The sequence below is a fragment of the Phyllobates terribilis genome, unplaced genomic scaffold (assembly GCF_046119375.1).
Source record: "Phyllobates terribilis strain yellow unplaced genomic scaffold, ASM4611937v1 Scaffold_489__1_contigs__length_1346288, whole genome shotgun sequence".
NCBI lineage: Eukaryota > Metazoa > Chordata > Amphibia > Anura > Dendrobatidae > Phyllobates > Phyllobates terribilis.
In genome coordinates this window covers 1,083,605-1,227,783 of record NW_027363249.1, presented here as the reverse complement: position 1 = coordinate 1,227,783, position 144,179 = coordinate 1,083,605, and the positions used below count along the sequence as shown (strand labels likewise).

General features: G+C 44.7%; 4 protein-coding genes across 4 annotated transcripts; 2 read left to right on the top strand and 2 right to left on the bottom strand.

The window, feature by feature from the left end:
• Window positions 1-7,122: 7,122 nt before the first annotated feature.
• LOC141230064 (oocyte zinc finger protein XlCOF29-like) lies at window positions 7,123-8,024 on the top strand. The gene is made up of 3 exons (XM_073667552.1): window positions 7,123-7,549; window positions 7,679-7,858; window positions 7,995-8,024. The coding sequence occupies exons 1-3, from the start codon at window positions 7,316-7,318 to the stop codon at window positions 8,022-8,024; spliced, it is 444 nt and encodes a 147-aa protein (XP_073523653.1). The 5' UTR covers window positions 7,123-7,315.
• On the top strand, window positions 7,947-15,538 carry LOC141230047 (uncharacterized). The gene is made up of 4 exons (XM_073667536.1): window positions 7,947-8,064; window positions 8,148-8,245; window positions 8,443-8,533; window positions 12,815-15,538. Exons 1-4 carry the CDS (start codon window positions 8,031-8,033, stop codon window positions 13,837-13,839), a joined length of 1,248 nt encoding a protein of 415 aa, XP_073523637.1. The 5' UTR covers window positions 7,947-8,030; the 3' UTR covers window positions 13,840-15,538.
• Window positions 15,539-50,490: 34,952 nt separating this feature from the next.
• On the bottom strand, window positions 50,491-138,515 carry LOC141230048 (uncharacterized). Its single transcript, XM_073667537.1, has 9 exons — window positions 138,457-138,515; window positions 111,161-111,310; window positions 110,852-111,031; window positions 110,654-110,777; window positions 110,473-110,570; window positions 110,184-110,274; window positions 102,035-103,419; window positions 71,073-71,078; window positions 50,491-52,827 (listed from the first exon to the last, which is right to left on the bottom strand). Exons 2-9 carry the CDS (start codon window positions 111,236-111,238, stop codon window positions 52,090-52,092), a joined length of 2,700 nt encoding a protein of 899 aa, XP_073523638.1. The 5' UTR covers window positions 111,239-111,310; window positions 138,457-138,515; the 3' UTR covers window positions 50,491-52,089.
• LOC141230057 (uncharacterized) lies at window positions 53,109-65,895 on the bottom strand. Its single transcript, XM_073667547.1, has 8 exons — window positions 65,839-65,895; window positions 58,246-58,385; window positions 58,012-58,116; window positions 57,805-57,928; window positions 57,624-57,721; window positions 57,357-57,447; window positions 56,380-56,413; window positions 53,109-53,199 (listed from the first exon to the last, which is right to left on the bottom strand). The coding sequence occupies exons 2-8, from the start codon at window positions 58,321-58,323 to the stop codon at window positions 53,109-53,111; spliced, it is 621 nt and encodes a 206-aa protein (XP_073523648.1). The 5' UTR covers window positions 58,324-58,385; window positions 65,839-65,895.
• Window positions 138,516-144,179: the final 5,664 nt, after the last annotated feature.

Below are 144,179 nucleotides of genomic sequence, written 5' to 3'. Positions count from 1 at the left end.
GAAGATGAGCACCACACCTGAGGCCCCAGGACCTACTGCAGCCATTCTTTTTGTGGGTGGGGCGGTTGGCAGGGCCCGGGAAAACTTACAACCTGTTACTGTGGACAACACCGTTACTGTTGACCTTAAAAACACTGGCGCAGAATGTACCATCATCCACCCTTAGTTCGTGTTACCAGAGGAACTCATTGCTGGGAAGACCCTGACTGTCACCGGGTTTGGGGGTGTTTGCCGATAGCCCGAGTTTTTCTGGACTTGGGTGCGGGGAGGGGGTTAAGGGAAGTGGGGGTGTTGGAGATTCTCCCGACTAATGTGCTATTGGGAACTGATCTGGGACGGTTGATTGCCCGATACATCCCTGACCACCCTCCCAGATCTGATATGTCATGTAATGCCACTGTCAATAATGTCAATTGACGGTAATGACAATAATGTCAATTTCATGCATAATAAAAATGTATGTTGTGTTAATGGGAATTCAGCCACCTCACCCTGCTTGGTGATGCTGCTGAGGATCCCCTAAAGCGAGCCAGCATAAGTGCTATGGGCAAGGGGAGCAGGCACGGACACACCAGAAAGCAGGTTGTCCCGTGCGGGTGACCAGTGTCCCTCCAGATAGTGACATGGTCAATGGTAGCTGTCCCATGACTAGCACAGCTCCCGAGGTGATGAGCAGGGATGGGGAGAAACATGAGGATCATAGGGAAAGTGGTTCCGTGCCGGTGACCAGTGTCACGATGGACTGTGACATGGCCGGTCGTAGCTGCCCCTAGTGAGCATGGCTCCCAAGGTAAAAATGATGGCAGGAAGGGTAGGCCCCACAACTGGGCAAGGTAAAAGAAAGGTGTGTCCCCCTGTCTGTCAGGAGTATGGGAGGAAGGTACCCATAGCCTGTTAGAGGTGTGGGGAAAATGTACCCCAAACCGGTCAGGGTGATCGGAAAGCTGGATCTCCATTCGGTCAGAGTGGAGGGCAAGTTGGGTCAACGGCATTTGGGCAGTATACGCCTTGGTTGGGACACCCCATTAGCGAGACGCATGTACAGTATACATTGAGATCAAACCGGAGACATCTCCTTTTGTATCATTGAGATGGTTAAACCCAATGTGAGAGGAGGTGATCACAATAGATGTACCCTCAAAAAAGAAAGTCAGTGGATTTCCAAACTGGATTCACTGGCCCCTAAGGGACACAATGAGCAAATTTCCTATGCCTATTTTGAGTGAATACAGCCCCATTCTGGATTACATTTTTGGATTGTATACTCTACCCATTGCTACTCAGTGCCCTGTGAATGAGGTTCACATATTGTTGTACTTCATCGAGATATCTGAGCTTCTATATCAGAATTATTTCTTATCAATTATTCCACTTATACTATTTTGTAATTAACAAGTGTGGTGATTCTTGTGTATCTCTAATTGTGCAATAGAGGTCAAATTTGACCATTTAGGAATATACTGTGGGCCATCATCCCATATCTTATGAAGTGATAAAGTATATCTACATGCTTATTGCATGATGGGATGCACCATACTTGTTTTTAGTCTCCCATGACGCTGATCTCAGAGACAGAAAAATCCTATGTTGGTGGAATGCAATCCAAAACCATTATGCGCTCCGGCGTGGAACTCATGCTTCCGGACATGCGCATTCGCAGATAGGAGACCGTGATGCACTCCGGCATGGAACGCACATGTCCGGGCACGTTTGAGCTTTCTGCCCGCCCGTTGTTTTATGCTGAATTGTGGGGAATACTTGAGAATTTATTTTTGTTCCATCTGTCTTTAGTTGATCCCACTGATGCATCAGATAAGTCCTCAGAGAATTTTAATTAGAGGAACCCATGGACACATTAGGATTTGTGAAGCTGACCTCCGCTCTTCTCTATTTCCTTTGAATTTATTGTGTGACCTGTATTTCAGAACAGTAGCTCTTGGTTTGTTTCATTTCCATGTGTAAATTGAATTTGACTCGTAGTCTTTGATATTTCTTTCAAACTTAGTTTTTTCGATGTCTGAGATCCACCCTCCAGACTTTGTAAATTCTTTTACATATTTTGTTTGAGTTTTGTATCCAAAAAGGCTTCTACACTGGGCGGAAAACTTTCACCGAGTTTTTTTAAGAAACAAATACCAAACGCAATGTGACTTGGTTATCCTTGGTTAGGGTGTTTTTTTAATTTAGATTGTGAGCCCCAATGAGGACAGCGATGATAATGTATGTAAAGCGCTGCGGAAAATGTTGGCACTATATAAAAATAAAGAATATATCTATAATATAATCGTACAAGCGTCCCTCTGTCTGAATCCTCTATAGACTGCGCAAGCGCGACACGCCTGCACAGTCTGGCTCCAGACAGAAGAACGCATGGAGCCATTACAGGTAAGAGGAGTGTGTAGGCACTGAACGCATACCGCAATCTCCGGCGTCATACTTGCATACTTACCTGACCGGGAGGAGCGTTGCCACAGCGCCTCTCTTCTCACCGGAGACCGGGGCAGGAGTGAAGGCGTCGGAATCGGCACATGTGCATAGCGCTATCAGGTGCCATTTTACTGAAGACACATTCGCAGTGTGTCTTCAGCAAAATGGCCCCGGACAGCGCGGTATGGGCACGTTTTTTACTCCGGCGCCACACTCCTCACCCGGCCTCCGGCAGAACAGAGCACCACAGCTCTGGAGCATAGGGAAGAAAGGTGAGTTTGTGTTTTTTTTTTTTTTGTATGTGTGCAGCGTGAAAGGGATGAGGGAGCCACACATACCAGGATTGGGGGGTGAGGAGGCCACGCATACCAGGATTGGGGGGGCGAGGGGGCCACGCATACCAGGATTGGGGGGTGAGGAGGCCACGCATACCAGGATTGGGGGGTGAGGGGGCCACGCATACCAGGATTGGCGGGTGAGGGGGCCACGCATACCAGGTTTGGGAGGTGAGGGGGCCACGCATACCAGGTTTGGGAGGTGAGGGGACCACGCATACCAGGATTGGGAGGTGAGGGGACCACGCATACCAGGATTGGGAGGTGAGGGGACCACGCATACCAGGATTGGGAGGTGAGGGGACCACGCATACCAGGATTGGAAGGTGAGGGGACCACGCATACCAGGATTGGGGATGAGGGGTGCCATGCATACCAGGATTGGGGATGAGGGGTGCCATGCATACCAGGATTGGGGATGAGGGGTGCCATGCATACCAGGATTGGGGATGAGGGGTGCCATGCATACCAGGATGAGGGATGGGGTGCCATGCATACCAGGTTTGGGGATGAGGAAGCCATGCATACCAGGATGAGAGATTGGGTGCCATACATACCAGGATTGGGATGAGGGGTGCCATGTATACCAGATTTGGAATGAGGGGTGCTATGCATACCAGGATTGGGATGAGGGGTGCCATGCATACCAGGATTGGGGGTGAGGGGGTGCCATGCATACCAGGATTGGGGGTGAGGGGTGCCATGTATACCCGGATTGGGAGTGAGGGGTGCCATGCATAGCCAGATTGGAGGTGAGGGGTGCCATGCACCAGGATTGGGGGTGAGGAGTCCCATGCATACCCGGATTGGGAGTGAGGGGTGCCATGCATAGCCAGATTGGGGGTGAGGGGTGCCATGCACCAGGATTGGGGGTGAGGGGTGCCATGCACCAGGATTGGGGGTGAGGGGTGCCATGCATACCAGGATAGGGATGAGGGTAGCACAAATACCAGGATGGGGGCAGCAGAAATACCAGGATGGGGGGCAGCACCATACCAGCATGGGAGACCATATACCAATAAAAATGCTCGCCACCCAGGCATAGAACGGGCTCAATGGCTAGTGTATATATATATATATATAAATGTGGACATACACCCTGTAAAGCATGCGACTATGTTAATAAAACCGACACATTTGAAGAAAACCTAACGGGACAGCAATTTGCAATACACAATTTCATCAATTGTGACACTATAGGGGTCATCTGTTTAATAGAGTGTATAGAGAGTTATCCGCAATATGTGGGATGGACGTCAGATCTGCTATAAACATGTATTAGAAGACATTTATCTGACGCAATCAATCCCACAGCATTAAACCTGTCTGTGGTTTCGAGATGCTTTTCACAAAAACATAAAGGGGATATCAGATCCTTCAGATATTAGGAATAGAAAAGTCTTATAAACCATTAAGAGGTGGAGATATGAAAAGAAAAATCTTAAATAGAAAGTCATATTGGATATTTAGATTACACACTAGAGCCCCACAGGGAATGAACATCAGACAGGATTAATATTACAGTGCAATTAATTGTATTTGTTTTTGATTTCCAGTTATTTTATTGAATGTCTCATGCATGAGTTGTATTTGTGTATTCTCTTTTACTTCCATACAATACAGGGTTAAATTGTCTGAGAAGAGCTCAGTAATCAATGGACACTCAGGAAAGGGAAGGATATAAAAGTATCACAGAGACTCGCATGTTGTAAATCAGGAATAAGCATTGGTTTGGTCGGCACTTGGTGGTATGCCATCACAACAGTTTTTATGAATTCACAATAAATGTGAGGTTTTAACAATATAGACAATGCTGGAGAATCCATCTCTCCTCATTTCTCTACTTGAACCTTGAATTGTCCCTGACCAGGGCGGCTCCATGCGGTGATCTTCAGACAAGGTGCATTGAATAAACAGTGAGCTGACCTCCCTCTCCATTTTCCCTATAGTGATGAATATTTATTTTTGCTAAAACTGTGATATTTTCACTTTAAAACTTTTTAAACCTTTTTTTTATAAACGTTTTTAAACAACTCTCCTTAGTGCGATCATACAACACAGAAGCCTCTGATCGCTCCGGTGATGCACTGTACTACTGTAGTGCGGTGTATTATCACTGCCTGTGCAATAGTGACGTCCCCATACACATGAGATAAGTGTTGGCTGATCGGTCATTTGGCAGACGGCTATCTCTCCAGACACCTCCATACACACAAATATTCCAGCTTTCCTGTGGTCTGTATGAGAGAGTCACCTCCAGACTCCTCTAGTGGAGGATTATCTACAGGAAGAACAAACGGATTAGCCTCTGAAATTCAGGATCATAGATCCTTCTCTGCCCTGACATCATCTGTCGGAAGGCCCCCAAATACATTATATAGTTGACCAAACCCCTCGAAATCAGTGCTATCATGCAGCTTTAGTCTAATGTGTCTGGGGGCATTAAAAGGTAATTTATTGAATGCTGCCTTTGGCCCGTCCTAATAGACTTTCGTACATTGCAGGACCAGACACCATTATTAGACATTAGTATTGTAGGAACTAGGCAGCCCCATCCTATTGAGCACTTGGGGGAGGAGGGGCAATCAGTCGAACTCTGTTAAACCTTCTTAGATGCCATGTTTGCTTTTTGCAGGAGCAAGTGGTTAAACTGCCAGGGATTTTATTGCAGCTGCAATTGTGCCAGCCTTGCAGTGTACATTTATGTTCTGGTGCCCAAAAGAATTTGTATGAGAACAAAAACGAATGTTTAAAAGTGGCAATGTGTCTTCTGCTTTTTGCATGTTTTTTTTTTTTACAAGCATTGTTGGTGGCAATTTTCTTTTGAAACATTTTAATATCTGGTTTTTTTCTGGGTTTTTTCTTGTAATATAGGAAAGCCTAAGGCCAGAAGTAAACCCCATAATACACTGCACATGTAGACTTTAGTATCAAATCATTTCTGTCCGCGGTGTTTGTGCAAGCAAAACAGCTTTTTTAAAAGCCTCAAACTTCTGTGTGTGAATCAGACATGAGATCTGACTTGCTAAAAGATTACAGTCTGGGGAAGACAGGAAACATTCATATAGACGGCCGGTGGAGATGTAGTCAGTGACGGACTCTGGCCAAATATGGTTTTAGAGCCGTAGTAGAAGATGTTGCCTCATCATGAAGTAGTTGTTTCTCATGTCACTTGTAATGAATATCTCCTGCACTATTGCGAATGCCAATTCCAGTGTCGGAAAATGAGACGAGAATTAGCTTTATGGAAGGTGAGTGTCAGGAACTCACAAAGAGACGACACCGGGAAGATCACACAATCTCTCACCATTGCCGTCACTCTGTCGGGATATGTGTATACGCCCCCGTACGGTCACTGTCAGCTTCACCATAACCCAATTATTATTATTCGCTGCCACCACCGTCCAGATTTGAAATATAATACAGGCCTGGTTTGACACCTGCGTTCTGGTAGCGTTTATGGCTTCGGGGGAGGGAACGATTACAGAGCAAGAGAAACAGGACTATTACATTTTATATTTAATCCAAAATGAAGGCAGTGTTATGAAAAATATACTAGGATTTTACAAAGGGGACAATACAGTACAGAATATACAGGTACACAATATAAACAGGATTAAAGAAGACTTGCTTAATAAACATATCGCAGAGACAATTCCGTTTAGCCGGAGGGGGGCGCCCCACTTATTGATTTGACTGTTATCGAACAAGATCTGTTTATTATCGTCTCCATACCCCCCTGGCAATGAATACTCATCCATCCTCCGTGGATTATTTTATGCTTAAGGGGAGACATGCCCACACAGCTTCTAGGATGACATTACGTGGGCTGGTCTCCAGCCTCCATATTTTTATTAGGATATCTGGCTTTTGCGATAACTTATTGTTGGTTGATCGCAGAAGCCCGGAAGTAATACCATTTTTTCAGTTATGAATTTACCTTCCTTTAGAGACCACATATGACATAGTTGCAGTCTGTTATTTTGTTACTTTTGCACCCCGGAGTGGCTCACAACTACGAAAAAATAAGCATATTGTTCCTTGGCTGACCTTGCCACTAAAAATATGGGTCCCATTATTAGCGGAGTTATGGAACTTCCAATATTTCTTATTTCGTATCAGCTCCGGACATCCTGGAGTTTGTGTTAAACCCCTTTGAAGCCTAAATGAGTTTTCCTTCAATCTCTGCCCCTGCTGGAAGGTGTCAATCTATCCCAGGTCTGTGCTAAGAGGAGATGCATTTGTATGTTAAGTGGGTCAGTAGCACCTTTTGTGCTTCATTTGTCTACAAGTGACTTCTGCTGTGTGTGTGTTAAATTGCATGGAAACAGTTGGTCCAAATGGTGGATAAGGGAGGGGTGAGAGGGAAGAGGGGTTTGGGAGAAATTGTTAATATTTTCTCAATATTTCCCTGACAGTGAGTCTATGAGAAACGTATTCAGCTGCAGACTCCGAGGAAGAAATTGCTTGTTATCTGTGGCCTAAAATATATAGGTTTTATTAGTAGATGTAAAGACAAAAACTAAACACTGTAAAATAATAAATCTCCTCATATGTTTCCCCTTATTATCTCCAGTAATTGTATTATTACACAGGATTTTTATAATGTTACATCGGCTCATCTTCTTCTCATTCAGCTCTCTACAATATTGGATCCTCGCAGTGAAGATCTTCTATATAAGAGAATTTTCCTGATTTACCCATCAAAGATAGTTATGGACAGAGACAAGATGGCTGAGAGGTTATTACACCTCACCCTAGAGATCCTCTTCCGGCTTACTGGAGAGGTGAGAGATTCTGATGACGTCACATTACATCATTCTTATCTATGGGAATAACAGATGGACAGAACTGGAGAGGTGAGGACTCTGGAAATGTCTGGAGTGAGATTTATTAATGTGTCTCTCCATAACCAGGATTACCGAGTAGTGAAGAAGACCTCTAGTGAGCGCTGTCAGGTCCATGTGTCTGAGGGATGGGGAAGAACCCTGAGCCCAATCACAGGGCCTCCACCTCATCCCCTGATACACGAGAACATCAATGACCAGAAGATCCTAGCACTCGCCTACAAGATGATTGAGCTGCTGACTGGAGAGGTGACACTGCTGGGAATGCTGGGACTTTATACAGTAATGCTATGAAGGGATCGAGGGATGACTGTATCATTGTATGTGTCAGGTTCTTATAAGGTGTCAGGATGTCACTGTCTATTTCTCCATGGAAGAGTGGGAGTATTTAGAAGGACACAAAGGTCTGTACTAGGATGTCATGATGGAGGTTCCCCAGCCCCTCACATCTCCAGGTAATAGACAGGACTAAATACACACGGCCTATAATTATCTGTATGTAAAGAATGAATTCAGTCCCTGTATGTGTTTCCTCCAGATCTATCCAGTAAGAGGACAACACCAGAGAGATGTCCCCGTCGTCTTCTTCTACAGGACTGTAAACAAGAAGACCCCAATGTTCCTCAGGATCATCAGGTAGATGGAGAGAAGGTGTCATGAGATCTCCCCTATGATGTGTAGACGGCTGTGAAGGTCTTGTATTCAGCCTTGTTTTATCCACCAGTATTATATGTTTTATACTTGTGTAATGAGAACGGTGGAGATGGCAGGATTAGAGCTGATCATAGATGGGACTTCTCATCTGTTTGTGACTTTTACAATATTTGTTTCAGGGTGAAGATCTGACCCATATTAATACTACAGAGACATATGTGAGGGGTGATGAGCGGTGTAAAGAGGAGATTCCTACATATGACTACCCAGGTGAGTAGTGACCACTAAATGCAGAGAAGTCACAGATTCTTCTCAGTCACCGGCTGTGGCTGCTTTATCAGTGGTATAGTCCGGCCGTATCACAATCGTGTGATCACCATTTTGCCGCTGGAGCATAACATTCTCCTCCATCCGAAAATGTTCAATTTACTTTGGGAAATTGTGAAAGCCCTTTTCTATAGAATTTACAACCTGGAGGATCCACCTACCCCCTGGGATTAGTAGACGCTGACCGTTACCTGCTCAGATCTGTAAACTACAAAGCCAAATGACAGCGTACGCAGAATGTGCTGACAAGTGAGAAAATCACTTGAATAAAAATACTATGATGGGCCTGTAAGAGAAAGCGGAGGGTAATGATGCTGTTGGCTTCCTAGAACCCTGATATCTTATTGGATGAATCTACCTTCTCTCCCTTCTGTGCTGCTGAATGTGCTCATATGGTCCCTACAAGACCAGGTCCAGTCTTTCTGGCCAAACTTCACTTTTATGATCGACAACATTAAATGTGCAGTGAGGGCCAAGTGTGAATTTCTGTACAATAACAACAGAGTTTCCTTTTATACTTTTCAATTTCTTTTCAAACCAACTAACTTCAAACAGGATTGTGATAAACTATACAGAAAACATTACACCTGTGCCATGATATATCTCTAAGCTGTGCGTGGCTGATGGCTGTAATATACATTTATTCACGCCTGCAGGAGGTGTGTTGGCATGGCTCCAGCCCTGGTTTAGATTGCCAAGAGCCACCGAGCCCCATACTCTAATTACCCCAGAGAGGTTTCACCACTAGTTACTCATTACTTACTGATGGAGACTGTTGAGTTTGATAATTTCAGTAGGTGTGTTATTGTCTATAGTCACAGTTTTTGACTTCAGTAATCCTCTGATTTAACCCCTTCCCGCAGCCAGTTTTGTGTTCTTATCAGGCCCCATTTTTTAAATCTGACGTGTGTCACTTTTTGTGGTGATAACTTTGGAATTCTTCACAAAGGATAATAGGAAACAAATGGACCTTACAAATTATTTTCCAACTTCTCTTGAATCTGACAATCCCCTATATACAGTTGTACACTATTATCTGGGCACATGGCAGGTTAAGAAGGGAAGGAGCGCCATTTAGCTATTAGGAATGCAGATTTTGCTGGAATAGTGTGCAGATACAATGTATTGGGGACACTGGTCATGGTTACCTGGAAGATCAAAAAATGGCCACCACGAATAGGCTTGGCACTATCTACCCCATTTACAGATTTCACAAATTACTTTGCTCATCACCGTTTAACCCACTGTTTCCCAAACCCCATCCTCACGGCCCCCCACAGGTCATGTTTTCAGGATCTCCTTAGTATTACACAGGTGATTGAAGTATCATCAAGGCATCAGGAATTCTCTCACCTGTGCAATACCAAGGAGATCCTGAAAACATGACCTGTGGGGGGACGTGAGGATGGGGTTTGGGAAACACTGGTTTAACCCCTCTACATGGATCTGGACTTACACAGAGACCCCTAGGCTTGGGCCATGGTATTATCTGCTGTTCTGTGGAGTGAGATGGGAAGAAGAATAGTCAGGTAGCCGGGTCAGAACCAAGAGGATAGAGAAAATACAAAATCAGAAGACACGAGTAGTCCGTAAACGGGCCGAGGTCAAAACAGAAACAAATACACAAGCCGGGAGCTGAGTACAGAGGACTGAACCAGAGGAGAACAAGGCTGTATCTGGCAGCTTCCGGCAATATGCTTCCAGCTTTAGTAGGGTGCGGTGCTCTCCAATTAGCTGAAATAGGGAGCAAATTACTCCAGCTGGACAGCACACACACCCATACTGCCAGACTGGATGGTACTATTGGTCCCAGCAAACCCTAATCTTAGTGGCTGCGCAGAGCCTGTGTCTCGCAGAGCTTCTGGTTCTGACGTCTCCTCCATCACCAGTGCCGCCTTCAGCATGAATAAGGCTGCGCCTGGTGACAAAAGCAGACGTCACACAAGTCGAAGCAGGAGGAGAAGTAGACGTCCCAGACGAGATGGGAAACGCCTTTTGCAGAAGCCCTAATATCACAAAATGTCAGAAAACCAGAGCAGTAGAAATCCCAATAAAGTGACTCCATTTTGGAAATTATAACCCTCAGTGAAATAATCTATAGGAGTAGTGACTATTTTGACTCCACAGGCACTTTCCAGAAATTAGCACGCTGTGGATGTTGGAGAGTGAAAATTGCAAATATACCATTTTATTACCCAACACATTGTGCCCAGATTGTGCTCCAGGAGACACACACCGTAAATTAAGTGGGTTCTTCTCATTATAGTAATGCCAAATACATGGAGGCTAAATGTGGTTTGGGCACACTGCAAGGCTCAGAACGAGGGGGCGATCTGACTTTGGGAGAGCGGATATTGCTGGATTGGTTTATGGAAGCCATGTTGCTTTTCAAGAGCCTTTGAGCCACTAATAATGTGGAAACCTCTGGTTTTCCATTAACAGATGATGGACCTGAGTGGGGACTTGTTTTTTGTGAGATGAGTAGAAGTTTTTATTGGTATTATTTTCCCCTACATAATATTGTTTGGTGGCTTTTTATTCCATATTTGGGAGGCAGAATGAACAAACAGTTGAACACTATGCTTTATTGGTTCATCCTATGAGGTTTTCTATTAGACTGTGAACTGTCATTGTCCTGGTGAATAATTCAATTTTTTTTTATATAACTTGCTGTAACATACCTGGCGGCGTCCTTGCATGGTGGTCCATCTCCCACTGTGCAAGAGGGCGCACTTGATCTCCTGTCCTGAATGTCTCTCTGGCTTCCCTCCATGCTGTCTGTTTGTGTCTGTTTCTGCTGCTTAAGGGCGGCGCCCGATCACTTCCTGCCTTTTGTACCTGCTGTGGGTCACACCCCTTGTGCGTCCTCAGCCTATTGCTGTCTGTCACTTGGTATATAGCTCAGCAGCTCCCTTCTATCCCTGCCTGAGCATAGTGTTTCCTTCAGTGTGTGCTTGCACTCTGAAGGTGCCAGGTCCCGTTCTTTGTTTCCTTGTCTGCCTTTCCTGGAGGCTGTATTTCCAGGCCTGTCTGAACTGAGTCCTGTATGTCTTCTGCTTTGCGGTATCAGCTCCCGTGTCTGAACTGAGTCCTGTATGTCTCCTGCTTTGCGGTATCAGCTCCCGTGTCTGAACTGAGTCCTGTATGTCTCCTGCTTTTCGGTATTAGTTCCCGTGTCTGAACTTAGTCCTTTCTGTGTTCTCTTGTCTGTCCTGTCTGAACACGCTCCTAGCCTGTTCCTCCTGCCTTCTAGGGGCCGATTACCTAGACCCGTTCCTGTATCTTGTCTGACCTGTCTGAACACGCTCCTAGCCTGTTCCTCTCGCCTTCTAGTGGCCGATTTCCTTGACCCGCTCCTGCGTCTGGTCTGTCCTGTCTGAACACGCTCCTTGCCTGTTCGTTCCGCCTCTCTGGGAGCCGTATTCCCAGACCCGCTCCTGTATCCCTCTGCAGTGTCGGTCTCCTCCGTACACTCAGTTCCAGTCTGAACTCTCTCCTGTCCTTTACCTGTTTTGCCTCTATGTCCGTTCCCTTCCTTTTTCTGCAGAGTCTGAACTCGTACCTAACTCCTGCTTGTTGTCTCTGCAAGTACTGTGTGAGTATCTGGCTCTGTCTTTCCCTTCCTGTCTGTTCCGTGTGAACAGAGCCCTGTCCTCCCTGCTCAGCCTTGTCTGCACTCTAGCTGTGCTTGCCTGTAACCCTCTGCCTGTATTGTTCCTGATTCCCGGTGTGTACTGGGTCCTATCCCGTCTGTGTTCCTACCTGCTAGTGCCTCCCTGTCTGCACTCTAGCTGTGCTTGCCTTTACCCCCCTGCCTGCATACCCGCCTGCCTGCATACCAGTCGTGTCTGCCTATACCCTCCAGTCTGTGTGCCAGCCTACCAGCCTGTTCCTGTATTCCCCTGTGTGGGTCAACAGCCGTGTCCGGGGTCTGACCTGGAGTAGCACCTGGTCCCTCTGCTCGGTTCCTCCTTGGTGCACTGGCGTCGTATGCCGTCGTGCGACCCTGGTCGGATCGGGTGAATACCTAGTCACGCCCCTCCAGGCATTCACTCTACGGCACGGTCCAGTGGAATCACTACCAATCACACGCACACGCCGCTAAGCCCGGGCGTGTGCATAACACTTGCCTTTTTTACAGACAGTATAGTATAAGTACAAATGTTAAAAAATATAAAATTCAAGGATTTTTTCTTAAAAAATAATTGTTTTTCTTCTTGGCAGATGACTGTACCAGGAGATCAGAGGAACAGCTGACATCTTCAATTTTTAAATCAGATAATTTTGAGATCTCACAGGATACAATTGAAGTGAATGCAATTACTGCAGATATACCATCATCCCTTCACAGCAAAGATATGTCATCTGATCCTATGAAACAGATCCTGTCTTCTGATTCATTACCGACTGCTAAAGAAAATCATAGTCACAAAATAAGCATTAAAAAACGAACTGCTTCTAAAGCAAAGAAGCCATTTTCACGTTCAGAATATACAAATAGTTTTCCCCGCAAAAAGTCTTTTCTTAAACATCAAAAAATTCACACAGCAGAGACTAGATTTTCTTGTTCCAAGTGTGGGAGATGTTTTAATCAGAAATCAGATCTTGTTAGGCACCAGAGAATTCACACAGGGGAGAAGCCTTTTTCATGTTCAGAATGTGGAAAATGTTTTAACCAGAAACCAGATTTTGTTAAGCACCAGAGAACCCACACAGGGGAGAAGCCTTTTTCATGTTCAGTTTGTGGGAAATGTTTTGTACAGCAATCACAACTTAATACACATCAGAGAACCCACACAGGGGAGAAGCCATTTTCATGTTCAGATTGTGGGAAATGTTTTGTTCAGAAATCACAACTTAATATACATCAGAGAACTCACACAGGGGAGAAGCCATTTTCCTGTTCAGAATGTAGGAAATCTTTTACAAAGAAATCAGCTCTTATCGCACATCAGAGAACTCACACAGGCGAGAAGCCTTTTTCATGTTCAGAATGTGGGAAATGTTTTACAGAGAAATCAACTCTTATCGCACATCAGAGAACTCACACAGGAGAGAAGCCTTTTTCATGTTCAGAATGTGGGAAATGTTTTACAGTGAAATCAACTCTTATCAAACATCAGAGAACTCACACAGGGGAGAAGCCTTTTTCATGTTCAAAATGTGGGAAATGTTTTAACCAGAAAGCGTATCTTGATAGCCACCGGAGAACCCACATAGGGGAGAGTGCCACAACTACACCCAACTAGTCTCTTTACCGACTTAAAAAGGCACTAGCTGTACAACTAAAAATGCCACCACGGACCTAACTCCCTAATAGGCCGTTGAGTTTCTCGTACCTCCTGAGGAACCAGAGGGGAGGCCGCAACACACTGTCAACCAGGGGAAAGGAAAGTATGAAGTAAAATATGAAAACTCTGAATGAGAAACAAAAACACATTCATATAGGGCAAAGAAGGCAAGCTAAGGAGAACCAAAAATAAAAGGAACGAGTATAATCTCCCAGAAACCTAACATTGTTAGAATGAAAAGGTACTGGGAAGGAAAGCAAACTGACCGGGAGGATAGTTTCACCTTTGTGGTGAAACTTACAGCATTCATCCTCACCAACTGTAACTGTAAAACCCGTCCATTTATAATGACCACGGATAAGATAAAGATTCCCAACTCACATCAGGACCACAAGATCCCAGGTACTTTCAGCTGCATCACAACTAATGTAGTGTACTTCATTATATGTACCAAATGTCCAACTGGGGTTGGTATGTAGGGGAGACAAGGCAAAAACTTAGAACACTGATGAATTCTCATCGCCACACAATAAAAGAAAAAAGAATAGACCTACTTGTGGCCTAACATTCATGGACATGAAATTACTTGTATTAAAAGGTAACTTCAAATCTCAGAGAGACAAAGTTATGACAACCTTTGACACACTCAGAGCAGGAATGAATGTGTCTCATGGATTTATGTCTTTACATCAACTAAGGAATGTGCTCCTCAGACCGTTTGAGGGCATCACAATCATGGGCCAGACCTCAATCACAGGACAATAAAACTTTCATACTCCTGATCTTTGAACTTTTCCAATATTTACGGCCACAACTGCTTCTCCCTCTCCCATACTGATAGTTCTGCTTCATGTCACTTGTCTTATCTATTGCATTATTCCTGTGCCCTCTTGTGTATAAATATGTGACTCTTCAGATTTTGTGTTATACTATGCCTGATTAACCGACTTGAGTAGTCTCGAAAGCTTCAAATTTATTACCTTTTAATGGCTAACTGAAGATGGTATCAACCACTGATGACTCTCAAATTGTAATATTTTTCTCCAAACAGCAATTTTAAGATCTCTGCACAGGTGTTCAATGGGATTTAGATCCTGGCTCATTGAGGGTCAGAACTCTCCAGCGCTTTGTTTCCATCCATTTCTGGGTGCTTCTTGAAGTATGTTTGGGGTCATTGTCATGCTGGAAGACTGATGACCTAGGACGCAAACCCAGCTTTCTGACACTAGGCACTACATTGTGACCTCAAATCCTTTGCTAATCTTCAGATTTCATGATGCCCTGCACACAGTCAAGGCACCTATTGCCAGAGGCCGCAAACCAATCCCAAAACATCTTTGAACCTCCACCATATTTGACTATATAGGTTGTAAATGTATTATGTTGCGCACCATGGACAAAAGAACATCTGGATCTCTGAAGATGGACCTTGAAATTGTTGATGTTTTTCAACAATTTTGGTTCTTAATTCCTCAGACAGTTCTCTTCTTTTTCTGTTTTCTCCATGCTTAGTGTGGCGCACATATGCACACAATGCAAAGATTGAATCAACTTCTCCCTTTTTTATCTGGTTTTAGGTGTCATCTTCATATTGCCCATACCTCTTACTTGCCACAGTTGCATTTGAAGAAGCTTCACATGCTTGAAACTAAGTTGTTTACCCACAAGTTTGGCAATGAACCAACAATTGTGTCCAGCCTATTTTATGTGGTTTTGTGTGAAATTATGTTCAAGTTGCCTTTTTCTCTGTTTTCTTGTGTTGTTCCAATACACACAAAGGAAATAAACAAGTATAACAAAATGTGTAATTCCAATAATTTTCTGGGAGAATTACTTCATTTCTGGGACAATTTCAAGGGAGCCAACACTTTTGACCATGACTTGTTTTTGTTGCCTTTTTAATTTGTTGCAGCATATCATCCTCTATGTGTTCAGCTGTATTAGGGGGCTTGTGGCAAACTCCAATTAGCAGCTTTCCATTATTGCCATTTCCATGCACATTTACCCAGATTGACTCTCTACATCAGGGATATAAAACTCAAAACACGCAGAGGGCCAAAATGAAAAATGTAGACAAAGTCGTCGGACCACCAGTTTACAGTATAATGGGCCCTACATAGTCCTCCATACAGTATAATGGGCCCCACATAGTCCTCCATACAGTATAATAGGCCCCACATAGCTTTCCATACAGTATAAAGGGGCCCCACATAGCTTTCCATACAGTTTAATGGGCCCCACAAAGTCCTCCATGCAGAATAATTGCCCCACATAGGTGTGGTAGTTCTGGTGCCGCGGCTTTTCCCTCTGCTTTCGTTGGTAAAACACGCGGTGGATGCTGGGCTGTGACATGCGGTGAAATCCCGTCCACAGCCCATCAATCAAGGGGCAGTGTGTCACTTGCTCACGCCCGACTGCAGCCGGAACTTGACGTGACATCAGCGGATGTCGGAGCCGGCTGCAGCCAGGGTCACGTGATGCCTGGTGATAGCGCCGCCCACAGGCAATAAAGAACAAGCAATTTATTTACAAAAAGACTTGTTGCCACTATATAAATCCATAGTGGCAATGTTAACAGTAATGGACAACCTTTAATTAATAGGGAACAAAATCTCTCCTCCTCTGGCATGGAGGACTGTAATCTTGAAATATTCCCAAACACCGGATGAAAACTACCGCAGCTAAAAAAAAAGGCAAAGTCCCGATAGATAGCCTTAGAGGAATGTTTATTTAGAGCACACTCGGTAAGGGGCAGAAACTCCACCCGGTCTTCCTGATTGGAGGAGACAAAACGTCCCTAATACTGCTCTATTTCCTGGTTCATTCTTTCCGTTTGACCATTAGACTCGGCATGATAGATTGAGAGAAAAGACAATGGATAGGGAAGGTGGAGGCTTACCATGTTGAGAGAAGGAATGACTTCAGCTGGAGAAATCCTGTGGGCTCCGCACCCATCGGTGATCACAGACCATGAATGGAGAAAAAAAAAGTAAAAATGGCACATCCAACCAGGACACATAAAAGGGAAAAAATTTTATTTGAAGAAAAAAGTTAAATCATGGAAATAAATTCAGAAACCTCAGGAAATCCTGATGCGTTTCAGGTGCAGAACGCACCCTTAGTCATAGGATGTCAGAGGTAACACATAAATGCTGCTATATATCTTAAGGAACAATGTCCATTGACTGGATAATGAATTAATTAACCAATACTGAGGTATCAGGTGTTCGCATACACATAATGTGAGTACATGGTGTTATAAGCTGACATGAATGACATAGATATATTAAATAAAAACAAAAAGACTGCCGCAGGGAAACACAGCACCATCTAACACCAGCCCAAAAACCACACAACTGGATACCAAAGAAAAGCAAACACCCTGCCACACTCAACAATGGACTAAAGAAACCAGCGATCTTGGGAAAGAAAAAGGGCAGATTGTATTAACATCAGAAGTATGGATCCTAGCTGACTAACTCACAACTACGAAGAGAAGCAGTGCGGCTCAAAGAGGCACATACCACCACACACGAAACCACCGATATCCCGCCGGAGACACCACGGACCAACACGTTCCAGCAATCCCGGAAAGCCGTCTACAACTACGAGCACAGCAGACACGGCCAACACTGCAACACCAGTGCCAAACGCCATGTTACACGCAAAGAATGAACTAGAAGAACCAGCAATCTTAGAAGAAAACACTGCATTGTATCGACATCAGCGGTATAGATCAGGGTAACTAACTGGAAGCCAACGAGGAATAAAGTGCGGTTTATAGGGGCACATGATGCTACATCCACATACACCGACTCTGCTAAGGAAACACTAAATGACAACATGTCCCAGAAAAACGTCCACCAATGCGGACACGGCGAGCATGGCCAGCGATGCAACTCATACCACAACGTCACCACAAGTAAGTAAAATGATTATAGCAATCTATACCGGCGGCCTGGATGAACAGATCTGCTGGCACCATACTGGAACCTCTGAGGAACAACTGGTCCCAGGAGTCCTGACTGACGAACCATTGCTACCAATGCAGCAGACATGGCTGACAATGCACCTGAATGCTGCAACCTGGCCGCGGGTGAGTGGAATGAATGCGAACAATTGTAAAACAGCAAAAGCCAATGATCCAATGGACCGGCCGTCTACACTACTGCGATAGACACTGATGGAAATATATACAAAGTCCATAAGGGAGTTTTATCATCTCTTACTAAACGCATTGCCAGATAATTATTAGGAGAAAATACAAGTGTGAATGGTGAATCAGATATTGATTCACAGGAAGCAGATACATCATTTACAAAAGAAAACTGAACGTGTGCACAGGGTGCGACTGGGGAATACATATAGTGAATCACAACTGATCATTAGACATTATATAGATTAAATGTCCACATTCCTGGATAAGGAAACACATTATTTTGATGTAAAATTGAAATTAAATATACATCGCCAAACTGAAAAACAAGGAAAATGTTCATAGATGAAAACAAATCATTTTTGAAGTTCATACCATGGTGGTACTTTGTGTTTAAAGTCAAGATCCAATACGCTTCCCTCAGGGCCGGCTGCTTTAACCAAATTGACCTTTCTGAGTCCGAAAAATGATAAACACGAGGAGTCACCTTTATGTATTATGGTAAAATGTTTGGCCGCACCAGAATACCCCGAGTTGTTGTTGGTGATCTTGTTGATGTGTTCAGCGATCCTCTTCTTCAGTTCACGTGTGGTATAGCCAATATACTGAAGCTGACGGCTACAGCAGAATATACCGTATACCATAGGTAAAACCCATAGATAATAAAGTAGCCAAGAGAGCATGGATCTTACCCCGAGGGTGCTCACGTCCAAGGAAGAGGAGACACGGAGGGGGCAAACAACCACCAATGGCTAGAGGAAGGGGGAAAAACTCAATCGTTCATTTAGGCCTGCTGGTGACATAGTTCCCAGTCTATAGATCCAGAGGCATTCTAATTTGACCAATGCCTTCTTTACATCACCACCTCTTAGGCCCAAATGGACCTGATCAATGCCGCAGATCTGCAGACTCTTAGGGTCGCAATGATGATATTGCTTAAAATGTCTTGGCTGGGTCCGAAGTGATGATACATCCTCCACCTCCCCAGCCCCCAAAATATCCAAAACGTGCTCCCTCACGCGTCTCCTCAATTCCCTAGACGTGAGCCCCACGTAGATGAGCCCACATCCACAGGTGGCATGATCAATGACGCCCACGCTGCTACAAGAGATATATTGCCTGATGTCAAAAACTCTCGTGCCATCTACATTAGAAAATGTTTTAGTCCTAACCATGTTTCTGCAGGAGAGGCGAGAGCCACAGGGATAGCAGCCCCATTTAGGGTTGCCAACTTTGAAAGGCAGGACACTCTGGCGTACATAGTGACTATGCACCAGAGTATCCCTGAGACTCCTGCCCCTCCTTGCTGTCATAAGAGGACGATCCGGCAAAAACTCCCGGAGACTTGGGTCAGTTTTTAGGATCCGCCAGTGTCTATTAATGATGTCCCCGATGGCGTGCCACTGATTATTAAATGTGGATATGAACCTCACCACGGGTTGGCCGGTGGACCCCGCAAGGCGGCTTAGGTGCAAGCAGCTCTTGTCTGGAGGCTCTGTATCCACACACATCCCACCACGCCCCCTGAGGAAGTACGGAAACACGTATTGGGGCCTCCCCTGACACTGCTGATTATCTGTTTACTTTCACTAAGTATGTCTTACTTAACCCTTTCCATGTGATGCTTGTACTTTTTATGTGTTGCTGAAAAAACTTCTGATGGTTGTTTATACTGTGACTTGTTACAGGTCACTTGATCTATGTCATTATAACGTTTTCTATAACTTTTTCTGCACACATTGTCTGTGACTAATGGATTGTATGGGTTGGACTATGTGACCTATTATAGGTCCAATGTGAATTGGATACCAGCTGTGTCTCTATCTACCCCCTGCTGCCTCACATGCCCATGTTATGTCCTTTCACACATGTTATTTATACCTATGTGCTATCTTTTTTAAAAAAAATATATAAATAAAGCATTGATCTTTTTTAGTCTAACATATGGTGTTTTGATTATGTTACTTTGGGGTTTTGAAAATACCTATGGTCTCTCTGGTTCATATAATGTTTAGTGGTATGCCCCTTATTACATTCAAAGTCCTATTGGTCATTGTTATTTTGTTGTATTATGCTGGGAGTTATAGTTCACCCTACATTTATTTCATGTGATTTCCCTGAGGAGAACTATAACTCCCAGCATGTCCTGCAGCTTCTATGGCATGCTAGGAGTTATAGTTCATCACAGTGGTAGTGTTTTGCTGTATGTGCTTTAATGCTTGCCTCACTGTTTCTTGTTTGGAGGGAGCGGGGTCGCACTGCAGGGAGAGGATAATCAGGGATCAACGACGCTGTTATGAATTCACTATGGCAGTGTTAGACAGAAGTTAGTGGGCGGGCCCGGGACAGATCACATGCTGCAGTGACGATACAAAAGAGGCAGGGTCGAGACAACACATAACAGCACAGCATGCAGTCCCCCCGGCCCTGCCTCTTTTGTATCGTCACTGCAGCATGTGATCTGGCCCGGGACCGCCCACTGTCTCCTGTGTAACGCAGCGTAAGTGCATTAATGGCGGCGCCACTGATTTTGTGGTGTGTGATACCTCTCCCTGCCCTGCCACTCGCTACCTGCAGTACGACCACACTCAATCACCACTGCTGCTGCCTCCGCCCCACACCACCACAGTAAGCACCATAATATCTATAATTTGACTAGATTCGGACCATAAGACGCAACCCCTTTTCCCCAAAAAATTTTGGGGGGAAAAAGTGCGTCTTACGGTCCGAAAAATACGGTAACTCCCTAATAGGCCATTGAGGAGTTTCTCGTACCTTCGGAGGAACCAGAGGGGAGGTTGCAACACACTGTCAACCAGGGGAAAGGAAAGTATGAAGTAAAATATGAAAACCCTGAATGAGAAACAAAAACACATTCATATAGGGCAATGTAGGCAAGCTAAGGAGAAGCAAAAATAAAAGGAACAAGTATAATCTCCCAGAAACCTAACATTGTTAGAATGAAAAGGTACTGGGAGGGAAAGCAAACTGACCGGGAGGATAGTTTCGCCTTTGTGGTTAAACTTATAAAATTCATCCTCACCAACTGTAAATGTAAACCTGTCCATTTATAATGACCACGGGCAAGATAAAGATTCCCAACTCACATCAGAATTACAAGATCCCAGGTACTTTCAGCTGCATCACATCTAATGTAGTGTACTTAATTATATGTAGCAAATGTCCAACTGGGGGTCTGTATGTAGGGGAGACAAGGCAAAAACTTAGAACAAGGATGATTTCTCATCGCCACACAATAAAAGAATCGATCTACTTGTGGCCAAACATTCACGGACATGAAATTACTTGTATTAAAAGGTAACTTCAAATCTCAGAGAGACAAAGTTATGACAACCTTTGACACACTCAGAGCAGGAATGAATGTGTCTCATGGATTTATGTCTTTACATCAACTAAGGAATGTGCTCCTCAGACCATTTGAGGGCATCACAATCATGGACCAGACCTCAATCACAGGACAATAAAACTTTCATACTCCTGATCTTTGAACTTTTCCAATATTTACGGCCACAACTGCTTCTCCCTCTCCCATACTGATAGTTCTGCTTCATGTCACTTGTCTTATCTATTGCATTATTCCTGTGCCCTCTTGTGTATAAATATGTGACTCTTCAGATTTTGTGTTATACTATGCCTGATGAACCAACTTGAGTAGTCTCGAAAGCTTCAAATTTATTACCTTTTAATGGCTAACTGAAGATGGTATCAACCACTGATGACTCTCAAATTGTAATATTTTTCTCCAAACAGCAATTTTAAGATCTCTCCACAGGTGTTCAATGGGATTTAGATCCTGGCTCATTGAGGGTCAGAACTCTCCAGCACTTTGTTTCCATCCATTTCTGGGTGCTTCTTGAAGTATGTTTGGGGTCATTGTCATGCTGTAAGACTGATGACCTAGCACACAAACACTGCTTTCTGACACTAGGCAGTACATTGTGACCCAAAATCCTTTGCTAATCTTCAGATTTCATGATGCGCTGCACATAGTCAAGGCACCTAGTGCCAGAGGCAGCAAACCAATTCTAAAACATCTTTGAACCTCCACCATATTTGACTGTATAGGTTGTAAATGTATTAATTATGTTGCGCACCATGGACAAAGGAACATCTGGATCTCTGAAGATGGACCTTGAAATTGTTGATATTTTTCAACAATTTTGGTTCTTAACTCCTCAGACAGTTCTCTTCTTTTTCTGTTTTCTCCATGCTTAGTGTGGCGCACATATGCACACAATGCAAAGATTGAAGCAACTTCTCCCTTTTTTATCTGGTTTTAGGTGTCATCTTCATATTGCCCACACCTGTTACTTGGCACAATTGCATTTGAAGAAGCTTCACATGCTTGAAACTAAGTTATTTACCCACAAGTTTGGCAAGGTGCCAACAATTGTGTCCGGCCTATTTTATGTGGTTTTGTGTGAAATTATGTTCAATTTGCCTTTTTTCTCTATTTTATTGTGTTGTTCCAATACATATAAAGGAAATAAACGTGTATAACAAAATGTGTAATTGCAATAATTTTCTGGGAGAATTACTTCATTTCTGGAACAATTTCAAGGGAGCCAACACTTTTGACCATGACTTGTTTTTGTTGCCTTTTTAATTTGTTGCAGCATATCATCCTCTACGTGTTCAGCTATATTAGGAGGCTTGTGGCAAACTCCAATTAGCAGCTTTCCATTATTGCCATTTCCATGCACATTTACTCAGACTGACCCTCTACATCAGGGATATAAAACTCAAAACATGCAGAGGGCCAAAATGAAAAACGTGGACAAAGTCGTCGGACAACCAGTTTACAGGATAATGGGCCCAACATAGTCCTCCATACAGTATGATGGGCCCCACTTAGCTTTCCATACAGTATAATAGGCCCCACATAGCTTTCCATACAGTATAATGGGCCCCACAAAGTCCTCCATGCAGAATAATTGCCCCACATAGGTGTGGTGGTTCTGGGGTCGCGGGTTTTCCCTCTCTGCTTTCGTTGGTAAAGCACGCAGTGGATGCTGGGCTGTGACATGCGGTGAAATCCCATCCACAGCCCATCAATCAAGGGGGAGCGCGTCACTTGCTCACGCCCGACTGCAGCAGGAACTTGACGTGGCATCAGCGGATGTCGGAGACGGCTGCAGCCGGGGTCACGTGATGCCTGGTGATAGCGCCGCCCACAGGCAATAAAGAACAAGCAATTTATTTACAAAAAGACTTGTTGCCACTATATAAATCCATAGTGGCAATGTTAACAGTAATGGACAACCTTTAATTAATAGGGAACAAAATCTCTCCTCCTCTGGCATGGAGGACTGTAATCTTGAAAAATTCCCAAACACTGGATGAAAACTACCGCAGCTAAAAAAAAAGGCAAAGTCCCGATAAACTTAGAGGAATGTTTATTTAGAGCACACTCGGTTAGAGGCAGAAATTCCACCCGGTCTTCCTGATTAGAGGAGACAAAACATCCCTAATACTGCTCTATTTCCTGGTTCATTCTTTCCGTTTGACCATTAGACTCGGCATGATAGACTGAGAGAAAAGACAATGGATAGGGAAGGAGGGGAGGTGGAGGCTTACCATGTTGAGAGAAGGAATGACTTCAGCTGGAGAAATCCTGTGGGCGCTGCACCCATCGGTGATTACAGACCATGAATGGAGAAAAAAAAAGTAAGGCTGCGTTCACACATTGCGTATTTTTGCGCGCGCTTTTTGAAAATACGCAATGTGCCTTGTGTCTGCCAGCAAAGTGAATGGGAAATTCACTTTGCCGTTCAGACACTGTGTAATTTTACGCAGCGGGAAAGCGCAGCTGCGTAAAGAATTGGCATGTCAATTCTTTACGCAGGGCAGCCCGCGCTTTCTCACTATTGTGCCCATTATAAGCGATGGAATTACGCAGCGGTATTCACACACTGCGTAATTCCATCGCTTTTTTATGGAGGCGCAGGTGGATACTCACCTATCCAATGTCAGGGGAGAGGCGTCCGCTCCGGTCCTCTACAATCCCGCGCTTCCAGCATCTACCGGTGAGCCGATCAGCTGTTAGCTAACTGACTTGTAACCGGCTTCCGGTCAGCTGATTACAAGCCGGTCACGTGACAGTCAGCTGATCGCTTCACGGCAGATGCTGCAAGCGCGGGACGGAGCAGACGCGTCTCTCATCCATCGGGTAGGTGAGTATCCATAGTCTGTACATACACTGCTAGGGACACACACACACACACACACGACACATAGACACACACAGTACACACAGACAGTACACATGTCACCCTTCATTTCACACTGCGTTTTTTGCTGCACTTTTTTACGCAGTGTGTGAATGGAGATGCTTTTTTTACCTGCGTAAAAAAACGCAGGTAAAAAAAGCAGGAAAATACACAGTGTAAAAAAACGCAGGGAAATACGCAATGTGTGAACGCAGCCTAAAAATGGCACATCCAACCAGGACACATAAAAGGGAAAACATTTTATTTGAAGAAAAAAGTTAAATCATGGAAATAAATTCAGAAACCTCAGGAAATCCTGATGCGTTTCAGGTGCTGAACGCACCCTTAGTCATAGGATGTCAGAGGTAACAAATAAATGCTGCTATATATCTTAAAGAACAATGTCCATTGACTGGATGATGAATTAATTAACCAATACTGAGGCATCAGGTGTTTGTATACACATAAACTGAGTACATGGCGTTATAAGCTGACATGAATGACAGATATATTAAATAAAAACAAAAAGACTACCGCAGGGAAACACAGCACCATCTAACACCAGCCCAAAAACCACACAACTGGATACCAAAGAAAAGCAAACACCCTGCCACACTCAAAAATGGACTAAAGAAACCAGCGATCTTGGGAAAGAAAAAGGGCAGATTGTATTAACACCAGAAGTATGGATCCTAGCTGACTAACTCACAACTACCAAGAGAAGCCGTGCGGCTCAAAGAGGCACATAGCACCACACACAAAACCACCAATATCCCGCCGAAGACACCAAGGACCAACATGTCCCAGCAATCCCGGAAAGCCGTCTACAAATACAAATACATCAGACACGGCCAACACTGCAACACAAGTGCCAAACGCCATGTTACACTCAAAGAATGAACTAGAAGAACCAGCAATGTTAGAAGAAAACACTGCATTGTATTGACATCAGCGGTATAGATCAGGGTAACTAACTCCAAGCCAACGAGGAATAAAGTGCGGTTTATAGGGGCACATGATATTACATCCAAATACACCGACTCTGCGATGGAAGCACTAAAGGACAACATGTCCCAGCAGTCCCAGAAAAACGTCCACCGATGCAGACACGGCGAGCATGGCCAGCGATGCAACTCAAATGCCACAACGTCGCCACATGTGAGTGAAATGATTATAGCAATCTATACCGGTGGCCTGGATGAACGGATCTGCCGGCACCATACTGGAACCTCTGAGGAACAACTGGTCCCAGGAGTCCTGACTGACGAACAATTGCTACCAATGCAGCAGACATGGCTGACAATGTAACTGAATGCTGCAACTTGGTCGCGGGTGAGTGGAATGAATGTGAAACATTGTAAAACAACAAAAGCCAACGATCCAATGGACCGGCCGTCTACACTACTGCGATAGACACAGATGGAAATATATACAAAGTCCATAAGGGAGTTTTATCGTCTCTTACTAAACGCATTGCCAGATAATTATTAGGAGAAAATACAAGTGTGAATGGTGAATCAGATAGTGATTCACAGGAAGCAGATACATCATTTACAAAAGAAAACTGAATGTGTGCACAGGGTGCGACTGTGAGATACATATAGTGAATCACAACTGATCATTAGACATTATATAGATTAAATGTCCACATTCCTCAATAAGGAAACACAGTATTTTGATGTAAAATTGAAATTAAATATACATCGCCAAGCCGAAAAACAAGGAAAATGTTCATAGATAAAAAACAAATCATTTTTGAAGTTCACGCCATGGTGGTACATTGTGTTTAAAGTCAGGATCCAATACGCCTCCCTCAGGGCCGGCTGCTTTTTCCAGCTGCCACCACAGGCTGCAAAATTGACCTTTTCGAGTCTGAAAAATGATGAACACGAGGAGTCCCCTTTATGTATTATGGTAAAATGTTTGGCCGTACCAGAATACCCCGAGTTGTTGGTGATATTGTTGATGTGTTCGGCGATCCTCTTCTTCAGTTTGCGTGTGGTATAGCCAATATACTGAAGCTGACGCTACAGCAGAATATACCGTATACCATGTGGCTGGACTCACAATTTATAAAGGATTTGATTGGATAGGATAAATGAGATGAAGTGCGCATAGAGGGGAATTCCTGTTCTCTATTGTCAGTAAAGCCACATACGCTGCATCTATTTAATGCACAACCGGAAGCCGAGAGCCATGTAGAAGGTGTTCTGGTATTACGCAGCATACTGGGGGACAACATATTCCCAAGGGTTCTTCCTCTCTTAGCAACTACCTGACACCCCCCTTCCAAAATAGTTCAGGGACATTTGTCCTGGTTAATAACCTGCAAGTATTTCAGAATAATATTCTTTATAGTGTTAAACTGTCTACTGTACGGAGTGGAAAATACAACATTCTGAGGAGAGGACTGTTTCAAATTATTATTGGTGCCATACAATAAATCCCTGCGTGGAGTGTTCCTCACCTGTATGACGGATGTTAGATTTATGATCGCCTCTATCTAATAACCTGTCAGTTATGATTTTTCCTTCACTGGTAAAAGTGTCATCATTGGAGCAGATTCTCCTGGCCCTGATATATTCTCCTCTGGGGATTGCATTGGTCGTGTGCCTGAGTTGAGAACTGGATGCCAACAGAATGGTGTTACCGGCAGTGTCTTTATGGTGTAAAGAAGTATCAACCCTACCGGTGACTGTGTTACCATGCAATTCAATATCCAAAAACGAGACATGGATGGACAGCTGGCTAGAAGGAAAACGGATGTTACAATTGTTTGAATTGATGTAAGAAACAAACTCAGAATATGTGAATGTGTCTCCCTACCAGACAAGGAGTACATCATCCACATATCTGGAAAACCAAACCAAATGAGTAGAGAATGTATTATTAATAGAAAAAAATTTTTAATTTCTTCCCACCAGGCCATAAAAAGTATTGCTAAAGATGGGGAGAACTTGAGACCCATCGGTGCCCCCAATGTCTGTAAATAAAATTTAGTACCAAACATGAAAAAATTATGTTTTAACAGATAATCCAATGATAATAAAATAAAATGTTTGAGGGCTGGAGAATACGCACTATACTTCTCCAAATGGTATGCAATAGCCATCATAGCTGTATTGTGAGGTATGGATGAGTATCAGTTGACCATATCACATGTAGCAAAAGAATAGTTAGGATGGCATTTGAAATGATCGAAAACCTTAAGGATAGTAGAAGTGTCCTTCAAAAAAACTGGAGATCTAATGAGTAGTTGGAGATGACCATCCACCCACTCACTAAGGTTCTCGTTCAGGGATCCAATACCAGAAATTATTGGTCTGAGCGGAGGGAGGAAAACCCCTTTGTAAGCCTTAGGGAGCCCGTGGAAAATAGGAATAATGGGGTATTCAGGAATCAACCATTTTCGTAATTTAGGGTTTAAAATACCAAGTCTGCTATATCCAGACTGTCAGGAAATATTAAAAATCTCTCAAATCTCTCCCTCCAAAGTCTTCAGCCGTCCCCCCTCCCCTATCCTATTTGGAGTAACAGGAGCTAGCAATCTAAAAAGCTGCTTCTATGCAAAATAGTAGTGTACAAAAGAAGTGACAAACTTAATTATCCAGGCTAATTACCATACGAAATGGAGCTCCTGGTAAAGGAGACATGTGTGACAAATAGACACTTTTGAACATATGGGCCAGAGACTGAATGAGTTGTGCACTTGATCAGAAATAACAAGTATGACACCTGAAAGAGATAGTAAACATCTTGTTAAGGCTTCAAAGGGAATCTATCACACTCCTTACAATAGCCGAAACAGTCCCAGCTGCACATGAGTTCGATCTCCAGACTCTGAGGCACCAAAATGAAATATGGAATAGCGTCATTTCTATATTTCCGATTGTGATAAGACATATATTTTTAGTGGCGGGGCTAAATAAGGAAGAGTATGCATATTTTTCTGTATCTGTGAGCCCTGCCGGTGAGCTGTAATGCAACAATGCAGAGATAACCAACAGCATCATGTTTGATCTCTAAGGAAAGGTAAAATCGCAAAAAAAATATGGCATCATTTGCTAACTTCTGCAATCATCGAGCGAGGAGATATCACAGAAATTAGAGATTTAACAAAACCATGAAGGGTGGCGACCAGGTCATCACAGGGGAGTGTGTGGGCAGGGCCCACTTTAGCATAAAAGATCAAGCCGAATATTGATCTGGGAGATACAAATTTTCATGTAAGCAGGGGTCACGTTCACTGAAACGGCCAAATCAATCGAAGTGCTCTCCTTCGGCTAAACTGAATCGTCTCTGTGATTGGTATAGTAAGTTCTTCTATTAATCCCTTTTATTTTGTGTAACTGTATATGCTGTATGGTTTTGTCCCTCTTTGTAAAATCTTTTATAGATTTTTTTCATAAACATTGCTTCCCTTTGGATTAAAGGGGTTGTCCACTACTTTCACATTGATGCCCTATCCTTAGAATAGGGCATCAATGTATGATAAGCCGGGGTCCCGCGCTCGGCACCCCCGCCAATTTGCTGTGGGCGGCGGCGGCCGACGGCAGGAAGTGCTTACCTGCGGTGCTTGACCGTCAAGGTGTAGTGGCCGGCACTTGTTACTGCACATCCGCCTCCTATTCAATTCAATGGGAGGCGGATGTGCAGTACCCTGCGGCGGGCACTACAGATGGACGGCCAAGCACCACAGGCAAGCACTTCTGGCCGACCGATAACAGCTGATCGGTGGAGGTGCGGGACCCCGGCCGATCCTACATTGATGCCCTATCCTATAGATAGGGCATCAATGCGAAAGTAGTGGACAACTTCTTTAAATATAAAATTGAATAGGAAGTAGATGAGAAAAACTCCAGCACCTTCTCCGTATCCATCACAAGAAATGTAAAGTTAAAACGTCCATTTTATTAGTTCCATTAAAAAAGTGCCATATGTAAGGCAGACCTTACGCGTTTCGAACCAAACAGGGGTTCTTAATCATAGGATACATTGCTATGGTTAAAAGACATATATATATGTTACTGTAAAAGTCAGAAGGCCGGTAAAACCTAGGATTTACCGGTCAATCTGGACATTTACCGAGGCCGTCGGTAAAAGCTCAAAATGAAAAGTAAAATTGGACTTTTACCGGTGAAGTCTTGGTAAATCTTAACATTTCTCAACAGCGTTGGTAAATGTCAGATGTATTACATATAAACAAACGATTTTGGACTTTTACCTGGGCGAATTGGTAAATCTTTACATTTACCAGCATGTGTTGGTAAAAGTAACTACCAGCATGTGTTGGTACAAGTAACTTTGAGTCACAGAATTCTGACTCTTACCAGCAGATGATGGTGGTAAAAGTTAACTAAACGCAATTTCCGACTCTGATGAAGGCCTTAATCGTTAGAAATATTTTTATTCTTCAAAATGCAAATGAACAAATACAAATAGGAAAATGCAAATAGAAAACATTTATGTGGGAAAATACTTCTCAAAAATGACAAATTACCGCAAATACAAGAATAACGCAACTTCAAAACTATGTAATTCTGAATTCAAATAGGAAACATTTATGAAGGAAAATACTTCTCAAAAATGACAAATTACCGCCTGTGTTTCAAGTCCTTCTCTTGCAGCTTTTCGAACTCTTCTGACCGCACCAATTCTTCTATTGATTATATGCGAAATCAAAACGTCAGGTTGCTGATCATCATGAAGTTCTCCATCTTTCTCAGAAGGCTTTGACTCGGCACTTTTTTCTTTTAGGTCTTCATTATTCTTGGGAGGCAAAATTGGTGGAGTTTCATATGCTGTTAAGGTGTGCGGACAGTTGGATAAGTCCAAAGCTTCTCCTTCCGTTGTGAACAGCTGATGACAGTTGGATTCATCCGAAGCGTCTGCTCTTGTCGGTGCTGACGTGTGATGAAAGTTAGATTCATCTGACCCTTCGGCTTCTGTTGGTGATGTCGGATCACTAGGTTCCTCTTGCAAACCAACAAACATTTTTTCAAGATCTTCTTCTGAAGAGAGATTTCTGATCCCATCACTAGGAATTTTGGAGGTAGCTAGACCCATCTGCATTGGTACTCCGAACATAGCTTCATAGGGCGAGCATTTTATTCCCTCATGGTATGCTCTATTTTTCATTGCTTGTACAAAGCGAAGGCCCTCAGACCACTTGGGTGTCATATTTGTTTCCATCCACCTTGACAACATGTTTTCAATGTCTTGATTTGCTCTTTCCACGGAGCCTTGGGACTGGCTGTGTCTTGGTTTACCATGCACTATTTTCATATCAGGCCACATCGCGCACAAACTGTTTATGACCTTGTTACGAAATTCCCTCCCATTATCAGAATGCAGAATACACGGGGCACCAAAAGTGGAAAAAATGTCAAGGAGGTGGTACGCAACCTCTTCTGCTCTTTTAGTGCATAAAGCACGTAGAAGAACAAATTTAGTGACGTGGTCTTGATAGACGAATATGAACTTGAAATCATTATCACAATTGGATTGCATGTCAATGAGATCGACTTGAGCACGAGAATTCATTTCACTGTGTAGGATGGGTTTCACAACAAGGCCTTTTTTGGTAATCTTCTGTTTTTTTCTGGCATGGCTGGCAGAGTCACAGATAAATAACTATTGACTCCGTTGTGACATTTTTGAACTTACGGTTCACCTCCTTTAGGATCCTGGTCCGCCCTCTGTGGCCGGTACTGATGTGCGCATTATGAATGACACTAAAGAGTTCTGCACACCGAACGTAATGCAACACGTTGTCTTTTTCACACGAGATTGGTGCAATTAACTTTTCATCACTTCCGACGGTCATGATGTCGTACCTCTTCAAACGCCTGTAGTGAATACTCTGTTTAGGTACCGCCACCTTAGCCTCCTTCACTTCTTTCAATATATTCTCGTATTTATCGTCCGTGAGATAAAAATTATTTATCTCGCTTTTTCTCCACCACTTCATTCAAGAGCTCCGAAAAACGATCTTTCATTTCCTCACTCATGATCTGACAATCAGCTAGTGCCTGTGCAGCTTTGACAGGCAGTCGGCTATGCAGCTCTGAGCAGTATGTGCAACTTGCAAAACACTCAGGCAGTCGTCCAGCATGAGGACAAAAACAGGAAGTACGCCCATTTACCCACACTGCTTGGCAAGAATCCCATGTTCTTTTGTAATAGGGTTACTCAGCATTGTGTGAAAGACTGTACAACAGCACCATCTACTGGTCTAACACTGCCATTGATGAGTTAGTGATTTTCTCCAGGCAGTGATTGGGCAGCAATCTAAGAAGAGAACCCCAGGAAACTAGGACTTGAGGCAGGAGCAATTTTAGGGAGAGTGAGAGGACTGGTGCTGTGCTGACTAGACTGAGCCCAGACAGGGCTGTTGCGCTGTTTCCTTCCAGCCTTTTCTCGGAATGCGATGTCTTCCGATTCCCCTGATCAGAGACTACGGTGCTCGGGTGGAACAGACCGTTCATGGCACCCAGCAGCTCCGGCTCAGAGCTTATCTGCATATCTTCTGGTTCTACCACATTGGCGCAGCAACGGTAAATCGTGTGAGCGGTGTTAGCGTCCACCTTGCAAGGGGCCCTTGGAAAGACTTTGGACTCTGCGCTCTACAGGAAGCTAAGTACAGGACAATTTATATACTACTACACCGGCAGCGTGTGTACTTCTTGTAACTTTTTGTGTGAGGGTGCTGCGGAACACTGATACCCTAAGATTCATAGGACGTTCTCTTTTGCATATTTTAGTGTGGGGTTAGTGGTTGTATGTTAGCGGGAAGTGGGCACTTTTTGTATGATCGGAACAATAATCATAGGATAGTCAGGATTGACATCTGTATATATAGAACATTACATACGTTAAGGATAGTCAGGATTGACATCTGTATATATAGAACGTACATACGTTACAGGGTAGCAGATAGCTTACAGGGTATCAGATTTTGTTCATTGTTATTGCCATATTTTCCCCATTTACTCTTATTACATTTATAAAAACTTTGAACACTGTGTCCTCCATTTCCTCGCCGTATCTGCCTAATCAGACACTTTTCCCACTGTGTCCTCCATTTCCTTGCCGTATCTGCCTAATCAGACACCTTTCCCGCGGTGGCTTACACTTTTTATTACACCCTTCTCAGCTACATTTACCAAGAAGCCGTGGTAAATGTGCACATTTACCAACTGCGCTTACACCCTTCTCAGCTACATTTACCAAGAAGCCGTGGTAAATGTGCACATTTTCCAACTGCGCTTGGTTAAAGTCAGATGTTCCATCTTCACACCTGATATTTCTGACTTTTACCACGCTCGACGGTGAATGTTAACATTTACCAAGACTTCACAGGTAAAAGTCAAATTTTACTTTTCATTTTGAGCTTTTACCGACGGCCTCGGTAAATGTCCAGATTGACCGGTAAATCCTAGGTTTTACCGGCCTTCTGACTTTTACAGTAACATATATATATGGACTGAAAACAAAAGAGAAAATAGGGTGGAGACAACAAAGAACAGGAAGTTCATTAGTGAGTGAAAAACCTCCTGAGGATAATTGCTCAGTAATATGCATAAATTAAACTTATGTGCATGGTATTCTAGCAAATTAAGTACACCATTAGAAAAAAATATCAAAAAATGTACATTAGATCATTGCGAAAATTGAGACCATTGGGAATGCGAGAGTTAAGTTTAAGAATCCATGAGGCTTCTCTAGCTAAGAGCAGCTTGTCTCTATCTCCTCCACCTATTTGTCTTTGCACCTTGTCTATACCAATAACCTTAAGTGTGGAAAGATCACCACAGTGAAAATCAGCAAAATGATTTGTTTTTCATCTACTAATATTTCCTCGTTTTTCGGCTTGGCGATGTATATTTAATTTCAATTTTACATCAAAACAATGTGTTTCCTTATTCAGGAATGTGGACATACAATTTACATAATGTTTAATGATCAGTTGTGATTCACTATATGTATTCCCCAGTAGCACCCTGTGCACACGTTCAGTTTTCTTTTGTAAATGATGTATCTGCTTCCTGTGAATCACTATCTGATTCACCATTCACACTTGTTTTTTCTCCTAATAATTATCTGGCAATGCGTTTAGTAAGAGATGATAAAACTCCTTTATGAAAGCTTTATATATTTCTATCTGTGATCTTTGCAATTGTATATATTTCCATCTGTGTCTGTCGCAGTAGTGTAGACGGCCGGTCCATTCGATCGTTGGCTTTTGTTTTACAATAATTCCCATTCATTCCACTCACCTGTCATGTCTGCTGCATTGGTAGCAATGGTTCCTCAGCCAGGACTCCTGGGACCAGTTGTTCCACAGCAGTTCCAGTATGGTGCCGGCAGATCCGTTCATCCAGGCCGCCCGTATAGTTTGCTTTTCAGACAGATATAATCATTTTACTTACTTTTGGTGACGTTGTGATACTTGAGTTACATTGCTGGCCATGTTTTCCGTGTCCTCATTGGTGGACGTTTTTTGGGACTGCTGGGACATGTTGTCCTTTAGCAGAGTCGGTGTATTTACAGCTGACATCAGAAGTTTACATACATTATATAAAAAGACATGTTTTTCTCAATATCTGACATGAAATCAGAATAAACCTTTCCCGTTTTAGGTCAATTAGGATTATCATAATTACTAGTGTTGAGCAAGCACTAAAATGCTCGGGCCGAGCTCGCCGTGATACTCGGGTGCTCGACCCGAGCAACGAGCCCAATGTTAGTCTATGGGAGACTCGAGCAATTTTGCTGAAAAGACAAGGGAACAGCATGGGGAAGACCCCTGGAAGCATCTCTGACTCCCAGGTCACTGTCTAAAAGTGTGCCCATCAGAAGTGATCCTTGCCGCATCAGAAGATGCAGACTTGCAACTATCCCCATGCAAGTTCTAGTCCCAGTGCAGTGTTCAATTGTACCTCCCCCATTCCTTGCAATACAAGCTCAAGTATGCAGCCTGCCACCCACCCACCCCCAGGCTGCAATACCATACTGCTTGCTTGCTTGAACTTGAAATTGGGCCTTTTAGGCATGTGGCGGCGGAATCTGGCCACCACGTCATGGCTGTGTTGGCGGCCTGGAATCCATACTCAGTCCCCAGCCGCCCAGCGGCCGGGTGTCCATACTCTGTCCCCAGCTGCCCCGCGGCCGGGTGTCCACACACAGTCCCCAGCCACCTGGGGGCAGCCGGGTGTCCATAAACGGTCCCCAGCCGCCCCTATTTCTCCTTGGAACATCCCCCCACACACTTTTCTTAGCCCGGCCTGCTTTAGGCAGCATTGGACGAGCCCACCAGAGAACCAGACTCCTCCGGTGGGCCCTGACTTCTCCATCGGTGGAGTTGAGAGTGCCAAGGTGAGGAGCATGATGATGATGACAGAAGTTAGCATCTGCTATGTTTTCTTTTAATGCAAGTCTAATTGTGCAGCCTGCCACCCACCCACCCCCAGACTGCAATTCCATACTGCTAGCTTGCACTTGAAATGGGGCCTTTTAGTTTGGAGGAGGCCGAAGCTGGCCACTACCTCATGGCTGCTTCGGCAGCGAGGTATCCATACTCAGTCCCCAGCCGCCCATATTTGTCCTGGTGTGCCTTATACATAAGATTAAGCGCGTATACCAAAACATTACCTGTGCCCTCCCCAGTGCATTTAGTGGGAAGGAGAGCCTATTCCGCTGTAGTGTGTGCATGCCAAACCCCTGTTCATGGTACATGCGAAGATGCCTCCCACCTTGCACCTGTCGTTGCAGACTTGCAACTATCCCCATTCAAGTCCTTGTTCCAGGGCAGTGTTCAATTGTACCTCTTCCATTCCTTACAATGCAAGCGCAAGTATGCAGCCTGCCACCCACCCACCCTCAGGCTGCAATACCATACTGCTTGCTTGCTTGCACTTTAAATTGGGCCTTTTAGGCATGTGGAGGCGGAATCTGGCCACCACGCCATGGCTGTGTCGGCGGCCTGGTATCCATACTCAGTCCCCAGCCGCCTGGTGTCCCCGCTTGCTCCCCAGCCACCAGGGGGTGGCCGGGTGTCCATACTCGGTCCCCAGCCACCCCTATTTGTCCCGGTAACCTTTCCCACACTTTTCTTAGCCTGGCCTGCTTTAGGGCAGCATTGGCCGAGCCCACCGGACTATCAGACTCCTCCGGTGGACCCTGGCTTCTCCATCAGGGGAGTTGAGAGTGCCAAGGTGAGGAGCATGATGAGGATGATAGAAGTTAGCATCTGCTTTGTTTTGTTGTAATGCAAGCGCATGTATGTAGTAGCGGCTAGGCCTGAGGTGGTCAGCGTTTTGGCGCATATCCTACCTCCTCCGAGGATTGCTGGATGTTTTCCTGCTACTATCCAAGTTCTATGACTCCCGTTAAAACAAAGCTTCAGGTGATAAATGATGGATGAGGTAGTGGCAAAGGAGAAAGAGCAGGAGGAACAGGGACCATTCACATCAATATCAGACCAGTCAACCAGATATGTCTTGTAGGATATGTTTCTGTAACAAAAGGAGCGGTTCGGCTACACAGTTATAGGGCATACAGTGAGTGCAATGCCTACCAAAAATTTTGAGCCACTCCAATGCCCCTTGGAAATGACATGGAGGTCAGAGGGCGTTAACTAAACCTTTTTTTCCATTTATAGCAACTGGGTCTCCCGTGCACTGTTGGCCTAAGCAGTGAATGGAAGGCTTTCCAAAAATTATGAGGAACTGCAATGCCCCTTACAAGAGCCATGTGTGGCACCCCAGGGGTCTAGTCACCACAGTAATAGAGATATTACGTCGGAGAGCAAGTGGGAGGTTTCCTGGTCAGGATCCCTTAAACATGCAACATCCTCCTGCTCCAGTCCTGGGAGGGGAGAATTCCGCCCTTATAAACTGGATCTGGGGCGGGGTTGAGTGAGTCAGAGAACAGTCAGAGTGAGAGCAAGGGAAAGTAACAGCAAGGAGCTCTGTAGGAGCTAGGACCTAAAGACCAGGGGCTGGAAGCTGAGCAGAGCTCGCCCTGACAGAAGACAATAGGAACCAGACACAGGAGTCCGAAGCTGTGAGGACTTATATATCCAGCAGCAGAAACCAGCCGACAGGGGATTTCAGGTCCTCTGGCCATAGAAGCCCGGAGGCTCAGGCACAAGCAAGGGACCAGCACCGCCGTCGTGGAGCGGAGGCTAACAGAAGGCCCCAAGTCACCAGCCATACGGGTGAGCACTACACGGTACACTCAGGGACGTGGGCTACTTCTACCCGCTTACAGCAAGGTAGCCAGGAAGAGTGCAGACAGACGGGGAGGCCTACAACTCCACCTGGCCAGGGGAACTCCTGCTTGCTCACAGACTGACCAGGCCTCTTATGCTAGCCAGTACTCCCGGGAGGGTCTACCTTATAATCATCAGTAAAGACCCTGAACTGCACTGCAAAGACTCTGAGTCGTTCCTGCTGTGCTCGTGCACCATCACCCCCATCATCCACACTCAGTTATCCCATTCTATGCTGCGCACACAACACCAGCCTCAGCGGTGGTACTCCCTGACCGCAATCCATGGGTGGCGCAGTCGGACAATTAACCTCAAAACCTAAGAAAGACTGCCACTGGTTTGACCAGCCTGAGCCACAGGACCGGGTCACTGCCATGGAGACTACAGACCCCAGAGACCCGGCACCGGGTATCCCACACACGTGTACACACGGCCCAGGGGGAGCGTCACATGCAGTACAGCATATTACAAACATAAGTCCCATTATTGGGGAGTGGGTCTCCCATAGTATTTGCTTATGCCTTGCAAGCAAAAGCTGCCAAAAATTAGGAAGGAGCAACTTGCAATGCCCCTTAAAAGAGCCATGCAGTACAGCATATTACAAACATAAGTCCCATTATTGGGGAGTGGGTGTCCCATAGTATTTGCTTATGCTTTCCCAGCAAAAGCTGCCAAAAATTAGGATGGAGCAACTTGCAATGCCCCTTCCAAGAGCCATGCAGTACAGCATATTACAAACATAAGTCCCATTATTGGGGAGTGGGTGTCCCATAGTATTTGCTTATGCCTTGCAAGCAAAAGCTGCCAAAAATTAGGACGAAGCAACTTGCAATGCCCCTTACAAGAGCCATGCAGTACAGCATATTACAAACATAAGTCCCATTATTGGGGAGTGGGTGTCCCATAGTATTTGCTTATGCCTTGCAAGCAAAAGCTGCCAAAAATTAGGACGGAGCAACTTGCAATGCCCCTTACAAGAGCCATGCAGTACAGCATATTACAAACATAAGTCCCATTATTGGGGAGTGGGTGTCCCATGGTATTTGCTTATGCTTTCCAAGCAAAAGCTGCCAAAAATTAGGACGGAGCAACTTGCAATGCCCCTTACAAGAGCCATGCAGTACAGCATATTACAAACATAAGTCCCATTATTGAGGAGTGGGTGTCCCATAGTATTTGCTTATGCTTTCCCAGCAAAAGCTGCCAAAAATTAGGACGGAGCAACTTGCAATGCCCCTTACAAGAGCCATGCAGTACAGCATATTACAAACATAAGTCACATTATTGGGGAGTGGGTGTCCCATGGTATTTGCTTATGCTTTCCAAGCAAAAGCTGCCAAAAATTAGAACGGAGCAACTTGCAATGCCCCTTACAAGAGCCATGCAGTACAGCATATTACAAACATAAGTCCCATTATTGGGGAGTGGGTGTCCCATAGTATTTGCTTATGCTTTCCCAGCAAAAGCTGCCAAAAATTAGGACGGAGCAACTTGCAATGCCCCTTACAAAAGCCATGCAGTACAGCATATTACAAACATAAGTCCCATTATTGGGGAGTGGGTGTCCCATGGTATTTGCTTATGCTTTCCAAGCAAAAGCTGCCAAAAATTAGGACGGAGCAACTTGCAATGCCCCTTACAAGAGCCATGCAGTACAGCATATTACAAACATAAATCCCATTATTGGGGAGTGGGTGTCCCATAGTATTTGCTTATGCTTTCCCAGCAAAAGCTGCCAAAAATTAGGACGGAGCAACTTGCAATGCCCCTTACAAGAGCCATGCAGTACAGCATATTACAAACATAAGTCCCATTATTGGGGAGTGGGTGTCCCATAGTATTTGCTTATGCCTTGCAAGCAAAAGCTGCCAAAAATAAGGACGGAGGAACTTGCAATGCTGGCACCCTGGTGGTATAGTGGTGGCGGAGGCTGAGGATAAGGAGAAGAAGATAAAACAGCCGAAACGAGGAAGCATATACCCATGTGTGGGTGTGAAGCGGTGCATGTGAATACACCTCCCGAAATAACACAGTGGATTTGACTTTATGTTACTCTGCTGTCATTTGGTGGTGATGAGAAGTCTGGCCCAATCCAGCCCTTGTTCATTTTGATAAGGGTCAGCTTGTCAGCATTGTCAGTTGACAGGCGAGTGCGCTTATCAGTTATAATTCCCCCAGCGGCACTAAAAACACGCTCAGATAACACGCTAGCGGCAGGGCAGGCCAGGACCTCCAAGGCGTACAGAGCGAGTTCATTCCAAGTGTCCAGCTTGGATACCCAATAATTAAAAGGCACAGAGGAATCACGGAGGACTCTGGTACGATCGGCAAGGTACTCCCTCACCATCTTTTGAAACTTTCCACTCCTTGTGAGAGTACCCGCGCCTCAGGGCCTGTAAGCTGGGCGGGTGTCAGAAAACTGTCCCAGAACGTTGACAGTGTTCCCCTGCCTCTGCTGGATTGGAGTTGCATCTCTCTCGCCTGTACGCCTTGGTTGGACAACGAACTGTGACCTCTGCCGCTAGCGTGTTCAGATGGGAATTTTTTTAAGAGTTCTGCAGCAAGGGCCTTCTGGTACTGCCCCATTTTTGTAGACCTCTCCACCTCAGGAATAAGAGAGTGAAAGTTCTCCTTGTAGCGGGGGTCTACAAGTGTCACCAACCAGTAATTACTGTCACCCAACATTTTGACAATGCGAGGGTCACGGTTAAGGCAGCGTAACATAAAGTCAGCCATGCGTGCCAGACTGGTAACGGGCAAGATTTCCGTGTCCTCACCAAGATGACGACTGACCATGCTCTCCTCCTCCTCTTCCTCCTCCCCCCTGTCCTCAGGCCACCGACGCTGAACCGACGGTATGACACTTGTACAGGTACTACCGTCTACAACGCATGATAGCAGCTCCTGTTCTTCCTCCTCCTCCTCCTCTTCCTCATTGTCCCCCAATGCACGTTGGGATGAGATGAGGCTGGGCTGTGTGTAATCACCCGCTATGGCTTCTTGATCCATCTCATCATACTCTGGCTGCAATGCCTCCTCTTTAATTCTCTGCAGAGAGCGTTGCAAAAGACAGACAAGTGGGATGCTGACACTAATGATGGCGTCATCGCCACTCACCATCTTGGTGGCCTCCTCAAAGTTTGTCATGATGGTACATATGTCAGACATCCAGGTCCACTCCTGAGGTCTTATGTGTGGAGTCTGACCTGAATATCGACGGCCTTGTTGCAGCTGGTACTCCACAACTGCTCTCTTCTGCTCACAAATCCTTTGCAACATGTGGAGGGTAGAGTTCCAACGTGTGGGGACATCACACACCAGTCGGTGTACCGGAAGCTGCAAACGCTGCTGTAACACAGCAAGGGCGGCGGAAGCTGTAGCCGACTTGTGAAAATGAGCTGACAGGTGGCGTACTTTCACGAGCAGATCTGGCAACTCGGGGTACGATTTAAGAAACCGCTGAACCACGAGGTTAAGCACATGAGCCAGGCATGGTACGTGTGTGATCTCACCTCGCCTCAGAGCCGCCACCAGGTTACGGCCATTGTCACACACGACCATGCCGGGATGTAGGTTCAGCGGTCTCAGCCACAGATCTGCCTGCTCTTTCACAGCTGTCCAAAACTCACAAGCAGTGTGAGGTTTATCACCTAAGCTTATGAGTTTCAGCACAGCCTGTTGCCGCTTGGCGGAGGCAGTACTGCAATGCTTCCAGCTTGTAACTGATGTGGTGATATCTGAGATGGAGGCTGAACATGAGGAGGAGGAGGAGGATGTGCAGGAGCTGTACACTGTGGGGGCAACTCTGACTGACATAGGGCCCGCAATCCTCGGTGTGGGGAGGATGTGTTCCGTCCCAAGGTCCGACTGGGTCCCGGCTTCCACTATGTTTACCCAGTGTGCCGTCAGAGAGATGTACCGTCCCTGGCCACAAGCACTTGTCCACGTGTCCGTTGTCAGGTGGACTCTCCCAGTAACTGCGTTGTTGAGGGCATGGCAGATGCTTTGGGACACGTGCTTGTGTAGTGCGGGGATGGCACACCGGGCAAAATAGTGTCGGCTGGGGACCGAGTACCGAGGGACGGCCACCGCCATAAGATTGCGGAAGGATTCCGTCTCCACCAGCCTAAAAGGCAGCATTTCCAATGCAAGCAGTCATGAAATGTGCGAATTTAGGACTGTGGCCTGTGGGGCGTTAGCTGCGAATTTCTGCTTTCGTTCAAAGGTCTGGGATATGGACAATTGAACGCTGCGGTGGGACGTGGACGTTGATGCTGTTTCTTGAGAAACTGCCATAACAAGTGAAGACTGAGAGGAGGGGGCATCTTTACATGCAGTATGGACAGGGGATTGCCTTGCACACACAACAGGGGGTTCTATTGCACGCACAACAGTGGAAGAAGCAGTGGTGACACCCGCTGACACTGGTCGTGGACCCTGGGTTTTGCCCCACAAAGTCGGGTGCTTTGCTGCCATGTGCCTGATCATGCTGGTGGTGGTCAGGCTGGTAGTTTTGTCACCCCTGCTGATGCTGCCATTGCAGGTGGAACATATGGCCTTTTTGGGGTTATCAGCAGAGTCTTTAAAAAAATTCCAGACTCTGGAAGACCTACCGCTTGTACTGGCAACGTCCCTCGTGTTGGTGTTACGGGGAACGGTTGCCTGCCTTCTGTCTGCGGCCACCACACTGCTTCTTCCTGCCTGTTGGGGTACTCTGCCTCCCTCCCCCTGTGTGCTGCTGGCCTCACTCTGCATGTTCTCCTTCCACGTTGGGTCAGTTACTAGATCATCCACCACCTCCTCCTCTTCCACTTGCGCACCACGATCCTCCTCCTCACTTCCTGGCAATTGTGTCTCGTCATCGTCCACCTCTTGTGACAGATTGCCAACGTCGACTTCCTGTGGCCGTGGCTGTTCAAATATTTGGGCATCGCAACATGGGATCTCCTCTTCCACCACTTCAAGCGTATCAGGCGAGGGGCCCAAATATGGAAATGGACCAGTGAACAGCTCTTCAGAGTGTCCAAGTGTGGGATCACTTGCTGTCTGACGACACTCGGCATGGTGGAAGGAAGGAGCATCAGGGTGAGGAGGAGTATGCGGTCGAGACTCACGGCTACTAAGAGTTGACCGTGTGGAAGACAGACCGGAGGTGGTGGTGCCCAGGTAACTGGAAGTATTATCTGCTATCCAATTAATAACCTGTTCACACTGATCAGTTCTCAATACTGGTGTTGTTCTGTGCTTCCCTAGTAATTCGGTCAAGAAGTGGGAGCGAGAAGATGTGGCTGTTGGTTGTGGCACATTTTCACCTTGGCCACGGCCCCGTCCTCTGCACGAACCATCACCAGAACGTCCACTTCCACGTCCCTTGCCACGCGCCTTGCCCATTGTAAATGAAGTAAAATAGCTTACACTTGCACTATCAATGGAAAAAGGGTAATAAAGAGTAGATTAGAACCGTGGAAGAGGAAAACCACAGTTATTGTTTACTGGGGTATACCACACTTTTTTAAATAGAGATATTTGCGGCTGAACAGTGAGCGACACACTCAAACTGCTTTTTTTTTTTAGATACCAAAGGCCCAAAACTGGATAGTACAGCGATTTGACCCGTGGAACTGCGAAACCACACTGGGATGTCGGGCCTACACAAGACTATTTTCAACAGATATATTTTTGTGTCACAACAGTCAGGAGACACTACTGTTTTTCTTTACGGAAAAAACTACCAAAAGCTGAATAATAGAGATTTTTTACCGTGGGATGGCAAAACCACAGTTATTGTTTACTGGGGTATACCACACTTTTTTAAATAGAGATATTTGCGGCTGAACAGTGAGCGACACACTCAAACTGCTTTTGTTTTAGATACCAAAGGCCCAAAACTGGATAGTACAGCGATTTGACCCGTGGAACTGCGAAACCACACTGGGATGTCGGGCCTACACAAGACTATTTTGAACAGATATATTTTTGTGTCACAACAGTCAGGAGACACTACTGTTTTTCTTTACGGAAAAAACTACCAAAAGCTGAATAATAGAGATTTTTTACCGTGGGATGGCAAAACCACAGTTATTGTTTACTGGGGTATACCACACTTTTTTAAATAGAGATATTTGCGGCTGAACAGTGAGCGACACACTCAAACTGTTTTTTTTTAGATACAAATGGCCCAAAATGGATAATACAGAGGTTTGAACCGTGGAAGTGCAAAACAACACTTCTGTTTCTCTAGCCTACACCAGACTATTTTCAACAGTTATATTTGTGTCTGAAAAATCAGAGACACGCTTTTTTTTGGGGGGGGGACACACCAAAAGGTTAATAAGACGGGTATTTGTACAGTGTGAAGGAGGAAAAAAAAGGAGGATTTAGATGAAAAAAAAAGGATTTTTCCTGGCCCCCGACACCTGGTGCTAAGTCCAGCAATTTCAGCAACAGGAGCACACAGGACTGTAATGCAGCGTTTGCTGGTATAACCACTGTGTCTCCTATACAGCCTGCCTGCCTGATATCTGGGATGGATATTAGTCCTGAAAAGGACTGTTTGTTTGTTCTGCCAGCCTTTACAGACCCTACACTAACTATTTTGCAGTTTATATCCCTCCCTAAATCAGCAGCGCTGTCCCTGCACTGTCTAATGTGTCCAAGATGGCGGCGCCCCGTTTTAAATACTCGAGGTGACGCTGTGCGGCCAGCCAATCACTGTAATGCCCACAACCAACATGGCTGCAGCATTACAGTGACTGGCTGGCAATCCCTGCATGTTCATTGGCTCTGTAAAGAGCGCCAAACATGCAGGGCGGAGACCCGAGCTCCCGCCCGAGTAACCCGGAAATGCTCGGTGCTCGCCGAACATCCCGAGTAGCGTGATGCTCGGGCGAGTACCGAGCAGTGTCGAGCATGTTCGCTCAACACTAATAATTACCATAGTTTTTAATATTTGCCAAATGCCAGAATAATGAGAGCGAAAGAATGTTTTAAGGCATTTTTATTACTTACTGCAAAGTCAAAAGTTTACATACACTAAGATTACTATGCCTTTAAACAATTCTGGACTGCCTATATGATGATGTCATGTGTTTAGAAGCTTCTGAGACACACCTGTGGATGTATTTTATTGCACATCTGAAACACACTGCTTCTTTGTACAGCATCATGAGAAAGTCTAAAGAAATCAGCCAAGATATCAGAAAGAGAATTGTGGACTTGCACAAGTCTGGCTCATCCTTGGGTACAATTTCAAGATACCTGAAGGTGCCTCGTTCATCTGTACAAATAATTATACACAAGTACAAACAAGATGGGAATGTCCTGCCATCATACCACTCAGGAAGGAGACGGGTTCTGTGTCCCAGAGATGAACGTGCTTTGGTCCGACATGTGCATATCAACCCAAGAACAAAAGCAAAAGACCTTGTGAAGATGATGGCAGAAGCTGGTAAGATTGTGTCAATTATCACTGTGAAATGAGTACTATATCAACATGAGCTGAAAGGCCACTCTGCCAGGAAGAAGCCATTACTCCAAAAGAAACATAAAAAAGCCAGTTTACTGTTTGCAAATGCACACAGGAACAAAGACCTTAATTTTTGGAGACGTTCTGTGGTCTGATGAAACTAAAATTAAACTTTTTGGGCATAATGACTATTGTTACGTTGGGAGGAAAAAGGGAGAAGCTTGGAAGCCTAAGAACTAGTGTTGAGCGAGTATGTTCTGTCCGAGTATGCTCGGGCCGAGCTCCGAGTATTTATAGCTGCTCGGTGATATGGTTGAATCGCTCCCGTGTGCATGATTTGCAACTGTTTGACAGTTTTATTACATGTGAGGAATGTGTAAGAAATAGACATTCCTCACATGTAATAAAACTGTCAAACAGTTGCAAATCATGCACACGGGAGCGATTAAACCATATCACCGAGCAGCTATAAATACTCGGAGCTCGGCCCGAGCATACTCGGCGAAAGGGTTAATAGAACATACTCGCTCAACACTACTAAGAACACCATCCCAACTGTGAAACATAGGGGCGGCAGCATCATGTTGTGGGGTTGTTTTGCTGCAGGGGGGACTGGTGCACTTCACAAAATAGATGGCTTCATTAGCAAACAAGATTATGTGGCAATACTGAAGCAACATCTCAAGACATCAGCCAAGAAGTTAAAGCTTGGGTGGAAATGGGTCTTCCAAAAGGACAATGACCCGAAGCATACTGCCAAAATGGTAACAAAGTGGCTTAAGGATAACAAGTCAATGTTTTGGAGTGGCCATCACAAAGCCCTGATCTCAATCCTATTGAAAATTTATGGGCAATGCTGAAAAGGCAGGTGCGAGCAAGGCGACCTACAAACCTGGATCAGTTACATCAGTTTTGTCAGCAGGAATGGGCCCAAATTCCGACCAGCTATTGTGAGAATCTTGTGGAAGGATGTACCAAATGTTTGACCCAAGTCATTCAGTTTAAGGGCAGTGGTACCAAATACTAATGAAATGTATGTAAACTTTTGACTTTGCAGTAAGTAATAAAAATGCCTTAAAACATTATCTCATTATTCTGGCATTTGGCAAATATAAAAAATGATGGTAATTCTAATGTACCTAAAACGGGAAAGTTTTATTTTGATTTCATGTCAGATATTGAGAAAAACATGCAGATGTGTCTTTTTATATATAGTGTATGTAAACTTCTGGTTTCAACTGTATGTATTGTATCATCTGCCCCCAAAAATCTGCACTTTATTCCTCGTTGGTTTTGAGTTAGTTACTCAAATCTATACCCCTGATGTCAATACAATGCAGTTTTTTATTCTAAGGCCCCGGTCCCACTATCAGTATTCGGTCAGTATTTTTTTCTCAGGAATGGGGGATAAATGCAGAATTGGTGACTTGTTTCCATTATACCTTTTCTCTGATTGTTCCTCACCTGGTTTTGGCTCCAACTCCTGAGAAAAAATACTGACCGAATACTGATAGTTGGGCCGTGGCCTAAGATCGCTAGTGTTTCTAGTTAGGTAAGGATGAGGTTGCTTTATTATTTAACTTTCATTGCAGGGGACATTGGCTTCAGCTGGAATGGGCGTTATGGTAAGTAGGGTTTAATTTAGAACAATAAAAGGTCTCTGTGTTTATTTCAAATAAAATATTTTATTCATGGTGTTGTTGTAGTTATTTCACATTTCACTTTCACTATGGTGTTAGTAATGGGGGCGTCTTATAGACGCCTCTCCATTACTAACCTGGGCTTGTTGTCAGCTGGCCTTATAAGCTGACATCAACCCCAACCCTATAACCCCACTGCCACCGCTACAGGGCAGTGGGCAGAGCGGAGGCTAAGTGCCAGAATTGGTGCATCCTATGGATGCGCCACTTCTGGGGCGGCTGATTGCTGCTGTTTCTAGCCTCGGAGGGGGCCATTATTTATGGCCCCTTTCTAGGCTATTAATATCAGTCCCCAACTGTCTGTATAGCCTTTGCTAGCTGTTAAAATAGGGGACCCCAAGTCATTTTTTGGGGGTCCCCCATTTTAATAGCCTGTAAAGGCTAAGTATTCAGCTGGGGGGCTGATATTAGTAGCCTGGGAAGCTCTGTGGGTATTACCCCCTTCCCAGGCTTCAAAAATCTGCCCCAGCCGTCTGCTTAACCTCTGCTAGACAATAAAATTACGGGGGACCCCACACCAAATTTTTTAAATAAATCCTTTAATTTAACAATAAATGACAAGTACAGTAACCAGCACTGTCATTGTACTAATTATATACATGACTGACACCTTTCTATCTATTCTATGTGTATAGCTATTCTTTCTATTTTCATATTGTCGGGTACCGATGTATTGTAACTGTATGCGGCTGATGAATTGCCGGCTTTTAAAGAGACGGGGGCGTGAAAATCGGACGGCACTCGCATGGTCCGAGTGATGTGCGATTTTTTTCACACACCCATTGACTTGCATTGGCTAGTCTCGCCGCCCGAGATACGTGGCAAATCGCAGCATGCTGTGAATTTTTTCTCAGCCTGATTTCAGCTGAGAAAAAAAAAATCGCAGATGAGATGTCACTCATTCATTAACATTGGTCCGAGTGCAATTTGATTTTTCATTGCTCTTTCCCAACCAAAGCAGAGAGGGAAAGCGCGCGGTGGATGCTGGGCTGTGATGTGCGATGCAACCCCAACCACAGCCCATCAATCAAGGGGGAGTGCGTCACGTGCTCACGCCCGACTGCAGCCGGAACTTGACGTGACATCAGCAGATGTCGGAGTCGGCTGCAGCCGGGGTCACGTGATGCCTGGTGAGAGGCCAGCAATAACGCCGCTCACAGGCAATAAAGAACAAGCAAGGCATTTACAAAAAGACTTGTTGGCACAATTTAATTCCATGGGGACTGTAATATCCCAGGCAGCATGCTGGCATGGCTTACCATCTTCCACCATGCAAGACCGCCAACTTACCTATCAGTCCAGGCTGCACACTTTGCTTCAGTACTTGCTGTGTGCATGTCTCTTTTCTAATTGCTTAGGGAGGCGGCGCCGTTACTGCCTGATTCTTAAAGTTACAGTGTGCGCACTCCTAATGCGTCCCCAGCCTATTGCTGTGAGTCACTGGATACTTAAACCCCCTCCACCCAGTAGGAGGTGCCTGAGCAACACTTTCTTTCAGTGTGTTCTGTGCAACGGAGTTGCCAAGTCTTGTCCTGTATCTTGTCTGTTTCCGCCACCCTGGGGGCTGAGTTCCCAGGCTCGTTCCTGTATCTTGTTCCAGGTTCAGTTCATGTATGAACTGTGTCCTAGCCCATTATCTGTTTGTCTCTATGTCCGTACCTGCCCTTTTCCTGCAGTGTCTGAACCTGCACCTAACTCCAACTCATGGTCTCTGTACTTCTGTTTGTGAGTTTTGTGTCCACTCGCTACTTCATTGTAAGTACCTTAGGTGTATCTGGTTCTGTTTGTCCCATCTCCCTGCCTCCGTCTCTACCTCCTGTGTTCTAACTATCTTCCTGTGTTTCCCAGTCTGTTGCATGTGAACAGAGCCCTATCCTGTCTGCCTGCACCCTCTGCCATGCGGTTTCGCTCTGCTCTGCGTCTTGTCCACCGCACCTGCTGTTTTGCTCTGCTTGTCCACTGCACCTGCGGTTTTGCTCTGCTCTGCTTGTCCACCGCACCTGCGATTTCACTCTGCTCCACTTGTCCACCGCACCTGCGGTTCTGCTCCGCTTGTCCACCACACCTGCGGCTCTGTTCCTGTATCCCAGTCTGTACTGGTCCCTATCCAGCCTGCGTTCCTACCTGCCAGTACCCGCCTGTCTGCATACCAGCCATGCCTGCCAGTACCCGCCAGTCTGCATACCAGCCGCGCCTGCCAGTACCCGCCTGTCTGCATACCAGCCGCGCCTGCCAGTACCCGCCTGTCTGCATACCAGCTGTGCCTGCCAGTACCCGCCTGTCTGCATACCAGCTGTGCCTGCCCGTTTCTGCATTCCCCGGTGTGGGTCAACAGCTGTGTCCGGGGTGTGACCTGGAGTAGCACCTGGGCCACCTCCCACGTCCCTCCTCAGACCACAGAGTCGATTAAGCCGCAGTGTGTTCGTGGTCGGATATGGCGAGGCCCCTAGTCACGCCCCTCCAGGCACTCCTCGGTTCATGGCCCAGTGGGACCACTAACCACCCTCACACCAGTCAGTCCGGGCGTGAGCATAACAGGGCCATTGTTAATAGTAGTGGACAACCTCTTTAAGGTCTGGAAGGATGTCGATAGGTATCTTTTGGCAGATAGTGACTGGACCAAAAGAGTTGCTAACCGCAGACGTAGGAAGAAGGCTCCTGTCTTTAGGGTGGGGGATTTTGTGTGGTTGTCCTAAAAAAATCTGCGCTTAAAGATAATATCTAGAGAGTTTGCATCTAAATTTGTAGGTCCTTATAAAATTATTAAAATTTTAAATCCTGTGACAGTTAAGTTGCAGCTTCCTATTGCCTGGAAAATCAATAATTCTTTCCATTCTTCTCTTTTAAAAAAATTTGAGGGGACCTCAAGACATAATTGAGGTGGATTTGGAAGGGTATCGGGAGTATGAAGTAAGGTGAATTCTTGGTTCCAGGTGGGTCAGGTACTTTTTTGCATTATCTCGTCAAGTGGAAAGATTATGGTCCTTAAGATAATTCCTAAGTTAATTTGGGGTGTTATAGATAAATATACTGTATGTATGATTATGGAAGTTATATGAAAATGGAACTCCATACTTTTATGTATTAAGAATTACAGACAATCCAAAATGCCCTCCTCCTGCCCATACCACATTGTACCAATAACCTTATAATGATCAAAGATCCACATACTACGTAGAACATGGAATTATGGAAAATCCCTAATGATTATTGACTAACATATTAATCTGATAATAAGAGCTTGCTAATGATCTTTATTACTTTTAGGGAAATTACAGAATAATAAAAGATAAGTGATTGACCTTTGAACCTTACATGCAAGACGGACTTAATTGATTTAATTGAGTCAGCTTGACTTAATTGTTTACATATTAAAATAATGACCCATTAGCGACAGATGTCAGCCATAATTATGAGATAAGGCAATGAGGTAATGTGTGGAAAGGTTCCTGATTTTTCCTATAAAAAGCCTATTTGAGACACTACTCAGTGTTCATTTGTGATTTCTCCGACCGTATAGATCCTATATACAATTTGGCGACAGACAACTAAGACGAGAACACACACATTTTGTGTGCCCCTCATGCGATCAGATAGACAGATTATTGGGTGGGGCTGGGGAAAACCCAGCAGTCATGGTACACGTTGGTACCAATGACAAAGTTAGAGAGAGGTGAAAGGTCTTTAAAAATGATTACAAGGAATTAGGAGAGAAGCTGAAGTACAGGTGGTGTTTTCAGAAATACTGCTGATTCCACTACGTCACTAGAAAGTCAGCGGGAACTTAAGGAGATAATTGTCAGGAAGAAAGGGTTTGGGTTCATGGAGAACTGGGCTGACTTCTCTGTCGGCTACAGGCTGCACCTCAATGGGGAGAATGCAGATGTGCTGAGGAAAAAAATGGTCAGATGGATGGAGGAGCTTTCAAACTAGAATCTGGGAGAGGGAGGGTAGCCGTGCAAATAAGGGGGTAGAATAGACAGAGTGAGACATTCAAGAAAAGTAAGGAAGCGAGTAGAAGTAATAAATGTGCTAATAGTATTAAATGTCTGCAGGCAAATGCAAGAAGTCTTCAAAACAAAATGAATGAATCAGAGACTCTTAGGTCAGCCACAGATTACGATGTGGTGGGCATTACAGAAACCTGACTGGATGAAAGCCATGACTGGGTGACAAACATAGAGGGTTTCACTACATTCAAACGGATAGGAAAGAAAAATAGGTAGAGGGGTGGGTATTTTCGTTAAAACCAACTTAAGACCTCAAGCTCAATGATGACATGGGGGGAAGCTTCGACAATGTACAGCACACATGCCCAACTCTTGGTGATTACATTTGACCCACGACACCAGAACCACCACATCTATGTGGGGCCATTATTCCGCATGGAGGACTTTGTGGGGTCCATTATACTGAATGGAAAGTTATGCGGGGCCAATCATACTGTATGGAGGACTATGTGGGGCCCATTATTCTGTATGGAGGACTATGTGGGGCCCATTATACTGTATACTGGTTGGTCCACGACTTTGTCCAAGTTTTTCATTTTGGCCCTCTGCATGTAAAATCAGTATGGGTAATGTACATGGAAATGGCAATAATGGAAAGCTGCTAACTGGACTTTGCTACAAGTCTCCTAACATAGCGGAACATGAAGCGGATGATATGCTGCAACAAATTAAAAAGGCGACAAAAACAAGTCATGGTCAAAAGTGTTGGCTCCCTTGAAATTGTTACAGAAAATGTAAAAAGTAATTCTCCCAGAAAATTATTGCAGGTACATGTTTTGTTCTACACGTTTATTTCCTTTGCATGTATTGGAAAAACACAAGAAAACAGAGAAAAAAAGGCAAATTTAACATAATTTCACACAAAACCACATAAAATAGGTCGGGCAAAATGATTGACACCTTGCCAAAATTGTGGGTAAACAACTTTGTTTCAAGCATGTGAAGCTTGTTCAAACACAATTGTGGCAAGTAACAGGTGTGGGCAATATGAAAATCACAACTAAAACCAGATAAAAAAGGGAGAAGTTGATTCAATCTTTGCATTGTGTGCATATGTGTGGCACACTAAGAATGGAGAAAACATAAAAAGGAGAAGAGAACTGTCTGAGGACTTGAGAACCAAAATTGTTGAAAAATATCAATAATTTCAAGGTTATAAATCCATCTTTAGAGATCCGGATGTTCCTCTGTCCAAGCTGCGCAACATAATCAATAAATTTACAACACATACAGTCAAATATGATGGAGCTTCAAAGATGTTTTGGGGTTGTTTTGCTGCCTCTGGTCAGGTACCTTGACTGTGTGCAAGGCATCATGAAATCTGAAGATTAGCAAAGGATTTTGGGGCACAATGTAGTGCCTAGTGTCAGAAAGCTGGGTCTTGGGTCTTCCAGCATGACAATGACCCCAAACATACTTCAAGAAGCACCCAGAAAATGGATGGAAACAAAGTGCTGGACAGTTCTGACCAGCAATGAATCCGGATCTAAATCCCATTGAACACCTGTGGAGAGATCTTAAAATTGCTGTTTGGAGAAAAACATTAAAATTTGAAAGTCCTCAGTGGTTGATACCATCTTTTCAGTTAGCCATTAGTCAGTAAGCTTTCGAGACTACTCTGGTCTCTTCATCAGACATGGTATAACACAAAATGTGAAGAGTCACATATTTATACACAACAGGGCACAGGAATAATGCAATAGATAAGATAAGAGACTTGAAGCAGAACTATCAACATGGGAGAGGGAGAAGCAGTTGTGGCCGCAGAAATGTTTGGCCACAAGTGAATCTATTCTGTTTTTCTTTTATTGTGTGGCGATGAGAATTCATCCTTGTTTTAAGTTTTTGCCCTGTCTCCCCTACATACAGACCCCCAGTTGGACAATCGGTACATATAATTAAGTTCATTGTGATGCAGCTGAAAGTACCAGGGATCTTGTGGTCCTGATGTGAGTTGGGAATCTTTATCTTGTCCGTGGTCATTATAAATGTACAGGTTTACATTTCCAGTTGGTGAGGATGAATTTTATAAGTTTCACCACAAAGGTGAAACTATCCTCCCGGTCAGTTTGCTTTCCCGCCAAGTACCTTTTTATTCTAACAATGTTAGGTTTCTGGGAGATTATACTCGTTCCCTTTATTTGTGGTTCTCCTTAGCTTGCCTTCTTTGCCCTTTATGAATGCATTTTTGTTTCTCACTCAGAGTTTTTGTATTTTACTTCATACTTTCCTTTCTCCTTGTTGAGAGTGTGTTGCAGCCTCCCCTCTGGTTCCACAGGAGGTATGAGAAACTCCTCAATGGCTTATTAGTTAGTTAGGTGTGTGGTGGTCTTTTTAGTTGTGCAGCTAGGGCCTTTCTAGTCTCTACAGAGACTAGTTGGGTGTAGTTGCGACATTCTCCCCTGTGTGGGTTCTCTGGTGCTTATCAAGATCCGATTTCTGGTTAAAACATTTCCCACATTCTGAACATGAAAAAGGCTTCTCCCCTGTGTGAGTTCTGTGGTGAATAATAAGATTCCATTTATTTTTAAAATATTTCCCACATTCTGAACAGGAAAAAGGCTTCTTCCCTATGTGAGTTTTGTGATGTTTGGTAAGAGTTGATTTCTCTGTAAAACATTTCCCACATTCTGAACAGGAAAATGGCTTTTCTCCTGTGTGAGTTCTCTGATGGTTGATAAGAGTTGATTTCTCTGTAAAATATTTCCCACATTCTGAACATGAAAAAAGATTCTCCCCTGTGTGAGTTCTCTGATGTTTATTAAGATATGATTTGTGTCCAAAACATTTTCCACAATCTGAACATGAAAAAGGCTTTTCCCCTGTGTGAGTTCTCTGATGTTTGATAAGATTTGATTTTGTTGCAAAAGATTTCCCACATTCTGAACAGGAAAATGGCTTCTCTCCCGTGTGAGTTCTCTGATGTACAATAAGATTTGATTTCTCTGTAAAACATTTCCCACATTCTGAACAGGAAAATGGCTTCTCTCCTGTGTGAGTTCTCTGATGTGTGATAAGAGTTGATTTCTCTGTAAAACGTTTCCCACATTCTGAACAGGAAAATGGCTTCTCTCCTGTGTGAGTTCTCTGGTGCCTAAAAAGATCTGATTTCTGATTAAAACATCTTCCACACTTTGAACAAGAAAATCTATTCTCTGCTGTGTGAATTTTTTGAGGTTTAAGAAAAGACTTTTTGAGAGGAAAACTATTTCTATATTCTGAACGTGAAAATGGCTTCTTTGCTTTAGGAGCAGTTTGTTTTTTAATGCTTATTTTGTGACTTTGATTTTCCTTAGTAGTCGGTAATGAATCAGAAGACAGGACCTGTTTCAAAGGATCAGATGACAGATCTTTGCTGTGAAGGAATGATGGTATATCTGGAGTAATGTCATTCATTTCAATTGTATCCTGTTGGATCTGAAAATTATCTGATTTAAAAATTTGAAGATATCAGCTGTCCCTCTAATCTCCTGGTACAGACATCTGCCAAGAATAAAACAAATTATTATTTTTAATAAAAAATCTTTGAATTTTATATTTTTTAACATTTCTACTTAAATTGTCCGTAAAAAGGCAAGTTATATAAAAAAAATTCACTTATTCACCAGAACAATGACTGTCTAATAGAAAACCTCATAGGCTGGATCAGTAAAGCGTGGTGTTCAACTGTTTTTTCATTCTGCCTCCCAAATATGGAATAAAAAGCCACCAAATGATGTTATGTAGGCAAAAAGAATACCAATAAAAACTTCTACTTATCTGACAAAAAACAAGTCTCCACTCAGATCCATCATCTGTCAGTGGAAAAACAGAGGTTTCCACATTATTAGTGGCTTAAAGGCTCTTGAAAAGCAACATGGCTTCCATAACCCAATCCAGCAATATCTGCTCTTCCAAAGTCAGATATCCTTCTCGCTTCTGAGCTTTGCAGTAGTTTATGTGCCTAAATCTCATTTATTATCCATGTATTTGACATTACTATAATGAGAAGAACCCACTTAATTGATGGTGTGTGTCTCCTGGAGCACAATCTGGGCACTATGTGTTGGGTAATGAAATTATATATTTGCAGTTTTCACTCTCCAACATCCACTGCGTGCTAATTTCCGGAAAGTGCCTGTGGAGTCAAAATAGTCACTTCTCCTATAGATTAATTCACTGAGGGTTATAATTTCCAAAATGGAGTCACTTTATGAGGATTTCTACTGCTCTGGTTTTCTGCCATTTTGTTATATTAGGGCTTCTGCAAAAGGTGTATCCCATCTCCTCTGGGACATCTACTTCTCCTCCTGCTTCGACTTGTGTGACGTCTGCTTTTGTCACCAGGCACCGTCTTATTCATTCTGCAGGCGGCGCTGGTGATGGAAGAGACGTCAGAACCAGAAGCTCTGGGCGGCGAAGGCTCTGTTAAGCCACTAAGATTAGGATTACTGGGACCAATAGTACCATCCAGTCTGGCAGTATGGGTGTATGTGCTGTCCAGCTGGAGTAATCTGCTCCCTGCTTCAGCCATTTGGAGAGAACCACACCCTACTAAAGCTGAAGGCATATTGCCGGAAGCTGCCAGATACAGCCTTGTTCTCCTCTGGTTCAGTCCTCTGTGCTCAGCTCCCGGCTTGTGTATTTGTTTCCTGTTGTGACCCCGGCCCATTTACTGACTACTCGTGTCTTCTGAGTTTGTATTTTCTCTATCCTTTTGGTTCTGACCCGGCTACCTGACTATTCTTCTTCCGATCTCACTCCACAGAACAGCAGGTAACACCGTGGCCCAAGCCTAGGGATCTCTGTGTTAGTCCAGATCCATGTAGAGGGGTTAAAGGATGATGAGCAAAGTAATTTGTGTTTATGACGTAAATTTATGAAGTAATTTATGTCCTCCCTCTGTCTAAAACTGAATCTGTCAAAAACTGAACTACTCGTCTTTCCTCCCTCCACTAACCTACCTATGCCCGATATTGCCATTTCCGCTTATGGCTCAACCATTACTCCCCAGCAACAAGCCCGCTATCTTGGGGTCATTTTTGACTCCGACCTTTCCTTCACTCCTCACATCAAATTACTCGCTCGTTCATGTCATCTACACCTCAAAAACATCTCAAGAATCAGGACTTTTCTAAGCTTTGACTTGGCAAAAACTCTTACTGTAGCTCTTATACATTCTCGTCTGGACTACTGCAACTCCCTCTTATTAAACTCTCCCCTCTCCAATCCGTCCTTAACGCAGCAGCCAGGATCATATTCCTCGCCAACCGCTACACCGATGCCTCTTCCCTGTGCCAGTCATTGCATTGGTTACCCATCCAATATAGAGTTCAATTTAAAATTACCACGCTTACCCACAAAGCGCTCCATGCTTCAGTACCCCCCTACATCTCCTCCCTTGTCTCAGTCTACCACCCTACACGTGGCCTCCGTTCTGCCAGTGACTTAAAACTAAAATCCTCCATAATCCGAACTTCCCACTCGTGTCTCCAAGATTTCTCGCGTGCTGCGCCAATTCTTTGAAATGCACTACCCAGGACAGTTCGATTAATTCACAATACCCACAGTTTCAAGTGGACCCTAAAAACTCATTTCTTTAGACTGGCGTATCGCCTCCACACACTATCTGTCCATCCCAGTTGTCCGTCCCAGTTTTCCCCCAAATTAAAATCTTCCTCAAGTTCAGGTTCATACCAACCATGCACATAATAGCCTCGGTCAGGGCTGCACACATACTGGCAGGCGACCAGTCCATGTATTATTTATCCTATTTAGTATATCAAGGCTGCATTATACAATATATGTACATTCTACCTTTTGTGTCTCCCCCAGTTCCTCATAGACTATAAGCTTGCGAGCAGGGCCCTAACTCCTTTCAATATGAGATATGCTTATTCTGTATTGTTTGTATAATTTCCCCCTAAAATTTGTAAAGTGCTGCGGAATATGTTGGCGCTATAAAAATAAAAAAAATTATTATTATTATTAATTTGTGCAATCTGTAAACGGGTTAGATAAGGCAAGCCTATTCGTGGTGGCCATCTTTTGAGCTTCCAGGTGACCATGAACAGCGTCCCCAATACATTGTGTCTGCGAACTATTCCAGCAAGATCTGCATTCAAATAGCTAAATGGCGCTCCTGCCCTTCTTAACCTGCCATGTGCCCAGACAGTAGTGTACAACCGTATATAGGGGATTGTCAGATTCAAAAGAAGTTGGAAAATAATTTGTAAGGTCCATTTGTTTCTTATTATCCTTTATGAAGAATTCCAAAGTTATCACCACATAAAGTGATTTGAAAAATGGGGCCTGATTAGAAACACAAAACTGGCTGCAGGAAGGGGTTAAATCAGAGGATTACAAAGTCAAAAACTGTGACTATAGACAATAAAACATCTACTGAAATGATCAAACTCAACAGTCTTCATCAGAGAAAAATGAGTAACTAGTGGTGAAACCTCTCCGTGGTAATTGGAGTATGGGGCTCGGTGGCTCTTGGCAATCTAAACTATCGTAAGGGACAATATTTTCTGTCAGATGAGTTTCAAGAAGAAATATTAGACATTTAAAGTGAACTTTTTATAATAGTGCAGAGCTGAGGCGTCTTAAATTTAGATCTCGGGCATTTGGAAGAGGCAATGGAGACCTTTTTGAAAGACTACCAGGGAGTTACAGACTCACATAAGTGAGGCCGGCCGATCCCACCACAATGAACCTGTAAAAAAAGAAAGAATATAAAAACACTAAACCGGAGTCACACTCATTTATGGCGGACCATTGGAGCTACTATGAGTTCTGACCAGGAGAGTAGAGAATGTATTAGTGCCCCCATTTCAGGAGAGATTGTGCAGTAATCTGAATTTATTAGGATTGAAAACATAATGGAATTTATGACGTGGAGTGAATCCATGAAACCAGGGCTGGAGCCAACACATCTCCTGCAGGCGTGAATAAATGTATATTACAGCCATCAGCCACGCACAGCTTAGAGATATATCATGGCACAGGTGTAATGTTTTCTGTATAGTTTATCACAATCCTGTTTGAAGTTAGTTGGTTTTAAAAGAAATTGAACAGTCAGGATAAAGGGAAACTCTGTTGTTATTGTACAGAAATTCACACGTGTCCCTCACTGCACATTTAATGTTGTTGATCAAAAAAGTGAAGTTTGGCCAGAAAGACTGGACCTGGTCTTGTAGGGACCATATGAGGACATTCAGCAGCACAGAAGGGAGAGAAGGTAGATTCATCCAATAAGATATCAGGGATCTAGGAAGCCAACAGCATCATTACCCTCCGCTTTCTCTTAGAGGCCCATCATAATATTTTTCTTCAAGTGATTTTCTAATTTGTCAGCACATTCTACGTACGCTGTCATTTAGCTTTGTAGTTTACAGACCTGGGCAGGTAACGGTCAGCATCATCTAATCTCAGGGGGTAGGTGGATCTTCCAGGTTGTAAGTGCTATACAAAAGGGCTTTCACAATTTTCGCAAGTAATTTGAACATTTTCGGATGGAGGAGAATGCTGTCGTCTAGCGGCAAAATGGTGATCACACGATTGTGATACGGCCGGACTACACCACCGATAAAGCAGCCACAGACAGGGACTGAGAAGAATTTGTGACGACTTCTCTGTATTTAGTGGTTACTACTCACCTGGGTAGTCATATGTAGGAATCTCCTCTTTACACTGCTCATCACCCCTCACATATATCTCTGTAATATTAATATGGGTCAGATCTTCACACTGAAACAAATATTGTAAAAGTCACAAACAGACAGAGAAGTCACATCTATGATCAGCTCTAATCCTGCCATCTCCACCGTTCTCATTACACAAATATAAAACAAGACTGAACACAAGACCTTCACAGCCGTCTACACATCATAGGGGAAATCTCATGACACCTTCTCTTCAACTACCTGATGATCCTGAGGAACATTGGGATCTTCTTGTTTACAGTCATGTGGAAGAAGAGGACGGGGACATCTCTCTGGCGTTGTCAACTTACTGGATAGATCTGGAGAAAACACATGCAAGGACTGAATTCATTCTTTACATACAGATAATTATAGGCCGCGTGTATTTAGTCCTGTCTATTACCTGGTGATGTGAGGGGCTGGGGAACCTCCATCATGACGTCCTTGTACAGATCTTTGCGCCCTTCTAAATATTCCCACTCCTCCATGGAAAAATAGACGGCGACATCCTGACACCTTATAGGAACCTGACACATACAATGATACAGTCATCTCCCCGATCCCTTCATAGTGTTACTGTTTAATGTCCCAGCATTCCCAGCAGTGTCACCTCTCCAGTCAGCAGCTCAATCATCTTGTAGGTGAGTTCTAGGATCTTCTGGTCATTGATGTCCTCATGTATCAGGGGGTGAGGTGGAGGCCCCGTGATTAATCTCTGGTTATGGAGAGACACATTAATAAAACTCACTCCAGACATTTCCAGAGCCCTCGCCTCTCCAGTTCTGTCCATCTGTTATTCCCATATATAAGAATGATGTAATGTGACGTCATCAGAATCTCTCACCTCTCCAGTAAGCCGAAAGAGGATCTCTAGGGTGAGGTGTAATAACCTCTCCGCCATCTTGTCTCTGCCCATATCCATCTGTGATAGGTAAATCAGGAAAATTCTCTTATATAGAATATCTCCACTGAGAGGATCCGAAACTGCAGAGAGAAGATGATGAGCAGATGTAACATCATAAAAATCCTGTGTAATAATACAACTATTGGAGATAATGAGGGGAAACATATAAGGAGATTTATTATTTTACAGAATTTCGTTTTTTTTCCTTTACATCTAGTAATAAAACCTTTATATTTTAGGCCACAGACAACAAGCAGTTTCTTCCTCGGAGACTGCAGCTGAATACGTTTCTCATAGACTCATCTTCCATAACGCTAATTCTCGTCTAATTTTCTGACACTGGAATTGACATTGAGAATAACCTCGGCACTCAATGGTTCTTATAGAAAACATTTTTTTTAATGCAGTCCAAAAACAAAAGTAAACGTTTCGGTTGACCTGAGGACATTGCTGCATTGAAGACAATGGAGACATGGGAATGTGCCCATTTTGGGATTCTGCAAGAACCATTGTTTAGGACCTTGGTGCGCTGTGCCCAAATCGGCACATACCAGAGAGTCTGTAATATTGATTGCTCTCTTAAAACACGGTAGGAAGGGTTGTTGGAACGCAGGGATCGTGGGATAGCCAGTTTGTAAGATGTTCCTGTGTTTCCTAATGGTTTTATGTAAGATGTAGGTGAAGGGGTGGAACGTGTGAACGAAGGGGATTCTGTCCTTAGTGTTTGGACGATCAGTTCTGGAATACAACGCCTGGGGATGCAAGAAGCTAGGTGGATAGCCTCGTTCAGTAAATTTGGTTATCATTTCTTGTAACCTCTGATTGCGGATAGTTTCACTGGACACTATCTGTTTGACCCTCTGAAATTGTGATGTAGGTATAGATTTATTCATCGACATTGGATGATTGCTAGAAAAGTGTAATAGGCCATAGCGATCGGTGGGCTTGGAATAGAGGTCAGTTGTTAGGTGGCCCTGTGTATCCTTCATCCTTGGAAACTAACACTGCTTGAATCATATGTCATGGTGAAGCTCAAATCTGGCCATGCGGAGTTCAGTGTGGAGAAAAACCTCTAAAGATTCTAAGGGACCCCCCCATATGCAAAAGATGTCGTCTATGAAACGTTTCCAGAGAATGGAATGTTCTTGAAAAAGTGGATTAGAGTAGACCACCTGACTCTCGAAAGCTGACAAGAAGCAATTTGCATATTGGGGGGGCCACATTGGTGCCCATCACTGTGCCCTTCACCGAAAAGCCTTAATAGGGAGTATGACCTACTGGCCTTTATATAAGGTTTTTTTATGCTTGGAGTTTGGTTCTCATTGAACAATTGGTATAAAGAAACTTGTCACCCAGGGATCTTATGTGACCCTATGTTAAAATGTATTTTACATTTGGAAATGTGGTCTTCAATTTGAATAGGTCAATAATATACATGTTTTGATCTCCATATCCTACTCAAATATTGTCTCCTTTATTGCAGATTATTCCTCTCTGACACATTCTTGTCCACTCTCCTGGATTCTTCTCCACTCCATCAAAGGCTCTGGCTCATGCCCATGGGGTCTTATGCTCTATACTGGTGGAATGCACGTTCTCTCACTGGCACTCAAACTTCCGGCTCACTGGAAAGCATTTACACCGGCTTGTGGAACGCACAGCTTCCTGGGAGAAGCGCGTCACTTCCCGTGACATCACACGTGCACTTCCGGAGTTCACACTATACAGCCCTGAAGGATTGGCAGCGATAGGTCAGCCGCCCTCACTAATCCCGCCCCCCACCTTTAGATATCATCCTGCCCCTAACAACGCACACAGCACCAGGAACTAGCGGTGGACACCGCATTCCTCTAAACCACTACGTGCAGCACCACTTTACAGTGGGTACGGAAAGTATTCAGACCCCTTTAAATTGTTCACTCTGTTTCATTGCAGCCATTTGGTAAATTCTAAAAAGTTCATTTTTTTCTCATTAATGTACACTTTGCACCCCATCTTGACTGAAAAAAAACAAATGTAGATTTTTTTTTAAATTTATTAAAAAAGAAAAACTGAAATATCACAAGGTCATAAGTATTCAGACCCTTTGCTCAGACACTCATATTTAAATCACATGCTGTCCATTTCCTTGTGATCCTTCTTGAAATGGTTCTACTCCTTCATAGGAGTCCAACTGTGTTTAATTAACCTGATAGGACTTCATTTGGAAAGGCACACACCTGTCTATATAAGACCTCACAGATCACATCAGACCAAATGAGAATCATGAGCTCAAAGGAACTGCCCAAGGAGCTCAGAGACAGAATTGTGGCAAGGCACAGATCTAGCCAAGGTTACAAAAGAATTTCTGCATTACTCAAGGTTCACAGTGGCCTCCATAATCCTTAAATGGAAGAGGTTTGGGACCATCAGAAGCCTTCCTAGACCTGGCCGTTCAGCCAAACTGACCAAACGTGGGAGAAGAGCCTCGGTGAGAGAGGTAAAGAATAACCCCAAAATCACTGTGGCTCAGCTCCAGAGATGCAGTAGGGAGATGGGAGAAATTTCCACAAAGTCTGGGGTGCAGAGTGTACTTTAATGAGAAACAAAATGAACTGTTTAGAATTTACCAAATGGCTGCAATGAAACAAAGAGTGAGAAAAATTTAAAGGGGTCTGAATACTTTCCGTACCCACTGTATATAGAATGGAGCCGGTCTACAATAATGTACTGCGTCTGCGCTACTTCTCATGAGCTAGAAGTCCGATAATGTCCATCCCCTAGTGTGCATGTGTTTACACTGAAACGCCAGATAAACTGATTCCCACCGTGCCAGTAGTACCCGGGACTGCGTATGCCCGTAGTTGTGTTACACGCTGAAGCACATCTAGAATCATTCTGAGACTGCGCATGTCCATAAGCATGAGTTCCACGCTGAAGCGCATAATGGATTTGGATTGCATTTCACCAATATAGAAAAGTCCTGTCTCTGAGGTCAGCGTCATGGGAGACTAAAAACAAGTACTGCACATCCTCCCATCATGCAATAGGCATGTAGATCTACTTTATCACTACATAAAATATGGGATGATGGCCAAAGTATATTCCTAAATGGTCAAATTTGACCCCTATTACACAATTAGAAATACACAAGGAACCCACACTTGTTAGTTACTTAATAGTATAAGTGGGATATAACTGATAAGAAATAATTCTGATATAGAAACTCAGATATCTCGATGAAGTACAACAATATGTGAACCCCATTCACAGGGAACAATGAATGAACAATGACAGTAGCAATGAATAGAGTATAAAATCCAAAAATGTAACCCAGAATGGGGCTGTATTCACACAAAACAGGCATAGGAAATTTGCTCATTCAGTCCCTTAGGGTCTAGTGAATCCAATCTGGAAATCCACTCACTTTCCTTTTTGAGGATACATCTATTGTGATCACCCCCTCTCACATTGGGTTTAAACTCAATGATACAAAAGGAGATGTCTCCGGTTTCAACTCGATGTACACTGTTCATGTGTCTCGCTAATGGGGTGTCCCGACCTTGGCATATATCGCCCAGATGCTACCCCACCTTACTCCTAGATTCCCTCTTGACCTTGCCTACATAATCTAGGGGCAGGTGCATGTGGCCATATATACAAGTCCCGAGGTTTTACAGTTGGAATAATCCCTCTGAACAATGGTTTTACCAGTAGAGGAACAAGATTTACATGGTCTCATCCAATTACACGTGCAACATTCTCCACATCTAAAGAAACCGCAGACTCTTCTATCTAGCCAAGTCCCTTTGGTTTTTTATAGACACTATGCACTAAATGGTCCCTAACTGACTGACCAATTCTGAAAGTTATTGTGGGAGTAGATCACACAGCACCCTCAGGTCCGCGTCGGCCACAAGTACATCCTAGTGTTTTCTGAGGATATTAAAGATACCGTTACTCAGTTCCTATTACCCTTGTTATCCCATCTTTTTCTTGCTCTCTTGGTTAGGTATGGAGGATTGTCTGTCTCTCCTGTTTTTCTGCAAACAATCGTGCGGAATCTAAACTGTACTGTGGGTACCTTTTTCCATGAATCTGGTGTTAATGTCTATTGTCTGTATATTAAAATCTGTGACATTAGAACAGTTCCTTCTCAACTGTAAAAATTGGCCCTTGGGTATTCTCTTTTTCAGTGGGATGGGGTGGTGGCTATCCCATTTCAATAGTTTATTAGTGCTTGTAGGTTTATGGTAGATGAGTGTCCCTAGGGTCCCATCCCGTTATTTCTAGATTAGTACATCCAGGAAAGGCAACTGGTAATAATTAAACTCAGATGTAAATCTAAGGCCATCGCTATTGATATTGAGTTCCCTGACAAATGCAAGAAACTGTTCACTCTTCCTTGACCAGATGATAAAAATGTGGTCAATATATCTATACTGTACCCCAATATATGGATGTCATCACTTATGATCATCCCTGAATATTGTGGTTTCCTCCCACCAGCCCAGGAAGAGGTTATCATACGAGGGGGCACAGGGGCTCCCCATCACAGTACCCCTGAGATGGTGGAAGTACTTCCTGTCAAAAAGAAAGAAGTTAAGAGTAAGAGTGAATTTTAGAAGATCCTCCATGAAGTCATTATGTCTGCTACACTCTATTGATCTCGATTTCAAGAAATGTCTTACTCCTCTGATATCATCCTCGTGCGGTATATTACTGTACAAAGCCTCGATATCTGGTAAGGCCAGCTCCCCTACATGCATGTATACATGCTCGAGGGTCTACATGTAGGGGAGCAGGCAGAAGGAAACCCATTTTCCAGAAGAATCATTCCAAGTGCAGGACCTCAGGCGATACTGGGGGAACATTATACTGTGTGGGGGCATCATACATACTGCATAAGGGGCATAATGGGGGCATCATACATCCTGCATAAGGGGCATAATGGGGGCATTACACTGTGTGGGGGCATCATACATCCTGTACAAGGGGCATTACACTGTGTGGGGGCATCATACATACTGCATAAGGGGCATAATGGGGGCATTACACTGTGTGGGGGCATCATACATACTGCATAAGGGGCATAATGGGGGCATTACACTGTGTGGCGGCATCATACATCCTGCATAAGGGGCATAATGGGGGCATTACACTGTGTGGGGGGCATCATACATCCTGCATAAGGGGCATAATGGGGCATTACACTGTGGGGGGATCATACATCCTGCATAAGGGGCATAATGGGGGCATTACACTGTGTGGCGGCATCATACATCCTGCATAAGGGGCATAATGGGGGCATTACACTGTGAGGAGGGCATCATACATCCTGCATAAGGGGCATAATGGGGCATTACACTGTGGGGGGATCATACATCCTGCATAAGGGAAATAATGGGGGCATCATGCATCCTGTATAAGGGGCATAATGGCGGCATTACACTGTGTGGGGGGCATCATACATCCTGCATAAGGGCAAAAAAGAAGCAAGACAAAAATATATCTCATACCCTACCATAATTATATATAAATGTAAAGCAAAATTGCATAATAAATATAGGGTACTTAGTGAACTATTTTTGATCAAAAAAAGTATACAAGCCGTCCCACCAGCGGCAAGGTGACCCTAAATTGGGACGGTACCTATACTGCCTATATTAAAAACCTTACTGTATATCAAAGTTGAAGTAATGCATATAAAAGGGTAGACAAATAGGACCGGGTCCCAACTCCAGACCACCTAGGCCCGTGGTAAGCTACATATATACCAATCAGCTCAACAAAGGGCATGCCACACCCTTAAATTGCACAGAATGCAAACAAGTCAAAAAACCAGACAATGTGAACTGAGGTCTAAGATGGCAGACATACAAGAAACAGAGGCATGTTCACACTAGCAAAAAAGAAGCAAGACAAAAATATATCTCATACCCTACCATAATTATATATAAATGTAAAGCAAAATTGCATAATAAATATAGGGTACTTAGTGAACTATTTTTGATCAAAAAAAGTATACAAGCCGTCCCACCAGCGGCAAGGTGACCCTAAATTGGGACGGTACCTATACTGCCTATATTAAAAACCTTACTGTATATCAAAGTTGAAGTAATGCATATAAAAGGGTAGACAAATAGGACCGGGTCCCAACTCCAGACCACCTAGGCCCGTGGTAAGCTACATATATACCAATCAGCTCAACAAAGGGCATGCCACACCCTTAAATGGCACAGAATGCAAACAAGTCAAAAAACCAGACAATGTGAACTGAGGTCTAAGATGGCAGACATACAAGAAACAGAGGCATGTTCACACTAGCAAAAAAGAAGCAAGACAAAAATATATCTCATACCCTACCATAATTATATATAAATGTAAAGCAAAATTGCATAATAAATATAGGGTACTTAGTGAACTATTTTTGATCAAAAAAAGTATACAAGCCGTCCCACCAGCGGCAAGGTGACCAATTTAGGGTCACCTTGCCGCTGGTGGGACGGCTTGTATACTTTTTTTGATCAAAAATAGTTCACTAAGTACCCTATATTTATTATGCAATTTTGGAGTTGGGACCCGGTCCTATTTGTCTACCCTTTTATATGCATTACTTCAACTTTGATATACAGTAAGGTTTTTAATATAGGCAGTATAGGTACCGTCCCAATTTAGGGTCACCTTGCCGCTGGTGGGACGGCTTGTATACTTTTTTTGATCAAAAATAGTTCACTAAGTACCCTATATTTATTATGCAATTTTGCTTTACATTTATATATAATTATGGTAGGGTATGAGATATATTTTTGTCTTGCTTCTTTTTTGCTAGTGTGAACATGCCTCTGTTTCTTGTATGTCTGCCATCTTAGACCTCAGTTCACATTGTCTGGTTTTTTGACTTGTTTGCATTCTGTGCAATTTAAGGGTGTGGCATGCCCTTTGTTGAGCTGATTGGTATATATGTAGCTTACCACGGGCCTAGGTGGTCTGGAGTTGGGACCCGGTCCTATTTGTCTATCCTTTTATATGCATTACTTCAACTTTGATATACAGTAAGGTTTTTAATATAGGCAGTATAGGTACCGTCCCAATTTAGGGTCACCTTGCCGCTGGTGGGACGGCTTGTATACTTTTTTTGATCAAAAATAGTTCACTAAGTACCCTATATTTATTATGCAATTTTGCTTTACATTTATATATAATTATGGTAGGGTATGAGATATATTTTTGTCTTGCTTCTTTTTTGCTAGTGTGAACATGCCTCTGTTTCTTGTATGTCTGCCATCTTAGACCTCAGTTCACATTGTCTGGTATCCTGCATAAGGGGCATAATGGGGGCATTACACTGTGGGGCCAGTAAAGGGGTCCTGTACTATGAGAACAATACGTTTCCTCCCTTCCTGTCTCCATAGTTGGGTCGTATGTATCTATTACAGAAAACAGAACAAAAACCTTATGATTCTTATAAAGGGGCAACACAAGACCCCAAAAGAGTCTCCGTGCTGAAGGGGTTAATGCCCCCTGCGCCCAGTAATGGGGGCCTCCACATACCTCCACCTGCAGAGCCGCCACCACATATATGGCTGCTCTGTGCACAGGAGCTGTGATGAGGTCACAGAAGGGGAGGAGTCAGGGGTCACATGATCAGGGGCCTCAGTGGATGCAGGACTCTGCTGTGCTGGTTGTCATGGTGCTGGATGAGCTGAAGTTTATGTGTGGGGTCAGGAGGGGTTTATGGTGTGGATGTAGCAGAGCCGCACGTGTACGAGGTGTACGGAGCAGAGCCGCGTGTGTACGAGGTGTACGGAGCAGAGCCGCGTGTGTACGAGGTGTACGGAGCGGAGCAGCGCGTGTACGAGGTGTACGGAGCAGAGCCGCGTGTGTACGAGGTGTACGGAGCGGAGCAGCGCGTGTACGAGGTGTACGGAGCAGAGCCGCGTGTGTACGAGGTGTACGGAGCAGAGCCGTGTGTGTACGAGGTGTACGGAGCGGAGCAGCGCGTGTACGAGGAGTACGGAGCAGAGCCGTGTGTGTACGAGGAGTATGGAGCAGAGCCGTGTGTGTACGAGGAGTATGGAGCAGAGCCGCGTGTGTACGAGGTGTACGGTGCAGAGCCGTGTGTGTACGAGGTGTATGGAGCGGAGCCGTGTGTGTACGAGGTGTACGGAGCGGAGCCGCGCGTGTACGGGGCGGAGCCGCGCGTGTACGAGGCGTACGAGGCGGAGCCGTGCGTGTACGAGGTGTGCGGAGCCATGTGTTTGAGGTGTATGGAGCGGAGCTGTGTGTATGGAGCAGAGCCGTGTGTACGGAGCGGAGCCGCGTGTGTACGGAGCGGAGCCGCCTGTGTACGAAGTGTATGGAGCGGAGCCGCGTGTGTACGAGGTGTACAGAGCGGAGGCGTATGTGTATGAGGTGTGCGGAGCCTTGTGTTTGAGGTGTATGGAGCGGAGCTTCGTGTGTGCGAGGTGTCCGGAGCGGAGCCGCGTGTGTACAAGGTGTATGGAGCGGAGCCGCGTGTGTACGAGGTGTATGGAGCGGAGGCACGCATGTACGAGGTGTGCGGAGCCATGTGTTTGAGGTGTATTGAACAGAGCCGTGTGTACGGAGCGGAGCTGCTTGTGTACGACGTGTACGGGGAGGAGCTGCCCACTTACTAAAGACTATGATACTTTTCCATCACTGTTACAAATATAACGCTTACATTGGAGTAAGAGTACAGTTAGGATAGGAAGGAAAGCAATATTGAATTGTGTGGATAAAACAAAATCTTGTTTAAAGTTCATTCAAAAGTGGTTACAAAAATACGGAAAAAATAGTTCATAGCACAGAAAGAAGTATTAGGTTATAAGAGAGGAAACAACATTCATAAGTTCTTAAGTATACAGCATGAGATGGTCCGTGGTGGAGATTCTCAAGGTATGAGACATCTGCCCATTCATGTCTGCCTCTGCTTATATACCATCTCGCCTCATAGACATACATTGGAGATTATTTTTACAGTTTCATGACCCAATATCGCGACTTTCTGGTATATTAGTAACTTCTACCATGTTAGAACAAAACTAGTAACTCATGGAATATGCCTTTTGACTACGTGCACATTTACCTTGTGTTGGTATATTTTAAACATATGGCTAGTGACCTTTAAAGGATCATTAGTTATCTCCAAATAACCCATATAGACAAGAGTCCTATAGGTTTGACGTACAGAACAGGTGTCTCTGCCAAGGTTCCCAGAATAACTGCAATCTTTCTATAGAATATTTGAAACTAAGCAAGGCTCGAACCAGAACTTTAAAGCTTATGTATATACTTTTATCATTAGAGATTAATATTTTACAGTCCCCCCCTGATTATGATTTAAGAAATATCATAATCAATCCTAAACTCAGACTGTGGGGACCCCCAACCAAACCCAGACGCTCAGCCCCCCTACCGCCACCCCTTCCTTAACACTACAATAATGTAACTCTTACAACTGGATGGGTGAGGATCGGTAACAGCTTTATTAACACTTTAACTCGTTCCATTAGGAAGGCATTTTATTTCCAAAAATAATTCCGCTTGTTGCCGCATGCCCTGTGTCTCCACACCGGCAAGTTGGCCAACAAGAATAACTTTCCAACATGTCCTTTCTATTTCAGGCCACGGAGGATCCTGCATACTCGTAGGCAGGACTCCGACCCCCACCCATTTGTTCCACTCCGTCCTGGAGTCCTGACAGGAATATATCCAGTCCAATATCCATTAAATGAACACCATCGAGCCTTAGCAGGCCTGTTTTATCTCCTTCCAGCTCTCGGTGTCTTATCACTACACCACCTCTTTCATTTACAAATTTTGCCATCCGAATATTTATTAGCCTCCTTGTCCGTTCGATGGCCGTGATGTCTCTCGCACCTCTCCATACAGCTCTCGGCACAATCTCCGACCATACTATCGTTACTTTACTAAAAAATGCTCTGAAGCGCTCAGTGTCTAGCTTCATTATTGCCATTAGTTATGCGCTCTTGTAATGACCGAGGTCGTTTCCCCCGGCGTGTATAACTAACATGACCGGACCTGTCGATTCTCTTCCTATGTCGATTATTAGTACCTGTGGCCATCGCAGGCCTCTAATACCTCTCCAGTTGAAATATGTGTTATGAAACTCTATATTCCTCCCGCCCGGGCGGACTTTCGCCTTTTTTTCTGCCCAATATATATACGAGTGGCCTATCACCCACACTGTTGGCTTATCGTCACCTGTAAAAGAAACAAACTACGTTAGGATAACAAGTCCGGTCTTATGTATCTTGCAAAACACGAGGATCGCCATCTCCCTATCCTCTGAACTTCCGTCTGTGACAATCCTGCTTTAGCTGCTTCCGTGGCTGCGCCTATGCGGAATGAGTGTGTCCCGTAATCTTTGGGGGGGTACCCTGCTGATGTTAGGCATTTATTAAATATAGCTTGGAACTGGTATCTTGATAATGGAGTTCCGTCAATGTGTGATAGGAAGAAATTACTTTGCGGCCTGATGGCTGTATATGTTTTTACTATTGTTACCGGACACAGTATACCGTTAGTGGGTTGTAAAAGCATCCAAGTGCCCCTGCCCGCTGGGTCCATTTTGGATTTGCGTATGCGTAGGCGTATTGCATTATTGGCTATGACTACGTCCTGGTGTAATAAGCCTCCACTGGTGGTGATTTTGGATCGAGGGACTAATTCGCTTTTGCGTAGTGCCCCGAAGAAGGCGATTGCAAATGCAGTAGACACTAGTGTTGCTTCAAATTGTGAGTGGCATGTTAATGGTGTTAGGGATATGATTTTTGAGAGCAGATTTAGTGACACGGGACATCTGCACTCCTGACTTGGCTGACCCCTTTTCCACCCTTTTAAGGCTTGCCTGATGATGAATCTTTTTGTCACATCTTCCCAATTCAGTAATTGAAAGTAAAATGCCACTCCGGTTAGCCACCGCTGCGCTGACGCCCCTGATATGCCCATCATCATTAGTTGGTGAAGAAATTCTATGGTTACATCTAGTCTGGCTTGTTCACATAGGTCGACCTGTCTGCCTGCTACTAATCGTGTCCAGTCTTCCCATGCCTTACCGTATGCCTTCCACATTGACGGGGCGACTGATGCTCTGATTAATGGCATCAGCTGTTCGCCACTATATCCCATAGGGAGGGTGGGCAACTGGTGCCCGACGGGTGGGCGTTGGGGAGGAGCTCTCTGAAAACCTGCCAATTGAATTGTGATAAAGCGTTAGCAGCAGCATTAGACTCTTCAATATTGTAGCTCGCGCGAACCCATATATTGTGTTTTAGGCACAGGAATGCTAGCCGGCGTAGTAGGCCTAGCACTGGGAGAGACGATGATGCCATCTTATTAATGCAGTGCACTAGGCTGGTGTTATTTGTTATGAAGCGTATATTTTTGTTAGCTAGGTACGTGCTCCATATTTCTATGGCTACCACTATTGGGAAGAGTTCCAGGAGTGTCTGGTTTTTTGTTAATCCTTGTTCAGACCAATATGGAGGCCATAAGCCTGTGCACCACTGGTTATCTAGTATCACTGCATATCCGCCCGCTTCTGCTGCCCCGGTGAATAATCTTAGTTCAATGTTGGATTGTTCTGCTGATATAAATAACGTGTGACCATTGAATGATTATAAGAAGGTTTTCCACACCTCTAAGTCCGCCCGAAGCTGCCTGGTGATTCTGATTCTATGACTCGGTTGTAATGCACGTTTTGTTGCAAGGGATAAACGATGAGAAAAAACCCTTCTGGCTGGCATCACCCGGCTCACAAACACGAGGAGGCCGAGTAACACTTGCATCTGCTGTAAAGTTACTTTCCGTACCGCGCAAAATCCCTTGATCTGGTGTAATGTTTTTTTATTTTTCCGTTGGGAGGCGGAACAACCCTGCTGTGGTGTCGATTTTGATGCCTAAAAACGATAGCTTTGTTGTGGGGCCTATGGTTTTTGTAGGGCATAATGGGACTCCGAACCGTCGAGCGATGTTTGTGAATTCGTTAAGTAATGATTGGCATTGATTTGAGTCTTTTGGTCCGACGAATAGGAAGTCATCTAGATAATGTGTGACGGACCTACTGCCGGTTTCATACCTCAACACCCATTCTAGGAAGGAACTGAATAGTTCAAAGTAATAAAAAGAAATTGAACAACCCATTGGGAGGCAAGTGTCGTAGAAGTATTCATTGTCCACTTGGCATCCCAGCAGGTGGTAGCAATCTGGGTGCACCGGTAGTAGGCGAAAGGCGGATTCTATGTCGGATTTAGCGAGCATCGCCCCGGGCCCCGCATCGCGTACTAACATTACTGCTCTGTCGAACGACGCGTAGGAGACCGAGGCGTCTTCAGATGTAATACCGTCATTTACAGACTCTCCTTTTGGGTAAGATAAATGATGGATAAGCCGGAATAAACCCGGCTCTTTTTTTGGTATTATTCCTAGAGGGGAAACTCTTAGGTTACTGAATGGTGGTGTTGGGAAAGGACCCGCCACTCTGCCTAGAGATACTTCTTTTTGTATTTTTTGCCTAAGTATTTCTGGGTGTTCTTTTGCAGATTTAAGGTTATTTGCAAAGGTGGGTGATTTATTAAGTTTGAAAGGGATGAAAAAAACGTATGTGAAACCAAAACGTAACTGCCCCCTGCGTCTTTCCTAGGATATTGGTCTAGCCAGGGGCCCATCGCGTTTACGCTCACCGGGGTCCTTGGATTCTGACTGTAGGAGTTTAATTGATAATTTGCTTGCAGAACAAGAACATCTCGCTGCAGGGTGGGCTCCTCCACAGGCTGAACATTCATGTTTGTATCTGCATAAGGCGTAGAAACGACAGTGTCCCTCATTGTACTGCCAGCAGGCCCCTGGTCTATGTACGACCACTGAATTTTGGCCTGCTGTTGCCGGTTGTCCAGTAGCCGTTGTTGAAAAGGGATGGTGTTTCTGTGACAGCATTAGTCTCAACCATACGTCTGTAGCTTTTACCCCCCCAGCCTAGCTGTGGTTGCAGGGCCAACCGCCTCCGGAACTCTTCATCGTAGCGCCACCATGCTGAACCGCCGTGGGCTTTGTACGAGTTATACACTGTATCCTGGTATATGAATAGTTCCGAGCAGCGTTCCGGATGTTTTTGGCCCATGATGCAACCCAGCACAGAAAACGCCTGTAACCAGTTACTCATTGTCTTTGCGACCTTTTGTCTGTTTCTGTCGAATGGTCGGTCGGCTACACTTCTCTCTTTGTCTATAGTATGTTGGTCAGCGGTTACTAGTGACCAAATGTCGATATAGTCATTATTCCATATTTTTATTCTGGTTTCTTCTTCGTCTATGTGTGAGCCTAATGGGCTAATCCCGCAAAAGAATGCGTCCTTGTGTACGCTGGCTAATGGTGGAGTTGTTTTGGTAGGATTATGTATTGCGCCTAGTGGCGCGGATAGTTTTTCGACTATGGCCTTAAGGGCCGCTATTAAGTTGCTGTTATTATTTCCCATTTCAGTGATACTTAGATTGCACTCACCCATTTCTGCGGCTGGAGGAGGGACTCCGATGTTTGGAGACACCAGTCTCGCTTGGGGTGAGCGGCGTGCCTCTGCTTGTAGACCTACGTGAACTCGCTTCATCGTGCAGGCTGTAAGCTCTGGAGGGTGCCCTTGTATCATCTCTGCCCCCTGAAGGACGGGATCAGTGCTAGCGGCTGTGGTTTGACGATGCGCCCGACATCTCTGATGCGGAGGATGGTGAGCGCCACCTTGAGGACCGCGACCTATGACCCCTCCTGTGGGATGCCGATCTCTGCTTTGCTTGCGACGACCTCTTCCTTCGCCGGTGACTCGTGTGCGATGATGTAGATCTGTCGGAGGAGGAACTACAGCGAGTTCGTCTGGAGCGAGTACGCCTGGAGTCTCTGTGTCCCTGACGGTGTATGTGGGGTTCTGCGCAGTATACATGTGTGCTGTCAGGATGAGGCAGTGCAATTTGTGTCTAGCTAGAGGGCGATGCTATAGCGGTGTCAGGCGCGTGAGTCGCAGCGCTATCAAAGGGGTATATGGTATTGATCATTTGACTGGGCGCTGGATGGGCTGTGGTGATTACAGGGGCAGCCATGTCCCCTGGATGTGTAGGGTCACGTGTGCTGTTTTGGGAACTTTTTCTTTTATTTTTAATAGGGGTTTTTCTGCGGGGGGTGTTTGGGGGGTTGGCAGAGCACAGTCCCCGGCAGAGGATTCCTGTCCAGAGCTGTGCTCCGCCACAGCCCCTGCTGTGTGTTGAGGGGGAGGTGATGGATAAATGTATGGCCCGCAACTTCTTTTCTGTGGCAATGGGGTGCTGTGCCTAAAGCGCTCTGGAGGGCGGGAGTGCCTGCTGGACCTTCGCTCTCCAAGGCGCCCTTCGGCAGGATGCGGAACGGGAGTGTTTAGGGGTTTGGGGTTAGATGTGCTCGGTGCTGTCTCCAGCACCGGCGGCAGGCAGAAGACCTGAATCCCCGCTGTGCCCGCAGCTGACACAGAAGACAACCCACAATCGTAGACTAGTGCAGCAGAGCCCTGCGCCTGCTGTGAGTGCGGCGCAGGATCCTCTGCTGCACCAGCTGCCGCTTCCTGTTCCATCGCGCGGCATTCTGGACTGGGGGGCGCGGCCTGCGCTTCCTGAACATTAGCTCCGCCTCCCCCAGCATGCCTCTGCGGCCTAGTTACATCGCGTGCCCGCCTCCCTGCTCCAGTGCGCGACCGCCAAGAGGAACCCCCCCGAAACCCAACGCCGGCGCGAACACACCGCCCCGCTCCGGACCCCCGCTTCCTCGCTCCGGCAAGAACACGAAGAGGCTCCGCAGCCGATCGCCGTCCAATGCCGGGGGGCGCCTGCCAAACCGCCCCACATGATAGCTCTGCCGCGACGTCGCGTGGCCACCGAGGTGCGACAGCTACCCGAACCTCTGAGACAGAGGGTGAGCCACGATGAGTGGCCTGCAGCTGTGCATCTGCGGCGGCCGGGCGAGAATGGAGGACGGCCAGACAGCGGCAGAACTGCAGCCCCTCGTCCCAAAGGATTCGGCTGCAGCACGTTGAGTGGTGAGTGAGTGGGCCCAAGGGGTGAGGGGATTGGGGGATGTGATGTACCCTTAAGGGGTTGAGGGCCAGGGGAAGGGTTATCCGGAGAATTAGAGCTCGGGCCAGGGGGATGATCGCTGAGCCCCGACATGAGGGCCTGTAACCAGCGCTCGCCCCCCTGTGCAAACCCAGCCCGGAGGGCCTCAGCAATCTGACCTGATCCTGAATTCTCCATGACGTTCCACTCTGGGATCAGCAAAGAAAGGAAGTACCGTGGGATGTCTCGGTGTTTATGTATCCATGGGACGGCTTGTAGCATCCCCTTTCGCTTCATTGGATCCTTCCGGGGGCTTCAGGATCACTGGTCAGTAAGGGGCAGCGAAGGGGGGTCACCAATCGCCACGGCCCGGGAAGGGGCCACCACAGTCAGTGACTCCTTCCTTATTTAGTATGGAGTCTTCCATTCTCTCACCATTCGTATCACATTCATTCTTTATTCTGAAAACCTTGTATCAACACCTGTATTGAATGTCATCTGAGTTCCCAAAAGCTTCTAAATTAAAAATAAAAATTCACTCAAAAGGTTATATATTTTTTTAATATTTCTTTTAAAATAAATATGATTATGATTGGATTTGTTAATACATTTCCTGCTGCCATTTTTGCTGAAGACTGTGACCAACTAGTGATGAGCGAGCACTAAAATGCTCGGGTACTCGTTGCTCGGGTCGAGCAAATTGGAATACTCGGGTGGTTGACCCGAGCAATGAGCCCAATGTAAGTCTATGGGAAACTCGAGCATTTTTCAGGCGGTTCCCCCCAGCTGTCTGCAGAGGGCCTAAAAATTGCCCAAATCGATGGGAACAGTGCTCAAATGACATGGGAACAGCATGGGGAACACCCCTGGAAGCATTTCTGACTCCCAGGTCACTGCTGTCAGCAACGTGGTCAGAGTATTACGCTACTTTTATGGACTCACAATAAAACATACAAAAACGAAACCAAAATGGATTTTCCTGGGAAATATGTTAAGGAACATCCTTTCCAGGGTAATCACTTGTATATAAGGCAAAATAAATAACCAAAAACAGAAATACTCCTCCACAACTTGGGCTATGTTCACACGAATCGTTTTTGATTTGTTTTTGCACTTTTGCATTGCTTTCAACCAAGACAAATGCATTCACCAGGAAATGTAATTTTAACATTTTACAACCTTATCTGGCCATGTGGTGTGTGACACATCATCAGACACATGCATACAGTGCTGAAAAGACATGGGAACAGCATGGGGAAGACCTCTGGAAGCATCTCTGACTCCCAAGTCACTGCCTAAAAGTGTGCCCATCATAAGTGATCCTTGGCGCATGCGAAGATGCCTCCCGCCATGCACCTGTCATTGCAGACTTGCAACAATCACCGTCCACGTCTTTGTCCCACTGCAGTGTTCAGTTGTCCTTAACGCATTCCTTGGAATGCAAGCGCAAGTATGCAGCCAGACACCCACCCACAGGCTGCAATACTATACTGCCAAAATTTTGACAGCTGCTTGCACTTGAAATGTGGCCTTTTAGGCTCATGGAGATGGAAGCTGTCCACAATCTTATGGCGGCAGCGACCGGGTATCCATACTCAGTCCCCAGCCGCCACTATTTTTCCCGGTATCGTCTCTGCCTTCCACAAGCACGGGTCCCACAACATTACCCGTGCCCTCCCCAGTGCACTTACTGGGAAGGACCGCCTACCCACAAACACGTGGACAAGTGAATGTTGCCAGTGACGGTACGGAGCCAGTCCACAGCTTTTTTTGCTGAGATTTGTATTTAGCTCGGTGAAAGGACTAGCATAGAGGGAAACCGTATCTACTCTGGGTGTCATTTCCCCCAGGAAGTCCTCTAATGCAGCTTGTTGCAGAAGCAATGGCAGCCCGTCCAACATCAACTCGCACTTGTCGGTGGTGCTTTGACACACACACATCTTTCTTTGTGCATTTAATTTCATGACTACAGAGTGGGCCTGATCTGCAATGCGATTTGAGAGATAACATGCATAAGCACATCTGATCTGCATTAAAAAAAGCAGCCATAGAGTGTCCAGGAACCTTCCCCCACACTTTTCTTAGCCAGGACTGCTTCTCGGCAGGGTTGGACGGTCCCACCAGAGAATCCTCTGGTGTGCCTTGGCTTCTACCTCAGGAGAGTTCATGATAGCGCTAACTATGGGGCTCTTGAGCGGGGGAGAAAGGTGAGCCCTCAGAATCAAATCCTCTGGTGGGCACAATGTTTTTCAATCTGAAACAGCTTCTCAGTGGGAGTTGTATTTCACCACAGTCATATCCTTTAGCTTGGTGAAAGGACAGGCATAGAGGGAAACTGTATCTACTCCGGCTATCATTTCTCCGTCACCAGGTTCCACCCATTGTCACACACGACCATGCCTGGCTGTATGTTCAGCCACAGATCAGGCTGCTGTGTTGCAGCTTTCAACAACTCTGCAGCGCTGGCCGGTTTGTCACCTAAGCATTAAGCATGTTGTTATCTTCACCACAGCCTGTCAGCTTGTCACTGATGTGGTCATTTCGGAGATGGAGGAGGAGGTGCAGGAGCTGAACAATGTGATTACATTGAGGTTAAATTGGTGACGCTGTTTTTTTATACTAAAGAAAGATCCTATTGTTTTGGTTTTTTTAAGTTATTTTTTTTAAAGACAAATGCATTCACCGGGAAATGTAATTGTAACATTTTACAACATTATCTGGCAATGTGCTGTGTGACACATCATCAGACACATCCTGTTTTATTTATGATGGAGGGACTCTGAAAGTCATAAAGCCTATTTTTATAGGGCTATCAGACGGCCCTTACAATTCTTAAAAGGCCAGCAGTCGGCCCTCGCTATTGTTGGAGAGCCATCAGCCGGCTATGCTTTGTTGCTTCCATTATTAAGAAGTGGGTCTCCTATACTGTTATTGCGTATCCAGTGACTGCAAGGGCTGCCAAAAATTTGGACGCAACCCAATACCCCTTTGAAGAGACATAGAGGAGGGTCTCAGTAAAAAAAAATTTCCCATTATAAAGGAGCGGGTCTCCTATAGTGGTAATGCCCATACTGTGACTGCAAGGGCTGCCAAAATTTGGGAAAAACCCCACTAAGAATTTAAAGACTCATAGAGCAGGGCCACAGTAATGACAAATTCCCGTTAGAAAGGAGAGAGTCTGCTATACAGTTATAGGGTATGCAGTGAGTCCAACGGCTGACCAATTTTAGAAAAAACAGCACTAAAAATTTAAAGACACATAGAGCAGGGCCACAATAACAAGTACGACATGTTCCCATTAGAAAGGAGAGGGTCTGCTATACAGTTATAGGGTATGCAGTGAGCCCAACTGCTGACCAATTTTAGGAAAAAACCCACTATATAGGTACTATACACATGATCAGTTTTTAAATACATCAGTTAGAGACTGCTCTGATGTGGGTTACATTGACATTGGTAGAGCGGCTTAGTATACATTTTTTTTACAAAAAACGTGTCAACCAAATACCCTGTTTTTTATCACCAACAGAGTATTTCTATATGTTTGTTTTACTTTGTCCTTGTGTGTTACAGTTATAGGGTATGCAGTGAGTCCAATGGCTGACCAATTTTAGTAAAAACCCCACTAAGAATTTAAAGACACATAGAGCAGGGCCACAGTAATAAGTATGACATGTTCCCATTAGAAAGGAGAGGGTTTGCTATACAGTTACAGGGTATGTAGTGAGTCCAACAGCTGACCAATTTTAGGAAAAACCCCACTAAGAATTTAAAGACACATAGAGCAGGGCCACAGTAACAAGTATGACATGTTCCCATTAGAAAGGAGAGGGTTTGCTATACAGTTATAGGGTATGCAGTGAGTCCAACGGCTGGCCAATTTTAGGAAAAACCCCACTAAGAATTTAAAGACACATAGAGCAGGGCCACAGTAACGACAAATTCCCATTAGAAAGGAGAGAGTCTGCTATACAGTTATATGGTATGCAGTGAGTCCAACGGCTGACCAATTATAGGTCACATAGAGCAGGGCCACAGTAACGACAAATTGTCATTAGAAAGGAGAGGGTCTCCCATAGTGTTGGCCTATGCAGTGAATGCAAGGGCTGCCAAAAATTGGGAGGCACTCCAATGCCCTTGGAAGAGACTTAGAGGGCCTCATAAAAAAATGTTTCCATTAGAAAGGAGCGGGTCTCCTATACTTGGAATGCCCATGCACTAAATGCATGGGCTGACAAATATTTACACCTGGGGGGTATACATACTGTATAATTATTTTTTTTACGGGCATCATAAACACCCTTTAAAAAAATTATGTGGGTGTTGCATCACGGACCACGGTCACCATGGTGATATGGTAGTGGAGGATGAGGATGAGGAAGACAAGAGCAAATAGCCAAAATCAGGAAGCGTATACCCATGGGTGGGTGTGAAGAGGTGCATAGGAATACACCTCCCAAAAAAAGACACTGGATTTGAGTTTATGTTACGCTGCTAGAATTCGGTGGTGTTGAGAAGTCTGGCCCAATCCAGCCCTTGTTCATTATTATAAGAGTCAGCCTGACAGCATTTTCAGTTGACAGGCGGATGCACTTATCAGTTATAATTCCACCAGCGGCACTAAAAACCCGCTCTGATAAAATGCTAGCGGCAGGGCAGCCAGGACCTCCAAGGCGTAGAGAGCCTGTTCATTCCACTTATCCAGCTTGGATACCCAATAATTAAAAGGCACAGAGGAATCACGGAGGACGTTGGTATGGTTGGCAAGGTACTCTCTCAGCATCTTCCCAAACTTTGCACTCCTTGTGAGAATACCCCACGCCTCAGGGCCTGTGCGATGGGAGGGTCTGAGAAAACTGTCCCAAAACTTTGACAGTGTTCCCCTGCCTCTGCTGGATTGCATTTGTGTCTCTCTTGCCTGTACTCCTTGGTTGTCCAACGAACTGTGACCTCTGCCGCCAGCGTTTTCAGATGGGAATTTTTTAATAGTTCCGCAACAAGGGCCTTCTGGTACTGCCCCATTTTTGTACACCTGTCCGCCTAAGGAATAAAAGATATAAAGTTCTCCTTGTAGTGTGGGTCTAGAAGTGTCACCAACCAGTAATCACTGTCACCCAAAATGTTGAGAACGCGAGGGTCATGGGAAAGGCAGCGTAACATAAACTCAGCTATGCGTGCCAGACTGCTAACAGGCAAGACTTCCGTGTTCTCACCAAGAGGATGACTGACCATGCTCTCCATCTCCCCCTCCTCTCTGTCCTCTGGCCATCCACGCTGAACAAACGGTATGACAGTTGTGCAGGTAGTACCGTCTATAGCACATGAAACTAGTTCCTGTTCTTCCTCCTCCTCCTCCTCATTGTCACCCAATCCACATTGGGATGAGATGAGGCTGGGCTGTGTGTAATCACCCTGTATAGTTCCTTGCTCCATCTCATCGTGCTCCGCCTGCAATGCATCCTCTTTAATTGTGAGCAGAGAGCATTTCAGAAGACAGAGAAGCGGGATGGTGACGCTAATTATGGCCTTCATTTTTCAAAGTGGCATTAGTCTAGATACAATATTTCTTATATTTTCATGTATGGAGTGCCAAAGTTCTTTTTGCAATTGAGATTACTCTTTTCTTCAGAGCACCCGAATAGACCAGTGAGCGACCCCTCTCTTTTTTCTATTAATCATTTTTGGGATCCCGCTCCTGGAGCATTGCAGCAGGTACGTGTTCACACTATTAGAAGTTTGACAGCCTTTTTTCTGACCATGTGTCCCTCCCATTCAGTCACAGGTGGTTTTAACTAGCTCTACCAGCCCATACATTGTAGGTTAAAAGCCCAAGCAGAGACATATTGTCCATACAGTCTTACAGCCCAAGAGTGGCATATCCAGTGGTAGCGTAGCGTAGTTTCCCATCATACGAAGGTGACCTTGTCGTGGTTGATGGGCAAACATAAATTGGCCAAATTATGCACAAAAAACCTTCATTTTTCAAAGTGACATTAGTCTAGATACAATATTTCTTATATTTTCATGTATGGAGTGCCGAAGTTCTTTTTGCAATTGCTAATTATGGCGTCATCGCCGCTCACCATATTAGTGGAGTCCTCAAAGTTTTGGAGGATGCTACATATGTCTGACATACATGTCCACTCCTGAGGTCTTATGTGTGGCGTCTGAACTGAATACCGATGGCCTTGTTGATATTGGTACTCAACAACTGCCCTGTTCTGCTCACAAATCCTTCCCAACATCTGCTGTGTAGAGTTCCAACGCGTGGGGACATCACATACCAGTCTGTGAGCCGGAAGCTGCAAACGCTGCTGAAACATGGCAAGGGCGACGGAAGCTGGAGGTGAGTTTCTAAAATGGGCACACAGGCGGCGTACTTTAACAAGCAGATCCGTCAGCTCCGGGTTGGATTTGAGAAACCGCTAAATCACGAGGTTAAGCACATGGGCCAGGCATGGTACGTGTGTGAGCTCGCCTCGCCTCAGAGCCGCCACCAGGTTTCGCCCATTGTCACACATGACCATGCCTGGCTGTAGGTTCAGCGGTGTGAGCCACAGATCTGCCTGCTCTTTCAGAGCGGTCCACAACTCAGCATTGTGCGGTTTGTCACCTAAGCATATTATCTTCAGCACAGCCTGTTGCCGCTTGGCCGAGGCAGTGCTGCAGTGCTTCCAGCTTGTGACTGATGTGGTCATTTCGGAGATGAAGGCTGAAGAGGAGGAGGAGGCTGAAGAGGATGATATGCAGGAGCTGTAGACTGTGGGGGCAACCCTGATTGACCTAGGGCCCGCAATCCTCGGCGTCGAGAAGATGTGTTCCATCCCAAGGTCCGACTGGGTCCCGGCTTCCACTGTTAACCCAGTGTGCCGTCAACGAGATGTACCATCCGTGCCCACAAGCACTTGTCCACGTGTCCGTGGTTAGGTGGACTTTCCCGGTAACTGTGTTGTTGAGGGCACGGCTAATGTTTTGGGACACGTGTGTCACGCTGTCTCTGTATACTGGAGGTAGGGGGCCTAAGCTGACCCTAAGCTGGGGCCCTGACTAATCCCTCAACCTGGAGGTACTGTTAAAGGTACAGAGGTCCAGGCCGCCAGCGTAACCCCTACCTCCTGAGGATCCCTGCACCTAAGTAATCTAGTCCTGAGAAGGACCCCGATCACAACAAAAGGGGACAAGTAATAATATGCCCACACACAGTACTTAGACGAACGAGACAGTACAAGGGAAAAACCAAAACCACCTTGCATACAAAAACTACACAACTACAACAGAGGGAACACCAACGGGAAAGGAGATAAATGATAAAGCGAGGAAGGGAAAAAACACTCCAAATACACTTATCTCTGAAACTCCAAATACCACGATCTGCTCTGTTAGTCTGCATGAAATGCTTTCACCGACACTTCCCTAACAGACCAGCAGGCATTTGAAGGAGTCTCACTACAGCAGCATTGATTGCAGCTGGGCGAGGCTGGACCTCGTCTAGCACAGAGAGAGAGAGAATTAACTCCCTCACTGCCGAAAAACACAAAGCACCAAAAAGTCAGCTGCGAGAAGTCAGGCTGTGTAATCGTGACGATCTTCGTGGCGACACACCCGTGACAGTACCCCCCCTTCTACGAGGGGCCTCCGGACCCTCAGGGCCAGGTTTATCCGGGTGAGTCGTGTGGAAGGCCCGAACTAATCGGTCTGCGTTAATATCCGACGCAGGAACCCACATCCTCTCCTCAGGACCATACCCTTTCCAATGAACCAGGTACTGAAGGGACCGGCGATTAAAGCGTGAATCGATGACCCTCGATACCTGGAACTCCAAGTTACCCTTGACCACCACTGGAGGGGGAGGTAAAGGTGACGGTACCACCGGCGCCACATACCTCTTAAGCAACGATCTGTGGAACACGTTGTGAATTTTAAACGTAGGGGGGAGGTCAAGACGGAATGCCACCGGATTAATAATAGAACTGATTCTGTACGGCCCAATGAACCTGGGACCCAGTTTCCAGGAGGGAACCTTAAGTTTTATATTCCTGGTAGACAACCATACCCGATCGTTCACACTTAGGTCCGGACCAGACACTCTCCTCCTATCAGCCATACGTTTGTATCGGTTCCCCATAGTATTCAGATTCTTCAGCACCCCTCTCCATACTGAAGCGAGTGATGAGGAAAATCGTTCCTCCTCAGGAACCCCCGAAGAGCCCCCCCTACTGAAAGTACAAAACTGGGGGTGAAAACCATATGCCCCAAAAAAGGGGACTTACCAGTGGACTCGCTCCGCCAATTATTAAGAGCAAACTCTGCCAGAGGTAAGAAAGAAGCCCAGTCCTCCTGGTTCTCTGACACAAAACACCGGAGATATGTCTCCAAGCTCTGGTTCATACGTTCCGTCTGACCATTGGTCTGAGGATGAAAAGCCGATGAGAATGACAAATGCATCCCCCGCCGTGCACAAAACGCCTTCCAGAACTTGGACACAAACTGAGACCCCCGATCAGACACCACCTCGGAGGGTACCCCGTGAAGCCTCACAATCTCCCCAATGAACACCTGCGCAAGAGTTTTAGCATTAGGGAGAGCCGGAAGAGCGATAAAATGTGCCATCTTGCTGAACCTGTCCACTACAACGAGTATGACCGTTTTACCCGAAGACGGAGGGAGGTCCGTAATAAAGTCCATAGACAGATGAGTCCAAGGACGCTCCGGGATCTTCAAAGGTAAGAGGGCCCCAGACGGACGGGTATGTGAGGTCTTAGAGCGCGCACAAACCCCACAGGACGCGACAAAAGTTACCACCTCCTTATGTAAGTTAGGCCACCAAAACCGACGCGAGAGGAGATCCACAGTTGCTCTACTCCCCGGGTGTCCTGCAAAAACTGAGTTATGGTGTGCCTCGATCACCTTTTGTCGCAACTGATCTGGAACAAACAGTCTCCCCGGAGGTCCAACAGGGGCGTCCCCCTGAGCCTCCAATACCTCCTCCTCCAGCTCAGAGCATACTGCCGAAACCACCACCCCCTCCTGAAGGATAGGAATCGGGTCGTCCGTATTCCCGGCCCCAGGGAAACTACGAGATAAGGCATCCACCTTTACATTTTTTGACCCAGGACGATATGTAACGACAAAATTAAACCTGGTAAAAAACAATGACCACCTAGCTTGTCTGGGATTCAGACGTTTCGCGGACTCCAGATATAGCAGGTTCTTGTGATCGGTGATGACGGTGACCGGATGGACTGCCCCCTCCAAAAAATGGCGCCACTCCTCAAAAGCTAACTTAATGGCCAAGAGTTCCCTATTGCCGACATCGTAATTCCTCTCAGCGGACGACAATTTTTTAGAGAAAAAGGCGCACGGATGCCACTTACCAGGGGACGAACCTTGTGACAATACTGCTCCCACCCCTACCTCGGAAGCGTCTACCTCTACAATGAATGGCTGTGACGCATCAGGTTGAATGAGTATGGGTGCCGAGGCAAAACATTTTTTCAAGGAGGAGAATGCTTGACAAGCCTTGTCAGACCACCTAGAAAAATCCGTCCCCTTTTTAGTCATGTCTGTGAGAGGCTTAACCATGGACGAGAAATTACGAATGAACTTCCGGTAATAATTAGCAAACCCCAGGAAACGTTGTAGTGCCTTAAGATTCTCTGGCCGATCCCACTCAAGAACTGCCCGCACTTTCCCAGGGTCCATACGAAAACCGGACGCTGAAACCAGGAAGCCTAAAAACTGGAGTTCCTGTACGGCGAGCACACACTTTTCCCATTTGGCATACAGTTTATTATCCCGCAAGATCTGTAACACCTGCCTAACGTGCTCCTGATGAGACACCAGATCCGGCGAGTAAATTAAGATATCATCCAGATATATGACAACATACTGTCCCACCAGGCGGCGGAAAATGTCATTAACAAAGTGTTGGAACACCGCCGGGGCATTAGTCAGACCGAATGGCATGACAAGGTTCTCATAATGCCCCTCCGGAGTGTTAAACGCCGTCTTCCACTCATCCCCCTCCTTCATCCTAATCAGATTGTACGCCCCCCTGAGATCCAACTTAGAGAACCATTTGGCGCCCACGATCTGATTAAAGAGATCGGGAATAAGTGGGAGCGGATACGGATCTCGGACCGTAATCCGATTAAGTTCATGGAAATCCAGGCAAGGGCGTAGGCCTCCATCTTTCTTCTTAACAAAGAAGAACCCCGCAGCCACCGGTGAAGATGAAGGTCTAATATGCCCCTTAGCCAGACTTTCTGAAATATAATCCTTCATTGCCTGCCTCTCAGGACCAGAAAGGTTATACAACCTAGCTTTAGGTAACTTGGCCTCAGGGAGCAGTTTTACAGAACAGTCATACTCGCGATGAGGAGGTAGTTCCTGACACCCTTTCTCCGAGAATACATCCTCAAAGTCCGCCAGAAATGGAGGTAAGACCCAAGGAGTAACCGCACCGATGACCGTGTTCATGCAGTTTTTATTACAGAATTTACTCCATTGGCTTATCTCTCTGGTTTGCCAATTAATAACCGGGTTATGCTTAGTTAACCAAGGAAGGCCCAACACTATAGGAGTGGGAAGACCCTCCAACACGTAGCAAGACAACAGTTCTTTATGTATCGCCCCCACTTGAAGTTTTACGTCATGCACAGCTTGCAAAAAACTTCCCTGACCGAGAGGCCTGGCATCGATCGAGAATATGGGGATGGGTTTAGCCAACTCACTCAATCGCATACCTTGAACCCGGGCAAACCGAGCATCAACCAGATTAGCCCCGGCCCCACTATCCAGAAGAACAGATATCCTCTCAGTTCTCGTACCAACCACCACCTCCGCCGGTACGAGAAACTGAGACGAACCTAGGGACGAAATACCTACTCCCAGATTGCCGTCCACCACACAACCTGGGATCAACAGTTTTCCGATGACTCTTCACTCTGCAAGGGACGGGATGGACACCCCCCAATAAAATGTCCCTTTCTCCCGCAGAAGAAACACCTTCCTGTCTTATGGTGCACCACCGGTCCCCTCCAGCGAAATGAAGTCCCTCCTAATTGCATAGGCTCCTCTGGACTGACCAGGGGAACCACCATATGAGGGGACCTTGTAGGAGGTGGAGTCATCACAGGGGGTAGAGTTATCCCGCACCTCTCCCGAAGCCGTCTGTCAACGCGAATAGCAAGGGCCATAGCGGCTTCCAGTGACGCGGGAGAGTCATACTGTGCCAACACATCCTGTAATTTGTCGGATAAACCTTGACAAAACTGGCTCCTAAGAGCCGGGTCATTCCACTGGGTGTCCGTGGCCCACCTACGGAACTCCGAACAGAATTCCTCCGCCGGACGATCTCCTTGCTGGATCCTACGTAACTTAGACTCAGCAAGGGAGATCCGATCTGGGTCATCATATACGAGTCCCAGAGCAGCGAAAAACCTATCCACTGACTGGAGAGCCGGGGAGCCCGGGGGAAGAGAGAACGCCCAAGATTGTGGGTCCCCTTGTAGGAGCGAGATGACAATTCCCACCCTTTGTTCTTCACTCCCCGATGACCGAGGCTGCAGCCGAAAGTACAACTTGCATGCCTCCCGGAAAACAAAAAACTTGTCCCGCCCCCCAGTGAACCTGTCAGGGAGAGCTACTTTAGGTTCTGGTCCGGCTTGCTCCCGAGGATACAAAACCTTGGACCTAACGTCCGCCAGCTCCATGGACAGACTCTGCAACTGCCGAGCTAGACCGGCCACTGGATCCATGGTAGCTGGAGAAAAACTAAGTGGGTCGGTGAAAATGTCACGCTGTCTCTGTATACTGGAGGTAGGGGGCCTAAGCTGACCCTAAGCTGGGGCCCTGACTAATCCCTCAACCTGGAGGTATTGTTAAAGGTACAGAGGTCCAGGCCGCCAGCGTAACCACTACCTCCTGAGGATCCCTGCACCTAAGTAATCTAGTCCTGAGAAGGACCCCGATCACAACAAAAGGGGACAAGTAATAATATGCCCACACACAGTACTTAGACGAACGACACAGTACAAGGGAAAAACCAAAACCACCTTGCATACAAAAACTACACAACTACAACAGAGGGAACACCAACGGGAAAGGAGATAAATGATAAAGCGAGGAAGGGAAAAAACACTCCAAATACACTTATCTCTGAAACTCCAAATACCACGATCCGCTCTGTTAGTCTGCATGAAATGCTTTCACCGACACTTCCCTAACAGACCAGCAGGCATTTGAAGGAGTCTCACTACAGCAGCATTGATTGCAGCTGGGCGAGGCTGGACCTCGTCTAGCACAGAGAGAGAGAGAATTAACTCCCTCACTGCCGAAAAACACAAAGCACCAAAAAGTCAGCTGCGAGAAGTCAGGCTGTGTAATCGTGACGATCTTCGTGGCGACACACCCATGACAACGTGTTTGTGTAATGCAGGGACGGCACACTGGGAGAAATAGTGGCGGCTGGGGACCGAGTACCGAGGGACAGCCGCAGCCATCAGGTTGCGAAATGCTTCCATCTCCAAGAGCCTTAAAGGCAACATTTCGAGTGCAAGCAGTCGTGAAATGTGGGAATTTAGTACTGTGGCCTGTGGGGCGTTGGCTGAGTATTTGCGCTTGCGTTCCAAGGACTGGGGTATGGACAACTGAACGCTGCACTGGGACACAGGGATGTGGACATGCTCAAGCTACTACTTGAGAGTATGCAACGACAGGTGCAGGGCAGGAGGCATCTTCGCATGCACCATGGACAGGGGATTGGCTTGCATGCACAACAGCAGAAGAAGCAATGGTGCCAGCCGCAGACACTGTTCCTGGGCCCTGGGGTTCGGCCCACAAAGTCAGGTTCTTTGCTGCCATGTGCCTGATCATGCTGGTGGGTGGTGGTCAGGCTGATCATTTTGCAACCCCCGCTGATGCTGGCCTGGCAGGTGGTGCAAATGGCCTTTTTGGGGTTATCGGCAGAGTCTTTAAAAAACAACCAGACTCGGGAAGACCTAACAGTTGTACTGGCAACTTCCTTCGTGTTGGTGTTACAGGGAACGGTTGCCTGCCTTCTTTCTGAGGCCACCACTCTGCTTCCTGCCTGTTGGGGTGCTCTGCCTCCTTCCCCCTGTGTGCTGCTGTCCTCGCTCTGCATGTCCTCCTGCCAGGTTGGGTCAGTTACTATATCATCCACCACCTCGTCTTCCACTTCTGCACTCTGGTCCTCCTCCTGACTTTCTGGCAATTGTGTCTCATCATCGTCCACCTCTTGGGACACTTTCCCACAGTCGCCTTGGTGTGACCGTGGCTGCTCAAATATTTGGGCATCGCTACATGCGATCTCCACTTGCCCCGCTTCTAGTGGACCGGGCGAGAGGCCCGCATCTATAAATGGGAAAGTAAACAGCTCTTTGGAGTGTCCAAGTATGGGATCAGTTGTCTCTGAGCACTCGGCGTAGTGGGAGGAAGGAGGTTCAGGGTGAGAAATATGCAGTCCAGACTCACAGCTACTGAGACTTGACCGTGTGGAAGACAAGGTGGTGGTGGTGGCTAAGTGACTGGAAGCATTATCTGCTATTCAACCAACAACCTTTTGACACTGCTCTGTGTTCAATAGTGTTGTTCTGCGGTCCCCTATTAATTGGGACAGGAAGGTCGAGCGAGAAGATGTGGGTGTTTGTTTTGGCAGAATTTCAGCTTGCCCACAGCCTCGGCATGCACCATCATCACCATCAGGTCCAGTTCCTCGTCTCTTGCCATGTGCCTTGCCCATTTTAAATGGAGGACAATATCTTCCACGCTCAAAACAAATGACTGAATTTGGAGCAAACTTATATGTGATCCGTGTGACGGACAAACCAGTTTTAAATACCTGGCCTGTAGGTAACTATTTTGAACATCAATCTGGTGTCAATTACTTCACTGACACACTGAAACAAATTTTTAATGAAGATCCTAAATGGCAGTATTTTCTGAAAACGTATATGTGATCCGTGTGACGGAGAAAACACAGTTTTAAATAGCTGGATTTTTAGCGTTGTAATATGGAAAGGACCTGGCTGTATTCTGCATTGCCTACAAGCAAATGGTGCAGAAAAACGGTGTTCTCTGTATTGCTTTTTAAGCAAATAATAAGGATTAAGATCCAAAAAAATATATTCCTGGCCCCTGAGACCTGGGCCTTTGTCTAGAAATATCTAACAGCAGCTGAAGGCAGAACTGGAATGGAGCCTCTTGTGCTATATGCACTGCAGTCTGCTATATACACTGTCTGCCTGATATCTCTGCAGATGGATTAGTCTTCAGAAGGACTGTTTGTTGAGGTGGATATGTGTCTCTTATATAGTCTGTACACCTACACTAACTAGACACAAGCGAATCTCTCCCTAGCTCAGCAGCAGCTCTCCCTACACTGTCTGATTCCGGATTGACTGTGACGAGCATGGCGGCCAGATGGCACTGTGCGGCCAGCCAATCACTGTAATGCCACAACCAACATGGCTACGGCATTACAGTGAGTGGCAGGCAATCCCTGCATGCTCATTGGCTCTCTAAAGAGCGCCAAACATGCAGGGAGGAGACCCGAGCTCCCGCCGAGCAACCCCGATCATGTCGAGCAATGAGATGCTCGGGCGAGCACCGAGCAGTAGCAAACATGCTCACTCATCACTAATCCTAACCACTTATTTACCCACAAATCTGTATGATTTAGCTCAAAATTATATTCTGTAGGCAAATTTCTCATTATTCCTAAAGGTGTAATTCCACTTTGTAATGCCTGTGCATTTGTGCAATCATTTTCAGATTGGTGGAATATTCAATCTAAATTTCTAGACATGCTCTGGCCACTTGGGATTCCTGCTCACTTTCTATTAGAGCTAAAGTAGCATCTTGTAGATGTGACACTGAAGATCCCAGTATAGCAGCAGTGTTGAAAACAATCTTTTCAAGAAGTTGATTCAAACTTTTCTGAATTTTTACTCCTTTGCCTCCATACCCAATATTTTCCAAATCTGATTTAAGTGTATGAATGTCCATAGTATTAAACTTCCCACTGTTCCTAATCCCCCCAAAATATCTTCTAATATCCCCTCTTACTTCTAACCTGTGTTGAAGTTCTTTTCATTCTTTGTAATGTAACATCAATAATGGTAAAGACTTATGGACAAACCACCTGACAAAGGCGCTTGCCGAAACGCGCGTCGGGGTGGACGTAGCCCGGGATTGAGAGCCTTTAGATTGTAAGTCTTTACCATTATCTATGTTACATGCCAATGATGTGGTCTAGTTCCTAATGATTGCTTTACCATAATAATTATTTGACTAAATTTGCTGCTGCATTTGGCCTCTACAAAGCCTTTTCTACACATGCTGTAGTTTTTGCATATCTTGGGAAGTGTATATGCACTAGCACTTTACATACTTCTCTATTGCATTTACCCTGCTTGAGACTCTATTGTGTCTGTATTATTAATATTGATATGCCTATAGATATTATATAGATAGGAGTCCATCAATATATATGTAATTTAGATTTATATCTATTTATTTGTATATATTCAATTTTTATCATTTATTATATATCATCTATTACACAATTTTAGTATTTATTTAGTTTTCTTGCTCCACTTGCATGGTTTTGGCATACAATACATATGTATACTGTATTTTATTATTTATTATTTTTTGCATATGTGACGTTTATATCTTGCTATTTATTGTTTGTGAGATTGGCTGTTCCCATCATGATTTCTATATACTTCCTGGACATGCGCCCCTGTTTTTAGTGTATTTATTTTATATTTTTTTGCGATTGTTTTGTTATCCATTGTTGTCACCTGTAATAAATAAACTTATTTTGATTTCCACTGCACATGACGCTTTGGGACTTTATGGTCGGACTGCTCTCCTTTTTCCTTCCTTCATTTTTCCGACTGTTCTCTGGTTTACATTAGTCTGGATTTCTGATTAGAGAATATTATATACCACCAGGGTATGAACTTTCTTATAATAACCGTTCTCAGGAATCTAATCTTTCGTTCACCCTTGTTTTGCTGTTTTATTATCTATTAGATTTTGTATACTTGATCCTCTTGGTTTTCGTGAATGTAAAGTTCCTTTGATATGTCCATCCACTTCACTAGGATTTGTTCCATGATATAAAATGTCTTCTGCGTAGATCACAATTGAAATAGTACAAAGTAGCAGAAATGTGGTTTCCATCAGATAGTAGCTTTTCCTGGGAAACTTTTTCTTTTCTTGAAGGATTGGTGTTGAATCCCTTCCATCAAGGACATGGTATTCCGTATTCCAGCTCTTATTGGAATCCATTTCTTCCTAAAAGAAATGCAGTATCATTATTTTGCAATATACAATTTGCATTGATTGACATGTACCCACAAATTTTGCTGTCTGCTGGTATTTTTAACCACATTGGATGCTTGTTGCACTGGGATCATAACTTGTCCCATGGTGTCGATTATTTCAAAGGGACCTTGCCAGTTACTTTCCCAAGGTCCACTCTTCCTGAAAGTTTTAATCATGAATAGAGCCCCTTTTTTGAATTTCGATTCATATGGTGGCTCCATCCTCTGCATTCTTGATGCAGCATGTGGAAGAATGGTTTTCAAGTTTTCCTGCAACAATTGCAACCATTTGGACCTTGCAACAGCATCTTTTTGAGATGTGGACAAAAATGGTTCATGTAGGAAAATCAATGGCATTTTCCTTCCTGTCATTAGTTCAAAAGGAGTAAACTGAGTTGTGGAGGAAGTTGTTCCTCTAACACTCAACAGTACAAAAGGTACTGGATCCACCCAAGTATTACCTTTGTCCAATAACATTTTGGCAAATCTGGATTTTATTGTTCTATTCATCCTTTCCACAATACCAGCAGACTGTGGATGGGAAGGTACATGAAACTGTTGTTGTACCCCTAGAATAGTACAAACTGCTCGCATGATTTTTCCTGTGAAGTGACTTCCTCGATCAGAGGTAATCATTCTTGGGATCCCCCAAGTACAAAAGACACGATTAACTAATGCTCTAGCTGTAGACAAAGCATCATCTTTCCTGACAGGTAAAATTTCAACCCATTTAGAAAAAACATCTACTACAACCAATGCATACCTGAGACCATTTTTACCCGATGGTAATGGACCAATGTACTCGATTTGTAACCATGGACCCTCTGAAGGTGCGGTTCACAGTAGTGGTGGTTTCTGTCCTTTTGGTCTTGGATTAATTTGGGCACAAATGAGGCATAATTGAACAATACTTTGTACAGTCTCTTCCATCTTTTCCCAGTAAAATCTCTCTTTGAGAATGCCTAACAATTCCTGTTGGCCCAAATGACCCAAGCTTTCATGATTATATCTCGTGAACTCATCCTGTAGATGTTTTGGTACAACAGGATGCAAGTCCCCATTTAAGTCATGACACAAAAGCCCGTTTTCACAAACAAAGGGAGGTTTTGGATCAACCCGGGAAGCAACAAGAGTTGTATCTTTTTCTTGTTCTTCCGCAAAAGAAGGGATATGCGTGTCTGTTCTTTGAACTGCTGAAACCTCGAGAGGTTCAGGTTCAAACACTTCTTCTCCTGTCAGGGCAGCCTCTTTGGCTAACATATCTGCGGTTGCATTTCCAACAGATCAGACTTCATCAGACTTTTTATGGGCAGGAACTTTGACAATAGCAAAACCATTAGGGGTTTTTGAAGCTATCTCAAAAATTGTTTTCAGTGTGTCACTAGGTACAAGAGTCTTGTTAGAAGAATCTACATAGCCTCTTTTTTCCCAAACTGGCAGATAATCGGTCAGTGATCTCACAACATAGGAGCTAACACTGCAGATTACAATGGGACACTGATAGTCAGCCTCATTCAGCTGTAGCACCATTTTTACTGCTTCTAGTTCTGCCCTCTGGGCTGAAAAATGATTCGGTAACTTGTGTTTTACCACCTTTCCTCTTGTGGGATAAAAAATGTCATATCCTGTATAATAGTGCCCATCTGAATAGAATCTGGAACCATCTACAAAGACTGCTTCATCTGTTACCTCTGCCTTCCGTCTGAAAAGTGATGGAATCGGATCCTGAAAAGACTGGAGACAATTATGAGTTTGCACTTCATATTGCATTAACTGAGGAAGAACTTTGGCTTTATAATCTACCTCAATTTGATTGGGAGACAATGACAGTAACCAATGGGCAAATCTCTGATGTGACACATCTGGGATATTTTTCTCAAAGAGAAGTTTTAGTGTAGAATGAGGAGTTTGCAGAATGATTTTGTTGAAACCAACAATGTGCTCAGTTGCTTTGACTGCAAAGTAGACGCCTACCAAGTGTCTGGCACAAGTTTCAAAACCTCTTTCTACAGATGAGAGAAGCTTAGAAAAATAGCCCAAAATTCTCCACTCTTCTCCCTGCAATTGTAACAGAACAGCAGACACCGATGTCTCTGATGGGTGAACTTGCAAAACAAATGGAGCCGAAGAATCTACCGTGGACAAAGCAGGTGCATTCTGTAAATGTATTTTCAATTGTTCAAATGAGGTTTGTTGTTCAACATCCCAAGGACCAAAATAATCATTATTTTCACCTTTCAAAAGATCGTACAAAAGGCCTGGCCTTTTCAGCAAAATTCTCAATGAAATCCCTAGAATAGTTTACAAGACCCAAAAAATGTCACAATGCCTTGTGTGTGGTTGGGATTGGGAGAGAAGCGATTGCCTCTATTCTTTCCTGCAATGGCTGTCTTTTTCCTGGGCTCAGCAACACTCCCAGAAACCTGACCTCAGTCTGCATCAATTTGACCTTTTTAGTGTTCAATTTCAACCCTGCGTCATACAACAGTTCAAACAATTCTGTCAAAAGAGAAACATGTGACTCCTTATCCTCAGTAGACAACAGAATATCATCCACATATTGCAGTATGCAATCAGGCCTAGAAAATCTGGATAATACCTTCACCAATGCCTGATGAAAAACACTAGGTCACAAATGTGCTCCTAGATGTAACCTGCAAAACAGATATTGCTCATCCAAGAAAGTAAATGCAAATCTGTACTGACAGATCCTTTCAAGAGGTATACTGAAAAAAAACATTACTAATGTCTAGTACAGAGAAATATTTTGCCTTTGCATTTAGCTTTGCCATCATGTCATGAGTATCGGCAACAATGGATGTAACATTGGGAGTATGTTTATTAAGCATCCGCAAATCCAATATGATTCGATATGTACCATCAGATTTCAATACACACCATAAAGGATTGTTACTTACAGAGTTAGCCTTAGGTATGACACCTTGAGCTAGCAATTCCTGTATGATCTTAGACATAGAACCAATTGAATCTGGAGGCAATTTATACTGACGCTGTGGAGGAGGATCACGTCCTTCTACATTCACAATTACATCCTTCATTGTACCCGCCTCATTTTTGAACTGAGCCCAAAGAGAAGGGAAACATTGTACAATTTCAGTCAGTACTTCATCACCACCAGTTTCAGGCCACAAATGATCTGATGACACAACATCATTCAAGCAAATACTTCCAACATGGCTATATTCACTAGGGTCAATGACTACAGGTTTACGTCCATTAGAATCTTTCCAGATCACTTGATTCCCTAGATCAATTACCATCCGAATCTCTGCATAAAATCTGTGCCAAGTATATTCTCAGAATCACGACAATGCCAAATGTCAATTCCTGTTTTGAAAGAACCTGGTATTTCCCACATAACATTGGGAACGAGCTTTGCTTTAGTTTTTCCTTTTCCGCTGAATCCGATAATATTACAACATGAAGATTCTGGTTTTACCATCAAATCAAGGTTAGTAACACTTAATTGTGCCCCTGTATCAATAAGAAACACAGCACTTTGTTCTGCCAAAATCACATTGAGAAATGGACTTCCACAGTCATCCAATGTAACTCGAGTCACAAATTCCAATGAAAGGGGTGCAGACCAGTGTCCCTGGAATCTGACTCTTTCACTGTCATTTCTCTGATCTGTCTGATTAATGGAGCTTATGGTGACTGTGTCTGTGTGTTGTCAGCGTATGTGAGAGAAATGAATGGAGGGGTGGAAGGTTTGATGGATGATTTTAGAATAAGTCAGTTTTCCCTTCCAAGCTTACCTGTTCCCAGTGTACCTGCCTCTGATTCTGCTTTAAAAAATTTTCTGCATTGCCACTTTAAGGCTATGTGCCCATGTTGCAGAAATGAAGCAGAAAATTTCTGCTTCATTTCTGCAAGTCCTCTCCCGGAAAAATGCATGCGGAATTCCGCACGCGTTTATCGCGCGTTTATCGCGCGTTTTCCACATGCGGAATTGCCTTGCGTTTTTTATGCATTGGACAAAGGCAATTCCGCTTGCGGAAACGCAAAATTAATTGACATGCTGCGGATTTTTGAACGCAGCATAAACGCTGCGGAAAAATCCGCAGCATGTGCATAGAACTTGTAGAATCCCATTGGGGACCATGGAATGCGGATTACCAAGCGTTTTACAAGCGCTTCCGCTGCGGAAATTCCGCATCAAAAACGCTTGTAATCCGCAACGTGGGCACGCAGCCAAATTGTCCAGGTATACCACAAAAATAACAATTAATATTGCTCCTCTGTGTGATATTTTTACCTATATGTTCAGTGTAATCTCAGTTCCTAGATGTTAATGTGGGTTTAGGTTTTGGTTGAGTTTTCTCTGATGTCAGTTGTCTATCTTTTTCCTTATGAACTACAGCTATTTTTGCCTTGACCTCGTTCTGCTTCATGGATCTCCTAATTTTGTCGATAAAAGTCGTTGCCTCCTGCAATGATGTCTGAACACTAGTCAATGGCACTGAAACAGGATCTAGGTACTTGAATTTTGTTACATACAATTTGATCATGGATGTTGGTTCCTCATTAGGCCCCACATCAGGCATCACCATTCTATGGGCCTGCTCAAATTTGACCAAAAATGCAAAGAGGTCATCATGGATACTCGCACTCAAATGACGCAAAATGTCAACTGAGGGAGAGTCTCCTGTGGTAAATAATAGCAATTGTCTAAGTCTGTCTTCTTTTGTAGTATGTGTCAGTTCATTATCATCATTTAGTCTGGGTGTGGTCTGTAATCTTTTTGCCATATGTGAGGGTAACCATACTCTGAATGTCTTGTTTTTTTGTTCGTTATTAAGGCTGCGTTCACACATTGCGTATTTCCCTGCGTTTTTTTACTCTGCGTATTTTCCTGCTTTTTTTACCTGCGTTTTTTTAAGCAGGTAAAAAAAGCACCTCCATTCACACACTGCATAAAAAAGCGCAGCAAAAAACGCAGTGTGAAAATGAAGGGTGACATGTGTACTGTCTGTGTCTGTGTGTCGTGTGTGTACTGTCTGTGTCTGTGTGTCGTGTGTGTACTGTCTGTGTCTGTGTGTCCTGTGTGTCTATGTGTCGTGTGTGTCCCTAGCAGTGTATGTACAGACTATAGATACTCACCTACCCGATGGATGAGAGACGCGTCTGCTCCGTCCCGCGCTTGCAGCATCTGCCGTGAAGCGATCAGCAGACGGTCACGTGACCGGCTTGTAATCAGCTGACCGTCCGGTTACAAGCCGGTTAGCTAACAGCTGATCGGCTCACCGGCAGATGCTGGAAGCGCGGGATTGGAGCGGACCGGACGCCTCTCCCCTGACATCAGGTAGGTGAGTATCCATCCTGCGCCTCCGTAAAAAAGCGATGGAATTACGCAGTGTGTGAACACCGCTGTGTAATTCCATCGCTTATAATGGGCACAATAGAGAGAAAGCGCGGGACGCAGCTGCGTAAAGAATTGACTTGCCAATTCTTTACGCAGCTGCGCTTTCTCGCTGCGTAAAATCACACAGTGTCTGAACGGCAAAGTGAATTTCCCATTCACTTTGCTGGCAGACACAAGGCACATTGCGTATTTTCAAAAAGAGCGCGCAAAAAAGCGCGCGAAAATACGCAATGTGTGAACGCAGCCTAAGATTGAATTTATCTGTATTGGATTCAAAAATGTCGGCATTATCAAAAGCATCCATCTTCTCATTGTAATTTGGAATGTCTTTTACAATTTTCATTAATTGATCCGTGCTGCTCGGTCATGTAATTTTTTTCTTTCTAATTCATTTCCCTGTAAACTTTCTACTGAAATATCTGGATCTTGTGTGTCTTGTACAAATGATGTGGAGGCACTTTCTTCACTTTTACTATTTAATCTTGTATTTACAGAAACCTTTTTTATGTCTTGGTGTATTTTGGACAATAACTCTGTCCGAGTATAAATTTGATCCAATTGTTCAATATGTTCTGCCAAAATCATGCAATTTGGATAATCAAAGTAATCCCCGTCAGTGTCCTGTGTCTCAGTATGACTGGTCTCTTGTGTGTCCACCTGTTTGTCAGTATGACTGATGTCCTGTGTGATAATCCATGCTTTCTGTGTGTCAGTTTTTTCAAAGACTAAATTAGGCTATGTGCCCACGATGCAGAAATGCTCCGGATTTTTCCTGAGTGTTTCTGCATCTCCCTGGCAGAAAAAACGCATGCGGATTGTACATGTTGATTGTACATGCGGATTTTACATGTGGATTGTACATGCGGATTATACATGCATTTTCCTGCCAGGGACATGCGGATGTGAAGCGTTCTTCACATGCATTTCCGCATGCGGGTTGACAAGTGCTTTCCAAGCGTTTTTAGCATCACTTGGAAAGTGCTTGTCAACTTGGTCACACTATATAAATCCATGGAAACCTTTATTCTTTATATAGTGTGACCTTAAAGAATGGTTAAAAATAAAAAAATAAAATCTATACTTACAGTACCTTCCGATGGCCCCCGGAGTCTTGCTTCGCTCGGTCCTGGCTGCCGGCAGATCGCAGTACACTGCACTGAAGGACCTGCTGTCACATGATTATGACAACAGCCCAGGTCCTACAGTTCACTGCGAGCTGCATGGGAGGACGAGCGCAGCGGGGGCCATCAGAAGGTAAATATAACATTTATTTTATTCTTTTTTTACAGGTACTATGGTACCTGGGTCCGGAGGAGAGTCTCCTGTCCTCCACACCCGGGTACCATCCGCATATTGGAACGCGTGGAATGTGCATGTACAGATCCAGTGATGCGGATTCCATGCGTTTCAATGCAAGTCAATGGCGGCGAAAACGCAGTACTTCCGCAAAATAATTGGTAGTGCTGCATTTTTTTCCGCAATGATAATCCGCAGCGGAAATTTCCGCGGCATGTGCACAGCACATGCAGATTATCATTGGGGAACATGGCAGACCTTCTACCATGCGTTTTTTTTAAGCGTTTCTGCAGCGTTTTTGTCGCTGCGGAAACGTTTAAAAAACGCATCGTGGGCACACAGCCTTATTGTACACACAGACCATATGCACCTTTTATCAATACTAAGATTCTCTGCTTCACACTGGCTATACAAATAGACCATAATTGTGCATCTGTATGACTATGAACAAACTTAAACTGTATGTTACTTTTCTTACAATAGTCATGAATAACATCCATTTCTCACCTATGGAATGGCTTTTCCTCTCCTGGATTGATCCAATCGTCAATGGATGGTCCTTTGTGGCTTTTCTGTGTTCCGCAGATCTCCAAGTGGTTGTATGCTGGGAGACACACTCCTCACCGTCCTGTAGATTCCGTCTGATCCTTGTGAATATGTGGCATTCCTGAGACTTGGACAACAAGTTTGTTTTTTTTGCCTGACCCTGCTCTGTCCACTTCTATGGAAGCAGTGGTGTAATGTCTGACCCCGCTCTGTACACTTCTATGGAAGCAGTGGTGTAATGTCTGACCCCGCTCTGTACACTTCTATGGAAGCAGTGGTGTAATGCCTGACCCCGCTCTGTTCAATTCTATGGAAGCAGTGGTGTAATGTCTGACCTCGCTCCATCCACTTCTATGGGAGCAGTGGTGTAATGTGTGACCCCGCTCCGTCCACTTCTATGGAAGCAGTGGTGTAATGCCTGACCCCGCTCTGTTCACTTCTATGGAAGCAGTGGTGTAATGTCTGACCCCGCTCTGTTCACTTCTATGGAAGCAGTGGTGTAATGTCTGACCCCGCTCTGTTCACTTCTATGGGAGCAGTGGTGTAACATACATACATTAGAAACTGTGTATGTAATCCCATCCTGTGTGATACACTCTGCTGAGCTCAATATCTAATCCCATAATGTGATACACTACACTTAGTCCTGTATCTAATAGCAGCATGTGTTACTCTAAGCGTATCTAATCGTGCATGTGATACAGTCCACATATCTAACCCCAGTTTATGATGCAGCGAGCAGCACCATCTATCAGGATCAGGTCTGCCGGTCATCCTCAGTGACACTGTGCTTGTCAGTATCTCTTGCGGTCACCAACAAAATGTGCGATACTCCCCAGACCGGTGTATCTAATCCCGTCATAGTGTGCTATATTCCCTGGACCGATGTATCTAATCCAGTCGTGTGCGATACACCCCGGACTGGTGTATCTAATCCCATCATGTGATACACTACACATATCTAGATATAGGGCTCAGTGTAGTGTATCATGTGCTGTGAATAATCCCAGTGTGTGTAACACTCCGCGTATTGTTATGGTAAATATTTATACTTTGCTTTATTATTTTAGACAATTAAATCTACCTATATATTTTTGCTAATTTAATATTAGCCTTATAAGTGTTACTCATAAAAGCGATAACACGGCATTGTATGAAATATAGAGCTGTCTTCGTGTTAAGCTTTCCTTAGTTTTTAAAAGTATAGTAAATTAGACGGAGCTGCTTTCAAGGACGACTGTTATTTCCAATTAAAATACTTTCCTTTCTTAGGTAATGTTAGCCACCCCTGTCTTCTGGGGGTGTAATAAAGTACTTGTTGCTTGGGTTCTGAGGGCAGACAAGAATTGTACACTCAGACACTGGCTGTCTGTTATTTTATTTCTCCGATGCATCGTATTTATTTATTTAATTTGAACAAAAAATTTAAGATTTGGGAGATAATTATCTCAATCCAAATTCTTGGAAGGGCTACCACGACAGTATCTAACCCCAGCTTATGATACAGAGAGCAGCACTAACAGAAGTGGTGCTGCCGGCAGTCCTCGGTGACACTGTACTTGTCAGTATCACTGGCAGTCACCAACAAAATGGCTCCACACTGTGATCCTAAACTTCATCCTCTCTTATCCTGTTACAAACACCCAGAAGGGGAGGAGAGGAGCGACATCACACACATGAGAGCAGATCCAGCCCACATTTACTGCAGTCGTAATGTGAGCTAGTTGTACACTAGGTTTTCATGGCAAATTTCAGCAGCTCTTCCCCCTAGTGTTTAAAAGTGGAAATACCAAACCTTGTTAAATTTTTCATATTTTACTTCATTAAAAACAAATGATATTTAAAAAAAATCAAAACATTAATACTTTACATTTTTTTAATTGTTTACATTTTTTATGCCACCTTCCCTTTAATCATCTAATTGCTGTAGTTACTATTGACAGCAGCATCTAAGGAGTTAAACAGTCATGGTCTGTTCCAACACTGATTGTGGCCAATGCAGCAAGTTGTCAGCTATAGTGTACAGCTGGATTGTCACCGGTTGGAGGACGCTAGTCTCTTATATCTCAGGTCAGTAAAGAAGTATTGGTGGTCATTAAGGGGTTAATTATGTTATATGTTTTTGTATAATTTGTTAATAACATATATAGTTTCTCCCCATCGGAGTTATTTTTGATGGTCAACAAAATAGATTTTCCAGTAATTAATTTTTCATTTTTCACACTCTTGGTATGAGAATGACTTCTCCCGCTGTGGGATTTTTGATGTTTAAAGGGATTGTCCAAGTAGTGGACAAACATTCCACATGTTTGACCCTGTTAAAATAAAAACAATTATTGACAGAAATATTTCACTTTCTACCAAGTGAGATATGAGATCATCTGAATTCCGGAGTAAAAATCTGTTTATTTTGTTTAACAAGGAGACAAGTGAGATGCTCAGCAGGCTGTCTGACGCTAATTCATTCCGATCAAGCTTATACAGGCAATGCAAAATATACACAATCAGATATGACAGGCAGCTAACACTAATACTCGCTGCCGACTATAGATAATATTCTAAGCATACTGTGCTTCAAAAGATACGGTTACTGCTTCTACACATACAGTGGTGTGAAAATGTTTGCCCCTTCCTGATTTCTTATTCTTTTGCATGTTTGTCACTTAAATGTTTCAGATCACCAAACAAATTTAAATGTTAGACAAAGATAACACAAGTAACCACAAAATGCAGTTTTTAAATGAAGGTCTTTATTATTTAGGGAAAAAGAAAGCCAAACCTACAGGACCCTGTGTGCAAAAGTGATAGCCCCCTAAACCTAATAACTGGTTGAGCCACCCTTCGCAGCAACAACTGGAATCAAGCGTTTGCAGTTTGGCAATAAGTCTTTTACAACGCTCTGGAGGAATTTTGGCCACTCATCTTTGCTAAATTTTTGTAATTCAGCCACATTGGAGGGTTTCCGAGCATGAACCACCCTTTTAAGGTCATGCCACAGCATCTAAATCAGATTAAAGTCAGGACTTTGACTAGGCCACTCCAAAATCTTAATTTTGTTTTTCTTAAGTCATTCAGAGGTAGGTGGATTTGCTGGTGTGTTTTGGATCATTGTCCTGATGCATAACCCAAATGCACTTCAGCTTGAGGTCACGAACAGATGGCTGGACATTCTCCATCAGGATTTTTTTGGTAGACAGCAGAATTCATGGTTCCATTTACCACAGCAAGTCTTCCAGGTCCTGAAGCAGCAAAACAGCCCCAGACCATCACACTACCACCACCATATTTTACTGTAGGTATGATGTTCCTTTTCTGAAATGCTGTGTTACTTCTACGCCAGATGTAATGGCACATTCACCTTTCAAAAAGTACAACTTTTGTCCTGTCAGTCCACAGTGTATTCTCCCAAAAGTCTTGGGGGGATCATCAAGATTTTTTCTGACAAAACTGAGAAAAGCATGTTCTTATTGCTTAGCAATGGTTTTAGTCTTGGAACTATGCAATGCAGGCCATTTTTGCCCACTGTCTTTCTTATGGTGGAGTCATGAACACTGACCTTAACTGAGGCAAGTGAGCTCTGCAGTTCTTTGGATGTTGTTGCAGGGTCTTTTGTGACCTCTTGGATGAGTGGCCGCTGCGCTCTTAGAGTAATTTTGGTGGGCAGGTTGACCACTGTTCCATGCTTTTGCCTTTTGTGGATAATGGTTCTCACAGTGGTTCGCTGGAGTCCTAAAGCTTTAGAAATGGCTTTATAACCTTTTCCAAATTGATCGATCTCAATTACTTTTTTTTCTCATTTGTTCTTGAATTTATTTGGATCGCGGCATGATGTCTAGCTTTTGAGGATCTTTTGGTCTACCTCACTTTGTCAAGCAATTCCTATTAAAGTATTTTCTTGATTGAGAACAGGTGTGGCAGGAATCAGGCCTGATTGTGGCTAGGGAAATTTAACTCAGGTTCCCAAAGATGTTATAAACCACAGTTAATTTAGGTTTTAAGTGGGGTGTGTGTGTGTGTGTGTGTGTGTGTGTGTGGTGTCACTTTTTCACACAGGGCCCTGGGGCTTTGGATTTCTTTTTCCCTTAATAATAAAATACCTTCATTTAAAAACTGCATTTTGTGTTTACTTGTGTTATCTTTGTCTAATATTTACATCTTATGATCTGAAACATTTAGGTGTGACAAATATGCAAAAGAATAAGAAATCAGGACGGGGCAAACACTTTGTTTTACACCACTGTATCTCAGAATGTTAGATGCTTCTGACCGCAAAGAGCATGACTGAAAAGTAGACCTGTTATGATCTTTTGATAAACCTATATTTCTATAACTAAGGATTCAAATCTCTATTAATGAACACACTGAATATATACATAATGGATAAACGATATACTTATTACAAAAATTATTATAAGAATTATACAAACCTCCCATACTTGTGCCGTTCCATCGGTGTCAGCACTTGTGTTCCCGGGGCTCAGGTCAGGTTGTTGCACCATGTGAGCCCAATCAGCGCTGGCGTCACATTTAACGAGGCCAAACAGGAGGAATGACAAAGCATTGTCCAAGTAGTGGACAACCCCTTTAAGAATCGAGAGCAGAAGAAAATACAGCTTCAATGATCCTCTTAAAACATTGCTTTATTGAGTAAATATAAAAATCTGAGATAACAGCATGGATGTTACTACCCTAGAGGGGGAAATATTTTCTAGCAGACACGTTTCAGACAGTAAGGTCTTTAGTCATTGAAGCTGGATTTTTTTCTGCTCTTGATTCGTATTCCTGCGGCACGGCTGGTTTCCTGAGCTTTGTATTCCTCAATGGGTGAGCTGACTTATTTTTTTTTTTTCTTAGTAACCCCTTTAAGAAGATACAATTTTCGATTAAAACATTTCCAAAATTCTGAACATGAAAAGGGGCTTTTCTCCTCTGTGGCTTCTCTGATGTTTATTAAGAATTGATTTCCATGTAAAACATCTCCCACATTAAGAACATGAAAAAGGCTTCTCCTCTGTGTGAATTCTTTGGTGACTAAGAAGTGATGATTTCTTCACAAAACATTTCCCACATTCTGAACAGGAAAAAGGCTTCTCCCCTGTGTGGGTTCTCTGATGTCTGATAAAACTAGCCATGTGTGTAAAACATTTTCCACATTCTGAGCATGAGAAAGGCTTCTCCCCTGTGTGGATTCTCTGATGATTAACCATAACCGATTTATAGTTAAAACATTTCCCACATTCTGAACAGGAAAAAGGTTTCTCCCCTGTGTGGGTTCTCTGATGATTATAAAGCCCCGATTTCTGGTTAAAACATTTTCCACATTCTGAACAGGAAAAAGGCTTCTCTCCCGTGTGGATTCTCTGGTGATTAACCATAACCGATTTATGGTTAAAACATTTCTCACATTCTGGACATGAAAAAGGCTTCTCTCCCGTGTGGATTCTCTGGTGATTAACCATAATCGATTTATGGTTAAAACATTTCCCACATTCTGGACATGAAAATGGCTTCTCCCCTGTGTGAGTTCTCTGGTGTATAACTAAATCTGATTTTAGGTTAAAACATTTCCCACATTCTGAACAAGAAAAAGGCTTCTCCCCTGTGTGAGTTCTCCGATGTCTATAAAGCCCTGATTCCTGTTTAAAACATTTTCCACATTCTGAACAGGAAAAAGGTTTCTCCCCTGTGTGAGTTCTCTGGTGATTAACCAAAACCAATTTATGGTTAAAACATTTTCCACATTCTGAACAGGAAAAAGGCTTCTCCCCTGTGTGAGTTCTCTGGTGATTAATCAAAACTGATTTATGGTTAAAACATTTCCCACATTCTGAACATGAATAAGGCGTCTCCCCTGTGTGGATTCTCTGATGTATAACAAGCTCTGATTTGTAGTTAAAACCATTCCCACATTCTGAACAGGAAAAAGGCTTCTCCCCTGTGTGGGTTCTCTGGTGATTAATCAAAACTGATTTATGGTTAAAACATTTCCCACATTCTAAACAGGAAAAAGGCTTCTCCCCTGTGTGAGTTCTCTGGTGATTAATCAAAACTGATTTATGGTTAAAACATTTCCCACATTCCAAACATGAAAATGTCTTCTCCCCTGTGTGAGTTCTCTGCCTCGCAAGATCTGATCTGCGAATTTTTTCTTGTTTAAGAAGAGTATTTCTATATTCTGAACGTGAAAATGGCTTCTTTGCTTTCGGAGCAGTTCGTTTTTTAATGCTTATTTTGCAACTTTGATTTTCCTTAGTAGTCGCTAATGAATCAGAAGACAGGACCTGTTTCAAAGGATTAGATGATTGATCTTTGCTGTGAAGGGATGATGGTATATCTGGAGTAATGGCATTCATTTCAATTGCATCTTGTTGGATCTCAATCTCATGTGATTTAAAAATTGAAGATGTCAGTTGTCCTTCTGATCTCCAGGTACAGTCATCTGACAAGAATAAAATTAAGTATTATTTTTGAATAAAATATTCTTACATTTTTTTAACATTTTTACTTAAAGTGTCTGTAAAAATGGCAAGCTACGTAAAAAAAAAAAAAAAAAAAAAAAAAAAGAATTATTCACCAAGTCAATTACAGTTCACAGTCTAAAAGACTGTGCCCAAACCACATTTAGCATTCATGTATTTGGCATTACTATAGTGAGAAGAACCCACTTAATTTATCTGGGCACTGTGTGTTGGGTAATAAAATGGCATTTTTGCAATTTTTACTCTCCAACATCCACTGTGTGCTAATTTAGGGAAAGTGCCTGTGGAGTCAAAATAGTCACTACTCCTATAGATTAATTCCCAAGATGGAGTCACCTTATGGGGATTTCTACTGCTCTGGTTTTCTTTCATTTTGTCATATCAAGGTTTCTGCAAATGGTGTGTCCCATTTTCTCTGGGATCTGCTCCTGCAACGTCTGCTTCTCTCACCAGGAGCCTTATTAATCCTGCAGGCGGCGCTGGTGATGGAGGAGACGTCGGAACCAGAAGCTCTGGAGGCGCAGGCTCTGTCCAGCCATTAAGATTAGGGTTGCTGGGACCAGTAGTACCATCCAGTCTGGCAGTATGGGTGTGTGCTGTCCAGCTGGAGTAATCTGCTCCCTCCTTCAGAGAATTGGAAAGCACCGCACCCTACTAAAGCTGGAAGCGTATTGCTGGAAGCTGCCAGATACAGCCTTGTTCTCCTCTGGTTCAGTCCTCTGTGCTCAGCTCCCGGTTTGTCTATTTGTTTCCTGTTGTGACCTCGGCCCGTTTACGGACTACTCGTTTCTTCTGATTTTGTATTTTCTCTGCCCTCCTGGTTCTGACCCGAATACCTGACTATTCTTCCCATCTGACACAACAGAACAGCAGGTAACATAGTAGCCCAAGCTAGGGGTCTCTGTGTAAGTCCAGATCCATGTAGAGGGGTTAAAGAGAATCTGCTACCCCCTGGGAGATTTGAGACCTATAGTATGGGCATACAGGTTATAGAAAAGTAGATCTATACATGCCTGTATGGCCCATAGTAGAGGTCTGCTTGCAGTGAAATGGAGTTTTATAAAATCCGTTATCACATGCTTGGCGTCCCCCGGACGCCAAGAAGTCCCCGCCTATCTGCTTATTTAGCATGTTCCCCACCTCCCCTGCACGTCACAGGGACCTGTGACGTGCACTGGTTTAACTCATTTCCCGCGTATGTGCAATGCGATGCTCACATCAGGAGCGCTTTGTTTCCTCCCGGCCCGTTTGTCTCTGCACTGCTCCGCAGTGTTCTGGTGCGCAGGCTCCCCGATGCAGCCTCCCCGGTGCGCCAGAACACTGCGGAACAGTGCAGAGACAAACGGGCCGGGAGGAAACAAAGCACTCCTGATGTGAGCGTCGTATTGCGCATGAGTGGGAAGTGAGTGACAAGAGCGCACATCACAGGGCCCTGTGACGTGCAGGGGAGGGGGGGGAACATGCTAAATAAGCAGATAGGCAGGAATTTCGGGGCTAACTAAAGAGATAGGCGGGGATTTCTGGGCTAACTAAAGAGATAGGCGGGGATTTCTTGGTGTCCGGGGGACGCCAAGCATATGAAGACAGATTTTATAAAACTCAATTTCACTGCAAGCAGACCTCTACTATGTGCCCTACAGGTATGTATAGATTTACTTTTCTATAACCTGTATGACCATATTAGAGGTCTCACATCTCCCAGGGGACGAGAGATTTCCTTTAAAGAAGTTAAAGGGGTGATGGGCAAAACTGTGACTATAGACCATAACACATCTACTGAAGAAATCAAGCTGAACAGGCTTCTTTAGTAAAAAAATGAGTAAATAGTGGTGAAACCTCTCGCGGGTAATTAGAGCATGTGGCTCTTGGCAATCGAAATTATCGCTAAGTGCCAATATTTTCTGTCAGATGAGTTTCAAGAAGAAATATTAGACATTTTAAATGAACTTTTTATAATAGTGCAGAGCTGAGGTGTCTTATATTTAGACCTCGGGCATTGGGAAGAGGTAATGGAGACCTTTTTTGAAAGACTACCAGGGAATTACAGATTCACATAAGTGAGGCCGGCTGATCCCACCACAATCAAACTATCATACAGAATGAACCTGGAAAAAAAGACATAAAAAATATGTTACATCGCCAACAAGAACATATGTATGAGGGGAGAACTCCAACATTAAAGCGGACTTACACTTATTTATGGTGGACCATTGGAGCTACAATAACCTGATCAGAAGAGTAGAGAAAGTATTAGCGCCCCCATTTCAGGAGAGATTGTGCAGTAATCTGAATTCCTTAGGATTGAAAACATAATGTAATTTATGACGTGAAGTGAATCCAATATAGCTAGTATAAATTGGGAAGGGTAAGTAGAAAGGGAAAGATGTGTGAATAAAATTTAACTTTTATTAATATAATTAAAAAACTCTTATTATTTAAACTTTTTGTGAATAAATATTCATACATCAAATGATGTATATAGGGCTACTGCTGTGTAGTTATAAGCAGTTCTAGCCCACAAGTTACTTATTTCAAATGTGAGGACACAAGAATAAATTATCCACAGCCGATGTCCCTATAATTATTGGCTGGGTGTTATAAATTGTGTGTCCCAAGTATCCCAACACTCTTCGTCATAAGGTTTAATAATTGTAAATTCCATATGTGGGATGCCGTAAAAATGTGAGGGATAATGGTTGATTCTCCACCAGTGAGCCTTAATGGCTTCTTATATTCTCTGCACTGTTAGTGAATTATTAACAGTATACAAAAATAAGATATTATACTTGTGCGATCTCACTGCTATAGATGACATTAAAGAGACAGCTATATAGCTGAACTTGCATCTATGGGCCAAGCACTAATCTAATGTGGGTAATATATGCGGTTAATACCGCTGATCTGTCCAATCATACCCATAAAGATAAAGGTGCTCATTTACTCCCACCGCATATACATCCTAGCTGTGTGCGAGTGGTCTGCTTGCAGTCACTGTTATTTGTTGCAGAGATTAAATGTACAGATAACTGCCAGTGTGTATCATTAGCTTCACGTGGAGATCAAAACACACTATCTCCCCCACAGCGTTCTCACTCAAGTTACGTGCAGGTAATCTGCACGCTGTCAATGCCGCTTCATATATTGAGCCGGCAGGATAAAAGTAATTTACTGTAGAGATCGTGCAGTTAGCTGCCAGTTTGTATCACTGGCTAGAGCACGTGGAGAGCAAAACACCTTATCTCCCCTTAGAAAAAGCCGGTAATCACGGCGAAACGCGCGTCAGGGATGTTTACTCTTATATTCTAAATGTGGTGACACACTCCAGGATCCACACACCACTCTTTGTCATGTTAGGTGCCGTTGTTATCTCACTCTAATCTCTGATCTCTACTCTGCCGGCTTAATATACAAAGCGGCAGTGACCGCGTGCAGGTTATCTGCACGCAATCTGAATGAGAACGCTGTCGGGGAGATAAGGTGTTTTGCTCTCCACGTGCTCTAGCCAGTGATACAAACTGGCAGTTAACTGCACGATCTCTACAATAAATTACTTTTATCCTGCCGGCTCAATATATGAAGCGGCATTGACAGCGTGCAGATTACCTGCACGTAACTTGAGTGAGAACGCTGTGGGGGAGATAGTGTGTTTTGATCTCCACGTGAAGCTAATGATACACACTGGCAGTTATCTGTACGTTTAATCTCTGCAACAAATAACAGTGACTGCAAGCAGACCACTCGCACACAGCTAGGATGTATATGCGGTGGGAGTAAATGAGCACTCTTATCTTTATGGGTATGATTGGACAGATCAGCGGTATTAACCGCATATATTACCCACATTAGATTAGTGCTTGGCCCATAGATGCAAGTTCAGCTATATAGCTGTCTCTTTAATGTCATCTATAGCAGTGAGATCGCACAAGTATAATATCTTATTTTTGTATACTGTTAATAATTCACTAACAGTGCAGAGAATAAAAGAAGCCATTAAGGCTCACTGGTGGAGAATCAACCATTATCCCTCACATTTTTACGGCATCCCACATATGGAATTTACAATTATTAAACCTTATGACGAAGAGTGTTGGGATACTTGGGACACACAATTTATAACACCCAGCCAATAATTATAGGGACATCGGCTGTGGATAATTTATTCTTGTGTCCTCACATTTGAAATAAGTAACTTGTGGGCTAGAACTGCTTATAACTACACAGCAGTAGCCCTATATACATCATTTGATGTATGAATATTTATTCACAAAAAGTTTAAATAATAAGAGTTTTTTAATTATATTAATAAAAGTTAAATTTTACTCACACATCTTTCCCTTTCTACTTACCCTTCCCAATTTATACTAGCCATCTGTATCAGTGGTGACCACTAGTGTGAATTCTGTCCATTATTTCAATCAGTATTTTATGCAAGTGAATCCAACATACCAGGGCTCGAGCCATGCCAACGCATTCATGCAGGTGTAAATATTACAGTATATTACAGCTATCAGCCTCGCACAGCTTAGAGATACAGGTGCTTCTCAATAAATTAGAATATCATCAAAAAGTTAATTTATTTCAGTTCTTAAAAAAAGTGAAACTCATATTATATAGTCATTACAAACTGAGTGATCTATTTCAAGTGTTTATTTCTGTTAATGTTGATGATTATGGCTTACAGCCGATGAAAACACAAAAGTCATTATTTCAGTAAACTAGAATAATTAACAAAAAACACCTGCAAAGGCTTCCTATGCGTTTAAAAAGGTCCCTTAGTCTGTTTCAGTAGGCTCTACAATCATGAGGAAGACTGCTGACTTGACAGATGTCTAGAAGGCAGTCATTGACACACTCCACAAGGAGGGTAAGCCACAAAAGGTCATTGCTAAAGAAGCTGGCTGTTCACAGAGTGCTGTATCCAAGCATATTAATGGAAAGTTGAGTGGAAGGAAAAAGTGTGGTAGAAAAAGGTGCACAAGCAACCGGGATAACTGCGGCCTTGAAAGGATTGTTAAGAAAAGGCCATTCAAAAATTTGGGGGGAGATTCACAAGAAGTGGACTTCTGCTGGAGTCATTGCTTCAAGAGCGTCAACACACATAGACTTATCCAGGACATGTGTTACAAGTGTCGCATTCCTTGTGTCAAGCCAGTCATGACCAACAGACAACGCCAGAAGCGTCTTACCTGGGCCAAGGAGAAAAAGACCTGGTCTGTTGCTCAGTGGTCCAAGGTGTTGTTTTCAGATGAAAGTAAATTTTGCATTTCATTTGGAAATCAAGGTCCCAGAGTCTTGAGGAAGAGTGGAGAGGCCACAATCCAAGCTGCTTGAGGTCTAGTGTGAAGTTTCCACAATCCGTGATGGTTTGGGGAGCCATGTCATCTGCTGGTGTAGGTCAGCGTAGCAGGACATTTTACAGCACTTTATGCTTCCCTATGCCGACAAGCTTTTTTGGAGATGGAAATTTCATTCTCCAGCAGGACTTGGCACCTGTCCACACTGCCAAAAGTACCAATACCAATACCTGGTTTAAAAACAACAGTATCACTGTGCTTGATTGGCCAGCAACTCGCCTGACCTTAACCCCATAGAGAATCTATTATAGAGAATCTATGGGGTACTGTCAAGAGGAGGATGAGAGACACCCGACCCAACAATGCAGACGAGGTGAAGGCTGTTATCAAAGCAACCTGGGCAGCTATAACACCTCAGCAGTGCCACAGGCTGATCGCCTCCATGCCACACCACATTGATGCAGTAATTGATGCAAAAGGATCCCCGACCAAGTATTGAGGGCATTTACTAAACATACATTTCGGTAGGACATCATTTCGGATTTTAAAAACATTTTTCAAGCTGTTGTTATAAAGTATTCTAATTTACTGAGATAATGACTTTCATGTTTTCATTGGCTATAAGCCATAATCATCAACATTAACAGAAATAACACGTGAAATAGATCACTCTGTGTGTAATGACTCTATATAATATATGAGTTTCACTTTTTTGAATTACTGAAATAAATTAACTTTTTGATGATATTCTAATTTATTGAGAAGCACCTGTATATCATGGCACAGGTGTAATGTTTTTTGCATAGTTAATCGCGATCCTGTATGAAGTCAGTCGGTTTTAAAAGAAATTGAAAAATCAGGACAAAAGGGAAACTCTGTTGTTATTGTACAGAAATTCACACTTGGCCTCACTGCACGTTTAATGTTGTCGATCATAAAAGTGAAGTTTGGTCATTAAAACTGGACCTGGTCTTGTAGGGACCATATGAGAACATTCAGCAGCACAGAAGGGAGAGAAGGTAGATTCATCCAATAAGATACCAGGGTTCTAGGAAGCCAACAGCATCATTACCCTCCGCTTTCTCTTACAGGCCCATCATAATATTTTCTTCAAGTGATTTTCTAAACTGCCTGTACATTCTACGTACATTGTCATCTGGTTTTGTAGTTTACAGATCTGAGGAGGTAATGGTCAGCGTCTTCTAATCACAGGGAGTAGGTGGATCCTCCAAGTTATAAGTTCTATAGAAAAGGGCTTTCAATAGCCAAAATCATTTGAACAGTTTTTGGTGGAGGAGAATGTTGTGGTCTAGAGGCAAAATGGTGATCACACGATTGTGATACGGCCGGACTACACAACCGATAAAGCAGCCACAGCCGGTGACTTATAAGAATCTGAAACTTCTCTGCATTTAGTGGTTACTACTCACCTGGGAGGTTATCTGTAGGAATCATCTCTTTACACCGCTCATCACCCCTCACATATGTCTCTGTAGTATTCATATGGGTCAGATCTTCAACCTGAAACAAATATTGTAAAAGTCACAGACAGATGGAGAAGTCTCATCTATGATCAGCTCTAATCCTGCCATCTCCACCGTTCTCATTACACAAGTATAAAACATATAATACTGGTGGATAAAACAAGACTGAGCACAAGATCTTCACAGCTGTCTACACATCATAGGGGAGATCTCATGACACTTTCTCTCCATCTACCTGATGATCCTGAGGAGCATTGGGATCTTCTTGTTTGCAGTCCTGTGGAAGAAGAGGACGAGGACATCTCTCTGGTGTTGTCCTCTTACTGGATAAAACTGGAGGAAACACATATAGGGACTGAATTCATTCTTTACATACAGATAATTATAGGCCGTGTGTATTTAGTCCTGTCTATTACCTGGTGATGTGAGGGGCTGAGGAACCTCCATCATGATGTCCTTGTACAGATCTTTGTGTCCTTCTAAATACTCCCACTCCTCCATGGAGAAATAGACTGCAACATCCTGACACCTTATAGGAACCTGACATATACAATGATACAGTCAACCCACCGATCCCTTCATAGCGTTACTGTATAATGTCCCAGCAGTGTCACCTCTCCAGTCAGCAGCTCAATCATCATGTAGGTGAGTTCTAGGATCTTCTGGTCATTGATGTCCTCATGTATGAAGGGGTGAGATGGAGGCCCTGTGATTGGGCTCAGGGGTCTTCCCCATCCCTCAGACACAGGGTGCTGACAGCGCCCACTAGAGGTCTTCTTCACTACTGTGTAATCCTGGTTATGGAGAGACACATTCATAAATCTCACTACAGACATTTCCAGAGTCCTCACCTCCCCAGTTCTGTCCATCTGTTATTCCCATAGATAAGAATGATGTAATGAGACGTCATCAGAATCTCTCACCTCTCCAGTAAGCCGGAAGAGGATCTCTAGCGTGAGGTGTAATATCCTCTCCGCCATCTTGTCTCTGTCCATTTCCATCTTTGATGGATAAATCAGGAAAATTCACTTGTATAGACGATCTTTACTGAGAGGATCCGATATTGTAGAGACCTGAACGAGAACACGATGAGCTGATGTAGCATCATAAAAATCCTGTGTAATAATACAATTACTGGAGATAATCTGGGAAAACATGAGGAGATTTATAATTTTACAGTATTTAGTTTTCTTCTTTACATCTAGAAATAAAACCTATATACACTGCTCAAAAAAATAAAGGGAACACTCAAATAACACATCCTAGATCTGAATTAATGAAATATTCTCATTGAATACTTTGTTCTGTACAAAGTTGAATGTGCTGACAACAAAATCACACAAAAATCATCAATGGAAATCAAATTTATTAACCAATGGAGGCCTGGATTTGGAGTCACCACCAAAATGAAAGTGGAAAAACACACTACAGGCTAATCCAACTTTGATGTAATGTCCTTAAAACAAGTCAAAATTAGGTTCAGTATTGTGTGTAGCCACGTGCCTGTATGATCTCCCTACAATGCCTGGGCATGCTCCTGATGAGGTTGCGGATGGTCTCCTGTGGGATCTCCTCCCAGACCTGGACTACCGCCAACTACTGGACAGTCTGTGGTGCAACGTGACGTTGGTGGATGGAGCGAGACATGATGTCCCAGATGTGCTCAATCGGATTCAGGTCTGGGGAACAGGCGGGCCAGTCCATAGCTTCAATGCCTTCATCTTGCAGGAACTGCTGACACACTCCAGCCACATGAGGTCTGGCATTGTCCTGCATTAGGAGGAACCCAGGCCCAACCGCACCAGCATATGGTCTCGCAAGGGGTCTGAGGATCTCACCTTGGTACCTAATGGCAGTCTGGCTACATCTGGCAAGCACATGGAGAGCTGTGTGGGCCTCCAAAGAAATGCCACACCACACCATTACTGACCCACTGCCAAACAGGTCATGCTGAAGGATGTTGCAGGCAGCAGATCGCTCTCCACGGCGTCTCCAGACTCTGTTACGTCTCTCACATGTGCTCAGTGTGAACCTGCTTGCATCTGTGAAGCGCACAGGGCACCAGTGGCGACTTTGCCAATTCTGGTGTTCTGTGGCAAATGCCAAGCGTTCTGCACGGTGTTGGGACGTCGGGCCCTCATACCACCCTCATGGAGTCTGTTTCTTATTGATTGTGCAGACACATGCACATTTGTGGCCAGCTGGAGGTCATTTTGCAGGGCTCTGGCAGTGCTTCTCCTGTTCCTCCTTGCACAAAGGCGGAGGTAGCGGTCCTGCTCCTGGGTTGTTGCCCTCCTACGGCCCCCTCCACATCTCCTGGTGTACTGGCCTGTCTCCTGGTAGCGTCTCCAGCCTCTGGACACTACGCTGACAGACACAGCAAACCTTCTTGCCACAGCTCGCATTGATGTGCCATCCTGGATGAGCTGCACTACCTGAGCAACTTCTGTGGGTTGTAGAGTCCGTCTCATGCTACCATGAGTGTGAAAGCACAACCAACTTTCAAAAGTGACCAAAACATCAGCCAGAAAGCATTGGTGCTGAGATGTGGTCTGTGGTCCCCACCTGCAGAACCACTCCTTTATTGAGGGTGTCTTGATAATTGCCAATAATTTTCATCTATTGTCTATTCCATTTGCACAACAGCATGTAAAATTGATTGTCAATCAGTGTTGCTTCCTAAGTGGACAGTTTGATTTCACAGAAGTTTGATTTACTTGGAGTTATATTCTGTTGTTTAAGTGTTCCCTTTATTTTTTTGAACAGTGTATTTTAGGCCACAGACAACAAGCAGTTTCTTCCTCAGAGTCTGCAGCTGAACACGTTTCTCATAGACTCATCTTTCATAAAGCTAATTCTCGTCTCATTTACAGACACTGGAATCAGTATTAGCAATACTGCAGGAGATATTCATTGCACGTGACATGAGAAATAACTACTTCATGAGGAGGACGGCATCTTCATTTTCTACTACGGCTCTAGAAACATATTGGGCCAGAATCCGTCACCGACTACATCTCCACCGGTCGTCTATATGAATGTTTCCCTTCTTCCCCGGACTGTAATCTTGTATCATATTAGATCTCATGTCTGATTCACACACAGAAGTTTGAGGCTTTTATAAAAGCTTTTTTGTTCACACAAACACCTCGGACAGAAATTAATTGATACCAAAGTCTTCATGTACATTGTTTTATGGTGTTTATTTCTGGCCTTAGTCTTTCCTATGTTACAAGAAAGACACCAGAAAAGAGCAGAAATAGTAAAAACATGCAAAAAGCACAAGACAAGTTTAAGGGCAATGGTACCAAATACTAATGAAATGTATGTAATGTTTTAACTTTGCAGTAAGTAATAAAAATGCCTTAAAACATTCTCTCTCATCTGGCAAATATTAAAAATTATGGTAAATTATGGTAATCCTATTTGACCTAAAACTGGAAAGGTTTATTCTGATTTCATGTCAGATATTGAGAGAAACATGCATGTGTGTCTTTATATAGTGTATGTAAACTTCTGGTTTCAACTGTACATCAAGAGAATGCCAAGAGTGTGCAAAGCAGTCATCAAAGCAAAAGGTGGCTACTTTGAAGAACCTAGAATATAAGACATATTTTCAGTTGTTTCACACTTTTTTGTTAAGTATATAATTCCACGTGTGTTAATTCATAGTTTTGATGCCTTCAGTGTGAATGTACGATTTTCAAAGTCATGAAAATACAGAAAAATCTTTAAATGAGAAGGTGTTTCCAAACTTTTGGTCTGTACTGTATCTATAAATATATACTGTATATCTGGTGGAGTCATATCTCCCGACTCTGCAGACCGCATGCCGCTGCTGTACTTGGCAGGCACGGACCAGATGGTATGGAGATTAATGAGGGAAAAGTCCAAAGGCAAACTTTTCCACACTTAACAAGAACTTGATGAGAAGTACAGTATATACATCAGATAGCAGGCACAACACTTTATGAATGTTTCTTCTGCATTAATAATAAAAATGCATATATAATATATGACGTATTGGCCGATATTTTGGGCAAAATACTCAAGCTCGTAACCCTTTGTCAAGGGTCCTCATGCTTATGAGTCCCTACTCTAAACATAAAACGCAAAGCCACAATAAGAAGAAATTTTTTTTCTTTTTTTCTTCAATTTTGGGGGAATTTTAATTCTTCTTATTGTGGCTTTGTTTTTTTACCAAAAAATAAAAAAGTTATGGCTGTGGGAAGAAAGGGAGCAGAAAAAGAAAATGCAAAAATGGAAAATGGCCCAGTCATGAAGGGGTTAACACAAGCAAAATTACAAGCTCAATGGCTTGTTGTGGATGTACTGTATATAAACAGATGTAAACAATGAATGATTGATACAGTCACTACCTTACCCAATCCCGTACCTAAACTAAGCTGATGCTGCCTAGAAGAGGAGGTTGGCACCCTAAGGAACGACAATTGTGTCCCTCAGAAGCCCTATAGAACGTATAATTAGCATACACACACTATATTATACAGTGGGGAAAAAAAGTATTTAGTCAGCCACCAATTGTGCAAGTTCTCCCACTTTAAAAGATGAGAGAGGCCTGTAATTGACATCATAGGTAGACCTCAACTATGAGAGACAAAATGAGAAAACAAATCCTGAAAATCACATTGTCTGATTTGGAAAGATTTTTTTTTCAGATTTTGGTGGAAAATAAGTATTTGGTCAATTACAAAAGTTCATCTCAATACTTTGTTATATATCCTTTATTGACAATGACAGAGGTCAAACATTTTCTGTAAGTCTTCACAAGGTTGGCACACACTGTTGCTGGTATGTTGGCCCATTCCTCCATGCACATCTCCTCTAGAGCAGTGATGTTTTGGGGCTGTCACTGGGCAACACAGACTTTCAACTCCCTCCAAAGGTTTTCTATAGGGTTTAGATCTGAAGACTGGCTAGGCCAGTCCAGGACCATGAAATGTTTCTTACAAAGCCACTCCTTCGTTGCCCTGGCGGTGTGCTTGGGATCATTGTCATGCTGAAAGACCCAGCCACGTTTCATCTCCAATGATCTTGTTGATGGAAGGAGGTTTGCATTCGAAATTTCACGATACATGGCCCCATTCATTCTTTCATCTACACGGATCAGTCGTCCTGGTCCCTTGGCAGATAAACAGCCCCAAAGCATGATGTTGCCACCCCCATGCTTCACAGTAGGTATGGTGTTCTTTGGATGCAACTCAGCATTCTTTCCCCTCCAAAAACGACGAGTTGTGCTTCTACCAAACAGTTCTACTTTGGTTTCATCTGACCATGTGACATTCTCCCAATACTCTTCTGGATCATCCAAATGCTCTCTAGCAAACTTCAGAAGGGTCTGGACATGTAATGGCTTAAGCAGGGGGACATGTCTGGCACTGCAGGATCTGAGTCCCTGGCGGTGTAGTGTGTTACTGAAGGTAGCCTGTGTAACGTTGGTCCCAGCTCTCTGCAGGTCATTCACTAGGTCCCCCCGTGTGGTTCTGGGATTTTTGTTCACCGTTCTTGAGATCATTTTGACCTACGGGGTGAGATCTCGTGTGGAGCCCCAGATCGGGGGAGATTATCAGTGGTCTTGTAGGTCTTCTATTTTCTAATTATTGCTCCCACAGTTGATTTCTTCACACCAAGCTGCTTGCCTATTGCAGATTCAGTCTTCCCAGCCTGGTGCGAGGCTACAATTTTGTTTCTGGAGTCCTTCGACAGGTCTTTGGTCTTCACCACAGTGGAGTTTGGAGTGTGACTGTTTGAGGTTGTGGACAGGTGTCTTTTATACTGATAACAAGTTCAAACAGGTGCCAGTACTACAGGTATGAGTGGAGGACAGAGGAGCCTCTTAAAGAAGAAGTTACAGGTCTGTGAGAGCCAGAAATCTTGCTTGTTTGTAATTGACCAACTACTTATTTTCCACCAAAATTTGAAAAAAATGTATTTCCAAATCAGACAATGTGATTTTCAGGATTTGTTTTCTCATTTTGTCGCTCATAGTTGAGGTCTACCTATGATGTCAAATACAGGCCTCTCTCATATTTTTAAGTGGGAGAACTTGCACAATTGGTGGCTGACTAAATACTTTTTTCCTATATTATATTATTATATATATATATATATATATATATATATATATATATATATATATATATATATATACACAGTACAGATCAAAAGTTTGGACACACCATCTCATTTAAAGATTTTTCTATATTTTCATGACTATGAAAATTGTACATTCACACTGGAGGCATCAAAACTATGAATTAACACATGTGGAATTATATACTTAACAAAAAAGTGTGAAACAACTGAAAATATGTCTTACATTCTAGGTTCTTCAAAGTAGCCACATTTTGCTTTGATGACTGCTTTGCACACTTTTGGCATTCTCTTGATGAGCTTCAAGAGGTAGTCACCGGAAATGGTTTTCACTTCACAGGTGTGCCCTGTCAGGTTTATTAAGTGGGATTTCTTGCCTTATAAATGGGGTTGGGACCATGAGTTGTGTTGTGCAGAAGTCTGGTGGATACACAGCTGATAGTCCTACTGAATAGACAGTTAGAATTTGTATTATGGCAAGAAAAAAGCAGCTAAGTAAAGAAAAACAAGTGGCCATCATTACTTTAAGAAATTAAGGTCAGTCAGTCTGAAAAATTGGGAAAACTTTGAAAGTCTCCCCAAAAACCATCAAGCGCTACAAAGAAACTGGCTCACATGAGTACCGCCCCAGGAAAGGAAGACCAAGAGTCACCTCTGCTTCTGAGGATAAGTTTATCCGAGTCACCAGCCTCAGAAATCGCAGGTTAACAGCAGCTCAGATTAGAGACCAGGTCAATGCCACACAGAGTTCTAGCAACAGACACATCTCTGCAACAACTGTTAAGAGGAGACTTTGTGCAGCAGGCCTTCATGGTAAAATAGCTGCTAGGAAACCACTGCTAAGGACAGGCAACAAGCAGAAGAGACTTGTTTGGGCTAAAGAACACAAGGAAAGGACATTAGACCAGTGGAAATCTGTGCTTTGGTCTGATGAGTCCAAATTTGAGATCTTTGGTTCCAACCACCGTGTCTTTGTGCGACGCAGAAAAGGTGATCGGATGGACTCTACATGCATGGTTCCCACCGTGAAGCATGGAGGAGGAGGTGTGATGGTGTGGGGGTGCTTTGCTGGTGACACTGTTGGGGATTTATTCAAAATTGAAGGCATTCTGAACCAGCATGGCTACCACAGCATCTTGCAGCGGCATGCTATTCCATCCGGTTTGCGTTTAGCTGGACCATCATTTATTTTTCAACAGGACAATGACCTCAAACACACCTCCAGGCTGTGTAAGGGCTATTTGACCAAGAAGGAGAGTGATGGGGTGCTACGCCAGATGACCTGGCCTCCACAGTCACCCGACCTGAACCCAATCGAGATGGTTTGGGGTGAGCAGAGCCGCAGAGTGAAGGCAAAAGGGCCAACAAGTGCTAAGCATCTCTGGGAACTCCTTCAAGATTGTTGGAAGACCATTTGCGGTGACTACCTCTTGAAGCTCATCAAGAGAATGCCAAGAGTGTGCAAAGCAGTCATCAAAGCAAAAGGTGGCTACTTTGAAGAACCTAGAATATAAGACATATTTTCAGTTCTTTCACACTTTTTTGTTAAGTATATCATTCCACATCTGTTAATACATAGTTTTGATGCCTTCAGTGTGAATGTACAATTTTCAAAGTCATTAAAATACAGAAAAATCTTTAAATGAGAAGGTGTGTCCAAACTTTTGGTCTGTACTGTATATATATATATATATACATACATACACACACACACAGTGGGTATGGAACATAGTAACATAGTTTATAAGGCCGAAAAAAGACAAGCGTCCATCCAGTTCAGCCTATTTCTTGTGCACGGCAGCTATTCCACAGCGTTGATCCAGGGGAAGGCAAAAAAAAAACCCATGCAGTATAGGCCAATTTACATCATTGAGGAAAAATTCACTTCCCGACTCCAATCTGGCAGTCAGATTAAATCCCTGGATTAATTAACTATCACTAAGCATAAGATGTAATTTTATTGTTCTCAAGAAAGGCGTCCAGGCCTCTCTTGAACTCATTAAGTGAGTTGGACATCACCACTTCCTCTCCCAGAGAGTTCCAGAGTCTCACAGCTCTGACCGTAAAGAATCCCCTTCTATGCTGGTGCAGGAACCGCCTTTCCTCCAGATGCATATTGTGCCCCCTCGTCTTTGTCACCATCCTTGGTATAAACAGGTCATGGGAGATATCTCTGTACTGCCCCCTGATGTATTTATACATGTTTATGAGGTCTCCCCTAAGCCTTCTCTTTTCCAACGTAAATAGGCCTAATTTTGACAACCTCTCTGGGTATTCTAGTCCCTCCATTCCCTTTATTACCTTAGTCGCCCTCCTTTGTACCCTCTCTAGCTCCAATATGTCTTTCCTGAGCACCGGAGCCCAGAACTGTGCACAATATTCTAAGTGCGGCCTTACCAGCGCTTTATACAGAGGAAGAACAATGTTCTCATCATATGCCCCTATTCCTCTTCTGATGCATGCCATGACTCTATTTGCCTTCGCAGCTGCAGCCTGACACTGGGCACTCCAATTTAATTTGCTGTTAACCAAGAAGCCCAGGTCCTTCTCCATGTCAGATTTCCCCAACGGTTTCCCATTTAATATGTATGGGTGACTGCTGTTTTTCTTTCCCATGTGCATGACCTTACATTTATCGGCATTGAACCCCATTTGCCATTTTTTGGCCCAACTCCCCAATTTATCTAAATCCTCCTGTAGCTGTGCCCTATCCTCATCTGTATTAACTACTTTACAAAGTTTAGTATCATCTGCAAATATTGCTATTTTACTATGCAACCCTTCCACTAGATCATTAATAAATATATTACATAATATAGGGCCCAAGACAGACCCTTGAGGCACCCCGCTAGTAACCCTGACACACCCTGAGCTTACTCCATTGATAACCACCCTCTGCTTTCTATCACTCAGCCAGCTATTTACCCACTTGCACACATTATCCCCCAGACCAAGCATTCTCATTTTATATACCAACCTTTTGTGTGGCAAGGTAAGTATTCAGACCCCTTTATTTTTTTCACTCTTTGTTTCATTGCAGCCATTTGGTAAATTCTAAAAAGTTCATTTTTTTCTCATTAAAGTACACTCTGCTCCCCATCTTGACTGAAAAAAAACAGAAATGTAGACATTTTTTGTAAATTTATTAAAAAAGAAAAACTGAAATATCACATGGTCATAAGTATTCAGACCCTTTGCTCAGACACTCATATTTAAGTCACATGCTGTCAATTTCCTTGTGATCCTCCTTGAGATGGTTCTACTCCTTCATTGGAGTCCAGCTGTGATTAATTAAACTGATAGGACTTGATTCAGAAAAGCACACACCTGTCAATATAAGACCTCACAGCTCACAGTGCATGTCAGACTAAATGAGAATCATGAGCTCAAAGGAACTGCCCAAGCAGCTCAGAGACAGAATTGTGGCAAGGCACAGATCTGGCCAAGGTTACAAATGAATTTCTGCTTTACTCAAGGTTCCCAAGAGCACAGTGGCCTCCATAATCCTTAAATGGAAGAAGTTTGGGACCACCAGAAGTCTTCCTAGACCTGGCCATCCAGCCAAACTGTGGGAGAAGAGCCTTGGTGAGAGAGGTAAAGAAGAAGCCCAAGATCACTGTGGCTGAGCTCCAGAGATGCAATAGGGATATGGAAGAAAAGTCCACAAAGTTAACTATCACTGCAGCCCTCCACCAGTCGGGCCATTATGGCAGAGTTGCCCGATGGAAGCCTCTCCTCGGGGCAAGACATATGAAAGCCTGCATACAGTTTGCTCAAAAACACATGAAGGACTTCCAGACTATGAGAAATAAGATTCTCTGGTCTGATGAGATGAAGATAGAACTTTTTGGTAATAATTCTAAGCGGTATGTGTGGAGAAAACCAGGCACTGCTCATCACCTGCCCAATACAATACCAACAGTGAAACATGGTGGTGGCAGCATCATGCTATGGGGGTGTTTTTGAGCTGCAGGGACAGGACGACTGGTTGCAATTGAAGGAAACATGAATGCGGCCAAGTACAGAGATATCCTGGAAGAAAACCTCTTCCACAGTACTCTGGACCTCAGACTTGGTGGAAAGTTCACCTTCCAACAAGACAATGACCCTAATCACACAGCTAAAATAACAAAAGGAGTGGCTTCAGGACAACTCTGTGACCATTCTTGACTGGCCCAGCCAGAGCCCTGACCTAAACCCAATTGAGCATCTCTGGAGAGAACTGAAAATGGCTGTCCACCAACATTCACCATCCAACCTGACAGAACTGGAGAGGATCTGCAAGGAAGAATGGCAGTGGATCCCCAAATCCAGCTGTGAAAAACTTGTTGCATTATTCCCAAGAAGACTCATGGCTGTACTAGCTCAAAAGGGTGCTTCTACTCAATACTGAGCAAAGGGTCTGAATACTCATGACCATGTGATATTTCAGTTTTACATTTTCAAAAATGTCTACATTTCTGTTTTTTTTCAGTCAAGATGGGGTGCACAGTGTACTTTAATGAGAAAAAAATGAACTTTTTAGAATTTACCAAATGGCTGCAATGAAACAAAGAGTGAAAAATTTAAAGGGGTCTGAATACTTTCCGTACCCACTCCACAGAAGGGCGAAAAATCCAGCACGAAATCCAGGTAATGTGAAAAAAGCTAAAACTCCATTTATTGTGAAAAAGTTAAAACAAGACAATGGGACTTAGGAATCACAATAACATGTTTCGAACTCAGATGTTCTTAGTCATAGTGTGACCCATATCCAAAGAAACCAAAGTCAAATTTTTAGGATTTTATCCTATTCAGTGCAGATCTGATTCAATGGATATTTTTCAGGATGTTGTGCAGCAAGAGTTAAAGGTGTTGTATTCATCTCAAATATGGGGACTGCCAAGTGAAATGTGACCAAGAAAGAACGGATTGCCCTTCAAGAATTAAAATGTATGAAAGATCTTGTCATAAGAATGTCAGACAAGGGAGGAGTAGTAGTATTAACCCTTTAACGCCAGAGCCTGTTTTCGCCTTCGTGATCAGGCCAATTTTTGGTCAATCTGACCACTGTCACTTTATGAGGTAATTACTCTGGAACGCTTCAGCGGATCCCACCGATTCTGAGACTATTTTTCGTGACATATTGTATGTCATGATTGTGGTAAAATTTATTCGATATGACTTGCGTTACTTTGTGAAAAAAATCGGAAATTTGGCATGTTGCAATTTTCAAACTTTGAATTTTTATGCCCTTAAATCAGAGAGATATGTCACACAAAATAGTTAATAACATTTCTAACATGTCTACTTTACATGAGCACAATTTTGGAACCAAATTTTTTTTCTTAGGAAGTTATAGGGGTTAAAAGTTGACCATTGATTTCTCATTTATCCAACAAAATTTACAAAACCATTTTTTAGGGACCACATTTTATTTGAAGTGACTTTGAGGGGCCTTTATGACAGAAAATAATCCAAAGTGACACCATTCTAAAAACTGCACCCCTCAAGGGGCTCAAAACCACATTCCATAAGTTTATTAACCCTTCAGGTGATTCACAGGAATTTTTGGAATATGGAAGTAAACAATGAACATTTAACTTTTTTTCACAAAAATGTTACTTTAGACCAAATTTTTTTTAAATTTTTTTCGTAAGGGTAACAGGAAAAAATGAACTACAAAATGTGTTGTGCAGTTTCTCCTGAGCACACTGATACCCCATATGTGAGGGAAAACTACTGTGGGGGCGCACGGCAGGGCTCGGAAGGGAAGGAGCACCATTTGACTTTTTGAATGTAAAATTTGCTTAAATAAATAGTGGACGCCAACTCGTGTTTGGGGAGCCTCTGATGTGCTTAAACAGTGGAAACCCCCCACAAGTGACACCATTTTGGAAACCAGACCACTCAGGGAACTTATCTAGATGTGTGGTGAGCACCTTAAACCCCCAGGTGCTTCACAGAAGTTTATAACATTAAGCCGTAAAAATAAAACTTTCACATTTTTCCCACAAAAATGTTTTTCAGCCCCCAATTTTACATTTTCATAAGGGTAACAGGAGAAATTGCACCATGCAGTTTGTTGTGCAATTCCTCCTGATTAAGCCGATACCCCATATGGGGAGGAAAACTACTGCTTTAGCGCACGGCAGGGCTTGGAAGAGGTTGCAGACACCATGTCACATTTGAAGAGTCGCTGACATACCAAAACAGCAGAAACCCCCACAAGTGACACCATTTTGTAAACTACACCTCTCAAGGAATTCATCTAGGGGAGTAGTGAGTATTTTTTAACCCTCAGGCGATACACAAACTTGTATAACATTGGGCTGAGTAAATGAAATATTACTATTTTTTTCCATTCAAGTGTTGCTTTGACCCCAAGTTTGCAGTTTTCAAAAGGGGTAATAAGAGAAAATGTTACACAGCTTCTCTTAAGTACATCAATACCCCATAAGTGGTCGAAAACTACTTTGCAGGCACAATGCAAAGCTCATAAGGTAAGGAGCGCCATGTTACAGCGCAGATTTTACTGTTGTGGTTTGCAGGTGACATGACCCACTGGGAGAGCCCCTGAGGTCCCAGAACAGAAGAAACCCCCCCATAAATGACTCCATTTTACAAACGACACCTCTCAATGAATTCATCTAGGGGTGCAGTGATCATATTTACATCACATGTGACAGAAATTTATACCATTTGGCAGTGAGGAAAAAATAATTAAATTTTTACCACAAAAATTGTTTTAGCCTCAGATTTTACATTTTCACACAGGGGAATGGGTAAAAATGGTGCCGAAATGTGTCACACAATTTCTTCTAAACGTGGCAATACCCCATATGTGGCTGTACAGTACCGCCTAGCCATACGGCAAGACTCAGGAGGGAGGGAGCGCTATTTGACTCCTGGAGAACAAATTATTGTAGAATACCGTATATTCCGGCGTATAAGACGACCTGGTGTATAAGACGACCCACCTACTTTCCTGTTAAAATATAGAGTTTAAGATATATTCACCGTATAAGACTACCCCTTTTCCAACGCATACCAAACACCGGTAAAAATTAAAAAAAAAAACAGATTTGAATTTAACATGGTCCTTTTTTAATTTAAATTCTTATGACATGCAGGTATATAGCAGGAAAACTGTCACTCATAAACATAAGGCATACAACAACAACATTACTATCATCCATTTTCATCAGCGGCATACACCGGTACCCGACAATTTACAACAGAAAGAATAGAGCTTCACACATAGATTAGATAGATAGAAATATGTCAGTCACATATATATGAAGTACAGTGACATTGTTGCTTACTGTACTTGTCATTTAGTGTAAAGGATTTATTAAAAAATATAATAGTGTTTTCGTGCACCGTCTCTTTAAAAAAGCCGGCCGGCAATTCAGCATCTGTACCCGACAATTTAGAATAGAAGGAATAGAGAATCATACATAGATTAGATAGATAGAAACAAGTCAGTCACATATATATGAAGTACAGTGACAGTGTTGCTTACTGTACTTGTCATTTAGTGTAAAGGATTTATTTAAAAAAATAATAGTGTTTTCATGCACCGTCTCTTTAAAAAAGCCGGCCGGCAATTCAGCATCTGTACCCGACAATTTAGAATAGAAGGAATAGAGAATCATACATAGATTAGATAGATAGAAACATGTCAGTCACATATATATGAAGTACAGTGACAGTGTTGATTACTGTACTTGTCATTTAGTGTTAAAATAAAGGATTTATTTTAAAAAAAATTGGTGTGGGGTTCCCCTTAATTTTAGTCTCTAGCGGAGGTTAAGCAGACAGCTGGGGCAGATGTTTGAAGCCTGGGAAGGGGGTAATACCCACGGAGCTTTCCAGACTACTAATATCAGCCCCCAGCTGAATACCTAGCCTTTACTAGCTATTAAAATGGGGGACCCCCCCAAAAAAATGACGTGGGGTCCCCCCTATTTTAATAGCTAGCAAAGGCTAGGCAGACAGCTGGGGGCTGATATTAATAGCCCAGGAAGGGTGCCATGAATATTGGTCCGCTCCCAGGCTAGAAACACCAGCCGTCAGCCGCCCCAGAAATGGCGCATCCATAGGATGCACCAATTCTGGCACTTAGCCTCGCTCTTCCACGCTGCCCTGGTGCGGTGGCAGGGGGTAATAGGGCTGGGGTTCATGTCAGCGCCAGCTGCCATGAAGCCCAGGTTAGTAATGATGGGCGTCTATAAGACACCCCCATTACTAACCTACAAAGTGTTAAAAAGAAAAAACACACACTACACCAAGAAAAAAATAATTTATTTGAAATAAACCACACCATTTTATTTAATTCTTAGTTTACTAAAAAAAAAAAAATAGTTACCTGTCCATGTTCCTGCGCTGATCTCCCATGCACAGCTGTCACATCTGGAGATGGTGACAGCTGTGCATGGCTGCTGTAAGCTCACGCTGCCGGGAACACGTCCGCTCCCGGCAGCGGGAGCCCCTGACTGAGGTCACCGGAGTGCATTCAGTCAGCGCAGCTCCGGAGACCTCCTTTACGGCACTGCTGTACCGTGGGAATTTCTCACGATACAGCAGGGCCGTAAAGCAGCTAACCGGAGCAGCGCTGCCTGAACTCCGGCGAACCCGCTTATGCAATGACGGGCTGCTTTACGGCCCCGTCATTCTAGCGGCGGCAGCGGTTCAGAGCGGTCACATTCTATGTGGCTGCTCTGAACTGGAGATCTTCGTGGGACACTCGTGGACTACTACGGAGGGGTAAGGATAAGGTTGTGGTTTATTATTTTATATTTTATTACAGGAGATCGATGGCTTCGGGGAATTAGGTGTCTAGGTGAGTATAGGTGTAGTTTTTTATTTTTTACTTTATTTTAGGTGGCGATCGGCGGGGACTGGTAATGTATGAACTAATTTATTGTAGGTAACCACTGGCCACCAATGACATGTATTTAACATTTATTGGGGACACAGTAGGGCAATTTATATAGCAGGATCAGGCTGATGGGAACTACTGCTCCCATCGAGCTGATCCTGCTGGCAGGAGTGGACGGGGGACAGACATAGTCCGATGGGAGTAGTAGTGTCACATCGGCCTATGTCTGCCTGCACGCACACACCCGCACACATCGCACAGACACCGCACACATCGCACAGACACCGCACACATCGCACAGACACCGCACACATCGCACAGACATCGCACAGACACCGCGCACACATCGCACAGACACATCGCACAGACACCGCGCACACCCGCACACACTCGCAGACATCTCACAGACACCGCACACACCCGCAGACATCGCACAGACACCCCACACACACTCGCAGACACCCGCACACACCAATCATGACGGGTCTGGGAGGTGAGGCTGACCTGTGAGACCGTGGGAAAGTTCATGTGAGTTCATGCAATGCAGTCAAGCATGAACTCACATGAACCCTCTGAGGGCACCGCGGCGACTTCAAATGAACAGCTGATCGGCATCACCTGATACCTCAGCTGTTCATTTGAAATAACCGGCGGGAAAGAGCAGCACAGAACGGGAAAGCCGGCGGTGAAGTCTTTTCACTGCCGGCTTCCCCGCCCGGGTCCTTCGCTCCCCGCTCCTTTGTGCTGCACTCCCCGCCCGGTCCTAACTTACGATCGGGATGGGAGGTGGCGAGGGGAGCGGAGGATTGGGGTGGAAGGCTGCGGGGAAGCAGTATGGGGCTGTGTGATTGTTTAAAAGCAGGCGGCTTTTTACCGCCCGCCGGCTTTTAAACAATCAGGAGAATTCTCCCACGCTGGGATGGCATTCTGATGACAGGCTGGATCTCAGCTGAGCTCTGCCATCCAGCTTGTCATCCTTCAGAGACACTGCAGAGCACAGGCATTATGGGAACTTCCGATTCCGGTATTCGATATTGTAAAAGTATCGGAATTAAGTATCGGAATTCCGATACCGCGAATATCGGCCGATACCCGATATTACAGTATCGGAATGCTCAACACTACTTGTCACAGAAGCGATGCGAACTTCCCAGCTCCGGACACAGCGCAGCGCTTCTGTGACAAGTGAAAGCTGTCGGCACAGAAGCCCTGCGCTGTGTCCGGACCTGGGAAGACACTGCGATGTGTCAGAAAAGTTCGCTAGGTTCTGTCTGTCTCCGCTGCTGGGAATACGCTGCGCTGTGTCCCAGGCCTGAGAAGACACAGCGCAGCGATGTGTCAGTTCAGCACAGAAGCGCTGACTGTCTGGACCTACCGCCGCCGTATTTTAACTCCCTCCACCTTATATTAACTCCCACATGGCAGGGATACGGCCACGGCAGCTTATTAACACCCCCAGAGTATCCCCGCATGTCAATTTCTGAAAGTTCAAAAACATTACCGGCGTATAAGACGACCCCAGACTAGACAGATTTTTCAGTCTTCAAAAGTCGTCTTATACGCCGGAATATACGGTAGTTTGAGGACTCCATACAGAGCCCCTAAGTGCTAGAAGAGCAGAATCCCCCCTCAAGGGACCCCATTTTGGAAATTATACCCCTTTGGAAATTTACATACAGGTGTAGTGACAATTTTCACTTCATGCGTGTTTTCCAGAAACATCCTGCAGTGGATGTTGCTGAGTGAAAATTTCAAACTGCCGTTGTAGTGACCAGTACGTTGTGGCCAGCTCATGCTTCTGTAGACATGCACCTGTAAATTAGGCGGGCTCTCATCGCTACAGGAATGCCAGACATGTGGACCCTAAATATAGTTTAGGCACATTGTGGGGCTCAGAAGGGAGGGGAGCATTTGGACTTGGGAGCACAGGATTTGCTGAATTTCTTTTGGGGGGCAAGGGCCATTTCGCTTTTCCAGAGCCTTTGTGCTACCAGTAACTTGAAAGTCCCTTATATTTTCGTTAGATGACAGACCTGAGTGGGGACTTGCTTTTTTTGTGGATTGAGTTGAAGCTTTTATTGGGAACATTTTACATAACGTTTATCCGGCTCTCTACGCTGAGCACTTACATCGGAGTTTCCATCTAAATCTCCAAGTGATGTAATTCAGATGAAACCCCCGAGGGATCCATTCACTATAGTGAGGCAGCAGAGTTACTCAGGACTCAGTCTTGGCTCTGTTTAGCGGTGTCCTTTTTTTCCAGAGGTGCACAAAATTGTGGCCAATCACACTTTTACGCATGTCTAAAAAAACCTGACACTGTGGGATGATAGGCTAGACGGTGTCCATGGTGCCTCCATCTGCCTCATTACAGGGAATCTTCCGTCGGGTGTTCCGTCTGAATCATGTATTTCAGAGATTTACACGGAAACCCCGGTGTAAGCGCTTAGCGCAGAATAAACGTGAGACGCGCCATACTGCATTGTTTTGGGAAGCAGAATGAACAAATTAGCAGCAGGTGAAAAATTGTTTTTACTTATTTTTTACGCCGTTCCTCATGCGGTATAAGTGATTAGACAACTATATTCTTCGGGTCGTTGCGATTACAGTGATACCAGATTTATATCGGGTATTTATGATTGACAGCTGTCATACACTAAAAGACGCTTTCTTTCGCAAAATCTAGTTTTTGCATCGCCGTATTTTGAGAGCTATAATTTTTCCATATTTTGGCCGACAAAGTCATGTGAGGGCTTGTTTTTTGCGGGTCGAGTTGACGTTATTATTGGTACCATTTTTGGGCATGTGACATTTTTTGATCGTTTCCTATTCTGTTTTTTGGGAGGTAGAATGAACAAAAAACAGCAATTCAGGATTTGTTTTTTTGAGGTTTTTTTTAATACCGTTCCACAAGTGTAAAATTGATAAGGCAGCGTTATTCTTCGGGTCAGCATGTTTACAGTAATACCACACATAGTTTTTTTATGTTTTGGCGCTTTTACACAATAAAAACTATTTTATAGACAAAAGAATTACAAAAGAGCTACAACTTTTTTATCTTTCAGCTGATGGAGCTGCATGGCGGCTTTTTTTTTGCAGGACAAGATGACGTTTTTAGCGGTAACATTTTTATTTCCATTTAGCTTTTTGATTGTATTTTATTCCACTTTTTGTTTGGCAGTATCATGTAAAAGCATAGCTTTTTGCTCCGTTTTTTATTTTTTATGGTGTTTACAGAAGGGGTTAATTAGTGTAACAGTTTTATAGGGTTGTTCCAGATGCGGCGATACCAAATATATGTACTTTTTTTGTTTTTGCATAAATATATTGATTTATTGGTTTATTTACCGTATTTATTTAATTTTATTTTGTGAGATATATATATATATATATATATATATATATATATTTTTTTTTAACAGTTTGAAAACATTTTTTTTATACTTTTTTTTTTTTTTTTACATTTTTACTTAGTCCCTGTATGGAACTCCAATTTTTATTTTTCTGATCACTAGTCTTACGCAATGCAATAGACATGTATTGCATTGCATGAGAGCAGACAGTTTTACACTGTCAGATCTCCTGCTAGACTCAGCTGCTGGCTGATTCTAGCAGGACACCGTGCATGGCAGACCAGGAAGTCATCATATTACCTCCTGCTGCCATGACAACGCCAGGTCCTATCACGGAGGCCATCGGAAAGGTGAGTGGACGACCCCCTCTCCTCTCACCATCTCCTAAATGCCGCAATCGCTATGGATCGCGGCATAGAAGATAGCAAAGGGTTAGCATCATTGGGACCTGATCCAATCAGGTCCCGATGATGTTACCTATCAGAGCTGTTGCTCTGCACCGCAACCGCAGCACTTGCAGGACCCTGGGGTTCCTGAGCGCTGCGAGGCCGCTGATTGTTCATAAACGTGGGCGCTGCACAGAGCCCAGCCAGCGCCGACGTTTATGTACAGTGTGTGAGGCAGTGAAGGGGATCGTATACAAGGGACGGTATATATCCCACAGAATGTGTACAGAGACCTATTAAACCCACTGAAGTGCATTGCAGCCACCGACACAGCTGCGGCTGCAATGCAGGAATGAAGGTGAGCATTGACCTGGTCAGGCTATCTGGCTAAGGCAGATTAGTAAAACCCGGCAGAGCCTCCATTTCTTGGAGGAGACTACAGGAAGGCAGTGGGGCGGATTCCTCCCTCCAACCCGGGTTTTCCAGTGGCTCTTGCCTCAGGTCCTTTAAAAACCATAAATTAAGGATTAGTGTTGTTCAGTGTTGGGACCCGCTAGGGACATAGCAGGAACGCTTAGCGGGCCTGTGTGTAGCTGAACCTACGCCTGGGTAGGCTCTGCACCAGTCAGGCTCTGAGCAGCCCGGCGCAGCTGTTGCCCACAGCAACCGTTGTTATGGACTTATGTTAACCCAGCTGAGAACCAGAGGACTTTCTGTTTTACCCGTGAGTGCTGAATAAAAGCTGCTTATGTTGGACTTGCTTGGGTCACTGCCTCAGTTACTGCACGGTGTGAACACCGCCGCCTTACAAGTGGGAGGTCGGAAGCGGTTAATGGAAGCAGAGATGTAGGATTTACAAATGCTGTCAGATAATAAAACATATAAAAAAGTCCTAGATAATCCCACATCAAAGCTGTAACATACCTGGCGGCGTCCTTGCATAGTGGTCCATCTCCCACTGTGCAAGAGCGCGCATTTGATTTCCAGTCCAGACTGTCTCTCTGGCTTCCCTCCATGCCGTCTGCTTGCCTCTGTTTCTGCTGCCTAACGGCGGCGCCCGATCACTTCCTGTTTCTTGTAGGTGCTGCAGGCACAGCCCTTGTGCGTCCTCAGCCTATTGCTGTCTGTCACCTGGTATTTAACCCAGCTCCTCCCAGGAAACCCTGCCTGAGCATCTTGTTCCTTCAGTGGGCTTCTTGCCGCTGATATGCCAGGTCCTGTCTGAACTTTCTCCTAGCCTGTTGTCGGTCGCCTTCCTTAGGCTGCATTTCCAGACCAGTCTGAAAACGCTCCTAGCCTGTTCGTCCTGCCTTCTAGGGGCTGCATACCTAGACCTGTTTCTGTGTTTTCTTGCCCGTCTGTCCGCCTTTCCTGGAGGCTGCATTTCCAGGCCAGTCTGAACACGCTCCTTGCCTGTTCGTCCCGCCTCTCTCGGGGCCGCATTCCCAGACTCGTTCCTGTTCCTTGCTGCAGTGCCGGTCTCTGCCCGAACACTCAGTTCCTGTCTGAACACTCCTCTACCTTTTACCTGTTTTGCCTCTATGTCTGTCCCTTCCCTTTTCCTGCATTGTCTGAACCTGTACCTAACTCCCACTCGTTGTCGCTGTACTTCCGTTGTGAGTTTAGTGCTCACTCGCTACTTCTTTGTAAGTATCTAGTGTGTATCTGGTTCGCCTTTCCTTTCCTGTCTGTTCCGTGTGAACAGAGCCCTGTCTCTTCTCCTCTGCCCTACTCCGTCTCGCTCACCGCTCCTGCGGTTTCCGCTGTGCTCCGTCTTGCTCGCCGCTCCTGCGGTTTCCGCTGTGCTCCGTCTTGCTCGCCGCTCCGGCAGTCTCGCTCCGCTCCGACCCTTTGCTCGCCGCTCCGGCAGTCTCGCTCCGCTCCGACCCTTTGCTCGCCGCTCCGGCAGTCTCGCTCCGCTCCGACCCTTTGCTCGCCGCTCCGGCAGTCTCGCTCCACTCCGACCCTTTGCTCGCCGCTCCGGCAGTCTCGCTCCGCTCCGACCCTTTGCTCGCCGCTCCGGCAGTCTCGCTCCGCTCCGACCCTTTGCTCGCCGCTCCGGCAGTCTCGCTCCGCTCCGACCCTTTGCTCGCCGCTCCGGCAGTCTCGCTCCGCTCCGACCCTTTGCTCGCCGCTCCGGCAGTCTCGCTCCGCTCCGACCCTTTGCTCGCCGCTCCGGCAGTCTCGCTCCGCTCCGACCCTTTGCTCGCCGCTCCGGCAGTCTCGCTCCGCTCCGACCCTTTGCTCGCCGCTCCGGCAGTCTCGCTCCGCTCCGACCCTTTGCTCACCGCTCCGGCAGTCTCGCTCCGCTCCTTTGCTCGCCGCTCCGGGAGGTCTCACCCTGCTGTGTTTGTCTACCGCATCTGCGGTTCTGTTCCGGAAGTCCCAGTCTGTACTGGCTCCTATCCACTCTGTGCTCCAACCTGTTGTACCTGCCAGTACCTCCCTGCCTGCATACCAGTCGTGCTTACCAGCCGTGTCCGCCTATACCCCCAGTCTGTGTGCCAGCCTAACATTCCAGTTCCTGTATTCCCCGGTGTGGGCCAACCGCCGTGTCCGGAGTCTGACCTGGAGTAGACCCTGGTCCCTCTGCTCGGTTCCTCCCTGGTGCACTGGCGTCGTATGCCGTCGTGCGACCTTGGTCGGATCAGGCAGATACTTAGTTACGCCCCTCCTGGCACTCTCCGGTATGGTCCAGTGGAATCACTACATATACACACACACGCCAGTCAGTCCGGGCGTGTGCATTACAAAAGCTAGTTATAGATACCCATTCTATTATTCAAGAGGGTTTTGCCCTAGAGGTTATAACTGAAAAAGAAAGGGATTATTTAATTGTGGAGCAACCAATGTTGCCAGGTTTATATGGTCTGCCAAAAATACAAAAAAAATATAATTCCTCCCCCGATGAGACTCATAGTATCGGGTATAAACTCAGTTACTGAATTAATAGGGGATTGGAAGGATAATTTATTGCAGCCATTAGTTCAAAGAACTGCAGGATTTTTAAAGGACTCCAGGGATGTCTTAAATCAGGTATCTAAAATGGAATGGCAGCCTAACTACACGTGGCTTAGCTGCGATGTAGTGTCATTGTATACTTGCATTCCCTATAATATTGTTATCCAAACACTAAAGTATCATATATTTAAATTCAGCGCTTATTCTTCTGATCTATGTGAATATATTGTCTTATTGGTGCAATTTTTAATAACTAATATTTTTTTTATGTACAAGCAGGTTTTTTTCCTTCAGTGCAAGGGGGTCTCCATGGGAGCTAAATACTCCCCGTCGCTCGCAAACTTAATAATGTCCTTCTGGGAGCATAAATGTTTGTATACTTCTGCGAATCCGTATGTGAATTGTCTGTTCTGGTATGGCAGATACATCGATGATTTGCTCTTCATATGGAGGGGCAATATATCTGCCATACCGGAATTTGTACAGTATCTTAATGATTTTAATTTGTCATTCACATACAATACTCACCCCACTGTAATTCCATTCTTGGACCTCAGACTGGAGGGGGGAAATGGAAGTATAGCTACTTCAACATTTTCTAAACCCCGCTCAGGAAATACGATACTGCATGCTGCAAGCAGTCATCCGTGTCACACCATAAAAGCAATCCCAGTGGGAGAGTATACCAGGATAAAGCGTAACTGCAGTAAAGCTGACAAACTAGAAAGTGAAATCACTACTTGTGGGATAAACTAATTAGGAGAGGGGTCATTCCACATCTAGTGGACCAGTTTTAAAAATCGTCCCCACTCGACCTTCTCCGATTTTGTTGAAAATTTATAAGGATGTACATGTATGTTTGAAAAGAGGTTCTGTAAATTTTTAGGGCCAAATCTCAAATACATTGGGCACTGTTGACCTTTCACTGGAGGTTCCACCAAGCCTGCGGCTTCAGCTAAGAGGATTTTACAAACTTTGGCACATAGCCATTAGAGTTCTATACTGGCTATGATGCTGAAATTTGGCATACTAGCTCAACTTTTGCTGCTAAACTTGTTCTGGGTCATGTGATATTTTTATGAAATGTTATTGGTGATTATCTGTATAAAAAGATGGTGAGCACATTTGTATGTAGCTTTAAAAAAGAACGCAGATTGGAGTATAAATATCTCGGGATGTGGCTGGTCTATCACTGAGATCGTCGTGGGACCCTCGCTATATGGACTGTGGCAGACAGGTGAGATTGAGGTTGGTTTATTATTTTACCTTTATTGCAGGTGATGATGGGCTTCGAGAATTATCTGTAAAGAGAGTATATGGTGTTTTTTTATTTTTTACAGGGGACGAGAACATCGGGGTCAAGGTGCAGGTAAGTCATAGGTGAGTATATGTGTTTAGAATTTTTATTTAAATATTTTAACTTTTTTTAATTTTACTTTCACTATCACCGCGCAAGCGCGCTGATGAGATGTTAATTCTCCTATCAGCGGCGCTCGTCTACAATGACAGGAGGCGCCGGATGATGGGGGTAGTAGCCCCATCAGCCGGCGCCTGTCACCCTCAATAAGCTTTTTTACCCCGGGTCACAGTTGCGGGGATCACGCAGACAGCAGTCAGTATGGTCCCTGCAGCGCTGTGACCGGCGGTAGCTATATTACCGCGGGTCACTGTCAAAGCTGCGGGGATCACGCTGACAGCTGTCAGTATGGTCCCTGCAGCGCTGTGTCCGGTGGTAGCTATATTACCGCCAATCACAGGCCCTGATTCCCACAATGTCACGCAGATGACAGCGCGGGAAACCAAAGTTTGATGTTACAGGTTTATTCGCCGAACCGGAACATCAAAACATTCGCTCATCTCTAGTAATTAATAATCTATCAATCTTGTCATATCAATTTCATATCGAAATATTGAACAAGAGTACTTTATAGGTGGTATCTTTGTTGTATCGTTTATTTATTATTTTTATACACAGTATATGATATGATCAATTGTTATCTATTTGATGCACTAGTCACTTTAGAATTTTTCATAAATAATCTCCTTTATTATTTGATATAGTATAATTCTGATTATCAAATCAACTAAACTTGATGGCATAATAATGAACCTTTGATCATTTGGATAATAGCATATAATTTGTGGAATTGGGTGCAATTCCGTAGTCATCTCCAACCTGATGCAAAACAAATTTGTCTTGAACGATATATATGTACAATTTTAATATGATCAATAAAAATATGTAAATATATTATATATATATACACACACACTGCTTAAAAAATAAAGGGAACACTTAAACAACACAATGTAACTCCAAGTCAATAACACTTCAGTGAAATCTACCTGTCCAGTTATGAAGCAACACTGATTGTGAATCAATTTCTCCTGCTGTTGTGCAAATGGAACAGACAACTGGTAGAAATGATAGGCAACTAGCCAGATACCCCCTATAAAGGAGCGGTTCTGCAGGTGGTGACCACAGACCATCTCTCTGTTCTCATCCTTTTTGGCTGTTGTTTTGGTCACTTTATCATTTTGCCATTGCTCTCACCCCTAGAGGTACAGTAGCATGAGGCGGTGTCTACAGTACAACCCACAGAAGTTGCTCAGGTAGTGCAGTTCATCCAGGATGGCACATCAGCGCGAGCTGTGGCAAGAAGGGTAGCTGTGTCTGTCAGCACAGTCTCCAGAGCATGGAGCAGATACCAGGAGATGTGGAGGGAGCCATAGGAGGGCAACAACCCAGCAGCAGGACCGTTACCTTCTCCTTTGTGCAAGGAGGAACACTGCCAGAGCCCTACAAAATGACCTCAAGCAGGCCACAAATGTGCATGTGTCTGCACAAACAGTTAGAAACCGACTCCATGAGGGCCCGACGTCCACAGCTGGGGGTTGTGCTCACAGCCCAACACCGTGCAGGACGCTTGACATTTGCCACAGAACACCAGGATTGGCAAAGTCGCCACTGGCGCCCTGTGCTCTTCACAGATGAAAGCAGGTTCACACTGAGCACATGTGACAGACATGACAGAGTCTGGAGATGCCGTGGAGAGCGATCTGCTGCCTGCAACATCCCTCAGCATGACAGGTTTGGCAGTGGGTCAGTAATGGTGTGGGGTGGCATTTCTTTGGAGGGCCACACAGCCCTCCATGTGCTCGCCAGAGGTAGCCTGACTGCCATTAGGTACAGAGATGAGATCCTCAGACCCCTTGTGAGACCATATGCTGGTGCGGTTGGCTCTGGGTTCCTCCTAATGCAGGACAATGGCAGACCTAATGTGGCTGGAGTGCGTCAGCAATTCCTGCAAGATGAAGGCATTGAAGCTATGGACTGGCCCACCCGTTCCCCAGACCTGAATCCCTTTATTTTTAGAGGGGGGGGGGGGGGTGTGTGTGTGTGTGTGTGTGTGTGTGTGTGTGTGTGTGTGTGTGTGTGTGTGTGTGTGTGTGTCCACGGCATCTCCAGATTAGTCTGTCACATGTGCTCAGTGTGAACCTGCTTTCATCTGTGAAGAGCACAGGGTGCCAGTGGCGACTTTGCCAATCCTGGTTTTCTGTGGCAAATGTCAAGTGTCCTGCACGGTGTTGGGCTGTGAGCACAACCCCCATCTGTGGACGTCGGGCCCTCATGGAGTCTGTTTCTAACCGTTTGTGCAGACACATGCACATTTGTGGCCTGCTGGAGGTCATTTTGCAGGGCTCTGGCAGCGCTCCTCCTTGCACAAAGGCAGAGGTAGCGGCCTGCTGCTGGGTTGTTGTCCTCATACGGCCCCCTCCACGTCTCCTGGTAGTGCCTCCAGCCTCTGGACACTACGCTGACAGACACAGCAAACCTTCTTGCCACAGCTCGCATTGATGTGCCATCCTGGATGAGCTGCACTACCTGATCAACTTCTGTGGGTTGTAGAGTCCGTCTCATGCTACCATAAGGATAATTGGTAAATCTCATGCTCCTCCTCATCCTCATGCAGTATATTACTGTACAAAGCCTCGATATCTAGTAAGGCCTGCTCCCCTACATACATGTATACATGCTCAAGGGTATACATGGCAGGCAGAGGGAAAACCAACTCCAGAGGGATTATTTCAACTATAAAACCTCAGGACTTATTCCAACTGCAGGACCTCAGGCGATACTATGGGAACATTGTACTGTATGTGGGGGGAAGGTGGTACTGTAGGAACATTACTCTGTGTGGGGGGCATCAAACATATTGCAAAAAGAGCATAATGGGGGCATTACAATGTGTGGAGGCATCATACATCCTGCATAAGGGGCATAATAGAGGCATTAAACTGTGTGGGGGCATTATAAATACTGCATAAGGGGCATAATGGGGGCATTACACTGTGTGGGGGCATCATACATACTACATAAGGGGCATTACCCTGTGTTGGGACATCATAAGTACTGCATATGGGGCATAGTGGGGGCATTACACTGTGTGGGGGCATCATATATCCTGCATAAGGGGCATAATGGAGGCATTACACTGTGGAGGGTATCATACATACTGCATAAGGGGCATAATGGGGGCATTACACTGTGTGGGGGCATCATGCATCCTGCATAAGGGGCATAACGGAGGCATTACACTATGGGGGGCATCATACATACTGCATAAGGGGCATAATGGGGGCATTACACTGTGTGGGGGCATCATACATCCTGCATAAGGGGCATTACACTGTGGGGGCATCATGCATCCTGCATAAGGGGCATAACGGAGGCATTACACTGTGGGGGGCATCATGCATACTGCATAAGGGGCATAATGGGGGCATTACACTGTGTGGGGGGCATCATAACTACTGCATAAGGGGCATAATGAGAGCATTACACTGTGGGGGGCATCATACATACTGCATAAGGGGCTTAATGGGGGCATTACACTGTGTGGGAACATCATACATACTGCATAAGGGGCATAATGGGGGCATTACACTGTGTGGGGACATCATACATCCTGCATAAGGGGCATAATGGGGGCATCATACATCCTGAATAAGGGGCATAATGGGGGCATTACACTGTGTGAGGGGCATCATACATACTGTATAATGGCCATAATGGGGGCATCATATATCCTGCATAAGGGGCATAATGGAGGCATTACACTGTGTGGGGGCATCATACATCCTGCATAAGGGGCATTACACTGTGTGGGGGCATCATACATCCTGCATAAGGGGCATAATGGGGGCATTACACTGTGTGAGGGGCATCATACATACTGTATAATGGCCATAATGGGGGCATTACACTGTGTGGGGGCATCATACATCCTGCATAAGGGGCATAATGGGGGCATTACACTATGTGGGGGCATCATACATCCTGCATAAGGGGCATAATGGGGGCATTACACTATGTGGGGGCATCATACATCCTGCATAAGGGGCATTACACTGTGTGGGGGCATGATACATGCTGCTTAAGGGGCATAATGGGGGCATTACACTGTGGGGCATCATACATAGTGCATAAGGGGCATAATTGGGGCATTACACTGTGTGGGGGCATCATACATCCTGCATAAGGGGCATAATGGGGGCATTACACTGTGGGGGCATCATACATGCTGCATAAGGGGCATAATGGGGGCATTACACTGTGTGGGGGCATCATACATCCTGCATAAGGGGCATAATGGGGGCATTACACTGTGTGGGGGCATCATACATCCTGCATAAGGGGTATAATGGGGGCATTACACTGTGGGGGCATCATACATCCTGCATAAGGGGCATAATGGGGGTATTACACTGTGTGGGGGGCATCATACATCCTGCATAAGGGGCATAATGGGGGCATTACACTGTGGGGGGCATCATACATACTAGATAAGGGGCATAATGGGGGCATTACACTGTGTGGGGGCATCATACATACTGCATAAGGGGCATAATGGGGGCATTACACTGTGGGGGCATCATACATCCTGCATAAGGGGCATAATGGGGGTATTACACTGTGTGGGGGGCATCATACATCCTGCATAAGGGGCATAATGAGGGCATTACACTGTGGGGGGCATCATACATACTAGATAAGGGGCATAATGGGGGCATTACACTGTGTGGGGGCATCATACATACTACATAAGGGGCATAATGGGGGCATTACACTGTGGGGGCATCATACATCCTGCATAAGGGGCATAATGGGGGTATTACACTGTGTGGGGGCATCATACATCCTGCATAAGGGGCATAATGGGGGCATTACACTGTGTGGGGGCATCATACATCCTGCATAAGGGGCATAATGGGGACATTACACTGTGGGGGCATCATACATCCTGCATAAGGGGCATAATGGGGGCATTACACTGTGGGGCAGTAAAGGGGTCCTGTACTATGAGAACAATACGTTTCCTCCCTTCCTGTCTCCATAGTTGGGTCGTATGTATCTATTACAGGAAACAGAACAAAAACCTTATGATTCTTATAAAGGGGCAACACAAGACCCCAAAAGAGTCTCCGTGCTGAAGGGGTTAATGCCCCCTGCGCCCAGTAATGGGGGGGTCTCCACATACCTCCACCTGCAGAGCCGCCACCACATATATGGCTGCTCTGTGCGCACAGGAGCTGTGATGAGGTCACAGGAGGGGAGGAGTCAGGGGTCACATGATCAGGGGCCTCAGTGGATGCAGGACTCTGCTGTGCTGGTTGTCATGGTGCTGGATGAGCTGAAGTTTATGTGTGGGGTCAGGAGGGGTTTACAGTGTGGATGTAGCAGAGCCGCGTGTGTACGAGGCGTACGGAGCGGAGCCGCGCGTGTACGAGGTGTACGGAGCGGAACCTCGCGTGTACGAGGTGTACGGAGCGGAGCCTCGCGTGTACGAGGTGTACGGAGCGGAGCCGCGCGTGTACGAGGTGTACGGAGCAGAGCCGTGTGTGTACGAGGTGTACGGAGCAGAGCCGTGTGTGTACGAGGTGTACGGAGCAGAGCCGTGTGTGTACGAGGTGTACGGAGCAGAGCCGCGTGTGTACGAGGTGTACGGAGCAGAGCCGCGTGTGTACGAGGTGTACGGAGCAGAGCCGTGTGTGTACGAGGTGTACGGAGCAGAGCCGCTTGTGTACGAGGTGTACGGAGCGGAGCCCTGTGTGTACGAGGTGTACGGAGCGGAGCCGCGCGTGTACGAGGCGTACGGAGCGGAGCCGCGCGTGTACGAGGCGTGCGGAGCCGCGCGTGTACGAGGCGTACGGAGCGGAGCCGCGTGTACGAGGCGTACGGAGCGGAGCCGCGTGTACGAGGCGTACGGAGCCGCGTGTACGGAGCGGAGCCGCGTGTGTACAAGGTGTAAGGAGCAGAGCCGCGTGTGTACGAGGCGTAAGGAGCAGAGCCGCGTGTGCACGAGGCGCACGGAGCGGAGCCGCACGTGTACGAGGTGCACGGAGCGGAGCCGCACGTGTACGAGGTGTACGGAGCGGAGCCGCACGTGTACGAGGTGTACGGAGCGGAGCCGCACGTGTACGAGGCGTACGGAGCGGAGCCACTTGTGTACGGAGCAGAGGTGCTTGTGTACGGAGCGGAGCCGCGTGTGCACGAGGCGCACGGAGCGGAGCCGCACGTGTACGAGGCGCACGGAGCGGAGCCGCACGTGTACGAGGCGCACGAAGCGGAGCCGCACGTGTACAAGGCGTACGGAGTGGAGCCGCACGTGTACAAGGCGTACGGAGTGGAGCCGCACGTGTACAAGGCGTGCGGAGCCTCGCGTGTACGGAGGGGAGTCGCGCGTGTACGAGGTGTACGGAGCGGAGCCGCTTGTGTACGAAGCGTACGGAGCAGAGCCACTTGTGTACGGAGCGGAGCCGCGTGTGCACGAGGCGCACGGAGCGGAGCCGCACGAGTACGAGGCGCACGAAGCAGAGCCGCGTGTGTACGAGGTGTACGGAGCAGAGCCGCGTGTGTACGAGGTGTACGGAGCAGAGCCGCGTGTGTACGAGGTGTACGGAGCAGAGCCGCGTGTGTACGAGGTGTACGGAGCAGAGCCGCGTGTGTGCGAGGTGTACGGAGCGGAGCCGCGTGTGTACGAGGCGTACGGAGCGGAGCCGCGTGTGTACGAGGCGTACGGAGCGGAGCCGCGTGTGTACGAGGCGTACGGAGCGGAGCCGCGTGTGTACGAGGCGTACGGAGCGGAGCCACGCGTGTACGAGGCGTACGGAGCGAGGCGTACGGAGCGGAGCCGCGCGTGTTCGAGGCGTACAGAGCGGAGCCGCGCGTGTATGAGTTGTACGTAGCGAAGCCGCGCGTGTACGAGGTTTACGGAGCGTAGCCGCGCGTGTACGAGGCGTACGGAGCGAAGCCGCGCGTGTACGGGGCGTACGGAGCGGAGTCGCGCGTGTACGAGGCGAACAGAGCGGAGCCGCGTGTGTACGAGTTGTACGGAGCAGAGCCGCGCATGTGTACGAGGCGTGCGGACTCCGGCAATGACACCGCACCTTTCCAAGGACATGACAGCTGATCTGTACAGCTGTCTCATGCTCCTAACAGCCACAGGTAGAGTCGCGATCCACCCATGGCAGTTAATATGTTAAAGGGAATCTGTCACCCCTGGGACTTATCTGACCTCTAATATGGGGATACGGGTTATAGAAGTATGAATCTATACTTACCTGTATGTCCCATATTACAGGTGATGTCCCATATTAGAGGTCTACTTGCTGTGTAATAGCTTTTTATTAAATTAGTTTTGGCAAGCTTCACGTCTGGGGGACGCGAAGAAATCCCCGCCTATTAGCTTACTTCCCATATCCCCCCTCCTCCCCGGCACGACACAGGGGCCTGTGACGTGCAGTTCCCGGCCGGATCCCACGCCTGCGCAATTTACCCTGTATGGACGGCGCTCTAATTCCTGCCGTCTGTGTAGCCAGGTGGAGCAGGAAACTTGTGTGCAGTCGCCGGTGAGTCACAATTGTGAAATTGCACTTTTTTTGCAATTTCACCGCACTTTGATTTTTTTTCCTGTTTTCCAGTACACAATATGGTAAAACCAATGGTGTCGTTCAAAAGTACAACTTGTCTCGCAAAAAACAAGCCCTCACATGGCCATATTGACGGAAAAATAAAACAGTTATGGCTCTGGAGAAAAGGGGAGCAAAAAACGAAATCGCAAAAATGGAGAAGCCCAAAGTGGTAAAGGGGTTAATATCAAATAATTATAAAAAAAAAAATAGAAAAGTGTTAGAAAATATTTGTTTTTATTTCTTTCATATCGGCATCGAAGAAAACCAGCGTATGGATCTTTTCCAGCCTGGGTGCCGGGTTATCTGGGCCCATTCCATCCGGTGTTGTTCATATGGTGCGAAATCCCTTCCCAGATCCCCTGAATTCCTACATGGGATGTAAATTCCCCCAGGACCGACCCGCTGAATTCACGGCTTATCAATCAACATTTACATTTTGTTCATATTTATCCGGAACTTTTCGAAAACCGTCTAAATGGTTAACATTTCTGATGAATTGTATCATTTATTTCAGTTAAATATAGATTTTTGGCAATGTTCACACTCTGCATCTGAGGCTGAATGGTCCACAATGTACATTATATAATCATTGTCATATAGCATTTTATAGAGAGATTCATAAACATTTTGAAATATAATAAATAGAGTGGAGACACGAGGGTCAGTGGGTGGTCTCATCTTTAGAAAACCATATGGACCAGGGCTCACCCCACTGAACGCCCGCTCTCCTTTCCCGTGGACACTACTCAGACCAGATAGGGTGAGGGTAACACAGTGCAGCAATAATTTTATTGCACCAACACCAGCCGGTCACATACATTACAGCACCAGCAAGTACATGAGATGGTGCACATGACATAGTCTCACCTTTCCACTGGCTCTGAGCAGCTGTGACTACGGAGCATCCAGGCTGACTACCCCAACTTCTGGCCGGCAACCAGGGAGGAGGTAGCGGCAAGCTTAGGAAGCTGAGTGAGTGCAGTGAGGTATGTGGCCAGGTGACCTGATTGTCCCAACCTGGATTCTCCCGTGTCTTTGAGGGTTCAGTGATGGTCAGTGGAGCAGATCTGTGTTCCTCCAGCTGGTCGGTGGCTTGCTGTAGAGTGTGTGGGAAAAGAGGCAGATCCTACTTTTCTTGGTCACAGCTCGTAGTCAGGTATTTTCCAACAGGATTGGGAGAAGGTCGTCTCTCATTGTCCAAGTGTTCATAGCCAGTCCTTCAATATTTGCATGAGAACAACCTTGAATGCACTAATACAATAGGTAGACAGGAAACTAACAATGATCAATGGGTCAGTTAGCCGGTGCCTTGGTTCCACAAGGAGAGCAGGACAATAAGCTGTAGGGGGCGCTATATTCCGTACACAGCAGCCATTCAAGATTCGAACAATTAATTACATCTACAACTAGAGTCACCGACAATAGCTCCTGTCCCTGTGCCCACTGACTAACATTGCGTTTGGCAGAATTAAGAAGAAATGCTGTGTCCTCACATAGATATATGTAAATATACAACTATCTCTAAATATATATACATTTATGTATGGATATAGACATAAAGTTCAAATTAAAACACAGTTTGAGGTATAAATTTCCACAATAAAACAAGTGTTGTGTGTATAAAGTCTTATTGTGATGGATGTGTTCTTGTTAATCTCTGAGACTATAGGAGCAGAACAGAAGCTTCAGGCCGGAGTCACACTACACGTAGACAAAATCGGTCCGATTCTCACTGATGAGAGTCGCACGAGTTCTCCGTATGGTAATCCGTGTGTAATGCGATGATGCAATATTTTCTCGCCCGTGTATCTGTATGACATCAGTATGCAATGCATTTATTTTCTCTGCAACTATTATTCTCCAATCATTTACAGGACCATTTACAGTGTTCTATGCTACAGAATGGTAATGTTTCCATAAAAATTGGACGGCATACGGATGGTCCGTGTGGCGACCGATTTTTTTCTTACACCCATAGGCTTGCATTGGCGAGTCTCGCACGATATACGCGTACAATCACAGCATGCTGTGATTTTGCATGAACGCCTAATACGCTTGAGAAAAAAAACGGTGATCTGAGCTGCCCTATAGAATAGGTAATGTCATTTTAACATTTTACAACCTTATCTGGCCATGTGGTGTGTGAGATATCATCAGACGCATCATGTTTCATTTATGATGGAGGGACTCTGAAAGTCACAAAGCCTATTTTTATAGGGCCATCAGGCGGCCTTTACTATTCTTAAAGGGCCAGTCGTCGGCCATCACTATTCTTCGAGAGCCATCAGCCGGCTATGTTTTATTGTTCCCATTACTAAAGAGTGGGTCTCCTATACTGTTATTGCGTATGCAGTGATTGGCAGGGCTGCCCAAAATTTAGATGCACCCCAATACCCCTTTGAAGAGACTTAGAGGAGGGCCTCCTGAAAACAATGTTCCCATTATTAGGAAGTGGGTTTCCCATTGTGTTTGCCTATGCAGTGAATGCAAGGGCTCCCAAAAATTGGGAGGCACTCCAATACCGCTTGGAAGAGACGTGGAGGAGGGCCTCATAAAAAAATGTTCTTATTAGAAAGGAGAAGGCCTCCTATACTTGTAATGCCCATGCACTAAGTGTATGGGCTGACAAACATTTACCCCTGGGGGGTATACATAAACATACTGTATAAAAAAATTTTTTATGGGCATCATAAACAGGGCCAGGTCCAGGTTTTTCTGGGCCCCGGGCGAAAGAGTCTCAGTGGGCCCCTTTAATACATACCACGATTCATGATGCACAGATACCGCAGAGAAATATATAAATATATAGTACAATGCAAAGATTTCACTTCTTACATTACATGAGCGATATCTATTGTAAATTCCACAATAGCCCAGAAACCAGCGAATCGCTCCACACAGAATACTGGCCCCCATATAAGGCCCCATACGGAATACAGGCCCCCCATATAAGGCCCCATACGGAATACTGGCCCCCATATAAGGCCCCATACGGAATACTGGCCCCCATATAAGGCCCCATACGGAATACTGGCCCCCATATAAGGCCCCATACGGAATACTGGCCCCCATATAAGGCCCCATACGGAATACTGGCCCCCATATAAGGCTCCATACTGAATCCTGGCCCCCATATAAGGCTTCATACGGAATACTTGGCCCTCATACAGAATACTGCCCTCCATATAAGGCTCCATACGAAATACTGGCCCCCATATAAGGCTCCATACAGAATACTGGCCCCATATAACGCTCCATACAGGATACTGGTCCCCTTATAAAGCTCCAT

Excerpts from the sequence above, each read along its gene's own strand:
- LOC141230064 (XM_073667552.1), top strand. The coding sequence starts at position 7,316 with ATGTTTCCCCTTATTATCTCCAGTAATTGTATTATTACACAGGATTTT. Across the intron at positions 7,550-7,678 it reads TCTTCCGGCTTACTGGAGAG|GATTACCGAGTAGTGAAGAA; the intron begins GTGAGAGATTCT and ends CTCCATAACCAG. Across the intron at positions 7,859-7,994 it reads TTGAGCTGCTGACTGGAGAG|TATTTAGAAGGACACAAAGG; the intron begins GTGACACTGCTG and ends GAAGAGTGGGAG.
- LOC141230047 (XM_073667536.1), top strand. The coding sequence starts at position 8,031 with ATGATGGAGGTTCCCCAGCCCCTCACATCTCCAG. Across the intron at positions 8,246-8,442 it reads ATGTTCCTCAGGATCATCAG|GGTGAAGATCTGACCCATAT; the intron begins GTAGATGGAGAG and ends TATTTGTTTCAG. Across the intron at positions 8,534-12,814 it reads TCCTACATATGACTACCCAG|ATGACTGTACCAGGAGATCA; the intron begins GTGAGTAGTGAC and ends TCTTCTTGGCAG.
- LOC141230057 (XM_073667547.1), bottom strand. The coding sequence starts at position 58,323 with ATGGATATGGGCAGAGACAAGATGGCGGAGAGGTTATTACACCTCACC. Across the intron at positions 58,117-58,245 it reads TCTTTCGGCTTACTGGAGAG|AGATTAATCACGGGGCCTCC; the intron begins GTGAGAGATTCT and ends CTCCATAACCAG. Across the intron at positions 56,414-57,356 it reads TCCTACATATGACTACCCAG|GTTCATTGTGGTGGGATCGG; the intron begins GTGAGTAGTAAC and ends CTTTTTTTACAG.
- LOC141230048 (XM_073667537.1), bottom strand. The coding sequence starts at position 111,238 with ATGGAAATGGACAGAGACAAGATGGCGGAGAGGATATTACACCTCACG. Across the intron at positions 110,571-110,653 it reads TCAGCCCCTCACATCACCAG|TTTTATCCAGTAAGAGGACA; the intron begins GTAATAGACAGG and ends TGTTTCCTCCAG. Across the intron at positions 110,275-110,472 it reads ATGCTCCTCAGGATCATCAG|GTTGAAGATCTGACCCATAT; the intron begins GTAGATGGAGAG and ends TATTTGTTTCAG.